Source organism: Trichomycterus rosablanca, chromosome 5, assembly GCF_030014385.1.
Source record: "Trichomycterus rosablanca isolate fTriRos1 chromosome 5, fTriRos1.hap1, whole genome shotgun sequence".
Classification (NCBI taxonomy): domain Eukaryota; kingdom Metazoa; phylum Chordata; class Actinopteri; order Siluriformes; family Trichomycteridae; genus Trichomycterus; species Trichomycterus rosablanca.
The window spans coordinates 35,268,502-35,412,680 of record NC_085992.1 but is presented as its reverse complement, the minus strand read 5'-3'; the positions used below and the strand labels follow the sequence as shown (position 1 = coordinate 35,412,680).

At 38.3% G+C, this 144,179-nt stretch overlaps 6 protein-coding genes across 12 annotated transcripts; 4 read left to right on the top strand and 2 right to left on the bottom strand.

The window, feature by feature from the left end:
* The first annotated feature begins 34 nt into the window (after positions 1-34).
* On the top strand, positions 35-6,189 carry ftr14l (finTRIM family, member 14-like). Its single transcript, XM_062995112.1, has 6 exons — positions 35-442; positions 1,509-1,604; positions 1,713-1,946; positions 4,612-4,771; positions 4,856-4,915; positions 5,600-6,189. Exons 1-6 carry the CDS (start codon positions 35-37, stop codon positions 6,121-6,123), a joined length of 1,482 nt encoding a protein of 493 aa, XP_062851182.1. The 3' UTR covers positions 6,124-6,189.
* A 7,131-nt stretch (positions 6,190-13,320) lies between these two features.
* zgc:154058 (Transmembrane protein 150A-like) lies at positions 13,321-60,065 on the top strand. Of its 2 annotated transcripts, XM_062995114.1 has the most exons (8): positions 13,321-13,487; positions 13,796-13,962; positions 20,864-20,911; positions 24,278-24,364; positions 37,323-37,390; positions 47,331-47,458; positions 58,822-58,999; positions 59,690-60,065. In XM_062995114.1, the coding sequence occupies exons 2-8, from the start codon at positions 13,892-13,894 to the stop codon at positions 59,935-59,937; spliced, it is 828 nt and encodes a 275-aa protein (XP_062851184.1). In that variant the 5' UTR covers positions 13,321-13,487; positions 13,796-13,891; the 3' UTR covers positions 59,938-60,065. The 2 variants fall into 2 exon arrangements, with proteins under 2 accessions (XP_062851184.1, XP_062851183.1); XM_062995113.1 differs by lacking the exon at positions 13,321-13,487 and having other exon boundaries at positions 13,509-13,962.
* Positions 60,066-64,484: 4,419 nt separating this feature from the next.
* Positions 64,485-74,095, bottom strand: mat1a (methionine adenosyltransferase 1A). 4 transcript variants are annotated; one of them, XM_062996072.1, is made up of 10 exons: positions 73,802-74,092; positions 72,705-73,475; positions 70,551-70,628; positions 70,051-70,173; positions 69,852-69,964; positions 69,629-69,772; positions 68,608-68,826; positions 67,660-67,842; positions 67,435-67,568; positions 64,485-65,853 (listed from the first exon to the last, which is right to left on the bottom strand). In XM_062996072.1, exons 2-10 carry the CDS (start codon positions 72,775-72,777, stop codon positions 65,751-65,753), a joined length of 1,170 nt encoding a protein of 389 aa, XP_062852142.1. In that variant the 5' UTR covers positions 72,778-73,475; positions 73,802-74,092; the 3' UTR covers positions 64,485-65,750. The 4 variants fall into 4 exon arrangements, with proteins under 4 accessions (XP_062852142.1, XP_062852143.1, XP_062852145.1 ...); XM_062996073.1 differs by having other exon boundaries at positions 73,806-74,092; XM_062996075.1 differs by lacking the exons at positions 72,705-73,475; positions 73,802-74,092 and having other exon boundaries at positions 70,551-71,591.
* A 5,879-nt stretch (positions 74,096-79,974) lies between these two features.
* selenou1a (selenoprotein U 1a) lies at positions 79,975-92,200 on the top strand. 2 transcript variants are annotated; one of them, XM_062995111.1, is made up of 6 exons: positions 79,975-80,052; positions 89,539-89,718; positions 89,835-89,926; positions 90,009-90,149; positions 90,478-90,642; positions 91,607-92,200. In XM_062995111.1, exons 2-6 carry the CDS (start codon positions 89,580-89,582, stop codon positions 91,700-91,702), a joined length of 633 nt encoding a protein of 210 aa, XP_062851181.1. In that variant the 5' UTR covers positions 79,975-80,052; positions 89,539-89,579; the 3' UTR covers positions 91,703-92,200. The 2 variants fall into 2 exon arrangements, with proteins under 2 accessions (XP_062851181.1, XP_062851180.1); XM_062995110.1 differs by lacking the exon at positions 79,975-80,052 and adding an exon at positions 88,903-89,257.
* A 3,286-nt stretch (positions 92,201-95,486) lies between these two features.
* Positions 95,487-106,111, bottom strand: sfxn3 (sideroflexin 3). 2 transcript variants are annotated; one of them, XM_062996070.1, is made up of 11 exons: positions 106,008-106,111; positions 102,573-102,747; positions 100,349-100,519; positions 99,607-99,705; positions 98,636-98,711; positions 97,550-97,635; positions 97,317-97,444; positions 96,926-96,975; positions 96,767-96,816; positions 96,634-96,681; positions 95,487-95,897 (listed from the first exon to the last, which is right to left on the bottom strand). In XM_062996070.1, exons 2-11 carry the CDS (start codon positions 102,734-102,736, stop codon positions 95,801-95,803), a joined length of 969 nt encoding a protein of 322 aa, XP_062852140.1. In that variant the 5' UTR covers positions 102,737-102,747; positions 106,008-106,111; the 3' UTR covers positions 95,487-95,800. The 2 variants fall into 2 exon arrangements, with proteins under 2 accessions (XP_062852140.1, XP_062852141.1); XM_062996071.1 differs by having other exon boundaries at positions 102,573-102,742.
* A 6,481-nt stretch (positions 106,112-112,592) lies between these two features.
* On the top strand, positions 112,593-143,087 carry pdzd7a (PDZ domain containing 7a). Its single transcript, XM_062995109.1, has 15 exons — positions 112,593-112,776; positions 112,985-113,122; positions 113,977-114,151; positions 115,666-115,842; positions 115,967-116,114; positions 121,340-121,400; positions 121,700-122,167; positions 123,183-123,389; positions 125,146-125,321; positions 126,036-126,127; positions 126,605-126,696; positions 127,205-127,276; positions 132,352-132,873; positions 134,431-134,531; positions 142,680-143,087. Exons 1-15 carry the CDS (start codon positions 112,593-112,595, stop codon positions 142,827-142,829), a joined length of 2,763 nt encoding a protein of 920 aa, XP_062851179.1. The 3' UTR covers positions 142,830-143,087.
* The last annotated feature ends 1,092 nt before the right edge of the window (positions 143,088-144,179 follow it).

Here is a 144,179-nt window from a genome sequence, read left to right as displayed (position 1 = left end):
AGATCTAGCAGTGTGTGCTTCCTGGAACTGGAAAATGTCTCGCCGCAGCAGTGTGGGCCGCTACAGTTCTGTGGAAAAGACCCACAGTTCTGATCCAAATAGACGATACAGCAACTCCAGAGTCAACACCACGGACAGTCAGCAAAATGTACTTTGTGATTTTTGCCTGACTACGAAGATGAAGGCTGTGAAGTCCTGTCTAACATGCCTGACCTCATTCTGTGAGACTCACTTGCAGACTCACTATGAGTATCCAGCACTGATGAAGCACAAGCTGGTGACAGCAACCGGGCAGCTGAGAGAAAAAATATGTGCTGAGCATGACAAACTGCTGGAGGTCTTCTGCCGTTCTGATCAGATATGTGTCTGTGTTATGTGCATCATGGAAGAACACAAAAAACATGACATTGTTTCTGCTGCAGCCGAAAGGACTGAAAAACAGGTGAGAGATTTGTAGAGATTTATGTTCTTGTAAAAAATCTTTTTCTGATTTATGTTTGTTATATATGTCAGACGTAAGGCTTGTATTTTTCCATAAGGGTTGCAAAACCCATACTACCTGGTGTCACACCATCCCACCCTTGCTTTAATAATGGTCATTATGACAGGTAGCACAGTGAAAAAATTCTGCTGCCACACAACTTCTGTTTCCTATCTCCACCCAAAACATGCCAGTGGATTGAACAAAGGTCACTAAAACTGTGCTGCTTTATCAAGCTAGATGTTTACATTATGTGGTGTTCTTAGTGGAAGGCTTTCCCCTGGTAATACCAATAGAAAATCTTTAAAAAAATCATTTATTAAAAATGTTGCATCACAAAACAGTGACATCTCTTATTGTAGATATGTTTTTGGCACCTTTTTTGGCACCAAAGGAAGCACACACATTTTTGTGTGTTTTCACCAACTTCCTCTTGCCTCTGAAGATATTTCACTGTGTAAAATAGTTGCTTATAAAACGGATAGTTCCGGTCCTAAAATCTGATTGGCTGAGCCGCGTTCGAAGCCGTTGTAAAATCCCCGATAAACGCACACCTAGGACCACCTCACATCATTCCATATTAATACGCCACTGAATAGAGAAAGTTAATGTTATTTTCGCCCTCACGTTGCCTAGCAACACTGTTAATCGGATTACCTTGCGTCGCGGAAGAATGCTTTATTGTAAGTTTATACACAATAAATACATTTATGATTAAACATTGTTGTATTTATTATATTTTATGTTGACCGCCGTTTTATAAAAGCAATAAGCCACTCGAGACCATACGTTACTGTTACGATTTTAGCACGGGGAAAGAAGTTTTAGGCACTCCGCTTCGCGTCGTGCCAAAAACGTCATCCCCGTGCTAAAATCACAGTAACGTACGGCCTCTCGTGGCTTATTGCTTTATTTTAATTGTCCTGTCTGTATGTGTAAAATAAAAGTAGTTACTTAAGTTAAATAAATGAACAAATTAATGGATTTACAATACATTAGAAACAGCTGCCTATTTTTGCTTCTGCAGAAACAGATTGGAACTAAACTGAAGGCTTCTCAGCAAAATATTGCGGAGAAAGTAAAAAAGTGGCAGGACTTGAGGCAAGCAGCAGTATCTCTAAAGGTGAGACTTTAGGGTTTAATGGTTTGCAGGTAAACACTTTTAATTTCCTTTTTTTCATGCTTTGCCAAATGTTTGATACCCCACCTAAACTCTACTGTTGTTAAACAGAACTCATCCCAGAGCCTGATGGAGGAGAATGAGAGAATATTTACAGAGTTAATGCAAGCGCTAGAAAGGAGGTACGTGGAAGTAAAGGAGATGATCCGAACCCAAGAGACAGCCCTGATGACTCAGGCCGAGAGACACCTAACCCAAATGGAGGAAGAGATCACACTTCTGCGAATGAAACACAATGACCTGGAGAAGCTTTCACACTCTGATGACCACATTCACTTCCTCCAGGTATGGTTTGTACTAGAGATGCATGAGTACCGATACTAGTATCGGGTATTAGCCCGATACCGCGCTCATTAACTCGTACTCGCACTCGCAAACGAGGCTCCGATACTAAACATCCGATACCATGTACCTAGTGCACGTTGCTGCGTTAACGCAGGGATTTTCAACCTGGGGGGCGAGTGACATTACGAGATTTTTTTACTTCTAAAACTAAAGCAATTCATTTTTCACCCACGGGAGACAGATTGAATTATTTTCACTGACCACGCTCACACGCACGTTTAATGTTATTTAGTTCCGTTTGAAAAAAACAAAAACCTTCAAAATAGAGCTAACAGCGAAGATAACCGGTTACAAAAGCAGCGACCGCTGTTATAGGACGTGTTTGTGTTCAATACTCTGTTCACAGTGTCGATACAAGTGATTCAGGAGTCGACTCATTTTAAGCTTCTTTTCTCAGTCATCTCTCCGTGTTTACTGTTATAATAAATGATGCGGTTGTAAATAAACACCAAATACTACAGAACATTTTGTGTGACTCGCTTACATTATAAAGCTCAGGCTTAATTATACTGGTTATTACCACAGAGCGGGAGCCGACTCAGAGTCGTTTACGATTTACCGAGGTGAACCACGAATGTATGTGCTGATAGAATCGGCTCAGATGGGATCGGACTGTATTATCCTTTTAAAGTAAATATTTCAATCAGCAGAATCGCATCGCATGTATGATGTGCACAACGTTAATTACGTGCGTTTATTAATGAACGTTAACGTTAGCTTGTCAGAAGCTTTCTCAATGATGTCTGTGCGGTGTTTTTTTTTTTTTATACAATTAGTGATGGCAACCCAAGCAACTGTTCCACTGCACTATTTTACACTAAAAACTACACTATTCCATAATGCTCCAGATTGCATCATTCTAAATAGGTATCGGTATCGGCGAGTACTAAAATACATGTACTTGTACTCGTACTCGGTTGGGAAAAAATGGTATTGATGCATCCCTAGTTTGTACACAACAATTAAAAACATGATTTGAACAAGACAATGCAGACTGCATTTGGTTTGAGATATAGACAACTCTGTGGCAGGAATCTATACTAAAAGAAGCATTAAACATGTGTTAAGCCTAATGTGCCAAGTTGTGCTAAGCTTAAATTTCAACAGTTTAATCTGTAGCTTGTGGTTGACAAGTCAATATACACTTAAATACAAACCCCATTTCCAGATAACCTGAGAATTTGTAAAATGCAATAAAAACAAGAGTGATAATTGATTTAATTGAATTGAATTGAATATCTGCAACACACTCAAAAAGTTGAGGCATATTCACCACTGTGTTACATTACATTTCCTATCAAATACTTTTTAATTCTTTAGAAATTTTGAAAACACTCATCATTGCAGTTGGAAGTGGAATTTATGGCTTGATAAAAGACTTCAGCTCCTCAACAGTCTGTGGTTTCCATTGTCTGATTCTCCTCTTCACGATGCAACTGCAGGCAGGCCAAACACATGCACTCTGTGTTCATGAAGCCATGCTGTTGTAGCACATGCAGAATGCCGCCCGGCATTGTCTTGCAGAAATTACCATGGATTTCCCAGGAAAAAAGGTCACCCTGATGGCAGCATATGTCTCTAAAATCACAATATATGCCTCTGTCCAATGCCGTCTGAGGGTTTGAAGGTCACTCACATTTAATAGTGGTTTCCGACTTTTTCCTACACAGACTGAGATTTCTCTGTATTTCCTGAATCCTTTCTCAATATTGTAAAAAGCTGATGATGAAAAACTCAGTTATTTGCAGTCTTGTGTTGAGAAATGGTTTTTTTTTCAACTGGATGACAATCTCTCATAAAGTTTGGCACAAATTAGGGTCCAAACACAAAATTTCCACTTGCAAAGACTGGGTAATTGGCGGATCCTCCTTTAATTCCAAATCATGATACAATCACCTGTTACCTGCTTATTGTCAAATGTTTTAAAATGGTTTAATTTGGATATTTTCTTCTTCCTCGGCCTTTGTCCTGTTCAGTTGCGGGGTCGGCTCTCTGCCGATCATGATCCGCATTGATTTGTCATAATTTTTACGCCGGGTGCCCTTCCTGACACAACCCTCCCTATTTTATCTGGGCTTGGGACCAGCACTACAATGCACTGGTTTGTGCATCTAGTGGCTAGGTATCTATTGGGCAATTCAGTGTTTCCAATTAGCCTGGTGGCAGGTTTTTGAACTGTGGTAGGAAACCGGAGCACCCGGAGGAAACCCACGCGGACACGGGGAGAACATGCAAACTCCACACAGAAAGGACCCGGACTGCCCCACCTGGGGATCGAACCCAGAACCTTCTTGCTGTGAGGCGACAGTGCTACCCACTGTTTTTATAAATATTTACAAAACACCAAGTTGGTAAAAAAAAAAGTCATTTGTTCGTACGATTGTCAGGATCAAGAGATCTAACAATTGTTTTACTGCATTTATACTATGTCCCATCTTTTCTAGAAATAGGGTTTGTAATATTTTAGTGGGATGTGGTTTCAGTAGCTTCTAGTGTTATTAACAGCAGTGCAAGATCCCAATATTATAAACTTTCCCTCTTGACTGGTTTAAATAATTTTCAACACTGTAAATTCTAACACAATTAACTTTGCATTTTTTCCCAGAGCTGGCAGTCTCTTTCTTCACCATCAGGTTACGAAGACTTGTCCAAACTGACACTGGCCCCACATCCCTCTTTTGATAAAGCAAAGAAAGCCATATCCGAACTCAAAGTGCAACTGGAGGATATAAGCAAGGTAGAGCTGACCCAGATCTCATCTGCAGGTTGGTAAAATGTGACATTTCTGTAAATGTTTCTTTCTTAGTTGACTGATTTTACAGGTTCTTATTTTTTTTTTTTCTTGACAGTAAGAGAAGTTAAAATTCTGCAGACTTTGGAACCAACAACAAGGGATGAGTTTTTACAGTGTAAGTTATTTTATTCAGTATCATTAAAATCAAACATAAGGATAAAATTACTTAAAAGGATCTCAGTGACTCAGTGTTACTTTCAATACAACTTGTACAAAAAAGTACTAAACTTAATATGACAAATCAATCCATGATGCATGCATGTCAGAAGCAAAAATTCCAAATGCCAAAAATATTGGTCAATATTATTTTAATTGGTCAAATATTAATATGAGTATAAAGGTTTAGTGTGGTGCCTCACAGCCTAGGTGCTTGGGTTTAATCCTTGCTTCCAGTTACTCTTATCCACATATTCTCTTCTCTATATCTATTGTTCTGTAATTAACCAGTTTGGCACTGTGGCACAGCTGGCCACACAAGGGTTCTAGGGACTTGGGTTTGTATTTTCACCAGTCACTGTGAGGAATTTATGTGGGTTACCTCTACGTACTTTTCAACCACCCTACAAAACATCTAGAAGTACATTAGGTAAATTGGCCTTTCTTAATTGCCCCTAAGTGTGAGGGAGTAAATGGGTGAGTTGTCCTGCACTGGAATGTTGTATTCCTGCATTGTGGCCAATTTTCTTTTACAAAACTTTCAAGGTAGAAGCAAAATGACCAGAAGAGACTAACAACACTTAATTATAATATTTCTAACATTGGTAAATTAAGCCATTAATCATTTCTATTTCTTACACAGATTACTGTCAACTTTCCATGGATCATCAGACTGCTCATCCAAATCTGTATCTGTCCAAAGGAAACACTGTGGTGCAGATGAGCAGTGATATCAAGTCATACCCTGAGCACCCGGACAGGTTTGACTACTGGCAGCAGGTACTGTGCAAGGAGGGCCTGGTTGGAGGTCGTTATTATTGGGAGGTGGAATGGAGTGGGACTGAAGTGGACATGGCCATTACTTACAAAACAATTAGCAGGAAAGGCAATGACAACATCTGCAGCTTTGGCTGGAATGACAAATCTTGGAGTCTGTACTGCTCTGAGTCCAAGTACTCCTTTATGCACAACAGTAAACGAACCACCATACCTGTGCCCAGGTCTTCAAGAATAGGAGTGTATCTAGACCACAAGGCAGGAACACTGGCGTTTTATAGTGTGTCAGACACAATGACCTTACTCCAAAAAGTTCAAACGTCATACAATGAGCCGCTTTATGCCGGGTTTGGAGTCTGGGGTTTTGGAAGTGCTGTAAAAATACTATAATAGTACACTGTGTTTTATTTTATGAATGTCTTTATTTAGTTCTTCAGTGTAATTTATGGATATTAATATGACAACTGAATTTATTGACATCCATTGGAACCAAGTCTCATCATGTGACTTTTTAGGGAAAGGACAGATTAGTGTCAAATACTCACACAATTTCTTACTTACTTACACCTGACAATTTACACCAGCTTATCTACGTTCTGCATGTTTTAAGGCAACAAAATAAAAAAGTAACAGGAGAAAATCCATGCAGACATTGGGAGAACATGCCAGTCCTCATACCCTGTATACTGACAAAACCACGACACTAACTACACCACTAGATGGTGTAATAATTTCTTTTTTTGGTTACGGGACTAAACTAGCCAGGTCAAATGTACATTTTATTTGATCTTTGAACTACTGTACAAGCATTTGGGAACCCTGTCCCAGTTAGTGTGGCCTAATGTGGGTAGGGATATTATTTAACTCTAGGAAACATTATTGTCTACAAAACTTGAAATACTCACAACCAGTACTTAGTGGTATATATTGTTTGTTTATTACTACATTCTAATACAGTGAAAAATCATTTATACAATGCAAGTGTAACACAATTTTATTATTACATGTTATTTAATAATAATAATAGTCATTTGACATTGTATTAAATTTGAGAAAACTGCTAAACACGTGTTTACTGGTGGACTCAAGACTTGCTGACTTGTCATCCAAACTGAATTTGTAGTTAAAATGCTAATGTAAATGATTTCTTTTTTTTTAATCAGCTGTTTACGTGAAAACCTGTACTAAAATAAACTGAAAACTGGGTAGATGACTTTGTGTCTGCATCAAGCAGGAAAAACACTCAACAGTAAATGTAATGTCATAAATGTGCATGTTATTTCTGTGCAAAAACATTTTGGTTAGGAAAGACAGAAATACACTGTAGCATTAATAACAAACACTACAGTGTCTCCAAATCCACAGCAATGTATATATAATAGAATTTTTTAAAACCTAAAAAACACAGGCAGTATCTGAGGTACATGCATTCTTCAGTGAATATTTCACAATTCTTTATGGGCAGCATCGTAATTGTGTTCATGCTTTATTAAGATGCCTGACAGCCTTTTGGGACCTGCAGAAAAAATCACAAAATCCCATCCTGATAAGGTATTATCTTACCATGACTTTTCATAACCACCTTTATTTGCATATATTTCTAAAGATATTCAGTAATCTATTCTGTTAAAACATAAAGCAAATTTGTTTTGATTACATTTGAATACATTCTAAAGTCTGTTTCTTAGATGTAGTGACCAGGAGTGGACTGTAGCACTATGTCAACAACCTTAGAACCCCACTGACGCCCATCACCCATTCCAAAGTTCTATTATTGCATACATTTCTGCAGCTGGTGATTTGCAAGATAAATGTAGTGAAAAGAAGTGGATCTGTTTTACTGCAGCATCAGGTGACCTTTTCAATAGATAAAGCAGATAGTAAAGTGGCATTAATAACTGTTACAATTATACAGTATATAATTATATAAACAATTATATTTAAGTAAACATATACATGAAGTTATTTGCCTTTGATGAATTCTTCTTGCAACAGGGACTAAAGTAATTTAATATAAGCAAAAAATGGTCCAGTCAATTAAATAAACCTATTGGACAAGCCATATATAGACTGGCGTTTGCAAAATGATTTGATTTGAAAATTTGGTTTGAGAGTTTTGCTGCAACTTTATTGTTTTTAGGAGTTGTTTAACAAGTTATTCTAACCTATTTCAAAAGTTAATTTTTAAGATATAAGGCTACGTAGCTATATAATAATTAGTGTTTTTGTTGTGTAATTCTGCAGCATATGCTGCTTAAAATGTCATGGTTGTGGTTTTCCAGAGCTGTAAATAAATAAACAGATGTGTTAAGTGTTAATGCTAAACTAAAAGCAATGTTGTTACACTGTATCTGTCATTACAAACTTTTTAAAGGTTCTTTTTGTTAATTATGGTTTTGAAAACAGTAAAAATATCTACTATAAATTTTCATCATTTAAACATAATTAGTGATAGTTTAGTTATACAAAAAAATGGCTGCCTATAAATCATTCATAATAAAAGTTATTTAAACTGAGTATTTATAGCATTTTTTTATATTTTATGTTTTGATATTTACAATGCTTTTATCATACATATTATTGTTTGTCTCTTAATATTCTCATACAGAGAGATATTTTACAATTCACATTTTTTTGATATATTATTTATATTAAAATACAACTTAGATTCGATAAGGAATATAATTTTAATAAAATTATAAATAGACTAATATTCACTTTATTTTCTAGGGTGAGCTTAGTTGGTCTTAACACATAAATCTCAGATTTATCTTGAATAAAGTAATAAGTAAATGTATATTTAGGTTTATCAATTAATTTAAACAAACCTAATAAAGTAAGATTTTATTTATGTATCTTAGGTAGCTGCTTAGTCCAGATCTGGGTTAAGATAAGCCTAGGGAACACAGTGTACAAAGCACCATCTAACAGCATCACACACTTACCTTTTTACCTACCTACTCACTCGCTTACTTACACCCAGTTTACCTCAATGCATGTTTATTCAAAGTAGGAAGGAAACCTAAGTACCTGAGCTAGCAAAGTCTACAATGCCAATAATTATTTGACTAATCCTGGCCCATTTAGGAACTAAACCTCCACCTGTTAGAAGGTGTTTTGCATCCTGATTTAAACTACACAAAAACCACCACAGTGATTTCCCCTCAGGCGAAGCATCTGCCTAAGTAGGTTATGCTTGCTAAACTTGAGTATGTGAGTCAATTAGTTACATGCCAGGTCTATGAAGTGCTTCACATTTAAATACAAGGACAATGGCATTAATGTTAAACTTGAATAAAATAGTACTGACACTATTTAAGTGCCATTCTGCTGTGCCATTCAACTGTGTAAAAAGTGTAATGAAATACAAAATAGTGACACAACATTACTAACTAGTAAACGACTCTTTTTTGTGACTTCATAATTTTAACTTTCTTACCTTATGTCTTACCTACGAATATAACAAAATCTGCTGTGTCAGAAATATACATACATAATGTAAATGTAAATATAATGTACAGTACTCTTAATGTAAATTATTTAAATGTATATGCTCATGGAAAATGTTATTTAAAATAACTATTTTCACATAAAATAAAGGGGAAATAAAAAGAAAAATAGTTTGCTGCCAGTGGAACTGTTCTGTTTTAGTAGGTGGACAAAGTAATAATCAATGAACCTAAAATTACTTTGGACAATGACCCAAAATATATGCCAAAACTGTTGCTGAAATGACGGAATCAGACTGTAATGAAGTTTTTGTAAGGGCCTTCTCAATGTCCTGACCTCTACCCTTTACAAACAATGTGGGCTGTTCTGAAACCAACATATACTGTAACTCAACCAGTCCAGATGAGTGGTCAAAGATCCAATAAGAGTTGTGCGAAATGTTAATGTTTATGGCTATCAAAACCAAAAGATCAGCATAAATAGACCCATGGAACTTACTAGACCACTAAATAAATGGTGCATCTATTGACAGAATTGTCATATTTCTAAAAAACACATAATGAACTTATGAAAGAACTCAAATTTGTTAAGGGTATTGTTTGTTTGTTTATTAGTATTTTAACATCATGTTTTACACTTTGGTTACATTCATGACAGGAACGGTAGTTACTCATTACACAAGGTTCATCAGTTCACACAAGGTTATATCAAACACAGTCTTGGACAATTTAGTGTCTCCAATTCACCTCACTTGCATGTCTTTGGACTGTGGGAGGAAACTAGAGCACCCGGAGGAAACCCACGTGGACATGGGGAAAACCTGCAAACTCCACACAGAAAGGACCAGGACCACCCCACCTGGGGATCGAACCCAGGACCTTCTTGCTTTGAGGCGACAGTGCTACCCACCGTGCCGGCTCAGGGTATTAAGGGTATACAAACAGCCTGTCAAATAAGTATATGTATCGTTCAGTCAAAGACAAATAACAATTGCAGAAATAACTAAAATCAAAGCCCGCTATTACACAGTGTATACAGAGTATACTAGTCAGGGGGCCAAATCTGATATTGTAACTTTTGAGTGCTATCTCTATGAGTACAAGCTGACAACCTATCCAGTATTAATATTTGACCTTGACATGTGTTCCAGCCAGGTTGTCAACTGAGAAAAATATTTTTTGGTCATTTTATCACTGTATTTCTAAAAGTGGTAAAATCGGATTTTTTCCCAAAGTGCTTCCTTAAACTTCTGAATCTCCCCCTGTAATTATAAGCAAATGTGCAACATAATCACACTTTTATGTAACCATCTTCTTAAAAAATAATAATCAATAAATATCCAAAGCTTATTACACCACAGGGGTCACTATTGTGTCAGCACAACTGTGATTTGGCATTAGGCAGCAGGTCCAGTGAAGATGGTCACTGCAGGTGTCAACATCTGAACAAAACTTGCATACTACTGTATTGAATTTCAAACAACAGATACAAGTTTGTCCTTGTATGGGTAATCTGTAGACTGCAAAACACACAAGATCCTATTGTTCCAGCTTGGAGTGGCTTCAACCACCTAATGACAAGATCAGATAATCCAAAGACAGTGGCTGGAATGATGTCTATCTTAAATTCTCCAGCACATGATTATGATACTATATGGACAGTCTTACAGAATTGCCACAAAATGACCACAAAACTGGGACAAAAAAGTTCACAGTCATAACATTTGATGAGTAGCTCTACTGCAAAGATGCTTCAGTGGCACCACCAGAAAGAGTGTGAGAATATGGTTATTCTCTTGGGTGGCGTTCATGTGCAGATGAACTTTTCCAAGGTCATTGGACAGCATCTTGCTGATTCTGGACTAAGGGACATTCTTGAGGAAAATGGAGTGTTTGGAAAGAACACAGATGAAAACATAATGAAAGGAAATGGACGGAACCGTGTAGCCTGTGCACACAAACTTGCTTTTGAAGCACTTTGGAGAATCTTGTGTTTGCCCACCGACGTCCAGAAATTTGGATGAAAGCAGGAACAGTCAAGAAACCACGCTTACATCAGAGTTCATGACATCAAAATGCCAACTGAGATTCTTCATGGTCTATTGCCATTTCATGCCATTACCGGATGTGACACTACTAGCCAGTTCACTGGAATAGGAAAAAGGACAGCGTGGAAAGTGTTCCAGCAGTGCCCTCATCTTCTCCACTATTTTGGTGAGGATGAGGTACCAAGTCCAGCTACTCTATCCTTGGCGGAACAGTTTGTATGCAAACTGTATGAATCAAAATCAAGCAGCAACTCAATCCATGAAGTTCGTTGTGCCCTATTTCGGAAGGTGAAAGCTAATGTGGATACGTTACCACCAACAAAGGATACCTTGACTCTGCACTTCATGAGGGCCCACTACCAAACAAAAATATGGAAGCAGTCATTAGTGACTCATCACAGTTGCCCTCACCAACCAGTTGTGGTTGGCACATGAAAGATGGTGTGCTGGTCCCTCAACTTTTAACCACAGAACCTGTACAGGCAAGATGCTTGGAGCTGACGATCTGTGGGTGCAAAGAAAGAGGTAGTCAGTGCAGTACCAGGCAGTGTCGATGTTGGAAAAGTGGAATCTACTGCTGTGGGGCATGTGGATGTGCCTGAACTCCTTGGTGCAAAATTACTCAGGTAGTAATGTCAAAATTGAGTGTTGCCACACTATGTGTGATTTTATATTTGTTAAGAATGTTCATGGTTATTTTGTTTTGTGAACATAAATGCTTCACCAAATCAAAAGAGCAAATTTCCCTCTTGTTCCTGACCAGGATTCAGACTGAGTACACATAGTCCCTTGGTGCCTTCTGATTGCAGCCAAGTTTTCCTGTTGCCTCTGGATCAGTGTGGCAGTTCGGATGGGGAAAAAGCAAATTCTTGTAACTGTTGAAAATGTTTGTGTTTAAAAAATAGGAAAAAAGCAATAAAAAAGTCACTTGAATATATTGTAACTGTGCAGTTATTACATATTAATGTCATTTCTTTCACAATACGGTACATGAATCAAAAGTCAAATAGCACTGAAGGCGTCCACTTTGAACACTAGAATTCCGCCTGAACATTAAAGTACTAAAACTTGTGCTGTGTTGCACTGTCTCACACTACAAGCATATAACTTGGAATAACTCTTGCCCCTACACTGGGGCACTAATTAGTAGAGTTTTTGGGCCACTATATTATGTTTTCAAGCTGATACACAATTTGAAAAGTGGTTTTCTTTAGGTGGAACCTCCATTTTCTGATAGCTCAGGGCAGTGATAGCTCAGTGGTTAAGGTACTGGACTAGTAATCAAAAGGCTGCCGGTTCAAACCCCACCACCGCCAAGTTGCCACTGTTGGGTCCCTGAGCAAGGCCCTTAACCCTCAATTGCTCAAAATTGTGTTCAGTCATAATTGTAAGTCGCTTTGGATAAAAGTGTCTGCTAAATGCCGAAAATGTAAATTTTCTCCTAAACTGTGAGATATTTCAGTTTCATTTGCTACCATTTTTATGTTCGTAGCCCATGTGGTTGTGGAGATATTCAACATTTTATGTACACATGTCATGTTAAACCAAAAACCTAAAAATTGACACAAGATTGCTTATAAAAATCACAAAAAGAATTTTCAAACTTGACAACCACCTTAAAACTTTTCAAAATTGGCCCCCAGACTATACATGCATGTGTCCTGCAAGTGTAATGTTTTGACTTCAGCTTAAATAAATTAACATACATTTATCTCAGGGTATGTTCCGATAAAAGGTCAATCCTGGTGAACTTGTAAAATAGATGACTAAGAGTAACCACTCAGTGTGTGACCCATAGCTGATTCTTAAAATAATAAAATGAATGAAAATAATATGTAGTTGCATAATAGAAAGTAAAACCTGTATGATACACCATCAACATGGTGAAGAAAGTGGGAGTAGTGAGATGTGGGAGTAAGAAGACATGGAGACATGACTGGAGCTACATGATGTCCAGATGGGAGGAGCAGCTCAGCACGGCTGCTGCATTTACTTCAGTGTAACCGAGCACACGCAGAACCGAGCGGGTAACTTGGGCACCTCCAGACAAGGAAAAAGGAGCGTAATTTCTCCCGAGAGCAGTAAAAACAGTGCAGAATTAGCGGTGCAGAATTAGCTTTACTTTAACCCGCCTCAGCTCGCTGTGTATGTCGGTAGAACAAGAGGCTGTAACCGCTCGCGGACACTCAGACTGCTGTTCTGAGGAGTATAAAGGTGGGAGAGACACGGCTACTGTACCTCACCGAGGGGGAAGAAGGTAGGATTAATGCCCCTACACTTACTTTTACTTCTCGTGTCTGTTCTGTTTCCCACAAGTTGCAACTGTTAAGTCAGCCATTTTCGCTGTGAAGAAAGTGTAATGAAAGTTTGAGTCTCTCCACGTTAGACTGAATGAAACGTTAAACCCGGGCTGTACCGTTTTCAGTTGAATGTAACGGTGGTTGTAGCTAACCACGCAAACATAAACATAAGGAAAAAAAAAAAAAAAAAAAAAAAAAAAGCAAAGCTGTAGGTACGAGCCTTATTTATTAATTGTTGTTGTGTTTGGTGAAACCCCTCTCACAGTTAATGGAGCTCCTGCCATGAATTTAAACGTGAATTTGTGAGGTGAAGGTGCCGGGCTGGGGCTGGAGCAGACAGGGTCAGGCTGAGAAGCACACGATGGTGATGTCGATGTGGGTGATCCTGCCCATCAGCCTGCCCGTCTTCACCATCACTGGCATCTGGGTTGTGTGAGTAAAACCAATATTTACACTTAATGTATTATGTATTTAATACTAGTTATGGCAACGCTTTAACCTACCAGCCTGGTTAGGATGGATAAACGAGGCGTGAACACAAGTGCGCATGCGCAAGTAGTTTTTTTTGTTGTTGTAATAAATCGAATTGAAAGCCGAGATTTAATTAAAACTGTAGGGATATTAGACCGGGACCCGAGTTTGGTATGTTTTCTTCGTGTATGTCTAGTTACGTGTAATTCTAGTGTATTTTTAACATTTACACATCCATGTGTCTAGACAACTCATTTAGAGTTTTAACAGGGAAGCTGTAGCCTAGTGGTTAAGGTACTGGATTAGTCATCAGAAGGTTGCCGGTTCAGGCCCCACCACTGCCAGGTTGCAACTGTTGGTCCCTTGAGCAAGGCCCTTGACCCTCATTTGCTTAGATTGTATACTGTCACAACTGTAAGTCGCTTTGGATAAAAAGCATCTGCTAAATGCCTAAAATGTAAATGTAAGAGAGTGCTGTCTTAAGCCTTTTCACACTTAAAATCCATATGATGTGACTTATAACAATCCCTCAAACAATGGATTTGCATCCTTTCTTAGTTTAATGGCACATTATAAAATTGATTCATCTGCAATTCACTAATTATTTACAAATTATTTCTAATTACAGACTCATTATTCACATTAATGGCAGTCCCCTTCAGTCTTCAGTAGTAGTTTTACATGACCAGGTAATCAGTTTGACACAGTCAGTATTTTATTGACCACAGGCTCTGTGTCTGAAAGGATTACTATTACATATGCATATACTGTACATAAGCAAGATCAGCTATCACTGTAAATGTAATTCTATATCTCTGCAAAGATCTATATTATGATATAGTACTTTTTGTAAGGAAGTAGTAGAAAAGGATGCTGGTGTTATATTGTTCTGCTTAGACTGTACCTTTTAATTACAAACTCAAATCAAGTCAAGTAAATCCAGTATAAATAAGGTCTCTCAGTATGGCAAAACGTCAAGCAGTAGGACATTTTTCAATTGTCAGATGGTATATACTGTCATATCGTCCAGGCCTACTATTACAGAATCTTTAATCAAACAAGATGATAGATAATTCCAGGTAATTAGTTGCCTAAACAAGCAGTTTGAAAGTGTTGAAGTTACATGGACATTTTTTCAAATATAGCAACACTATTTTTAGTCATAATGACAAGGAGAAGTCAGGCTCACACACAAAAACTTTTTTTGTGTGTGAAAAAATAATGTGGATATTTTACATCATGGCCCAGTATAAAAGTAAAACTCTGCTTATAATCTTACAAATCTAAACTAAGTTGCCAGGAAAAGCTTTAATATACTGACTGCATTTTTATTTATTATGATTAACATAGCATAGTTAGAACATGCTATGAACTGTTTGCTACTGACCTTTGTGTAGTATCAAACCATTCAGTGACCCTTCTTGCCCTGTGTATGGGGACATTGTAATCCTGGAAAAAACACTCCCAACATAACAAAAATGTTGTCTTATATTGGTCAGGTGATTATCCAGTAAACCCTCAAGTATTTACCCATTTTCATTCTCTCTTAGATGACAAGTGAGCAGGCATAACAAGTTATGTTAATTTGCCATATCTTTGTAAACTTGCTAAAAGACTAATACAGATTACAGGCTCCAGAATACAGGTAGTAATTAAGGGTTTGGGGATAGTTAAGAAAGCTATGATTATTGCTCTACAAAGCTGACTCAGGCAGCAAACACTACATGCAATTTTCTCTGTTTTATTTAAGTTGCTGGAATGGTATGAAATTGTATCACAGCTCTCTGTGGCTCCCTCCTGTAAAATGCTCCTAGGTGCCCTGCTTCTAAGTGTACTTAGAACTCCCCTTTCTTCTACACTGTCAGAGCAGGGATGATCACATAACACTTATAAGATGAAACGGAGTGACTCAAACATCATGTTAAAATACATCTACACTTTTTAGAAATATATCTTTGTTTAATTGGTTGTAGAAAGAGGTGGAGTTAGAGTTTATTTATTCCTTTGGTAGTGACTGACTGCCAGCTGTTTCCTAGAAACTTTTTGCATTATCCTAGCTTGCTAGAGTGAGTTTATTTTTGGTCTTTGGAAGAAAAAGAAACATACAGTATGCTTGTCCTTGGCGTAAAAGCGTTGGCATCTCCTGGACAGCAAAGCTGATGACCAGACTGATTTGTTTATGTTATAAACACCTGGCAACCCTCTATTACTTTATGTTTTATACATTATTTATCAACATTTGATAAATGGTGTATTTCATGTTTTAATAAATACAGTTCCAAATAAATATTTTATTATAGTAAAAAGTAGCTTAGCAATGTGTGCTTACATTTACATGGGCTTTGTCTTATTATAATACTACATAAAAAGTAGTAGACTCTGCTGGTGGTGTAGTAGTTTGACACAACATTTATTGTGATATTATGTGGTTAAGGATTTAAGGCAGGGGTGGGCAATAAAATTTTCCAGAGGGCCACATAAGAAACTGGGACTGTTGTGGAGGGCCGGACCAATAAGGGGAACTTAATTCTGCTCAATATTAATTTTATCTCTTTATTTACATTTACATTACATTTTCAGCATTTAGCGTTGACGTCTTTATCCAAAGCGACTTACATTACAGTTACAGTATACAGTCTGAGCAATTGAGGGTTAAGGGCCTTGCTCAAGGGCCCAACAGCAGCAACCTGGCAGTGGAGGGGCTTGAACCAGCGACCTTGTATTTACTAGTCCAGTACCTTAAGCACTAGGCTACAACTGCCCACTCTTTATGAGAAGCAGTAAATTGTGCAGTTCTAATAAGCTGTTAATGTTTAGATGTTACAATCAGAAAATTAGAAGTAGGCAGAGAAAAAACAACATTATTTTACTATTTAAACAAACAAATGCAAAAAACCCCAAAAACAAATGTGAACAAATGTGCATATTTTTAAACTATTTTGTTTTGAGTCTAATGACCACATTTGTTTTTCAGTGCTTTGTTATTGTTGGATATTCTTTTTAAAATCACAAAGCTGGTCCTGACTGCTTCAGATCTGGATGTGTTAAACTTTATAAAAAGTCCTTGTTGCTTTTGCAGTTTAGTTAGTGAAGCTTCAGGTGTGATGGTCCACATCGTTCATGTTGTTGTATTTCTCTGTTTAGTACAGCGATTTAGAGCCTAAATTGTGATCCTTAAACAGCTTTACACCTGACTTCAGTAAATAAATACTTCAGAAGTCCATGTCTTTTTAAAAACTCCACCGTCAGTCACACTCAGTTCTGTTCGCATCACGGTGAAGCTGGATACACTCGCACACACAAGACACAGCGCTCCCGTCAAAATCAATCCTGTTATATTGCATATGTGATGTACATTTATTTACATCTAATTTTTAATTGCCTCGAAACTCATGCGGGCCGGTTAGGGATGTCTCACGGGCCAGATGTGGCCCGCGGGCCGTACAATGCCCAGGTCTGATTTAAGGGAAGTACTGTAAGTCTGTTCTTGACCTAATCCAACACTTCTGAAGAACAAACGTTTACAAATAGTTATCCCCGTCCCAAGCATAATTTCTATGTTTTGTTCCAAAATAGTATATTGTGTATTTTACAAATATCTGATAGAAAACAAGGATACATAATGTTTAACAAAGGGAAAATAAAGTGAGTTTTACTGCTTCCAGATCCTGCTTACTGCTTTGCTTCTCATTTGCATAAAGTAAACTCTGTTCACCTTTCACCTCACTGGTTCTGGTCCGTCCACGTTGTGTTGCCTAAGATCTGCAATCCTATTAAAAATGCTTGACTTTTTTTTTGTTAGGGGCATGGAATGACGGCCATGTATACACATGGTTAAGGTCCCACTTAAATAGCTTATATCACAGTTTAGAACTGAGGATGATGTTTAGATTATTAAAGGATGTCTGGACACTTGATAACTAAATTAGCTATACTTTACCTATCCTGCCAGCTGCTAAAATAGTGGCTGTGTGCTAACATTAAGATAAGATAAGATAAGACTTTATTGATCCCCTTAGGGAAATTAACTTGTTACAGCAGTATGAAGACAGGAAAAACAGAAAGAAATACAACTAAGTAAAAAATATTGCACACATAGTGTGTAGTTATTTACTCTAAAAAAATATCTAAAAAATAATATATACATTAGAAATATGCAAAATATATTAGGTTATTGCACTTATTGTAAATAAATTACATATTGCACTTATTATTACACCATGAACATGAAAGATTAGGTATGAGTGATATTATTATATATTATTACTGTTGTAAGCTCTGATGGCTGTGGGAATAAAGGACCTGCGGTAGCGCAGGTATCATAAATTATTATGATTAATTTGGCATGTTTGACTACTATAAATTGCTAAGAAAATAATAATGTAGGGTGGTCCAGTGGTACAGCAGATGGTGTTGGTGCCTTACAGCTCTATGGTCTGAGGTTCACTTCTGAGCTCCAGTTACTGTTTGTGTGGACTTGGCATGTTCTCATGGGTTTCCATTTAGCAGCAGTTCAGACACTTTCCCCTAGGTGTGGATGAGTGTGAATGTGTGATGGACTGGTGCCCTTTTCAATATATATTCTCAGCTTGAGCCCAGAGTTCCTGTGTTAGGCTACTGAAAAATAAAAAATACATTTTACAAATCAAGAGAATCCATCTAATGTCTGCTAGTGACAAATGCAAGCTAGTTTGTTTCCAGATAGCTAGCTTGCATTCTAACTTAGCTATTCTTAACATAGAGGCCAAAATCAAGTTTGTCAGAGTACTAAATAATTGTATGCAGTATTCAATGTAATAATATGTGGTTTGGGGTGTAAACAGGATCATGGTTTGATTGACAACTCATGCGGGTGTCATATTTTTTGGATCTTAAACTTGCCCAGTCATTCTACTGACCCATGTCTTGAATTAAAAACTTTTTTGACGTCATTAAGCAAAAGGAATGCATAACATGTATGTTTAGGAGTTTCAGTCAAACCCCTCAGTCTGTTCTTACTTGTTGTATAGTGTTGTACGTACTCTAAAACATCTTGTGGTCAGTTCAGAAGCTTTTTTAAACTAGTGGACAGATCAGAATTGAAATAGTGAAATATAAACCATAGTGTTTTCGGTGAATGAATGGCCAGTGGGATTAAAAGTGTCAGTGGTGACCTGGTAACGGTTTGGGGATGGGAGATTGTTTGTTTACCTAATGCAATTTCATTCTGGAGGTGTATCCCACTGTGTACATACATACAAGAGCACTCTCTCTCTCTCACACACACACACCTGCTCTGAGACCATAGAAACACCCTAACTGGTGTTTAGCCTGTATCTGACCCTGCAGACTGCCAGAGGCAGTTAGACTGGACAAACACAAATTGTGTATATAGGTTTTAAATAATGCAGATTATTTGTTGGTTGTAAAACGTGTTTCTTTTGTCAAGCACATTTTTCTCACTGAAACTCATTGCTCTGCCAGTCTTATAAATGTGAGAGTATAGACACACTGAAGTCAAGCATTTTCTCTGACTACTATTAGATGCTCCTCTGTTCACTGACATCCCCCAAGTAGCAGGATGACTTTGGAAAGGACATTCACTGACCTTGCTGTATCAGCAGGAGTGAGGATTGAAATTCAAAATGCTGGCATAAGCTAAAATGTGTTTGCAACAGTAACATTCCCACAGCTGTCTGTTAATTCAGTTGGCAAATCATTTAAATACATAATGTCTGTAATAGGATCAGTTTCATGGAGCTACAGGTGCTTTTTTTTGGCTAGAGCTGGTATTTCAAGAACTGCTCAGGGTATTTATGGTTAATTTCATTTAGCAGTTGGCTATTTGAGACAAAAGTGGTTCCTCAGAGTTGTGCTCTTATAGCACTTTGTTTAACAGCATCACAAAACACGAAGCTTTGATAGATGGGTGGGCAGGTAGATTGTCTGGTTGTTTGGTTCAAATGGTAGATGATAGATTGACAGGTTGATTTATTGATTGGCTTTATCAATAATTATGAATTCTCAGTGGGAAATATGTGTAGACAGTACGCTGTAAACAATACACATATCTAATCACATACACACATTACACATCGCTGGTACTTACTCACAGGTAACAGCAATAATCAGTCATGACAACGTATGATCTGACATTTTTTTCACATTCCTAAACTTTCACTTAACACAAGCTACGTATGAAGCAATAATGTCTATATTTTACTATGATTTAACAAATCTGACAGCATTAACTATCATTAATTTTTAAGTCATTTCCATGTAGTACCACTGATTTATCCTGGTCAGGGTTGTGGCAGGTCCGGCTTTTTCTGAACCACTGCGTGCAATGCAATAATACATGCAGGATGCCAAGCCATCTTGCGGCATGGCAACCATTCAACCGACATAGCCAGCACCGATGGGGATTCAAACCCTGGATCCCAGCTGTAGCTAGCACAATTTACAGCTGCACCATCCCAGTGCACCTGTATTAACAATCATATAGCTAGAAACAACCTGGTATTTTAATATGAGATTTGAGTGCTTAGTCATGGCTTTATGGCTTTGTATGCATGCAGCTGTTTAAGTTTGTCGATTTAACCTATATGTAAAACTGACATTCTACTGTTTATTGTATCCAACATATCCAACACGTATTTTAGTGTTTGTGTAGATTTTTTTTATGCGTATAGCAGTAGCAGATTTCTACTGATAACATACAAAATGTTAGAACTCTTAGAACTATAAAATGCAAACGTACTGTACATATACCCATCATTATCTGTTAAAACGCACATAGCTAATACACAATTACACATATTATTTATTTTTCCTATTGGTAATACAAACAGTCTGTTTTATTAATTTACTGGATCTTTTACAGATATGCCATGGCTGTGTATAATCAACATGTGTGTCCTGTGGAGAACTGGTAAGCCTTTGACCTTACATTTAAATTCACTTTGTGCAATTGCTTGATGTTTAATGAAAGTTTGATGCAGTGAAACGTATTCGTTGTTCATTTAAACGTTTTATGTGGATCTCAAATAAGCCATTAACTTTAAAAGTGTCTAAATTTAACCATATAAAGTTCATCACAAACTACTGCACAGGAATTTGAATATGTTATCATAGTATTACAGTTATAGTCAAAGGTTTGCTATACTCCTACAGTTGACACTGTTACACTATGTGTACAGTATGTGTACACCTGACCACCTGACTGTAACAAGCTCCACAAGATTGTCCACAAGAAGTCTGTGCTGTGTATGGAAATTTGTGCCCATTCAGAAAAATGAGGATTTGTGAACTTAGGCAGAAGACCTGGCTCGAAATCAGTGTTCTAACTGATTTTAAAAGTGTTCAAAGTCAGACCTTTGTGCAAAGGGGATTCCCCCAAGCTGTTGCTTTTATGTGAATGAATAATGTTCATGTGATCAGCAAGAAGTTTTGGCTGTGCTTTTAAGGTGGTGATTTTGGTCATTTTTTTAAAAATCTATGATGCTTACTGACGTCTTTAAAGAGCTTTTTATGTGACTTTGTCTAATTAGTATGGTTAACTACCGCTATTTATATGCACAAAGAGAAATCACACAAACAAATGAATTGATTGTATTTATTTTGCCATATTATCCTAAAATTACAACAGAATTTCTAACAGAACATGACCTCATTAAAGAAGTATTTGTTACAATGATTTAAGAAGAAAGAACAGTAAGAGAGAAAGCCGAGGTATAGGAGTGTGTTACTGCCAATGGAAACTACTATTAAACTACCATCTGTGAAACTACAATTATTGCTAATGTATGTATTTTGGAGAAATGTATGTATGGATTTTGGAGAAACATGCTGCCACTTTCAATGAAGTCTTTTTAGGGTCGTCCCGTCTTGTTTCAGCAAAACAAACATCACCAACCACCTTCTGCAACTTGGCTTTGTAGAAAGTGAGTGCAGGTACTAGAGTTTCCTGCCTGCAGTCCAGTCTCTCATTACAAACATGTGGCTCAATATGAAGTGCCAGTACATTAACAGAGACCCTAAACAGTTGAAGTGTTTTATCAAGCAACAATGAGAATGTGATGTAACTTACGGATACTAGTATCGGGTATTAGCCCGATACCGCGCTTATTAACTCGTACTCGCACTCGCAAACGAGGCTCCGATACTAAACCTCCGATACCTTGTGCCTAGTGCACGTTGCTGCGTTAACGCAGGGATTTTCAACCTGTGGGGCGCGCGTGCCTGACCGGGGGACGTGACATTACGAGATTCTTTTACTTCTAAAACTAAAGCAATTTATTTTTCACCCACGGGAGACAGATTGAATTATTCTCACTGACCACGCTCACACGCACGTTTAATGTTATTTAGTTCCGTTTGAAAAAAAAAAATAAACCTTCAAAATAGAGCTAACAGCGAAGATAACCGGTTACAAAAGCAGCGACCGCTGTTATAGGACGTGTTTGTGTTCAATACTCTGTTCACAGTGTCGATACAAGTGATTCAGGAGTCGACTCATTTTAAGCTTCCTTTCTCAGTCATCTCTCCGTGTTTACTGTTATAATAAATGATGCGGTTGTAAATAAACACCAACTACTACAGAACATTTTGTGTGACTCGCTTACATTATAAAGCTCAGGCTTAATTATACTGGTTATTACCACAGAGCGGGAGCCGACTCAGAGTCGTTTACGATTTACCGAGGTGAACCACGAATGTATGTGCTGATAGAATCGGCTCAGATGGGATCGGACTGTATTATCCTTTTAAAGTAAATATTTCAATCAGCAGAATCGCATCGCATGTATGATGTGCACAACGTTAATTACGTGCGTTTATTAATGAACGTTAACGTTAGCTTGTCAGAAGCTTTCTCAATGATGTCTGTGCGGTGTTTTTATTTTTTTTATACAATTAGTGATGGCAACCCAAGCAACTGTTCCACTGCACTATTTTACACTAAAAACTACACTATTCCATAATGCTCCAGATTGCATCATTCTAAATAGGTATCGGTATCGGCGAGTACTAAAATACATGTACTTGTACTCGTACTCGGTTGGGAAAAAATGGTATTGATGCATCCCTAGATGTAACAAAATGGTAAACATGACATCGTCCAAACTTTTTTGGAATAGGTTGCAGCTATCAAATGTGTAGACAATATCAATTCCATTCATGTTTTAAAATGAATACAGGTCAACATTAAGGTTGTTTAATGCTAGATTTGTGTGGATAAGTATTTTCCAGCTGCTGATTGAATTGGGTTAAATTGTTGCATGTATAAACTTGGTTAGAAATTGATGCTGTGTAGCTTTTTTTGTTTGTAATGATTATTTAAAGTGAGTGGTTTAAAGATAGACAGGCAGGTTAGATAAATGTAACTGTCTCTTTGTAAACATGTTAGACATGACAGAAAAGCAATGGCTTAATCATTATAGACTAAAATGTATTTCTGTCAAACGATATATTAAGGTTGATATGTTAAATAAAAATGTAACAGAATCCTAATGACAATTCCAAAACAAACAAAAACAACATTAACAAGCACACTGGATGGCTTTTGAGCGTGAACTGCCTCCTTAAGCATGTTTTGAATGGTTGTCTTGTTGCTTAACTCACTTTTGCTTGGGATTTAGATTATGGGCTGATAACCAGATATCCTCCTCTAGAATTTTTCAGTAATGTGCAAAATTTATGCTTTCATATATTATGGCAAGTTGCCCAGGCTCTGAGGCGGCAAGGCATCTCTATGCTATCACACTTTCAGCACAATGTTTGACTGTTGGTATGATGTTCCAACTGTGGAATGCTGTGTTAGCTTTATGCAAGATGTAACAGGACAAATAATAATTCAAAATGTTTTACTGTTGATTCGATCAGTCCAAAAAATGATTCAGCTTTTATGTTCCCTCTTGGTTAGCCACAGTTTTTGCTCTGCAGCTGTCCTATCATTAGTTTTTTTTCTAATATTGGAAACATGAATGCTGGCTGACCTTATATGAGGTGTGCAAGTCTAGCAGTTTTTAAATGTGTCCTTTTTGTTTTTTAAGCCTTGCCAAAGCCCTGCCATGGATTGGCGCCATGTCCAGGGTATTCCTGCCTTGCACCCAGTGTTTATAGAGAAAACGGACCCATCACAGCTCTATCCTGAACAAAGTGGTGGTGAAAATTACATGTAAAAATGTACTTTAAGGGTTTTATTATTTTATAAATAGTTATGCCACCTAGTCACGCTCAGTCAATGGTAAAATCAGCACTGATTACACTTCTCTGACTTTTGATGTTTCTGTTTCAGGATGTATAATCAGTCCTGTGAAGAGGATTTGTCTGTGCAGAGGGGACCAGTATTATGCTGTACTCTGGACAGCGTGCCACTTATCAGGTCTGTCATGTTCTTTATAAATTTCCATTCTGCCTTTGAAGATGGGAAAGAGTTAGCTAATTAGAACAGGCTTCTGTTGAATGAGCTGAATGTCTGCCCACGCATATATTTGCCAGCTGTTTCTGTGAAGAAAGGTGCACCATTCAGGAATCTGCTGTTACTTTCTGGTTCTGCTGAATGAATGCAGTGGGATTTTTTTCAGGAAATGATCGCATGTTTCTTGGGTTGTTATTAAATGAGAACACAAGCAGCATGAATTTCAGTTGTCACACCCACATTTGTCTTAATTCTTTTGCATCAGCATTCTTTGAATGACTCTGTTGTGAAATATGCTGAACACTACTGCTGGTTGTTCAAGTCTTACAAAATAAACTAAATGCAGTTAAAAATAAAATAGTCCTCTTGGTTAAATGATTAACATTTTGGTGGTTAAATTAGTCTTCACACCAGTAATGTCACAGTGATTGATTCAGATTGTTACAGGATGAGGGTGAACATGAAAACTTGCAAATTAATGTTACAGAAAATTGTTTTATTATTATCATTTATTTAACATGTTTACCTACTATAAAAGATATCACTAGTAAATGCCACAGTAATTTTTACTTATGGTTAATGCAAATTAGGTTAACAGTAGTTAGCCTGCTAATTTGGGTGTTTTGGGGCTGCATCCTAAATTGCATAGTGCGTACTTCTGCTTATTTTATAAACATACTAAAGACCAGAGGTGCTAACACTTTCCTTGCAAAAAATACTGTTTAAAATGACAGTTCAAGTAAAGGAGAGATTATTGAATGAAGGTGTCGAAGTGGCACAGTGGTCTATTACGCTAGCCCACCATTTCAGGGATCTGTGTTTGACTCTCAGCAGGTGCTGTCAGCTTGCTGGGCACCAAGACATACATGATTGGCTATTCCTTGGTGGTGGGACACATAAAACAAAATTTTGTTTCATTATATGTCAGTTCATACCAGATTGTGTATCTAAATCTGCATGTGCCCTTTAATTAAAAATACTTAAACTGCATATTTAATAATAGTTTATATCAGTAGCTAGTGATAATGGCAGCACAGCAAACTAGCTCAAATGATTATAAATTAAGAACATTATATAATTTGTACAATCAAAACCAGGGGTGGGCAATTACATTTTCCAAGGGGCCACATAAGAAACCAGGACTGTTGTGGAGGGCTGGACCAATTGGGCGAATTTAATTCTAATTTTATCTCTTTATAAAAAGCAGTACATTGTACCGTTCTGATAATCTGTTACTGTTTAGATGTTACAAACAGGAAATGAGAAGTAGGCAGAGTAAAAACATCAACATTATTTTACTATTTAATCAACTAATTTCTCAAAAACAAATGTGAACAAAATGTGAAGCTTTTTAAACTTACACAAAGTTTTTTGCTATTTTGTTTGTTTGGCTAATTACCTCATTTGCTGTTTTTCTGTGCTTTGTTATTGTTGGATATTCTTTTTAAAATCACAAAGCTGGTCCTGACTACTTCACTGTGTTTAACTGTGTTAAACTTTATAAATAAAGTCCTTGTTGCTTTTGCAGTTTAGTTAGCGAAGCTTCAGATGTGACGCTCTGCATCCTTCATGTTCTTATATTTCTCTGTTTAGTACCATAACAGAAATTTAAAAACTAAATTGTGATCCTTAAACAGCTTTACATCTGACTTCAGTAAATAAATACTTCAGAAGTTCATGTCTTGTTAAAAACTCGACCGTCTCTATCAATTACATTCAGTTCTGTTTGCCGACACATTACGGTGAAGCTGGATACACTCGCACACATGTAAATCAAGACTTGCAGAAATGTAAAGAAATGGCACTCCCGTCAAAAAAAGAGAAACAATCCTGTTATATGGCATGTACAGTGTATCACAAAAGTGAGTACACCACTCACATTTCTGCAGATATTTAAGTATATCTTTTCATGGGACAACACTGACAAAATGACACTTTGACACAATGAAAAGTAGTCTGTGTGCAGCTTATATAACAGTGTAAATGTATTCTTCCCTCAAAATAACTCAATATACAGCCATTAATGTCTAAACCACCGGCAACAAAAGTGAGTACACCCCTAAGAGACTACACCCCTAAATGTCCAAATTGAGCACTGCTTGTCATTTTCCCTCCAAAATGTCATGTGACTCGTTAGTGTTACTAGGTCTCAGGTGTGCATAGGGAGCAGGTGTGTTCAATTTAGTAGTACAGCTCTCACACTCTCTCATACTGGTCACGGAAAGTTCCAACATGGCACCTCATGGCAAAGAACTCTCTGAGGATCTTAAAAGACGAATTGTTGCGCTACATGAAGATGGCCAAGGCTACAAGAAGATTGCCAACACCCTGAAACTGAGCTGCAGCACAGTGGCCAAGATCATCCAGCGTTTTAAAAGAGCAGGGTCCACTCAGAACAGACCTCGCGTTGGTCGTCCAAAGAAGCTGAGTGCACGTGCTCAGCGTCACATCCAACTGCTGTCTTTGAAAGATAGGCGCAGGAGTGCTGTCAGCATTGCTGCAGAGATTGAAAAGGTGGGGGGTCAGCCTGTCAGGGCTCAGACCATATGCCGCACACTACATCAAATTGGTCTGCATGGCTGTCACCCCAGAAGGAAGCCTCTTCTGAAGTCTCTACACAAGAAAGCCCGCAAACAGTTTGCTGAAGACATGTCAACAAAGGACATGGATTACTGGAACCATGTCCTATGGTCTGATGAGACCAAGATTAATTTGTTTGGTTCAGATGGTCTCAAGCATGTGTGGCGGCAATCATTTGAGGAGTACAAAGATAAGTGTGTCATGCCTACAGTCAAGCATGGTGGTGGGAATGCCATGGTCTGGGGCTGCATGAGTGCAGCAGGTGTTGGGGAGTTACATTTCATTGAGGGACACATGAACTCCAATATGTACTGTGAAATACTGAAGCAGAGCATGATCCCCTCCCTCCGGAAACTGGGTCGCAGGGCAGTGTTCCAGCATGATAATGACCCCAAACACACCTCTAGGACGACCACTGCTTTATTGAAGAGGCTGAGGGTAAAGGTGATGGACTGGCCAAGCATGTCTCCAGACCTAAACCCAATAGAACATCTTTGGGGCATCCTCAAGCGGAAGGTGGAGGAGCGCAAAGTCTCGAATATCCGCCAGCTCCGTGATGTCGTCATGGAGGAGTGGAAAAGCATTCCAGTGGCAACCTGTGAAGCTCTGGTAAACTCCATGCCCAGGAGAGTTAAGGCAGTTCTGGGAAATAATGGTGGCCACACAAAATATTGACACTTCAGGAACTTTCACTAAGGGGTGTACTCACTTTTGTTGCCGGTGGTTTAGACATTAATGGCTGTATATTGAGTTATTTTGAGGGAAGAATAAATTTACACTGTTATATAAGCTGCACACAGACTACTTTTCATTGTGTCAAAGTGTCATTTTGTCAGTGTTGTCCCATGAAAAGATATACTTAAATATCTGCAGAAATGTGAGGGGTGTACTCACTTTTGTGATACACTGTATGTTGTTCATTTATTTACGTCTGATTTTTAGGTCTGATCAAAACTATCTAAGAATTACAAAAAACTTGTGCTTTAATATGCAAACCCCAATTCTAGAAACGTTAGTGTAGTTTCTAAACACAATAATTTCATTGTTATAAGTATGTAATGAGTTTTTCTGTTAAATGTTTCTTTTATTTTTTGTTTGTGAAAGCAGCAATCTTTTTTGCATCCTCTACTGAGGCACAATCTTAAATTAGGTAGTAGTTCACTACGAATTGTGCCACCATTTACTTTTTATATACAATTTAAATGCCCTACTAAAAACTTCATAGAACTTCCATAGAACACAGTTTGTTTCCTTACAAATATTCTGTTATAGAAATTTGAAAGTAATTAGAACAGCCTTGAACATGAGTTTAATAACCCGATTACTGAGCAGAAGTCCAATTATATTATTGGCATTACTCATAATTTGAGCCTGGCTTTAATCAGATTAGATAGTCAAAGTATGATGTTTATCTGAATAATTAAATATTCAGAACCTGAACTACGAGAATCTGTAAACTAATCTGATAATCAGTGTTCAAGTTCATGTACTCATCGCAACAAACCGATTAGAAAGAACATTGGCAGTGCATTAATTTCACATACCTTTTAGTAAAATTGCATGTGGTTTGGGATGCAGCCAAAGTAGACTTCTGTGCTGTGGAAAAACAGAGTTTGTCAAATAGTGTAAATATAAATACACAAAAAAAGTAAATCCTAAATCTTGTTTGTCACTAACATTATTTTTTTTAGCAGGTAGTTGTTCTAGGATGTTTTTCTAGGCAGTAGGACTTGGGGGCATTTTTTATTAGCATGTTCATGGGTTTTGCTTAGTGTAATGAGGGTAGGTGTGAGATCAGTTGAATTTTCCTGGGCCTTGAATGTACAGTATTGTGAATAAATGTATTATTTCCACATATACCATTTCTGTTACTTCACGTCCTTTCACACAGTAACGGCTCAATCCACTATTGTTCTTTTTAAATACATACTTCTGCTTTAATGCTTTTTCTTTTCTGCTTTTCCTCCTGTGTTGCTTCCTCTTTATTTTTTTCATTTTGACATACACTATATAGACAGAAGTATTAGGACACCCCTTCTAATTATTTAATTCCTCTGTTTCAGTCACAACAGTTACTAACAGTTGTAAAAATCAGTTATATGAAGGAAATTATATGATTTTTAACTTTGCACAAACAATTTAAGGAAGGCAATTTCCTGTTCCAGCATGACTTTGCCGCTGTCATGAAAAGACATGAAAAAAGCTTGGATTAAAGAAACTCCAGTGGCCTGCACAGAACCCTGACCTCAGCCTTAGTAAACAGCTCTGGAATGAACTGAACCATCAGTTAAGGTTTTCTTGACTAACGTCCTTGTCCAGCCATACAAATTCTTTTTTGACAGACAGGGCACAATTTCAGTCGCTGAAAAGATCACATAGGGGTCAGTCTATTTTAATACATTTTGTTTTTGAAAGGGGATGTCCATATACTTTTGGCCATATAGTGTAACATACCATTGTAATGGAGAGTGTGTGGGAAAGAGAGATCAGGATCAGAGAAGTATTCTTGGATAGTTCATTGTGCTGTGTTTTTTGCATCTTGGTGTCAGTGTGACATCTTAGAGATTTTTCTGGTCACTATAGCCTGAATTTTACAATGAAGTATGATAAGAGGAGTTATCATAAAACTGGATATTACAGTTAAACTTATGGGACGCTTGGGTGGTGCAGCAGTAAAATATGCTAGCCCACAAACGCTGAGATCTGAGGTTTAAATCACAGCAGTGCTATCGGCTGATTGGGTGTCTACACAGAACACAAACATGATTGGCAATATCGGGTGCTGGGGGGTGGTTGTGGGATAGGGTTAGTGTTGATGGGTGAGCAGCCTAGCCATAGTGAGGTGCACTTGTAATTGTTCTGTCAGTGGTGATATGTCAAGCCCTGATAAAAATAAGTAGGGTTGTGTCAGCAAGGGCATCTGGCAAAAAAAACCTGCCAAATCAGGTATGCAGACCAGAATTATCTACTGTGGTGACCACTAAATACAGAAGAAGCCAAAAAAGAAAACAAATAATAACAAATTAATTACAGATATAGAAGGCTTTTACTTTACTTAATGAGGGTTGGTTTTTAGAATGAGTGATATAGTGATACTATACTGAGCTGGGTGATATAATGACTAATGATAAAAGTGTGTGTATAGCTGTCGCCTTAACGTTTGTAGTGCATTATACGATACCATTAGCGATGTATACTGTCCTAAATAGTACTGCTAATCTTATATTTGAAGAATTATAGGCCTGTGTACTATTCGGAATGGGGGTTGATGAAGTGCTTTAAAATGGTTTAATTAGGAGTGTAAATTAGGCCAAGTAACTTGGTTTATCATTGTAGACAAGGCTGCTGTTATTGTGGGTGTGTGTGAACGAAAGAACGGGTGTCTGTTATTTTAGTTTCTCATCATATCTGCTGCTCGGCACAGATGTGTAGTGAAGTGTTTAAGTGTCTGGTGTCCAGACATTGTGTAAGGCCCAATCGAGCACACTAGAGACCAAAGAAGACTTTTATCTGACCCATATCTCATGTGTAGCCTATTTATAGTGTGTGCCTAGCATGACCTGTGGACACAAATAGAAATAACGAAGGGAAAACTGCACAGAATAAGCTTATTACAAAAGAAATACCCTTTTCTGTAGCTGAGCATTCATACAGGACATGACTGTTCTGAATAAGTAACATTCCATCCATACCAGGCTTTCTGTAACCACTACAACAGGAACAAGGAAACAGTTTACTTAGTTTTAAATAAAGAAAGTAAGTACTCTTACGAATAACAATGGAACTAGAATGTTGTAGAAAGTAAAGAAGGAAAGCCTAGCCTACTGAGTCATTTCCTAATGTGCTACAAAAGTTAAGAAACCAGAATTAAGACAATAGAGCCTAAGAAATACAACGAGCAAACTGCACAGAGAAAGAGAGAGAGAGAAAGAAAGAGAGTTACAACCTGAACAAAATTGTTAGGGTTACATTTAAATGTGTTTGTGTAGAACCATAGCTATTAACAATTCTGTTGTTGCACCCGTATCCACATGGCAGACGGAACTTTTCATAAAGTCAGCAATAACAAAACCCACCCATTTAGAGGAAAGATATTATTGGTCACATTTACTGTTATTTGAAATTAGTCTCTCATTGAATAACTCTTGCTTGGCCCTGTGTAAATTAATAGCAATCACCAACATTTTTTCCAGCAACAGCAGAAGTGGCAAAATTCTGATAGGGAGACAAAGGGGCTTCTTTAATTTAACCCTTCACATTCCAACACAGATTAAATAGGCAGTAATGAAGGATATATTTGCTAGATTTGCTAGATTTGTATTTGTCAACATGTTGATGGTCAAATTATAAGTAGATAGAATCAGAACTGCTCACTTTTAAAATATTATTTTTTAGAATATATTAGATTATCTTTGGTCATAGGCAGTTCCACTCTGCTTGAATGTACAGTGTATCACAAAAGTGAGTACACCCCTCACATTTCTGCAGATATTTAAGTATATCTTTTCATGGGACAACACTGACAAAATGACACTTTGACACAATGAAAAGTAGTCTGTGTGCAGCTTATATAACAGTGTAAATTTATTCTTCCCTCAAAATAACTCAATATACAGCCATTAATGTCTAAACAGCCGGCAACAAAAGTGAGTACACCCCTAAGAGACTACACCCCTAAATGTCCAAATTGAGCACTGCTTGTCATTTTCCCTCCAAAATGTCATGTGATTTGTTAGTGTTACTAGGTCTCAGGTGTGCATAGGGAGCAGGTGTGTTCAATTTAGTAGTACAGCTCTCAAACTCTCTCATACTGGTCACTGAAAGTTCCAACATGGCACCTCATGGCAAAAAACTCTCTGAGGATCTTAAAAGACGAATTGTTGTGCTACATGAAGATGGCCAAGGCTACAAGAAGATTGCCAACACCCTGAAACTGAGCTGCAGCACAGTGGCCAAGATCATCCAGCGTTTTAAAAGAGCAGGGTCCACTCAAAACAGACCTCGCGTTGGTTGTCCAAAGAAGCTGAGTGCACGTGCTCAGCGTCACATCCAACTGCTGTCTTTGAAAGATAGGCGCAGGAGTGCTGTCAGCATTGCTGCAGAGATTGAAAAGGTGGGGGGTCAGCCTGTCAGTGCACAGACCATACGCCGCACACTACATCAAATTGGTCTGCATGGCTGTCACCCCAGAAGGAAGCCTCTTCTGAAGTCTCTACACAAAAAAGCCCTCAAACAGTTTGCTGAAGACATGTCAACAAAGGACATGGATTACTGGAACCATTTCCTATGGTCTGATGAGACCAAGATTAATTTATTTGGTTCAGATGGTCTCAAGCATGTGTGGCGGCAATCAGGTGAGGAGTACAAAGATAAGTGTGTCATGCCTACAGTCAAGCATGGTGGTGGGAATGCCATGGTCTGGGGCTGCATGAGTGCAGCAGGTGTTGGGGAGTTACATTTCATTGAGGGACACATGAACTCCGATATGTACTGTGAAATACTGAAGCAGAGCATGATCCCCTCCCTCCGGAAACTGGGTCGCAGGGCAGTGTTCCAGCATGATAATGACCCCAAACACACCTCTAAGACGACCACTGCTTTATTGAAGAGGCTGAGGGTAAAGGTGATGGACTGGCCAAGCATGTCTCCAGACCTAAACCCAATAGAACATCTTTGGGGCATCCTCAAGCGGAAGGTGGAGGAGCGCAAAGTCTCGAATATCCGCCAGCTCCGTGATGTCGTCATGGAGGAGTGGAAAAGCATTCCAGTGGCAACCTGTGAAGCTCTGGTAAACTCCATGCCCAGGAGAGTTAAGGCTGTTCTGGGAAATAATGGTGGCCACACAAAATATTGACACTTCAGGAACTTTCACTAAGGGGTGTACTCACTTTTGTTGCCGGTGGTTTAGACATTAATGGCTGTATATTGAGTTATTTTGAGGGAAGAATAAATTTACACTGTTATATAAGCTGCACACAGACTACTTTTCATTGTGTCAAAGTGTCATTTTGTCAGTGTTGTCCCATGAAAAGATATACTTAAATATCTGCAGAAATGTGAGGGGTGTACTCACTTTTGTGATACACTGTATGTGTAGTTTCATTACTGTACATTGTATTGCAACCACAGACCAGGTGCATAATTTCATTGTTGTAACTTGTAATTTGAATGCATTTTTACAGTGCTGTTACTGTCCCAATTTCTCCTATTTTTTACCAGCTTGTCACATTTAATTATTTCAGATGTTCCAACTAAGTTTAATATAAGATGAAGACAACTAGAGTAAACACAAAATGCAGATATCTAAATAATAATTGAATTTACTGAAATGCCTCCTAAACCTAATAACTTGTTGTGCCACCCTTGTCAGTAACTGCAATCAGATGTTTGTGATAACTTTGATACGTTAGAGGGTTTTAGAGCCGGAACTTCCAGTTTTTTTTTTACATTTAAGTCAGGCCACTTAAAACTTCAATTTTGTTTCTTTTTGAGCATTTAAAGCTGGACTTGCTTGTGTCCTTCGGATCTTGCTGCATAACCCAACTGCCCAGTCACAAACTGACTAGCAGACATTTCCTTTCAGGTTTTTCTGGGAGAAGAATTCGTGGTTCCATCAATTATGACAAATTGTGCAGGTCCTGCTAAAGCAAAGCAGCCCCAGATTATCACACTATCGCCACCATGGTTAACTGTTGGTATGGGGTTCTTAAGGTGCAATATGGTGTTTATGTAAGATATGTTATAACACCCATGTCTTCCAAGAAGCTCCACCTTTGACTTATCAGGCCACAGAATATTATCTCAAAAGTCTTGTGGGTCGTCTAGTTGTTTTTTAATGCTTTTTAAATGTCTCACAACATGAAATCAAGCTTATACAGACCAACAACCAACCATGTAATTACAGCAAAGAAAGAAAAAAAGAGAAAAATAAACACAACACATTTTTAAAAAGGTGGGGCAGAGGAGGGGGTTAAGAGGGAAGTGGATCCTCCACAGGAAACTGTTGGAAGACTTGAAGAAAACAATAAATTTATAACAAAGAATTTATAAGAAATTTATAAGAAAGAATCCCTCAAACTAAACAGGATTGTCTTAAGGCGCAAGACAAAAATAACTCTTGGCCATAGGGAATAAGAAGGGGAGAGTGAAACTTCCAACTATTAAGAATTCTTCGTCTCGCATGCAGCAGTGCAAAGACTATGGCATCCAATTCTCGAGAGCCCTGTTGGATAGTGTCAGTAGGACACCAAATATAGCCAGTAAGGGACATTGACTCAGCTGTTTACTTAAGACTGCAGAACGAGTACAAAAATCCCACTCTGCACAAAATCCCTCCAGTTAATTTGGCATTGCACATGTGGGTTTTGTAAACCACTTAAATTGCATTTAATTCAATCTGGCCGAAGAGGGTGACAAATTGACTCTAGCCAGAGCTTCAGTTCACCAATCATTTTCCAGCTCCGTAATGAATTCTTCTTCCTATTTAGCATTTTTCTTATTAAAGGATAAAATCTTGTCATAGAAATCTGAGATGACCTCTCTGTTTGTTTGTAAAAACCTTTCCAAGTAAGAGCTCAGGGACATTTAGGAAACGAGCAAAAAGGGGATTCTGTGTATCGGCAAACTTAAACAAAAAAACACGATTTGTGACATAGCCTTCCTAGGAAGATTACGTTTTAAACTACAAAAAGCCTCCTCATCCCTGAGATCCCTGAAAGTCCCTCCGAAGGTCCAAGGCTGCAGACTTGAATAGATTATTCTTAATGTAAATGTTTTTTGGTAAATGCAAAACAAGTCTTCGTGTTCTTTTTGGTCATCAGTGATTTGTGCCTTGCAATGGATGCCATTCTTGCCCAGTGTCTTTCTTACTGTGAAACTGTGTATTGACGTCAACTGAGGCAAGTAAGGCCTGCAGTTCTTTAGATGTTTGTCTGGGTTCTTTTGTGATTTTCTCGATGATTGGTTAACATGTTTTTGGTGAAATAGTCCCAGAGCCTTAGAAATGGCTTTGTAAAGCTTTCCAGACTGGTAGATTTCAGTGACTGGGTTTCACGTCTGTATTTGAATCTTTTTAGAACGTGGTGTCATGTGCTTCCTTTTGAGACCTTCTAGTCTGCTTCACATTGCCAGACAGGTTCTATTTAAGTGATGTTTAGATTTAACAGGTCACGCAGTAATCATAAATGGGTGAGGATATTAAAACTGGACCCAATTTTCAATTTAATTTGGCTGGTTGATTTAGTATCTAAGGGATACAGATGCTTTTTCACAGGGAGATGTAGGGTTTAAATAAATCTTTATTTTCAGTAAACGGAATGATCATTTAAAAGTTGCATTTTGTGGGTACTTGTGTTGTCTTTATCTTAATATTAGTTGGAAGATCTGAAACTGTCTGCCAAATTATAAAAAAAGAACTTAAAGGGGAAATTAAGATGGCATAATGAAAAACGTTGAATGACAAATAGGGCAGAATTTCCTAACACTTGTGGTTGATGATTTTTGGTGTGAATTCACAAACTTTACAGACTATATACACTGATCAGCCATAACATTAAAACCACCTCCTTGTTTCTACACTCACTGTTCATTTGATCAGATCCACTTACCTTACATAGGAGCACTTTGTAGTTCTACAATTACTGACTGTAGTCCATCTGTTTCTCTGCATGCTTTGTTAACCCCTTTCATGCTGTTCTTCAATGGTCAGGACTCTCCCAGGACCACCACAGAGTTGGTATTATTTGGGTGGTGGATCATTCTCAGCACAGCAGTGACACTGACATGGTGGTGGTGTGTTAGTGTGTGTTGTGCTGGTATGATTGGATAAGACACAGCAATGCTGCTGGAGTTTTTAAACACCTCGCTGTCACTGCTGGACTGAGAATGGTCCACCAACCAAAAACATCCAGCCAACAGCGCCCCGTGGGCAGTGTCCTGTGACCACTGATGAAGGTCTAGAAGATGACCAACTCAAACAGCAGCAATAGATGAGTGATCGTCTCTGACTTTACATCTACAAGGTGGACCACCTAGGTAGGAGTGTCTAATGGAGTGGACAGTGAGTGGACACGGTATTTAAAAACTCCAGCAGCGCTGAGTGCTGAGAATGATCCACCACCTATATAATACCTGCTCTGTGATGGTCCTGTGGGGGTCCTGACCATTGAAGTAAAAGCAGGTTAAAAAAGTATGCACAGAAACAGATGGACTACAGTCGGTAATTGTAGAACTACAAAGTGCTTCTATATGGTAAGTGGAGCTGATAAAATGGACAGTGAGTGTAGAAACAAGGAGGTGGTTTTAATGTTATGGCTGATCAGTGTAGATTATTGTATATTCTGTTCATATATAACATTTATTTTCAGTGTACCATCCTGTATAAAATGGATAAGACTTGTGACTGTCTTGAATTAAATGTACTGCTGCGTGATGACTTTGGTTTAGGTCATTTCAACCTTCTCGCATACTGTCTCGAATGCTTCATCTTGTTGTGAATACAAGCTGACAACTGGATGATGAATTGCAAGCATCCCTATGTCCTTTTTTTCCCTCTCACTCCTTTTGCTGAGGATTCTGTGAGTCCATTTAGGGTCTGTTACAGTCAGCTGCCATCACAGGTTTAGTCCTAGAACATGTGTGTCTGTGGCGTGTTTATAGCCCTTCAAGTTGATTTCATGCAATTTTGTTAAAAGCAAGAGCAAGGACAGAGCTTGGTCATGTGCTGATATATCAATGTTGTGTTCATCTTACCCAACCTATTGTTTAAATATTACAAGTATTCTTACGATATTTCTTTAACACTAAACCAAATCTGATTTTGAATGTTCTTAACAATTGTGCCTGTTGGAACACGGCAAGGTTGATAGCACAGCTGAGATTCAAAATAGACAGCTTAAGCTTTCTGTGTTGAAGAGACCATCTAGTAATTGAATGATCTGACATATTAAATATACATTGTTTACCACTATTTTAGGATTCCTTCATATTTACTGGTTGTTTGTTTGATTATTTGGATTTTAACATCATGTATTACTGTTTGGTTAAAGTCATGACAGGACAGATAGTTACAGGTTACACATGATTTATCAGTTCAATGTCAAAAACTCTGTCTTTGGACTGTGGGGAAACCGGAGCCCCCAGCGGAAACCCAGATACGCATGAACAGACAGATACGCAGAACATGCAAACTCCACACAGAAAGGACTCGGAGGCTGTGCTACCCAGTGAGCCCTTTACTGATTGTGATTACTAATTTTGAATAGAGTTCTCATTTGGTGAGTCAACTGACATTTGTTTCATATCTTTATTGTCTAACCTCTGCTCTGGTGTTTTTTTTTTGCAGTAAGTGTGGCACACTGCCTCCAGAGAGCTGCTTCTTTAGCCTCATCTGCAGCACAGGATCCTTCATGGGTAAGTAGGTGGTTACTGTTGTACTTTACTTACAGGTTGTTTAATGGTTATTTACACAGAATAACATTTACAGCATTTAGAGGATGCTTGTATCCCAAGTGACTTACAGTTGTGACAGTATACAATCTAAGCAATTGAGGGTTAAGGGTCTTGCTCAAGGGCCCAACAGTGGCAACCTGGCAATGGTGGGGCTTGAACCGGCAATCTGTTTTAACTATTGCAAAATTTTATTCTGTTTTGTATGGGTGCACTTTCTGTGAATAATACATTTTGTTTTGTGTCTAATAAATGCCCTAAAAGAAATATAATTATTTAAGAAACATTACCAGACATTATTTTACCCTGCAACATAAAATAAGCTTTTTGTGAGCATAAAAAATTAGAAGTATTTTTGACAACATGGTTGACTACTTCTGTTTGTCAATTATTTAACCTTTATTTTTTTTCTCATTTTTTACTATTTTAGTCACATTAGGTTAGCTATTAATATACAATAAGTGGATTTTTTATTGTCCATTAAAGAAAGCATTAATTCATTCATTAATTGTCAGGGTCGCAGTAGGTATCAATACTGCAGAATGTGCTGGTGAGACAAGTAATTAATAGGAAAAGTGATGTAACACAGTGGTAAACATACCTCTGTCCCAACTTATTTTGTGTTGCAGAAAATAAATTCTAAATTAAACAAAATAAAATTGGTCAGTAAAAAAAACAATGTAAATATTTGCTTTATACCTTTGTGTTGCTTTCCCTTTAACATGACTTAGTTTATTGCTCTTATGTTTACAGTCTTTCTCTACACTTAACTTCTAGCAAAGATGATGGTGCAGCAGTAGATCGTTATCGCTAAGGTTGCCAATTTGTGGTCAAAGATTAGATTTTAGTAGAAAGATAGATAGCTAGAAGGTTGGCTATACAGGTACATAGGCATCCACAGTGCCTGCTTGGGAACTGGTAATAGTTCCAGCACTGCATGAGAAAATGCTCCTAACAATACCCAAAACTTGTCTGACAAGCAGTTGTTAACTTACTAGTGGTCTAAAGGGTCTTCTGTGTTGTGGTGCTGGTAAAACATAACCTTTGACACAGACAGTTTGCATTTGACTTGGCAATTATTTTTCACTTAGATGCTAAAAGCCTGTGTTGATACTAATATTATCCAATTAGGTAAGCTGGAGCTTTTTTGGGCCTGTGGTAGCCTAGTGGGTAGGGCTTTGGGCTATCAACCGGAAGATTGGCGGTTCAAATCCAGGCTCTGCTATGCAGCCACTGTTGGGTCCTTGAGCAAGACCCTTAACCCTGTCTGCTCCAGGGGCGCCGTAAGTTGGCTGACCCTGCGCTCTGACCCCAGCTTCCAACACCAGCTGGGATATGCGAAGAAAGAATTTCATTGTACTGTACATCTGTATATGTTTATATGACAAATAAAGGATATCTTTCTTTCTTTCTTTCTATCTTTAAGAGACTTTTTCCCTGGCTGGAAGGTTTGGTTCACATTTTAAGGACGAAAGGGCAAAAATGCCATATATATATATATATACAGTATATCTCAACATTTGCCTTGTAACAAACTGACTCCTCAGAATGAAAATAGTATATTTTAAATATTTTTTACTTTTATATTTTACTGTCATATTTCCAATACTGTTTTTTTTTAAACATTCCAGGTATTTCTCATTATAATTAATTTGCTAAAGTAATACTAAAAAAGGTTGGTAAAATATCCCTAATTATTGCCAGCACAATGGTGAGGATTTGAAAACGCTTTGTTTTATTTGCTTTAGAACTGCCGATCTTTTAGTTAATATATCACGGACCATTCAACTTTACAGTACAGGCTAGAGAAGTGAGTGTTTTTCACCCTATTGGGCCCATTTATAATTAAGTATGTAGACAAATGTATCTCCACATACACTCACCAATGGCTTTATTAGGGACACCTGTACAGAGTCTGCAGCACAGTGCATAAAACCATAGAAATATGAGTCAAAAGCTTTAGTATATGTTCAAATCAAACATCAAAATGGAGTGGCATGGTTGTTGTTGCCAAATGGGCTGGTTTGTGTGTTAAAAACTGCTGACAGGTCCGGAGATGCTAATAAGCAAAGCCATAAGAGAATTGTATAGTGAGCATACCTTGAGATGTGTGGGTCGCAGAAGACCACATTGGCTTCCAAAAACAGAAATATGATGTGACAGTGGGCATAGGCTTACAAAACTGAACTGGTGAAGATTGGAAATGGTTGCCTAGTTGTAATAAATTCCCGCTGTTACCAGTCTAGTATCATTTAAATGTCACAGTTATCTGAGTAATGTTGCTGACCTTGAGTATCAATATTAAGACCACAAATTACACATCTTTTACTGACTACTTCCAGCATGATAATGCACCATGTCACAAAACACAAGACATCATAAAATGATGGTATAGATATGGTACTGAGTTCATTTTAATGGCCTCCGCAGTTAGCAGATTTGAATCCAATAGTCTAATTAGGACGTAGTAGAATGAGATTTGCGACATTAGTGGGCAACTGACAATGAAGTCCGTCAATAATCTCAAAAGGTCTGTTTTCAGCACCTTCTACAGTTCATGCCACAGTGAATGGTGGCTGTTCTAAAAGCAAATTGTCCTACATGCTATCAGTATATGATTCATCAAAATACTGTCTAAATACTGACCAATATGCAAAAAAAAAAATGCTGAAGACTTTAAACTCATATTAACACAGTGCATTTGTACAGTTGTGTTCAAAATAATAGCAGTCCAACATCACTAACCAGATCAATCACTGTTTTTGGTAGAAATTATATTTATACATGGCAAAAAATTTACTATTAGGTGTAGTAGAGTAATAAAAAACCAACAGACCCAACAATCATGACATGCATGCTGCTGATTCTGTGTAATTGAATAATTAACTAAAAGGGGCGTGTTCAAAATAATAGCAGTGTGAAGTTCAATTAGTGAGGTCATTCATTCTGTGAAAACATGGGTGTCAAACAGGTGGCCCTTATTAAAGTATAAAAGCAGCAGATGTTGTACATGCTGGTTATGGTGCATTTCTCTCTAAAAAACAGAGTGAAATGGGTCGTTCCAGACATTGTTCAGAAGAACAGCTTACTTTGATTAAAAAGTTGATTGGAGAGGGAGAAACATATAAAGAAGTGCAGAAAATTATAGGCTGCTCAGCTAAAATGATTTCAAATGCTTTAAAATGGCAACCAAAACCAGAAAGATGTGGAAGAAAATGGAAAACTACCATTCGAATGGATCGAAGAATAGCCAAAATGGCAAAGACTCAGCCAATGATCAGCTCCAGGCTGATCAAAGAAGGTCTAAAGTTACCTGTGAGTACTGTGACAGTTAGAAGACGCCTATGTGAAGCCAAGCTATCAGCAAGAAGCCCCCGCAAAGTCCCACTGTTGCAAAAACGACATGTGCTGAAGAGGTTACAATTTGCCAAAGAACACATTGACTGGCCTAAAGAGAAATGTCGCAACATTTTGTGGACTGATGAAAGCAAGATTGTTCTTTTTGGGTCAGTTTGTCAGATGACCCCCGAACACTGAATTCAAGCCACAGTACACTGTGAAGACAGTGAAGCATGGTGGTGAAAGCATCATGATATGGGGATGTTTCTCATACTATGGTGTCGGGCCTATTTATCGCATACCAGGGATCATGGATCAGTTTGAATACATCAAAATACTTGAAGAGGTCATGTTGCCTCATGCCGAAGAGGAAATGCCCTTGAAATTGATGTGTCAACAAGACAATGACCCCAAACACACCAGTAAGCGTGCAACATCTTGGTTCCAGACCAACAAGATTAACGTTATGGAGTGGCCAGCCCAATCTCCGGACCTTAATCCAATACAGAACTTGTGGGGTGACATCAAAAATGCTGTTTCTGAGGCAAAACCAAGAAATGCAGAGGAATTGTGGGATGTGGTCCAATCGTCCTGGGCTGGAATACCTGTTCACAGGTGCCAGAAGTTGGTTGACTCCATAAAACACATATGTGAAGCAATTCTCAGAAACAATGGTTATACAACTAAATATTAGTTTAGTGATTTTCAGTTTACACAGTAAATGTTTGAGTTTGTAAAGAAAAATGCAGACACTGCTATTTTTTTGAACAGCCTAATATTCCCTTTTCTTCACTTTCTGTAAAGTAATAACAAATTTGATCAATTTTAATTCATGTTTTGATTTGGAAAAGAATGTGCAGTGTTCTCAATGCATTTGTGTGTATGAAAAATAAAAGCTATTATAAGAATTCTGAGCTTTATTTACTTTTTTTAAACACACTGCTATTATTTTGAACACAACTGTAGGTGCTTTTGAATATTGCATTATAGAGGGACTGGATTTATTAATCAGCTTTTTTATGTGCTTAGATCAAAGGGTTGTTTTTAATTGGAGGAGGGTCTTAACCTGTTCTATTACAATTGGATTCTGACATTAAAGGCTGTGCAATCAATAGTCTGGTGAACTTAGACTTGCCTACTCTTGTTGTGGTAAATCATTTGTTATATAATACTTCCTCCAAAGCTGGCTGTGATTTGCTGCATGACTCACGTCTTAGCTATGTACAACCATAGAGGAAGAGTAAAAGTGTTATCCTCCTGATTGACACAGAAACAATGACTTTGGCTATCCGTATTTTTTATCTTACAAAAAATTGTAGACTTTAACAGTAATTTTAGAGACACAGCAGTAGGCTACCATTCTGCAACAGGAATGTTTTACATTTCACATTTTTCTTTATTGAAAATGTATTTTTGTTGTATTTGTGGCTTACCATGGGTAAGCTTTGCCACCTAGCTTCTCTACAATTCAACATACCCATTGCAAAGAGGGCAGCTGAAAATGGTTATATAGAATTCGAGTAAATCCTGTCATCTCCAGTAGTATTTTCCTAGAATAGCTGCCTATGCTTCCCATAGCTGCAGGTTACATAATGATCATTGTTTTTCATCTTGCTAAGTTTGTCACAGGAGGAAACATCCATCAAAATTAGAACACAATAACAAAGCACTGCAGGAGCTGACCAAGGCCTCTGAAGACCCTGCAAACCTGTCATCAAGCTACAAAATACTGCTTCTTTTCCTTTTGCCTTTTCCTGAATGACCTCTGTCTTTAGATGGGCTGGCTGTAGAGCAGTTACTGTAGTTAAACTACAGCAAATCAACAACAAAACACATTTGTAGAAACTCCACCTTTAAACAACCTAAATATAAAAATGTATGTTTGCTTTCTTTATATAGTAAAAATTCATTAATTCATTGTTTGTTTTACCATCGCTTTTTTGGGCAGGGTCATGCTGGGTGGGATTTATTGGGCGAAAGGCAGTAAACACCCTGGAGTCAATCACAGGGCAGACACACACACACACACACACACACACACACACACACGCACACACATTCACTCACTCACACTTACTGGTCTAGTAGTAATGAGCCTGACTGTATGTCTTTGAACTTGTGTGAGAAAACCTGAGCACCTAAACCAAACTCCACACAGAAAGGACCCTGGCCACTCTGCTACTCCTGCTGTGACATTTCGTAGCGTAATTCTAGTCATACATTGTTTAAGAGCTAATATCTGCCCCGTAAGAGAGTCTAAAACAGCGCCACTAAACATTTACATTAAACAGCGCCAGGCATAAATGGGCCACTTCAGCTTTTACATAATAGTTTACATGCCGAAAGGATGACTACCACAGCAGTATTAACACTCATGTTGTGCAAATGGATCACACATGTTTTATTTATTTAGAAGACAATTTTGATTAACAAAATGACAGTAATTATAGTCATGAAGTTATAAGACAACAGAATAAAATGGAAGTCAAGTGAAACAATGTTCTAAAGCGATCGATATAATAAGACATAACAGGCCATTTAACAAGTGAGCAGCCAGCATCTTAAAGCACAGTGGGTGGGCAACGCTTTTGGTGTATGAAGTCCTAATGCCCAACTGCTAGAGGGATAAATTAGATGTCTCTTCTGCATGAGTTCCAGGCCCACCAACATACTTTAAAACACACTTGTAACCAATCAGTGTGCACACGCTTCAGTTTTACTTTGAAGGCTTAGTACAATGCAGATACCCAAGATACCCAAGTTGCATAAAAAACCTGTGTATTGCAGTGGTACTTTAATTTCATGACCTTGTTTTTGGGTATTAAGTATTTTCCCCCATTTTCCATAGCCATTATTTAGGATTTGTAAATTACAGTAGCTGATGGAAAAGCAGAAACTTGTTAAAAAATTTTTTTAGTTTTTAGTAAGTTTGAAAAATCACATTTATATTTAACATTTAATAGTACATCCTTGGTGCATTACCATCTAATTTGTACAGGTCACAATGTACACCGATCAGCCATAACATTAAAACCACCATCTTGTTTTTACATTCACTGTCTATTTTTATCAGCTCCACTTACCATATAGGAGCACTTTGTAGTTCTACAATTACTGACAGTAGTCCATCTGTTTCTCTGCATGCTTTGTTAGCCCCCTTTCATGATGTTCTTCAATAGTCAGGACCATCACAGGACCACCACAGAGTAGGTATTATTTAGGTGGTGGATCATTCTCAGCACTGCAGTGACACTGACATGGTGGTGGTGTGTTAGTGTGTGTTGTTCTCGTATGAGTTTTTAAATACCGTGTCCACTTACTGTCCACTCTATTAGACACTCCTACCTAGTCGGTCCACCTTGTAGATGTAAAGTCAGAGACGATCGCTCATCTATTGCTGCTGTTTGAGTTGGTCTTCTAGACCTTCATCAGTGGTCACAGGACGCTGCCCACAGGGCACTGTTGGCTGGATGTTTTTGGTTGGTGGACTATTCTCAGTCCAGCAGTGACAGTGAGGTGTTTAAAAACTCCATCAGCATTGCTGTGTCTTATCCACTCATACCAGCACAACACACACTAACACACCATTGAAGAACAGAATCAAAGGCGGCTAACAAAGCATGCAGAGAAACAGATGGACTACAGTCAGTAATTGTAGAACTACAAAGTGCTCCTATATGGTAAGTGGGGCTGATAAAATGGACAGTGAGTGTAGAAACAAGGAGGTGGTTTTAATGTTATGGCTGATCGGTGTATGTTGATGTACAGTATAATGTTTGTGAATACATTTTGTGACATTGGTTATTTGAATATTTGCTGACTCACCTATTGGTTCTGATGACGCAACATAATGGCCAGTCAGAGGGAAGCAGAAGAAAGTAGCCTTGCTGCATTTGCTTAGAGTCAAATACAGGTTTATCTGTCTCTGAGGTGTGGTTTGAGCAACAAAGGGAAACAGTGACGGTCAGCAGCAGCATGACGTCTATAGCTCCCCTGTATGACCTGGAGTTAAGCTCTAAGAAATGTACACTGTCAATCTTGGTTCTCCTGAGATGTGTGAAGCTGGCATTTCATGAACATTTTTGCTGTTAGTAAAGATGCAACAGTGCTGGAGTTGTCATGTGTCATCATTTCACAAAGATGAGTAGCTAGATGTGAATAGCTGTTCAAGCTGGTGTTTGTACTTGCTTCCTGTGACTGTATCCGCTGTGTGTGCTCATCAGAGGAGAAAGCCACAGCTTTAATTGTTAGTGGATATTCTTTAAACTGACTCCAGCAGACGCTCTAATCTAATGAAGTAAACAAGCATTTTTCTTCTGCAGCTGGGCTTTGTTAAAAAGAAAAAAAAAATAGCAAATTTCCTTTCCGGATCTGTAATTTGTTTTTCCATGCTTGTAACTTGCCTGAATTATTTATGTCCTGACAGAAAAGTGTGTGGTTCCCACACACATTCACATTCACAAATCTGACTATCTTACTTTGGAATGTCATTTATATGAAGCATCATTAAAGACAACGTCATTGAATCCTATTATATGTCTGTATTTGTACCTTCTGGTGCTCGGGTGGCACAGCAGTCTACCACTGCTGAGATTTGTGTTTTCAGTGGTGTTATCAGACCGCTGACATTACTGTCCATATCTGGGACATGGAGAAACCATGCAATGGATTGGCCTCCTGTCCAGGGAATTCCTGCCTTGCACCCAGTGTTTCCCAGTGGAATGGGACCTGTAGCAACCTTTTGTTTATTTTATTAAGTTTATTGTGGTTTTTCTAAGGCAGTCGTAGCTCAACTGTTAAGGTACTTGACTAGTAAACAGGAGATTGCTGGTTCAAGCCCCACCACCACCAGGTTGTCACTGTTGGGCCCCTGAGCAGAGCCCTTAACCCCCAGTTGCTTAAATTGTAAGTTGCTTTGGGTAAAAGCATGTACTAAATGCTGCAAATGTAAATATACGTGATACGCCATGTGCTATTTTGTCCCTGTGGTTGTCCCTGGCTGACCAGCTGAAGTAAGCTCTCATTAAGCATTAACCCAACAGAGTAAACAGAAGATCTGAACAGAGAACAGAGTGACCAAGACCATGTCACAGCATTATGCATTCATTATCCCACCATGCTCCCCCTTATTCTGCACTGCCTAATACTTGACCCTTCCAGTAAATAAAACGAGGAGTTACTGTTGAGCAACAGGCATTAGTTTTTATCATGCAGGAGCAGTCTCCAGGGAGGCCGGCCTTGTTGGAACTTGCATGAATGCAGACCTTAAAATCACAGAGCATATTTAAACATGTTAAACAGCCCAGACAGACAGTAATCAAGTGCTAGTCTGAAAGCTGAGCCTTTACATAATATTCTAGGAGAAGGTAAATGAAGTAAGAACATACCCAGATTAAGTATGAGTGTTACTGGGTACAGATTCTAGCTAAACTTTAGGCTGCATTTACAGCGTAGCCTCAGTTGCTAAATTTAATTTGCCTGCTCGAATCTGACTTTGTTACAATGTTTATCTCTTTAATAGGTTTTATATCAAATTATTTGAACTGGATAAACTACCGAACCTTTGCACGTGTGCAGTGAAAACAGTTTTACATTTAAGGCTAAGTCTGACTGGAGCCGTCAGTCAGTTTCAGAATGATTGTAACAAAAACCATTGTATGCCCTTTTTACCAAATAAACCTTGGTTTAGAAAAAGTGGTCACATAAATGTATGTAATACCTTACTTAGTGATTTCTTACCCACTATAAAATAGTATATGTGTTTTTATAGGCACTTTTTATTATGACTAAATGGTTATGGGTATTTAGTATCACTCTACATGTTTAGTATCCAATGCTGCTAAATACCAAAACCTTTAATAAATTGCAAACCAAAACTGCTCTAAACTCAAATTGCATTGCTGTTGGTCAGATATTTATTGGATTTCAGTTTCACATGTAAAAGATGATTCAGAATTATTTTTGTGATTTTTGCAGTTTGTACTATAATTGGGCAGCATAATGGTCTCCTCACAGCTAGAAGGTCATGGGTTTGATTCCCAGGTGGAGTGGTCCGAGTTCTTTCTGTGTCTGGATGGGTTTCCTTTGGGAGCTTAGGTTTCCTTCCATAGTCCAAAGACATGCCGGCAGGTTATTTGGAGATACTAAAATTGCCCCTAGATGTGTGTGTGTGTGTGTGTGTGTGTTAAGGCGTAAATGTCTTTGTGTGTACGTCTGCCTGTGATGGCAGGGTGTTTCTGTGTGCCTTGCACAGTCTATATATTTTTTTTTTTAAATATAGACTTATAATATAATTTGTATATTTTATTTTAGGCATAGACAGTCATGTGTGTAAGTAAACCCCAGACCGGCCAGTATCACTGCTAGAGATTCTATCCCTGGATCCCAGCTGTAGTGGGCTAGTGTAATTTACTGCTGCACCACCAGAGCCCCCATTGCAACTTTAATTTAATTTTAATGTCACTTTTTGAATTTTATTAAACTTAAATCCAGTGTTTAACTATAACTTGGTTAAAATGTACAGGCTGTGCATCACATTTAATCGTTTTTGCTTGTTTTTTTTCAGTGATGTTCATTGTGTTGCTGCATTACGCCTATGTGATCGAGAAGCACCAGAACTGCGTGTTAAACTTAGCAAGCCTCTCCACTGGCTGGATCTGCTCTGCAGGGCTCATTATGGTGGGAAATTTCCAGGTGAGATCAGTGGGACCTTGTGATGCATCTTGTATTCCCTTGTCTCTTTGGCTGTAAACCTTCCCTGCTACTGCTCTACTTGCATATTTTAGATTCTGCAGCATCTAAAATGCAATGCAAGCATAGGGACCCAACAGTGCCAGCTTGGTGGTTATGGGGTTTGAACCAATTACCTTCAGATTGCTTGTGCAGTATCTTAACCACTGCACTACCGCTAGCTTTGACTGCTAATAGGACAATGTTAGCACAATGTGCAGAATTTGTTTATAATTTTATCTATTATTGCATATTTGTCACAGTAAACGGTTTTAGGTCCTTAAAATATAAGACAAGAAGAGCATTAAAACAGATTACAAAACACAGTTTTTAAAGGATGATTTAATTTATATCACCCTACATTAATTAATACTAAGATCTAACAGGTCTAACCACACACAGAGGGAAATAAAATATCATTACATATCACTCAAGCCTTTTGATTTGGAATTACTCATGTTATTCACCTTTAATACATTTAGCAGACACTTTTATCTACCGTGACTTACAATAGTGACCATATCCAATCCAAGCAAGCCTCGCTCAGTGTCTCAACAGTGACTAATTGGTGGTGGTTTGGCTCAAATCAGCAACTTTTTGATTACTAGTCCAGTACTTTAACCAATTAACTACTACGGTTGTCATGAAAATGCATCTGTTTCTCTCTGATGCATCTCAAAACCAAAATACCTACAAAACACAACACAAACAGCATAACCTGTATGGTGTCGTCAATTCACCAAAGAACCAAAAAGAAGGTATAGCACAATAATCTAATAATCAAGTTTTAACAGCTGATTGGTGTGTTATATGTAATATGGAAAAAAAATTTAATCTGGCTGACCAAAGACACGTTAGTATGACACATACGCATGACAGACCAGGTGTAAATTGGTTCAAAGTTCAGTTAGGCTAGCTGAATAATTAAACTGTAACTGTACCTAATTTATAACTGTACCCACCACTTCAAATGACTGACTATAGTCAGCAACTAAAGAAATGTATTGACAGCAAGAAAACATTAACATGTGTTAACAGTGACTACTAAAGGTGGCAATTTTGCAAATGAGTTACATGTGTTGTTGAGACACAGTGGATTCAGAAAGTATTTAGCCCCTTTGACTTTTTGCACACTTTTTATATTGTGGATTGGATTTTAAATGGATATAATTGCTTTTTTACCCATAAATTTACATGTAATCATCCGTAATAACCAAGAGAATACATGTTTTATAGTTTTTAAACAAATATAAAAAAATAAAAAAATAAAAAAAAATAAAAAAAAGGGAATTTGTGGTCAGGTGCATCATGTTTGCTTTAATTATTTTTAAGATGTATCTAGAACTCACTTGCAGTCCAGCTGTTGCAATTTGATTAATTGGACATAGTTTGGAAAGGCAAATATTTGGGTCTATGATTTACCATACATTTTCAAGACAACATAAAGTCCAATGAACTATCTGTGGATCTCCACAATCAAATTGTGGCAAGTCATAGATCAGGACAGGCATATAAAACAATATCTAAAAGCTTTGGGTATTCCCATGACCACAGTGGCCTCACTATTTTGAAATGGAAGAAGGTTGGCACAACCTTGAAACGTTACAGAGTTGACCGTCCAACCAAAATGCTCATCTGAGCAAGATGTAAAGTATCGTGATGTAAAGTGAACCATGATGAAAAACTCTTGATGCACGCTAGGGCTGGGCGATATATCGAGATTTTATAAAATATCGATATATTTTCATACGCGATATAAGATAAGACAATATCGCGTATATCGATATAGATGTTACGTTCCAGTTAGATCCGACAGTTCGTCTTTCTCTTCTCCCAGTTTGTCTCTGCACATGTTCACCTGCCCCGCCTCTCTCCCTCACTGACCACAACTCGCCCCGCCCCTCTCCCTCACTGAACACAACTCGCCCCGCCCCTCTCCCTCACTGAACACAGCTCGCCCCTCCCCACCGCTTCACCAGTAATTCCTGCAGGCAGCGATAGCATGGAGACGGATAAAGACGTGACAGAAGCTATCGAAGAGGAGCTGCTTACTAAAAAGAAAAATAATTACTAATTTTGTAATTATTTGGAGATGGTTCGAATTCAAAGTGTCAGATGAGAAGCAGAATAATGTATTCTGTAGAGAACGCCGAAAACAAGTCCAGACAAAAGGTTCCAGCTCCGTGTACCTTTGGTCATTCGTTTTCACTTCAAATCCCAAAGTTCAAAAACAAGAAAACGAGTCGTTATTCGTTTCAAAAACCAATACAAGCTCATGCACGCGCTGACATGCACGTATTTACTTCACATTAAGTGTTGAGAAAGTAATAATAATGTAGCGGCGCGTCTCCTGTTGTTCTGACTCTTGTGTTTGTATATGTGATGTGCATATGCTGTACGTACTTGCGCTATCTGTAAAAAACAAACATTATGGGGATTTCTGTACTGGATGTTGTACGTGGTTGTGTTAGTTTATACTGGATGATCGCCCGACGTCCGACACGTCATTTATTTATTTATCTTCTATTATAGTATTTCTTGTTGTCGGCCAATAAACAACCAAACATTATTAAATTGCATGAACTAACTCCGCAGTAAACAAGGAGCAAACAGCAATTAAACAACAAATAAAGCTGTTAAATAATAATAAAGTGCATGAAGCAGAACGCTGATTAAAATGCATTAAATGTTGTAATAGTTACACAGTAACATGAACGATTAGTTCTGCCTGTATTACAGAACTGAGTTCTATATACAGTAAAAGAAAATTTTAATGTAAATGTTCATGTTGTGGCGACATATACATAAAATAATGTATAAAGTCCAAACATGGGGGGTGGGGGGTTAACGAGGGGTTTACTTTACCAGGGTTTTACTTTTAATGTCACACAAGCTCAGCCGGAAACCGTGTCATTCCAACATCTTCCCTACACACTCGCTCCCTGCGCCCTATAGTGCACTTAACATTCTTAAAGGGCCAGACAATATATTTGTAATTCACATTAGACGACAGGAGATGCCTTAGAAAACAACTTTTTTTCTTCTTAGAATAGCTCTTTTTTTTTTTTTTTTTTTTAAGGAAAAAAAATTCTTGTGTGAAGCTTCCCCAGCATGAATATTAATAAAAGTGCCTGTAAAAAAATTGGAACATGTAGCTTTGTCTCAGAAGTGTCTTTTTGTTATTACCTTATGGGATAAAAAAATATCGAGATATATATCGTATATCGCCATTCAGAAAAAAATATGGAGATATAATTTTTGATCCATATCGCCCAGCCCTAATGCACGCTCAATAAAAAGTTTGGTGTGAAGATATCTTTCGTCACTCATTCATGTTACATTTATGTTTCTTCTTCAGTCTTCAGTCTGACTGAAGAAGTCACTTGGACAAGTGACGAAACCTATCCAGATGAACTTGAGGACTTGTGGAAACAATGAAAATCCAGTTTTGTGTTGCTGCTGCATTTTGTGGGTGTATACATGTCTGTATATGTGTTTGCTGGAAGGTTCTGTGCTTAATATTATGTTCTCAATATTTGTGCCATTCTTCCAGTAGCTATAATTGTATTTGCTTTCTCTCTCTCTCTCTCTCTCTCTCTCTCTCTCTCTCTCTCTCTCTCTCTCTCTCTCTCTCTCTCTCTCTCATTTGTTTCTTTGTTCACACATTTGTTAGCTTGCCTAAAAAAAATCCTGTTTGATCCAGACAGAACATCTGAGCTGTGGTCACTGGTTTACTCTGAACTATTGATATTTTACTATTATTTATAAAGCTGTGCTTGCTGTTTAGGGGCAGGTTTAAGCAACTGTAATGTTTGAACACTTGGCTGAGTGCCCAGCTTGCAAGCAATGCAGGAAGCTTGGCCAATAGGGCATCAGACCAACATTTTTATGGGCTGGTTGCCATAGAGACACAGGGGTAGAGCAAGTTCTCCTTCTGGTATTATAAACGTCCACGCTTCAACTATGTAGTCTCTTCAAGCATACAGATGTCTGAGTATGTCGATTAAAACGCTGATTTTAAATGTTATTTTAATGTAAGCGTGAAAGAACAACACTGGGTGTTGTTTCCGTCTCATAGGAGAAGACTAGATTCATTAGCACTCATGTTACAATTTTATTTAGTTTATACCACTAGACAAATAAAAGGTTGTATTCTCCGTAAGTGTAAATTTGAAAACACCTTTTTATGTTTTGCCCATTCTAAATTTCTGAATTTTCACTGATATAAATTGTGTGATTTGTTGAAAACAATCAATGGAAACCAAAATCTTTTCTATGGCCCTGTCCACCTCTCCTCGCATAACGGCTCGTGTCATTCTTGAGGAGCTGGACTGCCTGTGCAACTTGAATGCCACCAGTAGTGACAAGGACACTAGCAAAATAAAAAAACTAGAGAAGAATCATTCAGGAAGGATTAGGAGAGTAATTGCCTGTGACAGCCACCTGCCAAACCATTCTTTTTTGGGTGGCTGTCATGCTGTTGCCTCTTCAGTGCACCTGCTGGCACTTTCATATGCACCAAAGCAAGAGAAATTGATTCACAATTACTTATGCTTCCTAACTGGACATACTGATAATTAGGGTCTGTTTGAATACTTGGTGAGCTGCCTTGCTGCCTACTGCCTATATAGAGAAGTCTAATAAGACATCAAACTTATAAGGCAGGTTATTTAGACACAATACTTAGACAGCGATTATGGTGATTAGGTCACCGCAGTTTTCGCATACTAAGGTAACACAGGGGAGCCATACCTACAATCCCTCTCAACAGAAATAGCCAATCATGTCTGAGTTGGCACACGGCTGGTCAATTCGAACTTAGAGCTCAGCGGTTGTGGGCTAGCACATTGGACCTCTTTTACACTTTTAAGCTTGTTCACGTGGGTATTGTTAGTTTACTGGTCGGTATTTTTATAAGTTCTAAACAGTGCAAAAATTCATTGAACTGAAATAAAGATCTCATTTATATTTTTTCTTCTTCTCTGTCTGTCTCTCTTACTTTATCTGACTGACATTTTCCAGAACTGTTAATTCAAAGTTGTTATGCAACATTTTGAGATTTATTTACTTCAAATACCGTATGTTTGAGAAACAGTTGTGGGCATTTTGGCAAATTAAGTGATCAGCAGAAGGAAACAATCAAATCTGTAAGTTTGTTCGTAGGTGCATAACAATCTACTTGTGTGTCACTACAGCTAGATCTGTGGCAGTTCAAAGTGATGTGTGTTTACACTGCACAAATGACTGTAAATAGTAATATGTATTGTTCATGTTAGAGAAGTAAAATGTACTCTTTACGTATACATTTCACATACAAAAACATTTGGGAGCATGCAAAGCCACATTTCCTCTTTATTCAGCACACTGCTGTTTTTTATATAAACCAATATTACCATCACATCATGACAGACAGACAGACAGACAGACAGACAGACAGACAGACAGACAGACAGACAGACAGACAGATAGATAGATAGATAGATAGATAGATAGATAGATAGATACTTTATTGATCCCGAAGGAAATTAAAGAATAAGGAAATTAAAGGCATTATCTGCATGTTATATTTACTTACTGTTGAAAGATTTCCTTTTGTCTTTAAACATAACTGGAAGGTGTCCTGTGGGTGGTATCTGGTATCAAGACATTAAATCCTTTAGGTTCTCTTAAGTGTGGCCTCCATTGATCAGACTTGCTTGTCCAGCACATCTCAGAGATGGATCTGATTGAGATTTGGGGAATTTGGAGGCCAGATCAACACCTTGAACTCTTCTTTGTCATGTTTTTCAAACAATTTATGAACATTATTTACAGTTTGACATGATTCATTAACCTGCTAAAAGAGGAGAGGGAGTTAGGGAGTACATTTGCCATAAAGGAGATGCTCTGACCCAGTCGTTTATCTTTCACATTTGGTCCTTGTCAGGTTTGCTTAGATCCTGCTTGTGCTTGCTAATTATTCCTGCTTATAACACAACTTCAAGAACTGACTGACTTGCTGCCTAATAATTCTCACCCTTTGACAGGTGCCACTTGAACAAGCCAATCAGTGTTTTAGAAATTAGTAATTCACTTTATTTGTCAGTGGTTTTAATGTTGTGTTTGCATGACTCACAGCCATAAAATTTACAAATGAGTGCTCTTTTATGATAAATGTATTTGAAGATGCATTTACATGAGTGATACTTAATGTGAGTGATACTTAATGTGAGTGATACTTAATGAGAAAACAAGTGTTGTTGATTTAAATGGTAAAAAGTGTAGTCATTTTGGGAGTAGTTACTGTAATCTCTGAGATTTTGAAATCACTTTGAAATCTTTTTAACCTCCCTTATAATGTGTAGTTAGCTGTGCTGACCCTCAAGCAGCCAAGTTCCATGTTTTGACTGAGCACATAAAGTCTGCAAACCATTAAGTCGAAATGAGCACATTCTTTCCTCTGCGTGCATGTGTGTGCCTTGGGAGCTCAACCACACACAGTCTGGTAGGAGGAACATGCGGGCAGAACTAGCATCGTCTCATGCTTCTGTTTATTTGGAGAAGTACCATGGTTACTGGCATATAGTACTTCATTTAAAACTCTAATAACACTAATTGAAATTTGAGTAGAGACTTCTCCTATCTAGTAAACCCCCAGGTGTGTAGGGGGATCTGAATCCAGTGGCAGCTTCTCTGGCAGACTGGGCTACTGTGTGGTCTGTAACAGTGTGTTTGTGAGTAATGTCATAAGTTCTATTCAGATTTTGTCATGATGTGTAAGTGAAGGCTGAAACAGCCCGGAAACAACTGCATAGAATCAAGTTAGAATTTAAACAGATTTTAAATAAGCAGTTAATCTTATGGGCAATGACTGTCATATTATCATTTGATCAACATTTCTAAGTAAGTAAGTGGTGCAGGGGCACAGCTGGTAGAGTGTGTGCTGCAAACCAACATAAGGGTCTGGGTTCGATTGTTGCCTCCCGTCACTGTCTTGAGAAGTATTTTAATGAGGGGGAGGTGGGTGAGTGAGTGGGTGGATGAGTGAGTGAGCGAGCAAGCAAGTGAATAAAAGAAATGTAAGTATGTTATTCCCTACGATGGACTGGTGCCCTGCAAAGGCTGGTTAAAAACACCTTGTGGCTTGTGGTGTATATTTAATTTTTTATTGTGGGGGGTGTGGTTGCCGAAGCCCTGTGATGGACTGGCGCTATGTCCAGGGTATTCCTGCCTTGCGTCCACTGTTTCCTGGTGAAACCAGACCTGCTGCGACCCTAATCAGGATAGTGATAATGAAAATTGAATTTTTTAGATACATAAGCTAGAATTAGCTAGTTTGTTAAGTAATTTATCTTAGACTTATATTTAAATGTCAAAAAATTAGCTTTAAAGTGCAAGTCATTAAGGGATAAATGTTCTTTCATTAATTAGTGTTGGTAAACTGTAACTGTTGGCAAAAATGCTGATATATGGTAAAAGGAAACAAGGTAATTTTTTCCTGTATATGTTGTGCAACGGAGATATTTACCGGATTTGTCAGTGTGAGTGATTCACAACATGCCTTGTGTTCTGAGAAACTAAAATAAGTAACTTTAAACAGACACGGGAGCCAGACCCGGCGAATGATTTTGGGACACCACATCTGTACCTCATCAGCCAGTACCACCTGTAATTTTAACACATTCTGCCAACACACTATTCAGAATGTCAGCATAACCAACTCTGTGCTTTCACACATTATTTCCATCAGCGAATAGGACAGGTTACATAACAGAGCCCTTTGGCTGTACTTTTGTGGTGATCAAAATCTTTTTTTCTGAACAGACATTTGTAAGTTGAGATTTTAAAGGCAATAAATCTGTTAGAGTGTGGGGATTAAAAAGGCATGAAGAAAGGAAGAAATGCTGGAACTAAGAAATGAGCAGGCTTTTCCAGTAGGAACAGAGGAGCTGTGTAGTAATAGTGTTTGCTAAGGCATGGGGGGAGGGACTAGGAGGACCCGTTTGTACATGCTAAGAAGACACTGCCTCGTTTGCAGCTCTCTTTTCTCTGGTTAGTGACCTTTACTGTCCAGCAAAGCAAACTGTCAGGACCTGTCAGCATTACAGCTGTTTTGTCTAGGAAAACATTTGTAGAGATGAGTATGTAACACATTCCTTATAGTAGAAATTCCGTAGAAATCAATGAAACGTCTTTGTCCTGCTATCTCTGTCTTTCATCATTCTGATGATTCAATCCTGCTTACTCTGAACTATGGCAATTCAGGCATGACGTTTCAAAGACTAGACACTGGAAATCTGCTATACAAACAGTGTTGTGTCCAGTCCAGATTGGATACGGTATTGCAGATCTGTATTCCTGACATGCTGAGTTGCACAGTGTGTCAAGACCACCTGATCGAGCTGGCTTACCATGGACCGGGTTTGTAGGTCAGATAGCCACACATCTTTCTCAGTAAGGCTTCCATGTACAACTGTCACTAAATGGTTACTCGTCCCTGTGTGGTGATACAGCCTATATTCAATCAATTTTTATTTTAATTTCCTCTTTTTGCTCCTGGTTTGAATATGTTCATTTCCCCATGCACTCTGGTGATCTTTTCCGGCCACATGACCCACTCGCTGGCCGAGGAAGGCCACAGGGTAGCCGGCACGCAGGGAAATGTTTTAAGTAGGGAAGGCTGCTTGCTGAATCTAAAAGTGTGATGCAACACAATTCAAATATCACACACACAGAGGACTGAAATAAAGAACCCCAACAAGCGACTGCATAGCAGCAATGTTAGTTTTATAGTTTCAGTTCTCAGTTTTCTTCAGTTCTAGCAACCCATTTTGCTGAACTTTTCCCACGCTTAAGTAGGGTATAACACACCTCCTCTCATACATGTAAAGCCCCTAACTAAATCTGTACACCGGCCACTGGCCTTTTTTTTTTACATAGAGTCTTAACATGTACAGACAACCATGCTTCTCTTTTCTATTCTTTACTCACTTGGGCTGGGCTTCATCCACACACTAGGAGTCACAGTTGCAGTGGCAAGAATATAAATCCCTGTCTGGCCTCCCCTCCCACAGGCACGATTAGTTGTGTCAGATGAGCACTTTGTGTTGTTGATTCTCAGCCTTGCAACACATGTTTTTTTCTTATCTGTTGATATAGACATTTGCACTTTGGATTTTATCCATGGTTTTATTAATGGTGAAAACGCTGTAGCACTTCACATACAAATATCCATCCTGTCTGGATTTTACCTGGCTTGTAAGTTGAAGGTAAGTTGTGTAAAAACCAGACCATTTATTTGGTGTACATTAAAAATGTACTGTTATTAAACCTCAAGTTGGTGTGCTTGCACTATTCTCTTGTATTTCTAAATAGCCAACCTCAATTTGGGGCCTTAGGACATTTAGCAATGCATAGCAACCTAGTTTCAGTTTAATTGTAAGGCTGTTTACCCATGACGCATTTCTTTTCATGTTAAAATGAGTCAAAGATACCACGGCATGCTGCCATGCTGTGGTAATGGCTTGTTGGCCACAGGCTCTTTATAAGGTTTGATCTGATCCGTAGAACCTGTGTTGGAGAAACTTGTACATAATCTAGTTCTGTATCTTGAATCACCGAAGTACAATGGGCAGCATTGTGCATTGCGGATGGAAGCCTCTGGCCAAAGCTATGCCCTGTTTCTATACATAAAGCCTGACCTTAGTCTGATGCCCACCTAAACCAATAGTTTTTAATAGTTTATTCATATACTGGTATCGAATCTGACTAGTGTCCTAACTTAAAATGAATAGAGGTGCTGAAGCGAGACTTGAAACGTAGTAGTGTGTCTGATTTAAAGCAGTAACTACATTAAATGTGATGAGTTGGAGCAAGCAGACCTACATGAGCGGTTGTGATTGCCTTTTCATATCACAATTACCCATGAGAAGCAAGGAAGTGCAAACTAGTCTCATTTTTTACTTTGTTAATAAGGTTCCTTTATTTATTGATTGTCTGTTTTACCACCGCTGATCCTATTCAGGGTTGCAGTGGGTACAATTCACTGGGAGAAATGTAGGAAACACTGCAGTCAGGTCTCCAGTCCATCACAGGGCAAACACACATTCACACACACTTTTATACCTAGAGCAACTTAGCCTGACTGCACATCATTGGACTGTGGGTTGGAAACCGGAGTGCCCGGGGAGAACATGCAAACTCCACATGTAAAGGACCTGGACCACTCCACCTGGGAATTGAACCCAGGACCTTATTGCTGTAGGGTGACAGTGCTACCCAAATGCAAAATATTACAGCTATTTCCAATCATTGTTGTCTTTGATGTTTTAGAAAGTCACATAACAGGCACTAGTCAAGTCAACTTTATTTATATAGCGCTCTTTTTACAATAGACATTGTCTCAAAGCAACTTTACAGAATCCAAGACCAACAGACCAAAACAGACGCTTGTTGAGCAAGCTGAGGGCGACAATGGCAAGGAAAACTCCATTAAAATAGGGTAGAAGTTCCTCTCTAGGCATGAGTAGTGATGTGGCACAAAGCTTAGAGGATTTTGATAGTGCTGCCACCCTCTGCTGGTAAGGTTATTGAGCAATGGGAGCCCAAAAGGTGTCTCACACAGTTTAGAGTTACAACATGTGTAGTTGGTACCATGCAGACCTGTAAACAATATACTGACTGGGTTTTTTTTTTTTTTTTAGTTTATATCACTAAGCACTGAAAATAACCAGCAGTTACAACACTAAAAGTCTGTTCACACTATCATTACATCCTGGTCAGCTCAGGGTAGTTTTGGGAATGTGGTTTGAGGTTTACTTGGTGAACTAGATGTGCTCTATTTATAACAGATGTTTTAACTGCCCAGTACTCACTACTGAAATTGTCAACAAACAACAAAGCATGTCATTTTTCATGGCATTTCAAAACATTAAACATCGATAATTCCTATAAGAAATTTTGAAGTGTGGACTTTTGTGGATGTTTGGCTCCTTTATCCCTCAAAGAACTGAAAGTTTTTTTAAAAACCATTCACGACTTATAAACCAGCATTCCAAGAAGCTTTAAAGCTTACAGAGTAGTTCTAGTGCTGATTAGGTCAGTGTTACAGATCTTTGTTATTTTGTTTAACTCAGCTTAGCTTTTAGAACAGAGATGATAAAGTACAAAAACAAACAATCATGTGTAAGCAAATAAATTACAGTTTAGTCTTTTTTATTATATAGCCCTGAACATTTTTGTTGATTAGTATTGTTTTATATGCGGGCTGTATTGTGCTATAGCCTTCTGACTCTCTTATGAAGCTTTTTTGTTCACAATGCATCATTAAATGTGTTTGTGTGTTACAGGTGGATTATGCGAGGGTGCTGCACTACGTTGGGGCTGGTGTGGCTTTTCCTACCAGCATGCTGTATGTATGTGTGCAGTCTGCACTGACTTATAAATTGGCTAAGACGTGGGGCGAGTACTTCATGGGCCATCTGCGTCTCCTTATGACCCTGCTGGCCTTCGTAGCCTTGGTGCTCAGTATCCTTTTCTGTGATATAAATGTCTGGATCTAAAACTAGATGCTAATAATCTGTTCTCCGACTGTCTGCAGTCGATTATTTTGTCTTGATATGTTGTTTAAAGCTGTTGTTCTCATCTCCTGAAGCAGTGGAGCCCATCTTTATACATATAGGTGTATAAAACAATTCATCCATTCATTCATTGTCTGATTTACCACTGCTTTATCCTGGTCAGGGTCACGGTGGGTCTAACTGATTAGGCAAAAGGCAGGATACACCCTGAACAGAACCCTGATAGACAGACACACACTTTGGGCAATTTAGTAGCTCTAATTGGTCTGACTGTATATTTTTGGTGACACCAAGGCACCCAGAAGAAACCCACACAGACACTGCGAGAACATGCAAACACAGAAAGGATTTAAACTCAGGTCCTTCTTGATGAGAGGCGACAGCACTACCCACTGCGTCAATGTGTGTGTATAAATCATTCATACAGGTTGACTTTAATGTCAAAAATGTACATTTCTGGCGCCATCTGGTGCTGGAGCTGCAGTATTGCATGCAATATTTTGTGGCAACACTTCATCGATTTAAAACCCAAAAAAGTTCGAGTGTACTGGACTCTCCAGTGGAAACATGGACCACCTTCTAATGGGTGTAATGCAGTTTTTATAAGACTGAACTCCTTAACTCATCTGTTTTCAAGGTGGAGTCTTTTTCGTCCAGGAGAGTTTTGTCCTGCAGCACGCCTCAGCCATTTTTGAGTGGGTCTTCTGCACCATCATTATGCTCTTTTATGGCACATTTGCATTTGAGTTTGCAGGAATCTCCAGAAACACCATGATGGTCCTGGCCAGAGGAGGAGGAGCCTTAAGTAGCACCAACCAAGATCACAAAATGGAATCGCTTAGTGGAGCCAGTTCACACCAGCCAGAAAATATGTCCATGCTTTAACCTCATGGAAGGAGAGAGACACGGGGGCAGTTGTCACTCTCTCTTTTTCTGTATCTGCCATAATGCTGCCGTACACCTGTACAAGAGGATTTTCAAACCCTATTTTCAGAAAAGTTGGAACATTTAGTAAAATGCAGTAAAAAAAAATCTGTGATTTGTTTATTCTCTTAAACATTTATTTAACTGACATTAGAATTTAATGCCTGCAACACATCTGCAAAATAAAAAAAGAAAAATGCAGGTTTCACCGTTCTGCTTTTGTTTAAAGGTAAAGGTTAAAATTGACTCAGAGGCGTATATTGGGAATTTTGATAGACACATGCTGCCATTAAGACACAAGAGTGCATGTGCTTGCCTGGCCTGTCTGCAGTCTAGATCTGTCTCCTATTGAAAATGTGTATAGCATCATGAAGAGGAGAGCCAAGACAACAGCGATCACAGATTGTTAAGCAGCTGATTTCTCATATCAAGCAAGAATGGAGTAACTTGCAAAACTGCAGTTATGAGTGTCATCAGTTCCCAAATCATTAAAAGTCTCATTAATAGGAAAGGTGATGGAACACAGTGCTAAACACACTTCTTTCCCAGTTTTTTGGATTGTATTGCAGGCATTAAATTCTAAAAGTTTATAGTTACGAAATTCAATGATGCTGATCAGTAAAAACACTGGAAATCTTTTCTTTCTACTTTTATTAATTAAATAAAGATTAAAGACAATTAACAAATCACAGATTTTTCTTTGTATTGCATTTTACATGTCTCAAGTTTTCTGGAAATAGGGTTTGTAGAAAGGACACTTTCTTACTGCTCTAAGCTTGCCAAAGGACTCTTCACACTTTTTGCACACAGTTGAGAAACCATTATTTTTCACCTTTACCTCCTTAGTTTGGAAAGCTGGAAAGTCTGTTTGTAGTCTGTTTTAAAGGCTTTGTCAAAGTTCGGGGCAAGAATTAAGAGTTAAGTAAGGATGCCGGTATTGTTGTATATCAGAGATAGCAATCTACCTTACACTGTTCTACAAGCCTGGTTGGACATTGAAAAACATTGTGCCAATTGTAGATGTTTTTAAACATGTAATACAGGACCAGAAATGTTTAACCAATGCAAATATACTGACTTTATTGACTTTATCAGCCAGTACTGTCTAAGCCATGTTGCCTGAAACTCTGTCTTTATATTTACCTCTGGCATTTTCAAACCAGCGTTTTTTGTTTTTTTTTTTCCCATTGCATATTCTCTTCAGGGTGACCATTATTACCATTGTGCCTTATGAAACAGGGCGAAAAATGCTGCCTAGTGGACAATAGAAATCTGTATTTTCATGTCATATATATATATATATATATATATATATACAGTATATATATATATATTTATATACAGATCATAGGTTACAGTCTAAGGTTTGTTAGAGGAATGCTAAAAGGGTATTTTATCAAAAGTTGTTCCATGCTGCTTTATATATGTAACAAAATGACCAAAAAAAAATTGCATTTGTAAGGACACAATGGAAACCCAACCTACATTTTCACCTCTTATGATCAGAAACTAAAGGCAGTTATTTTGCATTTCAGTTAGGAAATAAAGCTCCACTGCGCTAACACATCACTGCTGTGGTGAGCTTGAATCTCAGCAGTGCCATTGACATGGCCAGGTGTCCAACAGACACAATACGGGTGTTCGGACCAGGGTTTCCACGTTCGCCTTTGCTTACTACCATCCTCTGCGCTGGCTGAGGCTCTGGCTGAGCATGACTCTCCGTACACTATAAAGCTCTGTGTGAGCTCTCACTGCTGGCCCCCAAGTATAAGCTAATAATAACTCTGGTGCCGTAAGAATGGGACGTGCAACATTCTGTGGCTAAGAGTGGGGTGGTGCAGGTGGCAGAGGATTGTGATAGAAGGAATTGTTAAAAATTCTATTGAAAGATAAAGAGAGGGAAAGCCCCACCCCAAAGAAAGAAAGCAATAAATAAATACATAAATAAAAACATTGACACAGATGTAGCAGACTGTCTGGCTACCACATTTTAGCTGAAGGAAGTTTGTTGGATAATTTTGTTGTAACCTACACATTAGTGGCATGTTCAGATGTGGCTAATGCAGTAGGAGCTAAGGGAAGACAGATTTTAAATTTACTTGTGTTGGTAGACCAAAACACATGCACCTGTACCTGGTCTGACATTTCTCCAACAGTGAATAATATATTTTTTTTAACAGGCCATGTTTTCCCCTATTGATTTTTACATTTCCTATTTGCTCATGTTAGTTATCAACTCTGCTTAATCTGAAGCTATAGATAACATAAAAGCTCACCACGTTGACTGATAGTAAATGTACACTAATCTTATTTTCACAAAAGGTCATTTTGAGAATATGGCTTGCAGCAGGACTGTAAGTTTGCTATATATGAGAGCCACGTTTCATAAAAACAACCCTCATAAAAGTGTCATTTTTATGTTTGTACCTAATTTAAGTGACCTTAAACAGTAAATAAAGAATTCCGTTACACGTTTGTATATTCATAGTATTTGTCATTTTCTCCGTACTATTAGAAATGTACATCTTCATTAACCAATGCCATATTTCATTTTACTTCTCATGTTCATTTGTATAATTTCTAGTCTGATGCTCAGGAAATTTTGTTGCACCAGCTCAGCGTGAGTGCTTTTGATAAGTTAAGTTAGTATTTTAACTATACCAGAATATGAATCAATTAAATTGAAGTTTTAATTGGTTAAAATTTTGCAATGGGTTTTACATCAGATATGCTCTATGCTTAAAGTAAATTTGTTATAAACTGGTTTGAAGTATTACAGTTAAAATCAAGACTTGTGTGTTAAACATTGTTTCTTATGGCAATTTACCTGTTGTAGCTTAAAAATGGCATTTCAATATATTATAGCTCAGGATAAATCTTTTCAGCACATTGAGAATGATTTAGAGAATTGAATTTTATTTCAACCTACAAATGATCATTTTTATATGACATAGCTGCCTCTTGGTTAACTTGGTCCACTTTCAGAAGTATTGCTTAAACCCAGTGACAGTATATTCAGCATTTTTTAAACTGCATTTAAAACACTCAAACCAACAGTGATTCCAAGTCTGATACCTCAGTGTATTTATGCAAATAGTATAAATCAGAGGTAGTAAAGTCAGAATGGTTCATGTGCTTCTTAGCAAAAAGCTCCTTTTTGTGCCTTTGTTTCATCAAACCAAAGACCAAAGCATTATATTGGACAAATTAAATATGTTTTATTGTACTGTATGTTTGTCTGTTGTTTAAAATAAAGCAATTTAAATATGATTGCTCACTGAATCTTTTGTGTTATGTAGTAGATTTTATACAAGAGTTCTTCAAAAAGTTTTCACACATTTTTAACTCAGAAACAAATTACATCACTTTTCTACGTAGTCGCCTTCCGATGCATTTTTCCCAGTGTCGTACCATCAGCAAAAAATGTTTTTGGTTGAACACATAGCCACATGCACCGCTGCTTTCACATTATCATCACATGAAAATCTTCTTTCCCATAAAGCTTTTTGAGTGTTTCAAAAAGATGGAAATCAGATGGTGCTAAATCCGGACTATAAGCTCTCTCTCAGTCGCTCAGACACAACCAATTACTACTCCTCCCACCCTCACAGTTTGCAAACAAAAAATAAAAGTGTAGAAACTTTTTAAAGTTCCCTCGTACATTCATTTATTGTGTTTGAAATTATATATCATTATGTGCATTCTGATTAATTTGCAACTTACAAATTCTGAATGTTTAAGTAAATCTTTTGATTGTATTACTTGGCCAGTCACAGGGTTCTTGGGTGACACAGCAGTAAAATATGCTAGCCCACTGCTATTGAGATCTGGGGTTCCAATCTCAGCAGTGCTGTCGGCCGGTCAGTTTACACAGACATAATTGGCTATGTTTGAGAGAGGGGGAAGAAGAGATAGCCAAACAACTTAGCTATTGTGAGTGCACTCTCAGTGCTAGTCCCAGCTAGGGAAGTTTGCATCCGGAAGGGCGTCCACAGTAAAAATTATGCCAGATCAGGTATGTAAACTAAAATGATCCACTGTGGCAACCCCTAAAATATGAGAGATACCATTTTTAACTCTTTTTTTAAAAAACCTTTTGTACAACACTTGGTTTATTTATGAGTTTCAGATGCCATCACTAAGTTTTTGAACAGGACAGCTTGTGTCACAGTAAACATTTCTAACCAATTTTGCTTCTATTCTAAAGGCTGGCCTGGCCTAAGCAGTGTGGTTGTAATTTCTCCACTCCTTAATACTGGAGTAAGGTAACCTATTGTGTATGCTCTTTTATTTAGACTTTATTTAGAGTATGGACATTCTCTAAGTTAAAAAAATCTCAATTTTTTATCAGTAAATGAATGAAAGTAAATAGATTTTGGAGTCTTGATTTTATTCCAACTTGATTCCTCACAATGATGATTATCGATCAACTTATTTTACTATATTATCTTACTATAAATAAGACATTTAAAAAAGTTGTGTTTAGGTTTAAATGAGTTAAAAGCACATTTTTCTTGAACTGTTTATTAATAATTATTTAAAATTATTTACACATGAAATTACAAATCTTTAAGACAGAGGTCACATTTGCACAGAGCTTGTCTGATAAAGACAGAAAAGACTGAATGCTGAACACACAACACTAGCACCTTTTAGCATGACTGGGGTTTTAGCTGATACACACAAACGCACATACCCATAATTTTGTCCCACAGTGGATCTGTACATTTAAACAGGCAGGCATAATTTTACCACTAGGTGCAGTGTACAACACTGACACTGCTGTTAAGACTATTTTAATGCCACAGCCATGCCATGGTATAAAAAGCTCATTTTAAACTTCAAACTATTCAATTAAGGCAACATGATTTATTATTTTCTCTATATGCCAGCTGCAATGTAAAGCTCTCAGTGGTCCACTAGTTTATTCATGTACATAAATACATTTTAGCAAGACATAACTTACAACCTATAGGACAGAAGGACAATCAGAAGTATCATAAAATAGAATTACACTGTATGGACAAAGTAGTGTAATGCTTGTTAATGCTATCAAGCATAATAAATGATGTGCATAGCTCTTATTAATGAGAAGTAGATTGATTGTGTGGTGGTGATGACATCACAAGACAACAGAACTACAGCTGGCTATGTATAAATTAACTGTTATAAGATGCTGACAACCAAGAGAAAATATATTAACTCTGCTGGACTATTTGTAACAGATTATGATGAAAAGCTCTACATTGTATGCCTGTAACTCTAGCAGGTCTGACATGGTGAGTTAGTTCATGATACCTGAGTGAAGCCTCTGCTGTACATATTGCTAAGACTTAAGACAAATTAGGCAGCTGAGTTATCAAAGGCTCTAAATTAGAGCTGGTCATACAAACAAACACACCTTCCATATAGTAAATGCAAGCACAGGGGTAGCTATGCTTTGGTATATCTGGCTAACAACAATGAAAATAAAATAATTTTTAAACATTCATTCCAGCATTATTTCAGGATTAGACATTTGAACAAAAACAGTACATTTACAGCAGACCTTTAAAATATTCTGTGTATAGAGTACACTCTTAATAACAGACTTCTACAAAGCATTAGTTTCCATTCATTCTAAATAATATGTTTTACTTTCACTTTAGAGAAACACAAATGCACCCAGCTGTTAAAGATGACGAGGGAAAGGGGGAATTAATAAGCTTTATCTGACTTTCTATTTTTTTTTTTTTTTGTTGTCTTATGAAAGCACCTTTTCTGGTTTGCTCAGATTAATATCTCAGCACCTTCGGCACCTCCCAGGAGAAGTTAGGTCGGCCAAAGTGGCCATAGCAGGCAGTGCTCTGGTAGATCGGCCTCTTCAGATTCAGGTCTCTGTCAGTAGAAATAATTAATCAGTGCTTAATGTTATGTTATTTTTACTAGACAGTAAATAATAGCTTTTTAAGAATACCATGAAATTGTTAATAAAATGTCTTAACTTGATGAAATATATTATTTTTAATATAAATCTTTATCGAGGGCGTCACAGTGGCTAAGTGGGTAGCACTGTCACCTCACAGCAAGAAGGTCCTGGGTTCGATCCCCAGGTGGAGCGGTCCGGGTCCTTTCTGTGTGGAGTTTGCATGTTCTCCCCGTGTCCATGTGGGTTTCCTCCGGGTGCTCCGGTTTCCTCCCACAGTCCAAAGACATGTGAGGTGAATTGGAGACACTAAATTGTCCATCACTGTGTTCAATATAACCTTGTTAACTGATGAACCTTGTGTAATGAGTGACTACCGTTACTGTCATGAATGTAACCAAAGTGTAGAACATGACGTTAAAATCCTAATAAACAAACAAACAAACTTGATTGAACTTTTCAAGTTTAAAGCAACAATTGTGATGCAGGTTTCATGTGATGCTCGTCCCACAGGTTTTTTGGTCAGGGGACTTTATGTAAGGATGTCATTTATCCTGTATCCATATGTCAGATACAAGGTCCTTATGGAATTTGCAAAATGGTCCTTATGGAATTTTTGGTGCCAAAATTTATTAAATAGTTTGTTGGAATAAAGGTAATGTATCTAATTTTTTAGACTTGAGACTTGTTGAGCCCCGAATGCCCAACATTTCAAAGTGAATATCTTGCCTCTCTTATCATCTTACTATCTGTAAATCCGAAAACTTTTTTTAGTTATTGCCAGATTGACACTAGCCATTTATAGCTATTTTTAAGGTCAATGTTTATGAGGATTAAATACACTTTATATTTTTTGTGCATTTGACCTCTGTCACCTCATATTTGTCCCCCCATCAAACAGGGATCATGTATGTGTACTATCACGTTAAAAATTAAAATATAAATAGAATTTTTTTTTGCTTGGGTTTTTTAAATAAGGGCTTTATTTATATATTTCTTTAAAAAACATTTTATTTAAAAAATGTTTTATTTATATATTTATTTAAAAAAACATTTTTCATTTTTAGGTTAGATTTTTGTAATAAATATTTTTTGAGGTAATAATATAATTAACCACACATGTTTTGCTAATAAATTTGGAGCTTGCTGTGTGTGTACATCTGACATATAACCAACTCTTGAACATCTGCCTCAAGATTATACATGTTGTGCATTCTATGATTCTATTTGCTTACCACGGTTGTACAGATTTACCATAGCTATCCTGTCAGCTCAAACCAGTCTTCTCTAACCTTTCTAATCAACAAGGCATTTATGCCTACAGAACTGCTACTTACTAGATATTTTTGTGGATGTAGTGCAAATCTCAGTACTCCTATTGCCATTACATGTACCCATGTATGTTTTACATGTGTACATGTATGTGCTATTACAATTACGCAAACTGTAAATTTAATATGTTTTATAAATCTTTTATAGGTGTCTTCATTTAAAAAAATTAATCTGGATTATTTTGGACCAAGTACCACCACAAAGAAAACCTGTATGCTTACCTAACAATGACACCTGGCCTTAGGTCAAAGTTCTTGTTGACAATCTGAAGCAGTTCCTTCTCTGTCATGTCAGATGAGCTGTAGGTAAAGAGGGAGATAGATAGGGGGTGCGCCACTCCAATAGCATACGAAACCTAATACAAAAAAACATTTTCAATTGGTTATTTGTTTCTGTATTTTGTATATGTTTGGTTTATTACTGCTTTTATTTTCTTTGCTTTTTACCTGTACTAGCACTCTTTTGCAAAGTTTGGCCTTGACCAGAGACTTAGCTACCCAGCGGGCAGCATAAGCTGCAGAACGATCCACTTTGGTGTAGTCCTTTCCAGAGAAGGCTCCTCCACCATGAGCACCCCATCCTCCGTAGGTATCCACTATAATCTTCCTTCCAGTGACTCCAGCATCTCCCTGGGTAATAGAAAGTACTGTATGTTCTTGAGAAGTTCTGCTAGAATTAATCAATATAGCTACTATCCTGTTGCAGTGTAGATCTTATTCTTTGAGCACAACACAATGTTTAAATGATGCTAGTACATCTGTAAGTTTACATGGGACGTTGCATAACATGCTTGCTTTCACTGCAATATGCAAAATGGATGAAAAGTTTTCTTGCTGTCTGGCTACATTATGTTGCTGTTGACTAAAGTTAATGATTTAGATATAGCTATAGACGTAGCTGAAGTGAAACAAGACAAATCTGTCAAGTATATCAACATGTAACATTGACCAAGAACTTTAATGACCTTTTACAGCTTGAGTTACAATTTATGAACTTAAGCCAAAAAAATTTGACAGAATAAGTCAACTTCAGAAGTAAATATTACAACAGTGTACTGTTTACATGAAAACTGAACTCCAAGCAGATATATACACAGTATTTAAATAAGGCTATAAAACACCTTCATTTGTCATATATACATATACAGGTGTACAGTACAATAAAAGTCTTTTTGGGGTCAGAGCGCAGGGTCAGCCATTGTACAGCGCCCCTGGAGCAGAGAGGGTGAAGGGCCTTGCTCAAGGGCCCAACAGTGGCTGCATGGCAGAGCTGGGACTCTCAACCTTTCTGTTGACAGCCCAAAGCTCTACCCACTAGGCTACCACTGTCCCCAATATAAATACATGGACTATATGCAGTAAGAAAAACAAATAATGTGGCATGAAGAAGCTCACCTGAGGTCCTCCAATGACAAATCGGCCACTGGGCTGTAGATGGTATACTGTTTTATCGTCAATGTACTTGGCTGGCACCACAGCCTTGATGACCTTCTCTTTCAGAATGTTCTTTTGCTCTTCCAATGAGATAAGATCATCATGCTGAACTGAAATCACCACAGTGTGAACACGCAAAGGAATCACAGCTCCTTTCTCCTGCTTGTAGTGTACAGTCACCTGGAGACATGAGGAACCAATATGAGCGAGTGTGAAATTAGTAACACTTTACCTAAAGGTGCTGTCTAAAAGGCAGCATGACACCTACATAAGCTTGTACTATCACTGACACAAACTTACATAGCTTTTAACTGGGCTCCTCATAACATGTTTGACCTTTTTATAAACTCTGTTAATTTTTACACAAAATTGACAGGGCAGCCAAAAGGTAAGGCATTTATTGCTGGTTCTGCCCAGCTCCAGGGATTATAGGTTACTGCTGGTTTTCTCCTACAAACATGACAGTAAATGGTAGACTGGCCAATCTCTGTAGCTGTGTAGGTAGTGTGTAATGTCCTGTCTGTGACTATCCCTCTTTCCAGTGTGTCAGGTTTCTAGTTAACCACCAATGACTAACTATGTTACTTTATACCAATTATATTAGTCAGTGATTTAGTCCCAACCAAAACATGGACAAGGATTTTTAGTCTTGGAGACCTTAGCTGGAGGTTTACAATCAACTATTAAGGTAGGCTGCGCTGTGTATTGTAGCTTCCATTTATTCTATCATTTATTTAAGAGTGTAGTTCAATGACTGCCGTGAAATGTGGCACTTTTCTTAAAAAATCTGTAAGTTTGAGTACCGAATTAGCCACATGGTGGACATACACTACTTGAGTTGTCAGTATCATTATAACTATCATTTATTCCTTCATAAAAAGAGAACATCGCCTGAGAACTTAAAAAATATTGGCTTTTAATGGAAAAGGCTTAAACCACAACAACAATTGCATAAACCCCTATCACTTGATTTCAATCTAACCTGTGTTTTGGAATCTGGCCGTAACCAAGGAATGGTACCATCACGTCGCAGTTCAGCCATCTTGGCATTCAGTTTGTGGGCAAGGACAATGGTTAAAGGCATACACTCCTCTGTCTCATCGGTGGCATAACCAAACATAAGACCCTGCCAAAGAAGACGGATATCAGTGATTGTAGTTACGGTTAATTCACAAACTTTTGGTTTTTAAATCTTATGTTTTTACCTGGTCTCCAGCTCCAATGTCCTCTTCATGGCGATCAACGTGGACACCCTGTGCAATGTCAGGAGACTGTTGCTCCAAAGCCACCAGTACATTGCAAGTCTTATAGTCAAAACCTAAGATGAGGAAAAATCTAATAATTAGAAAACAAACCCTTAATTAAAAAATTTAATAATTGAAATATTTGGGGGGGTTTTTTAACCTTTATCAGAATTATCATAACCGATGTGTTTAATGGTGTCCCTCACAACTTTCTGGTAGTCTACATTGGCCTTGGATGTAATCTCACCACACAGAAGCACCATACCAGTCTTACAGACAGTTTCTGTTATTACAGATAATCAACAAAATCAGATAAATGTCCATGAAATATACAATAAAACATACAGAAAACAATCATTTAACTGCTTTACTGGCAGATGCTACTACTTTACTGTACTTTACTATTCTGGTGACATCTGCCATTAAAGCTGTATGTATTTTATTCAGCTTGTAGCAGATGTATTGAACTAACAACAAAGCTCAGTTTTAAGGAACAGCTACTTGTAAGTGGAACTACTGAAAGTAAAATACTTTTTTTACTAAATGATTTCCTGACCAGTCAATTTATTATTTTACTATATTACAACTATTATTATTGGCCATCATTATCTTATCCAAAATTATCTGTAATTAATCTGATTTTGTAACTTAAAAACTTACCACAAGCCACCTTAGCATCAGGGTCCTGCTTCAAATGTGCATCAAGGACAGCATCACTGATCTGGTCACAGATCTTGTCTACAGAAAGAAAGAACAAAATTGTTAGATTATTAATTTTAAAGCTAAATGAAACTACCAAAGGGTGTTTGGCTCGTCAGTAGCAATATAACAATCACTAATACAAATGAAATTTCAAATCACATAGCAGGTGTATGCAAAAAAATTAATGTTTGCAATCTGTAATAAAGACCCTGAAAAACAAACAGAGGAATGTGGTTACATTCTTATTCTACAGAAAAATATGTAATTTGTATCATACAAGTGAAATGATGTGTTAAATGCTGCTTCTATCACACAACGGTGCTCCGGTAAGAAGACACCAATGACTTGTCTTATGCAGTCACCTGCACTTTACCTGGAACAGCTTATGTGTGCTTGTCAGGAAGGGAAAAAAAACAAGCGCAAATAACCCTTATTCTTTCAGATGCCTTAAAATTAGAGACCAAGACAATCAGTCGTTTGTACATCTAATCATGTCCCAAAAACTGTACACGGAATAGTACAGAATATCAGTGAGTTACGTTTGCAACTTTGTCAGCTAGATTTAACTTTTTTTCAACAGTTTGGAGAAGGTCATTTCATGTTCCAGCATGACTGGGCCTCTGTGCACAAAGCAAGATCCATTAAAAACATGGTTTCACGAGCATGGTGTGGAAAAACTTCAGTGGCCTACACATGTATCGGGATGTATTGGAGTACATTGTATTGTATTGTATTTTAAGCCAGGCCTTCTGTTCTAGCATCAGTAAGTGATCTCAAATGTTCTTATGTTCAAATGTTTTGAATGGGCTAAAATTAATATTGGGCTCAAAAAAATTTAGAAAAAAGTGTTTCCAGAGGTGTGGAGGCTGTTATAATCACAAGTTAGAGAGCAACTGTATATTAATGCGTATGGTTTTAATGGGGTATTTTACAAGCTAATGGGCAGATTCTTTTTTTTTTTTTTCTAAAAATAATCTAACACATCCTACACAGGCGACAACCTTCTGCACATTTTAAAAGCCATTTATTTGCTGATTTTAATATAAAAATAAAACATTAAAAGTTGCATGAGTGAAGGTTTTTTATTTAATTTGTTAAATTCGAGAACTAAATACAAAGTTTGTTTTCTGTGAGCCTGTTAACTTGATATAAAATACAAATGATTATTTATTACATATTCGAATTGAAAAAATATAAGAAATGTGTTATATAATTATACAAAATAAAAATAATACATACATAAGATTGAGACTTCTAAAATTATGCAAATTGCTCATTAAAATAAATTGTTATATGTAGCATATTTTGTTTTTACCTTTTTATTCTAACAGATCCAGACTGCAGTGGTTTTGCAAGTGCTTTGAGTATACTGGCCTTGTACTGTGAGCCAAGAGCCCACCTTTCTTCTGATAAGAAATGTAAGGTCTGGACAATTCCCGTACAGCACTGCATACAAATGTTTCCTAAGCAAGCAATGTAAGTGCTAGGCACAGTCCTCAAATGCTTGAATAATGTGGCAGCATTTTAATTAGGGAACTGCAATCATTTTTGTTGTAATTGTATGTGTTAAAATATTTAGTAGCAGTACTAGTAGTAGCAGTAGTAGTAGTAGTAGTTACAGTTGCATTACAAAGTAACACCCCTGATGTAAGCAATTCAGTAGTAGTCACTGAATGAAATACCAGCACAGCACATGATAGGTTGGTTGAGATATCACTTTCAACCAGGAACCACCTGTGAAAATCAATCACATGCTTTCTCAGTCTGACACACGCCTGGTTCTAAACTGAACACTTTATAAATGGTTGTGGTTATCCATGTAGTAAAACATTATTACAATACCCTTGTAATATCTCTCTTGTATTACTAAACCTGCATTTCCATGTCATGTGATAGGGATTAAGCACTAGCCGACTCTCTCTTGTTGGCACTAGTACAGTGCTGTGTCAGCAACTAACAGTTGGTGGAATTACACTTGTTGGACTACACATGTTAGTTTTACTACAGAGAGCTTTCAATGAACATGGCACTGCTGCGAGTCTATGACTGTACAAAACAAAAAAACAATGACAGTAAGAATGGACTATTTGGATTAGTTTAAAAAAGAAGTACCTGGATGCCCTTCTCCCACTGACTCTGATGTAAACATGAAGGATCCATCATCCATGAAGTCATGCGATTCCATGTTTGCAGGCTTTCTCTTCAGAGCTCTGAAATAAACCTTATGGAAACTTCCAAATGCAGCAAGTGGGGCAAAAATACAGTTTTTATATGTCTCAGGATCTCTGAGCAAAATAGACCAAAGAGAGAGAGAGATTTAAAGTCAGATCACTGATCTCTAACTAAGCATGCTCCTTTATAAAGCCAGGAGAAATCACACACATGCACACATACATACGCATCATGTGCACCAGTGGGGTTGAATATTCCAGGGGGAGTTGTTGGAGGGAGGGGATTTAGAGTTTTAGTAACACTTTGTTAACCCCTTGCCGACCGGAGGTTCAGTGTAGTGTGAAAACTATTGCCAGAGAGTAACAAACTTAGCTTTATTGGCATGACAAAAAGATAATAAAATAATAAACAATAGAAAATGTACAATATATGAAAAAAGTTACAGACATACATATACAAATTTAAGTAACAACAATGTAACAATAAACAATAATGAAAACAATATTTACAGTGACAGTAATAACACTAAATGTAAGCAGTAAGAACAAAAATTTGTGTGTGTGTGTGTGTGTGCGTGTGTGTGTGAGAGAGAGAGAGAGAGAGAGAGAGAGAGACACGGTCAACCACTGTCCCACACCTGGTGGCAGGTGAACTCTTGCACTTCTGGCAACCCTGGTCATGGGGCATCTGAATCATTTCAATCAACACTGTCTGAATATAGATGTAATTAATATCTACAATGTTTTGCAAATAACCACAGTTGATTATAAAAATATAGTTGAATTAAACACTTTCTGTCCAACTTATACTATTCTTGCACAGAATTACTTTTATCAGGGTAAAATCAGTTCTAATAACATATCTACAATAGCATTTCCCTCACATAGATTTTAATATAACTATTTACACATTTATGTATTTGTACTTGGATCCACATTTACTTTTTACACCTCTATATTAAAGTTTTTGTTGGCATATTAGGTAATTACATTCAATATTTTCCAGCAGTGATGCCCTTTATTCCTTTGTTTTCTTACCTACATGTTTTTCACTTTCTTTAGCACATTGTGTTCTTGGTGAAGTCTGTCAGAATGCTCACTTTGTAATGTAGTAGCACTAGTAGAAGTCATAGTAGTGGTAGTTAGTAGTAGTAGAGCTTTGATACGCAACCTGTAATTTGAACAGCTTTGTTTGATGATAAATCAGACTGAAATGACCAAACTGGAAAGGTGTATATTTAGCATTAATTATGTTACACTGAGTCATATTGAGACCACAGTTCAAATGGCTCCTACTAGTTTCTAGTATCCTTATTTTGGTAAGAAAACAACCAGTCTTGCCATTCTGAGCACCATATAAGGCAGCATGATCTGGACGTCACTGGCACAATCTGACATTGAAATACATCTCTATTTATTTTGGCAAAGTTTTGTCACCAAAAAACACAAGCAAGGTACAAAGAACATTTTGATAGAAAACTAGACAAGAAACAAGAAGGTACTGACTGACAAAACATTTTCTAGAGCATACAGAATTGCTCTAGAAAGATAACCATATCAATACTACTGCTTTGCCAATATTTTACTTCGTTAAGTGTCAGCATGATACAAGATCAGTGAATGTAAAGAAATGCACTATATTCCCATCTCTAAAATGTTGTGTGTTACTGCTGGACAGTAGATGTAGTGAATTTTTGGTATATGAAAAGCTCCCATCATTTAAAATACATGTACTTTAAAAACACAATCAATATTAATAAGAAATAAGATCTTACCCGTCCTACACTTTAAACTATGACCGCAGCTAATGTCAACAAACATGATGTGGCTGGAGGATGATACAAAGTGCAACATTTCTTTGAACTATAGCCACCTAGATAAGGAATGAAGCCTAAGTAATTTGTATGATACTACTGAATAAATAGGTTTGTGAAACGGTTAAATGAAGAATTTGATTTAAATCAAACCAAAAGTAAAAAAAAACCATACTATATCAATACGTTTATTTGGAATTAAATTACAAGTACAAGCTACTAATGTGATTGGTGTCACTGTGGTGAAAGCACTAAATGTAACAAACTAAACAATACAGGATCAAATAATTAAAAAAATTGACAGGTTGGTAACACAAGCTGTCCTCTTTCTAAAGTTCAAGGCAGTGTTGCATTGTGTACATGATTACTGATTGAAAAACAGTTTAGACCTGCCAAATCTAATAGAACGGAACACTAGAAAAATTGACTTTTTAACTTTTAGCTGTTTGCCATAAACCAATGAAACATGAACAATTTAAATAGCTTAACACAAATACTAAAACAAGTGGTTTGTCCAAATTCATCATAAAATGCCACTTTCAGTGACTACTGCAATCTCAAAATTAAGCAATCCACTGAATAGAATCTCTCATCAAAGCACATATCGGCAAATAAGGTTTTAAATTGAGCACACCTGATGCAACTTATCAATGGCTTCATTAGTTGTGCTTTATGTGCTTGAAACACATCAAATACCTGGACTAGCTAGGGAATCATTGACTGTATTGTTTGTTGTATGTTAGAAAGTCAAGAGAGTTGTCCAAAAAGTTAAGGGAAAAGATAATTCCCTTGCTAAAACAAAAACATTTGTGGCATTTTGTGTTAAATTTGGAGAAACCACTTGTTATTAAAATTGCCATCAAAGTTATTTGTCTCTGTTTTTCATTTTGTATTCATGGAACAGTCCTATGCCAAACAAACAGGTTGTTTGGCAGCATTTCCCCTTGTGCATACCCAACAGATATGCTGCCAAGTTTAAAAAGGAGTGTGCAGCATCAGCCAATGGCCATCATAAATAGGTGGGGCTCATATCCTTTCTGCTGATAGGACCAGCCACCTTCTTAAAACAGCAGATTGTGATGTGAAACAAACAGCTGGAGCTGTAATGAACCATAATGTTGTTCTACAGAAAGACAGATTTACATTAAAACAAACAAAATATACTTACTCCTTCCCACTAAAAGGATACTCTGCCAAATGTGCACACCAGTTTCAATAAGTGAGTTCTGTTGTTTCATGTACATCCCTTGCCAAGTGTCAAACCATGCTGTTCCCATGGACAAACACTAGGTGTACAACAAGTCAAACTAAATGGCTCTGTGACCTTCACCTTGGTGCTATCTTTGCTTGCCAATTAACCATTAGGTCAGTTTGATAAATATTTGCCCTGCTAGAGTTGCCCTACTTCAACTGTAAGTTATGGTTTTGTAAAGTGAAAACATCTAGGTGCTGAAGCACATGTTGCATGAAAATCACTTTTTGGTTGCATACTCACTAATTTGTTCCAAACTGCTTCTGAAAACATCAGTGCAAAATCTGATCAACAGAAGCCCAAGGTCACCATGTCTAATGGTAAATGTTGGCTAAGAGGTTTTTTTTAAGTAGATACCCCAAGTTAGCATGGAAATCTAAGTACTCACAGGTTCAAATCGGGTCAGTAATGGGAAAGTGGGTAAAAGGAGAAGCTTTCTGTGTTGGCTCTGTAGGCTACTGGAATGCCGCAGCTGTTCCAGCATGGAGTGTGGTGTCACTATGGCCCAATCTCAGCACATTTCTCTTAATGGTAGTATGCGACAGTTTATGCTTTGCTCTTAAAACAACCTGAAACAATTAGATGCACACCAGAATAAACTCACTTTTATATTATAATAGTTTCTTCGTTCAGTTTAATATTTATTCACAAAGATACAGAAAGAAATTTTGGTGCATGGGTAAAAATTCTTTATTCTTGTTATTAGTATGATCAGGGTCATAGTGGGCTTAAAGCATACTCAAAAACACATTTTGTTCTGGACATTGTATCAAACACAGGGTATACAATTATTATTAATTAATAAGAAGTACAGGTAAAAGTGTTTATGTTGCTGGTTAAAGATTAAAACCTGGGGAATAATTCGTGCAGTTGATGTTTACTTCCAGTTTTGCTATACTCTACTCTGCTACTCTTGGCTACTTGCAGAAGCTTTACTAAAGATGTTGTATCTCCTTACACAGCCTTCTATAATTAGCGTAACTGGACATCATTCACAGTGTCTTAAAGATGACATAGGTACTTCTTTATTCAATAACAGTGAGGGTCATGGGGATTCTGGCATAGCCAATCCAACTACTGACATATTTTGGTAGGGTGAACAGTAATCAAAGAACCTGGATGAAATCTATGTAAATATGGGACAAACATGCCAAAGAACCAACCCCTGAGTAAAGTTTCAGGTTGGCATTTTAAGATTTACTATACTTGTATGTATTTCTACCTATGTCTACAAGCAATGTAATGAAGAAAATGGTATGACAAGCACTAAGTAAACTGAAATCTTAACAGACATAAAATTGTATCCAGACTGTTTGTAAGCATATTGATCAGTAGTTTTTTTTCTAGTTTTTCTAGTTTGTTCTGATCAGCTAGTTCAATGTGCAAGAGTGGAAAGGTCAAACATCTTTGTCATTTTACCTTATATAACCTGTGCTTCAATTGCTATATAAACAGATTGGTGAAAGGATAAGGTTATTAGCTAACAGGACTTTGGTTATGCTACAAAAAATTAAAACTTTGTATTTTATCTTAATATTTTAGGTAATGTGCTTCTGAGAGGCTCATCTGCAATTATGATCACACTGCTTGCCGAGCATGTGGTAAAGTTAGTAGCCTAGTTCTGCTGAGATTTGGGGATTCAGGGTTTAAATCTCAGCAGTGCTATTGGTCATAAAACAGCCTAGCCATTGGGTTATTGGGCATCAAGACAAGCGTCAATGCACTCTCAGTGCTGGTCCCAGGCCTGGATAGCATCAGAAATGGCATTCAGTCAAAATATGCTAATCTGATAAGACATTTTGTGTAAAATACTGTAGCTGTTTTAAAAAGTACTTGAAAACTAGTGTGCTGGCTTTTTTTTATAAGATGGGTAAATTGTGGGGAAGCACATTGTCAACAACAATGTTTAGAAATGCTGTGGCATTCATAAATGATTAATTGCTATTAAGCTGCCCCATGTGTACCAAGAAAAACAACATTACACCACATGACATTTACATTTGCATATTGCAGCTAAAATTGAGATTTGTCAGAGCAGTTTTGGTAAGCCTGTGCCCACTGACACGAATTAATTGATTCATGCCTTTAATTTATAACCTGATCTTGACCACAGTTTGATTATAAAGATCCAAAAACATATGCTTGAACTTTATGGCTTGATTTTCATCCTGACAGTGCGTTGTAAATTGTGGGTCTTGTAGACCCAGGTATGTGCCTGTCAAAACTATGTCTAATCAGTTCAAATCTGGATTCTGGTCATGTCCAATCAATTCAAACCACTGAGTTCTGGACAGAACTTAAGTATAATTAAAGCAAACATGATATCCCAAGGAGAGCCAGAGTGAAGTAAAAAATCTTCTGCTTTTTCTAAAAATGTAATCCATACAAAATTGTTTACTTCTTCTTATTGGGGTGGCCCGGTGGCTCAGGGGGTAGCACTGTCACCTCCCATCAAGAAGGTCTTGGGTTTGATCCCCAGGTGGGGTGGTCTGGGTCCTTTCTGTGTGGAGCTTGCATGTTCTCCCCGTGTCTGTGTGGGTTTCCTCCAGGAGCTTAGTTTTCCTCCCACAGTCCAAAGACATGCAAGTGAGGTGAATTAGAGATACATGACTGTGTTTGACATTAAACTTGTGAACTGATGAATCTTGTGTATACAACGAATAACTACCGTATATAACGAATAACTACCGTTTCTGTCATGAATGTAACCAAAGTGTGTAACCAAATTTTAACCAAATTGGGGCAGTTGTAGCCTAGTGGTTAAGGTGCTGGTCTAGTAATGAGAAGGTTGCCGGTTCAAGCCTCACCACTACCACTGTTGTCACAGTACTGTAATGAACTGAGATTTGGAAAGCCGAGCCTCACCGCATTAAGTTCCTCATTGAAGCGGTGTATGATGTGCTTCCAAGCCCATCTAACCTGCACACATGGGTATAGCAGAAACACCAGCGTGTCCTTTGTGTTCTAAGAGAGGTATCCTAGAGCACATCCTCAGCTGCTGTACGATGGCACTTGGAGAAGGACGATACCGATGGAGGCATGACCAAGTCCTTAAGCCCATCACGGAAGCCATCAGCACTGGACTTGTGTGGGCAAAGCAGTTTCGTCCCTCCAAGAAAACCATGGCCTTCGTTAGAGCTGGGGAGCAGGCAGCCCTGGTCAAAAGATCACCGGCAGGCATCTTGACTTCTGCAGGAGACTGGCAGCTGTTGGTGGACCTCGAACGACAGCTGAAGTTCCCCAGCCACATTGCTGTTACCACCCTTCGACCAGACATTGTCCTCATGTCTGAATAGACAAACCAAGCTGTGCTGCTGGAGCTGACAGTCCCATGGAAAGATTGCTTGGAAGAAGCATCTGAGAGGAAGCTTTCCAAGTATGCGGGACTGCTCAGCGACTGTCAGCAGGCTGGATGGAGAGCGAGGTGCCTCCCAGTGGAGGTTGGATGCAGAGGATTTGCGGCCCGTTCCTTGGTCAGAGCCTTAAGTAGTTTAGGCATCGAGGGAGTGCGGAAGAAGAGAGCCATCCGCAACACCACCGAAGCGGCAGAGAGGGCCTCAAGATGGCTGTGGCTCAAGAGAGGAGAACCATGGACTCGTGGTAGCTAGTAGGCCTTCTGGACGCAAGCTGGGGTCTGATCAACCCCGGCTGGGTCACCTGGAGGAGGGTGTATGATGTTGAAAAACCCGAAACACCCAGTGATTCCAGGAACATCACTGATGATGTGTCCATATGCATCTGCAGATGTATTTATACAGTAAGTCGCTTTGGATAAAAGCATCTGCTAAATGCTGAAAATGTAAATCATAACATTAAAATCCTAATAAATAAATACTTCTTATTAAAGAAAGCAAGGTGACAAATCGTCTTCACAGTGGCATTATTACAAGTAATATTCATTATAATTTTTTTTTTAACTGTGAAACAACAGCATTCATCGCTAGCAGTGCTAAAAAAATTCTTCATTCATTTGCCCTCCTGTTCCCCCCCTTGGGATCCACCGGTTTAGGTCATGATCATGATCATCACACAGCCACTGCTGGGCCAAATGCTGCCCCCTGCCAGTAACCAGTCTGGTCTGTGCGATTAGTTTAGCCTGGCATATGATCAGCCCTGTGTATGTTTCTTCATTCTACAAGCAATGCCTTCTGCACAATTACTTAACCTTAGATGAATAACTGCAGAGAATCGGTGGATTGATTCTTCACAAACGCGACATTTGAGTGAGTTTATTGTGCAGCATCACATGTTTGTAATGGAAATATAAATGCATTAATAAGTTGAGACCTTGTCCCGTTTAGGTTCGTTGTAACATTACCACTTTAAACTCGAACGCTTCACCTGTTTGAAGTTCTCGAGCTAGTTTAGCTAACGAACGTTTGAAAAACAAGTTTGGTAAGATTAGATTTAGAACACTGGAAATGTCTTTTTGTTCGACCGTACACGTTACACGTTACGCTTTTCTTAGGCTGTTTAGCAATCATTATTAGTTTAGGTAAGCTGGATTAAGTGCTGTAGAAGAGAAGTCAGGTGTATGGGTGTGGAATCGTGTGAGTTTATTAACAGTGTGTGTAGAGACAAGAGTGCAGGAACGAGGCTAGCATAACAATGTCATGATGACGTGCACTTCTTTCATTTAGCCATTTGGTTTCTGGATACTACGCGCGATACTTAAAAACAAGTTCTCTCTTTATACATACATACATACATATACAGGGGCTGGACAAAATAACTGAAACACCTGGTTTTAGACCACAATAATTTATTAGTATGGTGTAGGGCCTCCTTTTGCGGCCAATACAGCGTCAATTCGTCTTGGAAATGACATATACAAGTCCTGCACAGTGGTCAGAGGGATTTTAAGCCATTCTTCTTGCAGGATAGTGGCCAGGTCACTACGTGATGCTGGTGGAGGAAAACGTTTCCTGACTCGCTTCTCCAAAACACCCCAAAGTGGCTCAATAATATTTAGATCTGGTGACTGTGCAGGCCATGGGAGATGTTCAACTTCACTTTCATGTTCATCAAACCAATCTTTCACCAGTCTTGCTGTGTGTATTGGTGCATTGTCATCCTGATACACGGCACCGCCATTGGATGCACATGGTCCTCCAGAATGGTTCGGTAGTCCTTGGCAGTGACGCGCCCATCTAGCACAAGTATTGGGCCAAGGGAATGCCATGATATGGCAGCCCAAACCATCACTGATCCACCCCCATGCTTCACTCTGGGCATGCAACAGTCTGGGTGGTACGCTTCTTTGGGGCTTCTCCACACCGTAACTCTCCCGGATGTGGGGAAAACAGTAAAGGTGGACTCATCAGAGAACAATACATGTTTCACATTGTCCACAGCCCAAGATTTGCGCTCCTTGCACCATTGAAACCGACGTTTGGCATTGGCACGAGTGACCAAAGGTTTGGCTATAGCAGCCCGGCCGTGTATATTGACCCTGTGGAGCTCCCGACGGACAGTTCTGGTGGAAACAGGAGAGTCGAGGTGCACATTTAATTCTGCCGTGATTTGGGCAGCCGTGGTTTTATGTTTTTTGGATACAATCCGGGTTAGCACCCGAACATCCCTTTCAGACAGCTTCCTCTTGCGTCCACAGTTAATCCTGTTGGATGAGGTTTGTCCTTCTTGGTGGTATGCTGACATTACCCTGGATACCGTGGCTCTTGATACATCACAAAGACTTGCTGTCTTGGTCACAGATGCGCCAGCAAGACGTGCACCAACAATTTGTCCTCTTTTGAACTCTGGTATGTCACCCATAATGTTGTGTGCATTGCAATATTTTGAGCAAAACTGTGCTCTTACCCTGCTAATTGAACCTTCACACTCTGCTCTTACTGGTGCAATGTGCAATTAATGAAGATTGGCCACCAGACTGGTCCAATTTAGCCATGAAACCTCCCACACTAAAATGACAGGTGTTTCAGTTATTTTGTCCAACCCCTGTATATACATACATATACTTAAGCAATAGAACACGAGAGGGAGTGTGTTATCGCGAATAACATCACGGCTGTGATTTGGTCGCAGGCACGAACCGAAGGTTCGCGATAACACACGACCTCAAGTGTTCTATTGCTTTTATACAACAGTTTTTACAAAATAAAGAAAGAAAATAAATCAAAGAAGCCCTGAATTTCATATTAAATATGCTTTAATATTGACAATACCTTCCGCCAAAAAGTAGTTCCACAACGAATATAAAGTTTAACACTACAAAGCAGACATTCCAAGTTGCAAAAACTCGTTTCAGGGAGGTAAGAACAACAAGACGAAGAAAGCAAGAACCTCCGAAGGGAAAAAAAGAAATAAAAAAAACCTCTCGCACACACCAAAGGCTATGGATGAAAACAGAACTACTAGGGCTTAACTAACTGTTCGCGTTACAAACACATTAATGTTCCCTACATAGTGCACTAGATTGTGTATCAGATCATGGATATATGTTCCCTACATAGTGCACTACATAGTGAATTAGACAATTGGTTATGTTCCCTACACAGTGCGCTAGATTGTATATCAGATAACGGATTTAAAACGCGATCGGGGAAAAAAAGGCTGTGTTGCCTGCGTGCGCGTTTGTGTGCATGAAGCTTGTCGTTAATGGCAACGCGTCAGCGGAGTAATACCATTGTGGTGTGAAAAGACCGTGCTGTTATCACGAATATCAGCACGGTTAGAACGCTTCTCAACCAATCAGATTGTAAGGTCGGAACTAACTGTTGTATAAATACATATATATACCCCTGATCAAAATCTTAAGACCAGTTAAAAAATTGCAAGAATTTGCATTTTGCACTATTAGATCTTAAGAAGGTTCTAAGTAGAGCTTCACAATGCTAAAAGAAGAAATGGGAGCAAGAGACAAAAGATTTTGAGCAGGCAATTTATTGAAAACAACAATTTAACTGAAATAGGCTGTTCATCAGCTGATCAAAAGTTTAAGACCATAGCTCAAAAAAACCCGAAAACCCCCTCAAAACAGAAATCAAAGTGTCAAAAAAAGGACTCAGTAATGAGTAGCTCCAAAATTCTTGTTGATCACTTCAAACAATCGTTATAAAATGGATAGTTCCAGTCCTAAAATCTGATTGGCTGAGCCGCGTTCAAAGCCGTTGTAAAATCCCCGATAAACACACACCTATGACCACCTCACATCATTCCATATTAATACGCCACTGAAAAGAAAAAGTTAATGTTATGTTCACCCTCATGTTGCCTAGCAACACTGTTAATCGAACTACCTTGCGTCGCGGAAGAATGCTTTATTGTAAGTTTAAACACATACATTTATTTATTATACATTTATTACATTTATTATATTTTATGTTGACCGCCGTTTTATAAAAGCAATAAGCCACTCGAGACCGTGCATTACTGCTATGATTTTAGCACGTCATTCCCTGTGCTAAAATCACAGTAACGTGGCTTATTGCTTTATTTAGGCATGCTTGAAGTGTTTCCAGGAGGCTAGTGGGAACGTTGCTCCAAGTGTTGAAGATGGCTTCACGAAGGGCATCCACTGTCTGGAACTGATGTCAATTTTTGTAAACTTCCCTTGCCATCCATCCCCAAATGTTCTCAATCGGATTTAAATCAGGGGAACACGCAGGATGGTCGAAAAGAGTGACGTTATTCTCCTGGAAGAAGTCCTTTGTACTGCAGCATTGTCCTGTTGAAAAACCCAGTCATCACCACACAGACGAGGGCCCTCAGTCATGAGGGATGCCCGCTGCAACATCTCCACATAGCCAGCTGCTGTTTGACGCCCCTGCACAACCTGAAGCTCCATTGTTCCATTGAAGGAAAAAGCACCCCAAATCATGATGGTGCCCCCCCCACTGTGCTGCGTAGAAAACATCTCATGTGGGATCTCCTTGTCATGCCAGTAACGTTGGAAGCCATCAGGACCGTCAAGGTAAAAATTTTTCTCGTCAGAGAATAAAACTGTCTTCCACCTTTTAATGTCCCATGTTTGGTGCTCCCTTGCAAAGTCCAAACGGGCAATTTTGTGGCGTTGAAGGAGACATGGCCTTTGAAGATGTTTTTTGTTTCTGAAGCCCTTCCCTCGCAGATGCCGTCTGATGGTTATTGAGCTGCAGTCAGCACCAGTAATGGCCTTAATTTGGGTCAAGGATCGTACCGTGTCTTGACGGACAGCCAATCGGATCCTGCGGCTCAGCGCCGGTGAAATGTTTTTGGGTCTACCACTTGACTTTTTTGTTCCATAACCCTCAGGATCTTTTAATAAATGCAAAATGACTGTCTTACTGCGTCCAACCTCAGCAGCGATGGCACGTTGTTAGAGGCCTTGCTTATGCAGCTCAACAATCCTACCACGTTCAAAGTCAGTGGGCTTTTTTGCATTTGCCATCAGGAGGTCTTAACAGTGTGAATACTTGACAGAAAATGACATGGAATCCAAATGTTTGCGCAGATTTTGGCTTTTAAAGGCTGTGGTCTTAAACTTTTGATCAGCTGAAAAAAGCATGTTTGAGTGCAAATGCAGTTGTCAATAAATTGGCTGCTCAAAAGTTTTTGTCTCTTGCGCCCATTTCTTCTTTTAGCATTGTGAAGCTCTACTTAGAACCTTCTTAAGATCTAATAGTGCAAAATGCGAATTCTTGCAATTTTTTAAATGGTCTTAAGATTTTGATCAGGATCATATATATATATATATATATATATATATATATATATATATATATATATATACAGTGGGGTCAAAAAGTATTTAGTCAGCCACTGATTGTGCAAGTTCTCCTACTTAGAAAGATGAGAGAGGTCTGTAATTTTTATCATAGGTACACTTGAACTATGAGAGACAAAATGAGAAAAAAAAATCCAGGAAATCACATTGTAGGATTTTTAAAGAATTTATTTGTAAATGATGGTGGAAAATAAGTATTTGGTCAATAACAAACAAGCAAGATTTCTGGCTCTCACAGACCTGTAACTTATTCTTTAAGAAGCTCTTCTGTCCTCCACTTGTTACCTGTATTAATGGCACCTGTTTGACCTCGTTATTTGTATAAAAGACACCTGTCCACAGCCTCAAACAGTCAGACTCCAAACTCAACCATGGCCAAGACCAAAGAGCTGTCGAAAGACACCAGGAAGAAAACTGTAGACCTGCACCAGGCTGGGAAGAGTGAATCTACAATAGGCAAGCAGGTTGGTGTGAATAAATCAACTGTGGGAACAATTGTAAGAAAATGGAAGACATACAAGACCATTGATAATCTCCCTTGGGGTCAAGATCTCATCCCGTGGGGTCAAAATGATCATGAGAACGGTGAGCAAAAATGATGAATGACCTGCAGAGAGCTGGGACCAAAGTAACAAAGGCTACCATCAGTATACACACTACGCCGAGAGGGATTCAAATCCTGCAGTGCCAGGCGTGTCCCCCTGCTTAAGCCAGTACATGTCCAGGCCTGTCTGAAGTTTGCCAGAGAGCTTATGGATGATCCAGAAGAGGATTGGGAGAATATCATGTGGTCAGATGAAACCAAAATGGAACTTTTTGGTAAAAACTCAACTTGTCGTGTTTGGAGGAAGAAGAAGAACCCAAGAACACCATACCTACTGTGAAGCATGGGGGTGGAAACATCATGCTTTGGGGCTGTTTTTCTGCAAAGGGGACAGGACGACTGATCCGTGTTAAGGGAAGAATGAACGGGGCCATGTATCGTGAGATTTTAAGCCAAAACCTCCTTCCATCAGTGAGAGCATTGAAGATGGAACGTGGCTGGGTCTTCCAGCATGACAATGATCCCAAACACACCGCTCGGGCAACGAAGGAGTGGCTCCGTAAAAAGCATTTGAAGGTCCTGGAGTGGCCTAGCCAGTCTCCAGACCTCAACCCCATAGAAAATTTGTGGAGTCCGTGTTGCCCAGCGACAGCCCCAAAACATCACTGCTCTAGAGGAGATCTGCATGGAGGAATGGGCCAAAATACCAGCTACAGTGTGTGCAAACCTGGTGAAGACTTACAGGAAACGTTTCACCTCTGTCATTGCCAACAAAGGTTATGTTACAAAGTATTGAGTTGAACTTTTGTTATTGACCAAATACTTATTTTCCACCATAATTTACAAATAAATTCTTTAAAAATCCTACAATGTGATTTCCTGGATTTTTTTTCCCTCATTTTGTCTCTCATAGTTGAAGTGTACCTGATGATGAAAATTACAGACCTCTCTCATCTTTTTAAGTAGGAGAACCTGCACAATCAGTGGCTGACTAAATACTTTTTGGCCCCACTGTACATGCAGTGGTGCATATATATATGCATATGTTACACACATACATACATACATACATATGTACGTAAACACACAAATACACACGTTGTCTAGGGTCAATCTCTTTGTGCCCAGTGAACCTCCACTACCCCATTTTTGGCCAACATTATGACTGTAAAGTAAACTGATTCAAATCTACAAATGTATGATCGGTTCAGTATTAGTCAGAATTACTGATGCATAAGCATGTCACTAATCATAAAAAGGCAAAAATGTCTGGACAAGTTCGACACTTGGTATGTATCCTGATGTCCTGATGTCCGTTTGTGGCATGGATTACTTATATTCCAAAACTTCAAAAACATTTTTGGTTGTTGTTTTGCATCATTTCATGTACACTTTATGCCAAGTTCACACTACACTACTTTCCAAGTCGTCAGGTCGCTGTACAGTTCACACTACACAACTAGATCTCTTGTAATCGGGAGTCTTTCAGGTTGGTGTGGCTTTCACACTACATGACTGAACGGTGATAGGGGGTTTCACACTACATGATCTATCACCAACTGGAATCGCAGGCGAGTCTGTCTGGTCTCCCAAACTACATTTTGTCACGAAAACAAACGCAAGAAGTGACGAAAGGTTTAATGATACCACGTCCAAAAATGCAGCGAGCGATCAAAGTTTGTGTGCTGATGTGCAGCGTAAAAACAAGTAGGACAATATAAACAGCATAGCTTGTTCTATAGCGAGTTGGAGGTTAATAAATATTTTTTGCAATACAACGTTGGTGTTATGTTTTGTAGAGAACGATAAGGTCAGACCTACTGTAAAATGTGTGTGTGCCGATGTATTCTGATATAAACTATATTATGCCCCTGTCCCACCTTTTTACAACTCCTCCCCTGCGTTTCCCCTCACCCCGTATCTTGCGTTCTCATTGGCTGTTTAGTTTACATAACACTCATTGCCAGTTGGGCAACACAGATCCAGATATTTGACAAGCTAGATATCTTTCTTTGGTCGAGCCGCTCGGATCGAGTTGTTTAGTAGTTCACACATAGTGATTGAGAGCCGAGTTTTGATCGCCGAGGGAACGCAGAGTTGCAACCGAGCCGGCAAATCTAGCGCCGACCAATCGCTGAGCGAAAATCAGAGCAAAAATCGTGTAGTGTGAACTAGGCATTAGAGACCATGTGCATAAAGATCCCAGAGCATTAGCATTTTTTGACATTTTCAGCTCAGCCAGTCAGTCACCAACAACTATGTCATGTTCAGACAGATCACATTTTCCCCATTCTAACATTTAAAGTGCACATTAAATGATGCTCTTGACCCGTACCCGTCATGTTTTTTTGGATTGCATTGCTGCCATATACAGGGGTTGGACAATGAAACTGAAACACCTGGTTTTAGACCACAATAATTTATTAGTATGGTGTAGGGCCTCCTTTTGCGGCCAATACAGCGTCAATTTGTCTTGGAAATGACATATACAAGTCCTGCACAGTGGTCAGAGGGATTTTAAGCCATTCTTCTTGCAGGATAGTGGCCAGGTCACTACGTGATGCTGGTGGAGGAAAACGTTTCCTGACTCGCTTCTCCAAAACACCCCAAAGTGGCTCAATAATATTTAGATCTGGTGACTGTGCAGGCCATGGGAGATGTTCAACTTCACTTTCATGTTCATCAAACCAATCTTTCACCAGTCTTGCTGTGTGTATTGGTGCATTGTCATCTTGATACACGGCACCGCCTTCAGGATACAATGTTTGAACCATTGGATGCACATGGTCCTCCAGAATGGTTCGGTAGTCCTTGGCAGTGACGCGCCCATCTAGCACAAGTATTGGGCCAAGGGAATGCCATGATATGGCAGCCCAAACCATCACTGATCCACCCCCATGCTTCACTCTGGGCATGCAACAGTCTGGGTGGTACGCTTCTTTGGGGCTTCTCCACACCGTAACTCTCCCGGATGTGGGGAAAAAAGTAAAGGTGGACTCATCAGAGAACAATACATGTTTCACATTGTCCACAGCCCAAGATTTGCGCTCCTTGCACCATTGAAACCAAAGGAGTGACCAAAGGTTTGGCTATAGCAGCCCGGCCGTGTATATTGACCCTGTGGAGCTCCCGACGGACAGTTCTGGTGGAAACAGGAGAGTTGAGGTGCACATTTAATTCTGCCGTGATTTGGGCAGCCGTGGTTTTATGTTTTTTGGATACAATCCGGGTTAGCACCCGAACATCCCTTTCAGACAGCTTCCTCTTGCGTCCACAGTTAATCCTGTTGGATGTGGTTTGTCCTTCTTGGTGGTATGCTGACATTACCCTGGATACCGTGGCTCTGGATACCGTGGCTCTTGATACATCACAAAGACTTGCTGTCTTGGTCACAGATGCGCCAGCAAGACGTGCACCAACAATTTGTCCTCTTTTGAACTCTGGTATGTCACCCATAATGTTGTGTGCATTGCAATATTTTGAGCAAAACTGTGCTCTTACCCTGCTAATTGAACCTTCACACTCTGCTCTTACTGGTGCAATGTGCAATTAATGAAGATTGGCCACCAGACTGGTCCAATTTAGCCATGAAACCTCCCACACTAAAATGACAGGTGTTTCAGTTTCATTGCCCAACCCCTGTATCTAGCTGATATCGAAGGTGATTATATAAGCAGGTGGACAGGTGCTACCAATAAAGTGGTTGGTAATTGTGTGCTGCTTGCGTTAAATGTTATTAGTTTTAAAATAACTGATCTTAAGAGGGATTTTTCTTTCCTTTCCAGAGATGGTTATTAACTGGCAAGTAATAGTTTGATAAACAGTTTGGATGCTGCAATGGCTTTTTTACAAGTACAACCCAAATATTTATCACTGTTGGTTGGAAGAAACTCTACCTACCATGTAAATAATGCAGTTAGGAAACAAGTCTGCAGTACGGCAACCTTAATTCACCACTGGCGACTAGGCATAGCCTCTTATCAAAAACCTCAAGTTTTAATGAAGAAACTCCACCCGAAGAATGAGGCATTTGATTTGATAAAATACAGGTCATGCTTGAACTCACAGTTCATTAGTCACAGCCGTCAGACATTTTCAACAAATCAGCAGCTATCTGGGAAGCACCAGAGCAGCCAGCCCACCATCTGTAAATCAGAAGGTACTATCACCCTGCTCTACAGCCTTCTTCTGCATGCTATAGTAGTGTAGTCTAAATTAGCTTGTGGTGTAAGAGTTCAGAAGTGATGCTTAAATCAGGCTGATTAAATGTAAGAATTGCTTTAGAGTTTATAAAAATTGCTAAGGTTGACTGCATCTCTTTATTTAGGAAAAATTAACTACTTTTGAATTATTTAACTTTTTTAAAAATGTATTAATAATCTATTAATACATTTATTAATACATTATGTAAACAAGTCATAATCTGGCATCTTTCTGCAGGAGAGTTACCCACCTTGGAGGGGAAAACTCTTGCTTTCAGCATGTGGACACTCGGCTTTGGAGCCATGGGTGCTGCAATTGCTGGCATAATTCTTGCCAACACAGACTTTTTTATAACCATGCCTGAGGTTGCCAGTCTGGAGTATCTGGGGAATGCTGATCTAAAAACCATTGCAGGAGGTAAAATTAATTATTCTCTATCCACATATTACTGTTATTTAATAATCTTACACGTTATTTTACTTGATCACTTTCACTGTTCTGATGTGTTTTTATTTTCATTTGTATGCATTTAGATGAGAAGTCATTTAAAGCTGCAGCTCTGTGGCAGAAGTCTGGTGCAGTGATCATGGCTGTACGAAGGCCTGGATGATTTTTGTGCAGAGAGGTAATTGTAAATCATTTTGCTTTATTTTAGCCCTTTTAAAGATTTGCTTGCTTATTGCTAATTTGTCCTTGTGTCCATGCAGGAGGCCAATAGGCTGTCCTCTCTGAAGCCCCAGCTGGACAAGCTCGGGGTTCCTTTGTACGCTGTGGTCAAAGAGAACATGGGTACAGAGGTTCAGGATTTTAGAGCATACTTTGCTGGAGATGTCTTCCTGGATGAGAGGGTTAGGAAACCTGTTTTTGTGTTCCTCTACTTATATCACTGTCTACAGTTCATGCTCAATTTTCCAAGATTTCGGAATGTTTGCTCATTCAGTCTAAAGATCATATGTGGGGTCATGGACTAATGTTGGAAGTGAAGACCAACATTTTGTTAATCTCAAAGGTGTTTAGTAAGGGTCAGGGCTATGTGCAATGTGAACCTGACACTCAAAACACTCACTTTTGAGGTTGGGTGTGGGGGGTTTGCAGCCACACATTTTAGACACTGTTTACTATTGTCTTGTAGGTGCTGAAGAGTGGCTGTATTTATATTTATGTATCTAATTACAGCAAGTGTTCTATGGTCCAGTCCAGAGGAAAATGGGTGGTCTTGGATTCATTCGTCTTGGAGTTTGGCAGAACTTCATAAGAGGCTGGAAGTCTGGTTACACAGGCAACATGAATGGAGAAGGCTTTGTCCTGGGTGGAGTGTTTGTCATTGGATCTGGCAAGCAGGTGAATGCTTTGAAATATTTCCACCTCACCACAATATTCTATAAGTATTATAAAGTTGCTCTGAATGAAAACATACATTTTAAATGGGAAACTTTTCTTGGTAGATGGTTCAGATTCTATTATTTAAAGTTTTTTATATATTATACAGATACTGAAATTCAGCTTGTTTCTGTGTGATTTTTGCTACCACAGAGTTAATAAGCTGTTTGCGTTTGCTTGCCTGTCTGCCATAATGGCAAAGTAGGAGAATACAGACTTTCATTTTCACATACTGGTATGGTATAAGTGAGAGATGTAAAGATTTGACCTATATTGGGACTGTTGTAAATCTATATAAAAAAGGACATTATGTTGAAGAAACAACAGTTCACCCTGATTTCTGTGAACCCCTGAAATTAGTTCTGGTGCAACAGTTTTTCGGCAGATATCACGGGTAATTAGTTGGATAGTGTGTACCTGTGTGGAAATCGCATTTTATCATCTATCTAAACTGGTCATTAATGGCCAAATAGAGTTTGTTACAGAGGAGTTTGTTTCAGAACATACGCAAAATAATGATGACTAGAAGCTGCAGTCTTAAACAAGTCTGGGACAAAGTCCTGGACAAGTATCAGTCAGGGTTTGGTTGCAAAACTGTCAGTTGTGGGGTTAAATCCCGTATCTGCCATACTGCCACTGTTGAACCCTTGAGCAAGACCCTTAATTTTCTTAGCTTCAGAGGTGCCGTGCAATGACTGACCCTGTGTTCTGACCCAAACAAGCTGGAATATGCAGAAAAATAATTGTACTGTATGTGTGTATATGAATGTATGAGAAGTATAGGCATTCTCTGTCTAACTGTCCACACAAACCTAATGACCATAAACATTTCAAGAGAAAAGCTTTAAGAAATTAGAGTGGATACATTGTTTTACTGTAGTATGTACATTCAGCTCTAACTGCTTAATTTCCTGCCTTTTTTTAGGGGATCCTACTTGAACATCGGGAGAAGGAGTTTGGAGACATTGCCAGCACTGAGTCTGTTTTGGAAGCAGCTAAGAAAATTGTCATAGAGAAATAAATATATTTTTATGTGATTATTGAGAGATGAAATGTAAGATGAGCAAGATGGAACAAAATACTAATAGATGGTTACAATTATCATACAACCAGTATTTAATAGAAGTACTAGAACAAGCATTTCTACGTCACACCTCATTTCTATGCTGTGAAGGTAAAGTGACATTAGAATTACTGTTTGGCACAACATGTTTACAGTTCTCATTTTCAGGTCCTTTATAGTTCATTGTTGTTGCTGTTCTTCACTCGATGTGGTTTCACTGACTGGCTGCTGGTGACTTGGTTTTTGTGTTTTTATGATGGTCTGACTTTAAACTCTCTAGTGAGTGAGCAGACTGGAAACCTAACACATTTACCTGCCCACTAGTTTCCAGTTAGTGGACAACTAATGACTCTAAAGCAAGTGATGCAGTAAACTAACAGCTGAACAAATTGTGTTGTTGTTTCTTTGTTCTTTGTATGATTGATTGATACTTTAGATTAAAACTCTTACACACTTTGTTTTGTAGTTACATTTTTCCTACTGAGAAGAATCCTGTCTCATTGAGCAGGAAGTGCACAGTGGGTAATAAGTTCTTAAATATAAAGTATCTTAAAGCTTCGAATGGTTTGCAGATACAGATTAATACTAAAGTATTTAGTGCTCATCTTCTTTTACCATCCACATTTTTAAGTGACTGGTATACACTGGTTGTCCAGATCTTGTCTTATTGAGCTGTTTCATTATTCATTGTTTATTTTTCAGTCAGTACTTATCGATTGCAAAACTACTTGAACCTGCCTTACCATTAGACCCTATGTAGTTTAGTTACTATACTAGTTAGTTTTAGTGAATCAGAAAAATGTTGCCATGTCCTGTAGTCATGGCTTAAAGGAATAGCCTAATATAATTCATGCAAAGACTGCATGCACAGTTTAAGTCTTAACTTGTGATTTGTGAGATTACATTAATTGCTTAAAATATTTAATACTTTAATATATTAAATGAGTCTAGATACAGTATATGCATTACTACAGATTGAACAAACAGTATCACAACACTAAGTTAATTTATTGGAAAAAAGTATGGTCTAAATGACATTTATTTAAACCTTAATCATTTAAAGGTCATTAATGCTCAAAGGTGACTTTGATATTAAATGCCAATATGGTTAAAATGATCTGAACAGCTTATGTGAATAATCTGTTAAAGTTCCAAAGACGTGCAGATTTTAACAGTAAATAAGAAACATTGCCATAGTGTTAAGTGGCCAGTTTGTAATATGCTTTGTATAATTCTGGACATGACCCGCCAAATTATGTGTACGAAAATGTTCAAACTTTATTTTTTCATACTACACTTATAGATTTACATGCAGACATACTATTAACATTTTGACTAGGACCAGTTCAAAACTAGTTAAATTTTTAGGCTACTAGTTATATTGATAACATATACTTTACAGAATGGCGTGGCTTATAATTTAAACATAACACATTTTTAAATAAAACCCCCAAACAACTGCAATATCAAGTATGAAAATTTAAGTTAAAATACACAGATAAAATACATCTTACTATTTATTTTATAATAACAAAAACACACGATTTATTGCAAACTTGTGCTAAAACTTTATTTGTAACATACTTCGTTCCATATCATGATTTGCTTACAGTACATTCACATAGTGACTGAAGGTTATGTTTCAGAAATTACCCACTTTGTAACATTCTAGTCAGTACTAAACATTGCATAAATGTATGGTGTGATGGTTAAGCGACATGTTGCTGGTAAAGCAGTGCCTGAGTTCCAGGTGTTCAATTTTAGGGTTGGGTTCACAAATACAGAAAACATATGGCATTATGTGAGTCTAGCTATATGGGGAGGGGGGGCACACATCAGTGCACTTTTAGTGCTGGTCCCAAGCCAGGACAAATAGGGTCGTGTCAGAAAGGATATCTGATGTAAAAACTGTGCCAAATGAAATATGTGGTTGAATGATCTGATTGATCTTGTGCATTTTGCTAAACTGCTTTAATATACCACAACTTCAAATAGCACTTCTTACGATACACAGGTCCTTATGGCTATTGTGCTTGTAACGTTAGTTTTGTAACTAATCAGATGAAGGTGGTTGTCCGTTCTGATTTAAAGGAAAAAGCTCACGTTTGCATAATAGGTAGAACATCAGTTCCATAAAAAGAAAAACAATGTGCTCATTTTAAGCCGGATTAGTGTGCATGTATAAAAGTACTTCTACTGCCTCACTGTGGACATGAACAGCAGGGTTCTAACAACCATTTACATAACAATGTGGTCTAAGTGGTAGGACCAAAAGAAACATTGCAAAATACAAACGGTTCACAAAACACATTATCAATTCATTACAATACTTTTTGGAAATACAGATTTGATCATATTTTGCTCAAACTACTGACAGGAATTCCAGACACAGTGGCCTTTATATGCAGTTCACAGATCTACACAGACCATGGTATTTTTGGTACATGATTATACTCCGTATATATATATAAATATAAAAGGTACATTATCATTTTAGCATAATGAATGACTAAAACTACTTAATAAGCACAAGGAGCAACTATCCAGGTGGATACTTATATCTGTCTACATAAAAATGTAAAAGTGATAACTCGGTATGTATTTGTTTAGGTACACTATTTAAAAGTACAAAGAGCATCATTTGCTAAGAACTATTAATGAACAGTATTTAGTGGACTGGATGTTGTAATGAACAGTATTTAGTGGACTGGATGTTGTAATGAACAGTATTTAGTGGACTGGATGTTGTAATAAACAGTATTTAGTGGACTGGATGTTGTAATGAACAGTATTTAGTGGACTGGATGTTGTAATGAACAGTATTTAGTGGACTGGATGTTGTAATGAACAGTATTTAGTGGACTGGATGTTGTAATGAACAGTATTTAGTGGACTGGATGTTGTAATGAACAGTATTTAGTGGACTGGATGTTGTAATGAACAGTATTTAGTGGACTGGATGTTGTAATAAACAGTATTTGGTGGACTGGATGTTGTAATGAACAGTATTTGGTGGACTGGATGTTGTAATGAACAGTATTTAGTGGACTGGATGTTGTAATGAACAGTATTTGGTGGACTGGATGTGTTGTGATAGAACAATAATTCAACTAACAATAAAAAAATAAATACAACCGAAACAGTTGTAAAAATGCAAACTGTACTTTGTACCCTAGTGTTACAACTAGAACGCTGGTATTTTAAAAGTTTTCTTCCCAACAGATGTCCTCCCAAGCTAACTAGACAATTTTAAGCACCACACAAACATAGTATTAAGCAGTATTCATAATATACTCACAAGCATTGTAATGTTTAAATGCACAAGTGCACCAATTAACTCGACTGAAACTCACAGTGGGCTTAAATACAGGCACTGACTTGGTTTGGCCTCCAAACATAACCAGCAAATAATCTACCTTAGGTTTCAGAAGTGCTTAATGGCTGTATGTCTATACTGATGTTTACTTTTCCATTAATTGGAGTGTAAGGTCAGTAATAAGGGCTGCAGGATTAAGTGCACTTTGATTGCACATCCAGGAGCAAAAAGGGTGAAATTATTTAAACCTTAAAGCTGTAATAAATCCAACAATACCAGGTTAGAGATGTTTAGGATTGAAAGTTAGATTGAATTCAGTTTTGAATACACTAACCAACACACATCCTAAATATTTTTGCAAATAAATACTTGCAATAAATATTGATAAATACAATTTCATTGAAACAATATATTGTGGGACTCTACACACTGATATAAGCTAAATAGACAAAGGGGATATTTTTAGGGTTATATTCTACAAACATACCCTCAACATCAAAGTACTCATCTCACTTTAAACCAGGCAAATCAGGTTTTACACTATCGATATAAGATATAAGAAAGATATATTCTGGTAGGATTGCATATTACCTTAAGCAAAGGTGTGGGTTTTACATCACACACATCAAAGCATAAACAGATTTCTTTTTAAACAAATGGAACAAAAAATATACTTTCCACTGAAATTGTGACCACTACACTTCATTAAAGCAGAGTACAATAAGTGCAAATAAAGCTTCCTACAGTCCCTTGTTGAAATAAACTGTGGTTGTGTGAGGGCTGCTCTCACGTATCCTCTCCTGCAGCTCAGGCTCCAGGCTGCTCAGCTTCAAAGAACTACACACACACACACACACACACACACACACACACACACAAACACACACACACAAACACACAAACACACAAACACACAAACACACACTTAAAGCGTTGAGTGCAAGCAACTACCTGACTGACCCAAACAGTTTAATGTCACAGACCAAGCGGACAGATTCTAGTGGATCGTTTTGGTTCACATACCTGATTTGGTGCAGTTTTATCCTCCTTATTTTATCATGGCCAGCCAATGTCTGGGCTAATTTTAAAAAATATTTTTCTTACATCATCTGCCTAATTTTGGTCTGGGATATGGAGGGACCAAACATGCTAAGCTCCTTACAGACTCTAACCAGAGGCATTCAATGTAATAGGCTCATAAAAATGAAACAATGCTTATTGTCTTCCTTTTCCATTTAGTTTTAAGCCAAAATCTCTTCATGAAATCATACAGCCTAAACATCAAACAGACTACAGGATCTTTTTACACCCCAGATAGTGCATTACGTTTGAGCAACTGTAAAAAGCAGCAGTAAAAACATGACTAAGTAAATCCAAACTTAAATAAGAAAAAATAAACATTAATAAAGTATGACATTAAAGCTATCATTCAGACTTTCACTGATCTTTTGTGATGTTCACTCTGGTAAGAATTGCTATAAATGTAAAGCAACAAATGCTTCGCTACAGTGCAGAAGTACTGACCCACGAATTTCTTCAACATCTCAAGAACAGAGCTGAAACAAATTCTTACCTCTTCTGTGGAAACAAGGCACAGCACAAAGGAGTTGCAAACACCAGGCTATAAGAGAAGCACAGAAGTATTTATTAGGTGATTGAAGCATATGTTTGTGTACAGTGAAAAAATCATTGCCAGTGAAACTTACCACAGTCCTACAAGGCCAACCTGTACCGGGGCATTAAGCACAGGGAAACGCTGGGAAAAGAGAGGTGAGTGAGCAGATATACTTTGCTATGCAGGTGTATTTGGTAAGGATTAATGATTATAGAAATTCCAGCAAGACACATAAGGGTTATGACTTTACCTTCATGAAGGCTTTTTTCTCTAAGGCATTCATGATAACTGGAGGAATAGCTGTAAAGAGAATAAAAACAACGGTTGCACTCCAAACAAACAAATAAAAACAATGAGAGTTTTCTCTTGTTTGCTGTTTCTTATAACTGGGCTTACAATGAGTTATTAGGGTGGCTTACAGTACATTAATTATCATCATCAATTTCAGTGTCCCAAAAAGCATACTTCTATATTCCAACCCCTAGCAAATGTTACTCAACCACCACACTTGGAGGATATTCATCCAGTTTTGGATGTTCATCCAGTGGAGCCTAATGCAGTCCCTTGCAATTGCCAAAAAAGGGTGATAACTAAATGATAGCATAAAGCCGTTCAAATACTAAAAATATTTCATGCCTTACCCATGGCTGGCACTGCCATGCCAATTCGGGACACCACCACCTGAACAATAGCCTTCTGAGCAGCATTGGTGGACTCTCCCAGGCGATTGCCCTCCTCATCAGTGATTGGAATACCATACTTCAGTTCTCTGAGAGGAATCAAAATGAAGAATGAGCGATCTTCTCATTTGCTGCAAATGTAAATAATGACTGTTTATGGATAAAATAATTTTGCTTTCTGTTTGCATACCCACCGTTGTCTCATGAAGGGAATGTTGATGCAGTTTGCCGCTGCCACTGCAGCAAATGGAACGAACCGGCCAATTATAGCTGGCAGACGCTGGAGACACATCAGATTTTTATTAATACATGAAGTACAGGACATTATTTTAGAAGCTACAATATCATACTTTCATTCTGAAATATGCAAGCTGAAACAATGAAACATTAGAATATATCATGTAATGCAACTAGTAATAGTACCAAACTACTGTTTAGCTTAGTGTTCATGCAAATAACTATTTAGTAAAAACAGCACAAAACATGATCACATTTACATTTTAAACAGCTTCCCCTTTTCCCATTGAGCTGTTCACTGTCTATAGTTTAATGGCTTTTTTGGAGCCATACTAGTGCACTATATTTTTAAAATATTTTGACCCCCACTTACATGATTATGTTTTAAAACACATGTTTTAAAACACATCTTTTTGTCTATTTTGCCAATACATGGCATTAACCACCAAAGATGAATGCTCTTTTTGCATTTTAGTGTGGGCATATAGGGAGAACATAACTTGTCAGATTTGCTACCAAATCCATAATAAATTCCATATTAAGACTTAACAAGATGGCAAATACACATATAAACCACATCTGTATGCAAAAAACATAAGATTCTGTAAGAATGTTCCACTGACTCATGTGCTAACCTGCAGCCCTTTTCGGGCAGCGTGGGTGACGTGCCTGTAACAGAGGTCACGAGTACAATCTGTAATTTGTCACGTGTAAACTAAGGAGGAAAAAAAAGCCAAAACCTCCAAAAACCAGAAGCTCCACTAGTGTGAATCTTGAATAACTTAACATGGCTACACAGTGCATAGAGGTGACTATAGTGTTCCCTCTGTAATACAGGGAGGTAGGCACTTCCCAGGATGTGTTTACATACTGATATGTCATAACCCTGACACTTGCAGATGTAAGCATTGTCTTGCTGAAACCAGTAGAGATGCACTAATCATACTTTTTTTATATCATTAATAGCAGGTACTCAAAGCTGGTATCCTCACTGTATCCAACCTTTCTTTAAAACTATTTTTGTAATGTAAAAAACTATTTACCTTTGTGAGAGACTTGAGGCCAAGAGCAGTGACTACGGCTCCCGTAGTGGCACTGACGTAGGCTGCTCCAAGCTGACTGCAAAATGCAAATATACATCAGACACACACACATACACACAGAGCGAAAGAGAGAGAAATAGCTTATCATCCAGAACTTACACTGCCACACAAAGTCATAGCAAAGTCAAATACTCATTAAACAGTAACATAACTTTCCAACAAGACAACAATTTTAAACACAAGTTCAAGTCAACTAAAGCTTGGTTAAGTAATCAGTCCGGGAATATTGTGGAGCGGTCTTCTTAGTAATCACATTTAAATTCCACAGAAATTCTACAAGAGAGGTTGGGGTTTGAATAATAGTGCACATGAACATTTGTCAAGAGGACTAGATGTTCTTTGTTGAAGCTTTAAACTGTATTACTTATTGTAATTGCTTGTAACCTCAATAAATGTTCTCTCTGTTTGCTTACTAGATCACTGATACTTCTTGTTCTATATTCTATTCCATTCTTTACACATCACCATTATACCTGTGTACATGTAATTTGACACACCACACTATAGAACAACAGTTCTTTACTTTAACAGAAAAACAATACGTGATTAAGTGACAACAGAACACTTAGATTTTCTTTATGGCCATTATAGACTAAATAGTCAAGAATTCTTCATAATGGACAACCGGCAAAGTTTGTGTGGTCAGTCATTTTGATATTAATACAACAATAAGACTAAATATTGCCAACACATATGGTGATGACATTAAAGTAATTATCAAACCCATAACACGCTTGTATTAAACACAAAGCTGACATGACAAGCTATAACAAGAACTGGTGGAAAGCTGTTAATACAATCAGGCCAAACACCACACCTAACAACTATGAAACTGTAACAAGCTTAACTATTTCGCTTCCACAATGAAACATCCTGCTAAAATGTCTTTAAAAAGAGAACAGTTTCCATACTTTACAGTCATTGGTGCATCTCCACTGCGGTTTGTGTAGTTGACAATGGCGTTGAAGGACTGGTTGACCCACTGCCAGAACACAACTGCTGGTGTTGTCCTGAAAACATGGGAAAAGGTAAAAAAAAAAAAAAAGAATAAAGAAAGAAATAACAAGGAAAATAAATCCATGTGCAAAAATAAGAAAAATAAATTGTATTACTTATTTGTATTTCAGGAAATAAATCTTTGCAGAGCCCTTTACCACTTTCAGTAAAAATGGCTACATGTAAATAAACTGGCTTTCTTTTATACTCCTCCTCTTCAGTTATACAAACATTCAGTGATTTTCTAATAAAAAAAAATTAAATATTAATGATCTAAAAAATGCTGCTAAATGTCTGATCTTGTGTAAGCTTTAAAACCCACGTAATATTTTAAACATTATAATGGGTTTATGATACCAAAAAACATTCTTCCAGATTCCAGCGTAAAAAAAACTCAGCAACCAGAGGAAATGATGACAAAACTGAACATTTTGAGAAGTATGACTTACGATTACCCGCTTGTGGAGGATTTACAGGAAAAAAAAAGAGTTATGTTTTGACCAGATGAAGATTAACTTCCTCTTGCTGTCCTAAATTGTGCATATTCAGGCTTAACTCACCATATGGCATGAGGAACAGGAGGCAAGGTTAACTGATGGATACACATTTACTAAGTGATTTTACTTACAGAACATGATCTGAAAGCAGTGGCCTTACCTATAGAATGTTAGCATGCATCCTGTGATGGTCATGTTCATTGGCACTTGTGCAGACATTCGACCAACCAGCAGCATCTTCTCACCAGTGTCCGGATGGAAGGCAGAGTCATAGATGTATTTGGCCCTCCATAATTGATCTTCTGTTAGCCCTGGTTTCACAATACCCTTTCTGTGTGGAAGGACACATCAGACAGCTATTTTAACCCCTGACCAGTAGCATGTGACACATGTGACACTTTCAGTATCAAATTACACTCACAGCATTGACTAAAAAGCAAAGCACACATACAGTGGGGAAATAAGTATTTGATCCCCTGCTGATTTTGTAAGTTTACCCCCTTACAAAGACTTGAACAGTCTATAATTTTTATGGAAGGTTTATTTTAACAGAGAGAGACAGAATATCAACAAAAAATCCAGAAAAAAACATTAAATAAAGGTTATAAATTAATTTGTATTTAATTAAGGGAAATAAGTATTTGATCCCCTACCAACCAGCAAGAATTCTGACCCCCACAGACCGGTTATGTGCCCATGAGGCACACAAATTAGTCCTGTCCCCGTATAAAAGACTCCTGTAACAGAATCAGTTTCTTCCGTTCAAATCTCTCGACCACCATGGGCAAGACCAAAGAGCTATCAAAGGACGTCAGGGACAAGATTGTAGACCTGCACAAGGCTGGAATGGGCTACAAGACCATCAGCAAGAAGCTTGGTGAGAAAGAGACCACTGCTGGTGCGATAATTCGAAAATGGAAGAAATACAAGATCACAGTCAATCACCCTCGCTCTGGAGCTCCATGCAAGATCTCACCTGGTGGGGTAAGAATGATTCTGAGAAAGGTGAGGTCAGCCCAGAATTACACGGGAGGAGCTTGTCAATGATCTCAAGGGAGCTGGGAGCACAGTCACCAAGAAAGCCATTAGTAACACACTTCGCCGTAATGGATTGAGATCCTGCAGTGAGATCCAAGTCCCTTTGCTCAAGAAGGCTCATGTACAGGCCCGTCTGAAGTTTGCCAATGAACACCTGAGTGATTCAGAGAAAGCTTGGGAGAATGTGATATGGTCAGATGAGACCAAAATTGAGCTCTTTGGCATCAACTCCACTCGCCGTGTTTGGAGGCAAAGAAATGCCCGGTGGGGATGGTGTTCTTGGGGTCATATCCAGCATTTCTCTGCTCCCAGCTCCCATGAGATCATTGACAAGCTCCTCCCGTGTAATTCTGGACTGACCTCACCTTTCTCAGAATCATTCTTACCCCACCAGGTGAGATCTTGCATGGAGCTCCAGAGTGAGGGTGATTGACTGTGATCTTGTATTTCTTCCATTTTCGAATTATCGCACCAACAGTGGTCTCTTTCTCACCAAGCTTCTTGCTGATGGTCTTGTAGCCCATTCCAGCCTTGTGCAGGTCTACAATCTTGTCCCTGACGTCCTTTGATAGCTCTTTGGTCTTGCCCATGGTGGTCGAGAGATTTGAATGGAAGAAACTGATTCTGTGACAGGAGTCTTTTATACAGGGACAGGACTAATTTGTGTGCCTCATGGGCACATAACCGGTCTGTGGGGGTCAGAATTCTTGCTGGTTGGTAGGGGATCAAATACTTATTTCCCTTAATTAAATACAAATTAATTTATAACTTTTATTTAATGTTTTTTTCTGGATTTTTTGTTGATATTCTGTCTCTCTCTGTTAAAATAAACCTTCCATAAAAATTATAGACTGTTCAAGTCTTTGTAAGGGGGTAAACTTACAAAATCAGCAGGGGATCAAATACTTATTTCCCCCACTGTAGTGTCAGATATACCCACATTTGTACTCTATTGCTGTCATTTAGCACTACTTCGAAAATGGGCACAACAATTCAAATCAATATCTAAACACTATTAATTAGCTTAATTTGGAATTTAAATATGCATTTTTTTTATTTGCAAATAATGACTTTTGCAAACAGTTTTACTTTCAACTAGCATGGCATGCAAAAAAATTCTGTCAACACAAGTATTGCTGTACTGTACTGACTATATATTCATTTAACATTTTTTTAACATAATTTTCAGCTAACAAAAATAGTTTAAATGTCTATCAATAGCAGGTAAATAAACACACGAAAAAAATATAACCTAAGTGAGATTCTACTTATAACGAAGTACCAAGTAGATTATAATCAGTAGGTCTTTACGTAAATTAATCCAGCCATAAACACCCCCTGCTGACCTGTAATCTTCCACAATGGCTTTGGCATCCTCCAGAACCTCATTTGAAAGCAGCACATTTCTTGGGTCCGTAACCGTGAAGAAATGCTGCGCTCTGCCCATAAATGTACTCTGGTCCCATCGTGCCTCCTTGATATTGATATTCAGTGGCAAATCCCCAGACATCCTTTTCTGCCCTAATGACAAAGAACAATAAGATCAACGTTTCTCCCCTTTTATATAAAACATTTACCAGCCACTTTAACACCTATATATCTGCGTATCTATGATCTAATCAGCCAGTCACATGGAAACAACCCACTGCATAAAATCGTACAAAGGTAAAAAGCTTTGGGTCATGTTCACATTAGACATTACAGTAAAAATAGGATCTGAGTGATGTGGTTGTTGATGCCAGACAGGCTGATTTGAGTATGTTAGAAATACATATCTTTTACAATCTCCAACTATGAAAGTTTACACTGAAGGGTGTAAAAATAAAAAAGCTAAGAAACCTTTAGTAAGGAACGCATTGTTCAAGAAATGTTTACAACACCTTGTGAAATCCATTTATTTATTTTATTTGTGAACATTTAGTATGGTAAACTTAGTTTCTGTTTCCAAACATGCTTATCTAGCTGTTAAAATATACAGATATAACAATGCCGCATTTTATAAAATTCCAGATTTTCGCAAATGTAATTAACACAGAAATAAAACTGTTTAACATTCTGGAGTCATATCACCTGAGTAAACTGTAGTAAACAACCTAACCTCAAAAAGCATTTATTGTTTAGATAACTTATTTATATTTGTTTGTGGATGAGCTATTGGCTTTGTCACTACACATAAGAGTCACTTGTTGTTTTCATGATGCTATGGAGATTACCAGTGAAATCAAGCCAGCCACGATATGGACACCATATCATTCACAGCATAACTATAATTATAATAGTGCACTTACTTTAATAAACAAAAAGAAAAACTACTACTACTATGGTGCATTGAAAACAATGTTACTAAATAAAATTCCCCCAAACTAAATTGCTAATGTTTTTCTATACAGCTGTTATTGTATAATATAATGAAGTTTAGGTATTCATAGTATTTATGATATTATAGTTTTTTCTTTTACTTTCATTATTGCCTTAATCACTAGTGAATTCGCGAGCACGCTAAGAAGCTTTCACAATTTCTCTCACTATGTGGAACAGCGGTCTCTTGCCAAGGTCGGTAAGATGTTTTCTTCCCCCCAACTTTGGCGAAACCACTGTTCCATGTACTTTCTAACGGGCACAGTACTGGATCCTAAAAACAACAAATCCAGCCCCGAACTTGCCACCTGAAACTGCGCCCATCTAAACTCTGATTACACAGGAAAACAAAGATTTTGCTACTTGGAATAAAACATGCTATTTACATGAAATCGAGTGCGCTGATTCCGAAGTCAAAATTCGCGCAGGACGTCGAGATTTTAAGTTACAAGTATTATTTCGGGTGTAAAGTTGGAGATCAAGACCAAAGCTGGGCACCTCACATCTGCTGCACTGTGTGCTACGCTGGTCTCACACAGTGGCTCAATGGCAAGAGAAAGGCAATGCCGTTTGCTGTGCCTATGATTTGACGGGAACCGAAAGATCATCACTCGGACTGCTATTTCTGCATGACTAGTGTTGCTGGATTTTCAAAGAAGAACAAGTCAAAAATGGTTTATCCTGATTGTGAGTCTGCTCTGAAGCCAGTGCCACATGACGCTGAGAATACAGTACCAATACCAAGTGCATCTTGTGCTTCTGAAAATGACAGTTCTGATGGAGATCATGAGGATGATGTTGCTCCTGACGCATGTTATGATCCAGAATCTGAACATGGTAAGCCTCACTTGCTGAGCCAATCTGATTTAGATGATCTAGTGAGAGACCTGTCTTTATCAAAAGAGAAATCTGAATTGTTAGCTTCCAGATTACAGGAATGGAATTTACTACAAAAAGGTACCACAACTTCACACTTTCGTGATCGTCATGCAAAATGACATTTGTTTCTGTACTGATGTGAATGGCCTAATGCTGGAGCTAGATTGCGACTATGTACCTGAGCAGTGGAGATTATTTATAGATTCTGGCAAAGCTAGCCTGAAAGCTGTATCCTGCACAATGGCAACGAAAAGCCTTCTGTTCCTATTGCTTATGCTGCGGGAATGAAAGAGACATACGACTCAATGGAACACATCTTGAAGCTGATCAACTATTCAAATCATAGCTGGAACATTTGCGGTGATCTGAAGGTCGTGGCACTCCTGTTGGGTCTACAGTTGGGGTACACAAAACACATGTGCTTTCTGTGCCTATGGAACAGTCGTGATGACAGCAATCATTACAAAGTGAAACAGTGGCCATCCAGAGTTGATCACACTGTTGGCCGATACAATGTGCAACATGCATCACTGGTTGATCCACTGAAAGTGTACCTTCCACCACTTCACATTAAGCTCGGCCTAATGAAAAACTTTGTCGTGGCTATGGATCGTAATGGAAATGGTTTTCAGTATCTGAAGGATAAGTTTGGAAAAACCAAAACGGATGCCAAACTAAAAGCAGGAATTTTTGTTGGTCCTGAAATCCGCGAAATAATGCGCGATGACACATTCAGATCCAAACTGAACACGCTTGAACTCGCCGCTTGGGATGCATTTGTGCTAGTTGTGCAAAACTTTCTTGGCAACCATCGGGCTGACAACCATGCTGAACTTGTGAGCAACATGTTAGCAGCGTATCAGCAACTCGGCTGCCGAATGTCACTCAAAATTCATTTCTTACATTCTCATATGGATTTTTTCCCTTCAAATTTGGGTGATGTGAGTGATGAACACGGGGAACGATTCCACCAGGATATTGCCACCATGGAAAAAAGATATCAAGGTCACTTCAACCCCAACATGATGGGCGACTACTGCTGGTTTCTGCAGCGGTCAACAACAGACACTCACAAGCGCAAAAGCAAGTGCCTGAAGCACTTTTGAACACTGTATGAGCTTCAGAACTTCAGAACCCGACGTCATAGGCAAAATTCGTCTACAGATTTGAACTCTGCACACTCGATTTAGTATAGGACACATGAAACACTCCAAGTAGCAAACAAAAATGTTTTTCTGTGATTGGGCAGTATCTTGGTAGCTAATGTTAGCTAGGCTAGCGGATAGCTTTAACATCTAGCTAACAGCAGGACATCCCATGTTGATATCGAGCTGTCGATATTACAGGATTAAATATAATACATAAATAATAAAGAGACAAATATATAATAAAAACATTACTCCGGTCAGTAAGCTAAACAAGCAGAGCTAAAAAATCCAACAACTAGAAAACAGATCAGCAGTTCCTAATGTCACTTTCAAAAATTCCTCACTTTATTTCAAATAACAAAGACGTTAGTTTAATGATCTAATAAACAGCCATACCTTAATAAAACCGTAAAACAGCAAATACTCGTTTAAATGCCGGAAACGTGAAAGACTGCTCGTATTTCTCTCTCAATCACACCCTATTTCTCTTAGTAGCAGTACCTCTGTGCCTCACAGAAAGAAATAGTGATATTGAGAGGAGGGCGCTCATTGGCTAAGAGAAGTGTGGAAACTCATGTTGATTGGTTGGACTGGCAGGGCGTGGACTGTTGTCACACCATGATTGGTGCTTTTTTGACAGACAGGGCACGCTACAACAACAGAAATGGCGCGTTCAGGTGTGATTTAGATGCTCGAGTGACCTTGCCGTTCTGGTCTGTATGTTCACTATGAGGAATAAAAATAGTGTGGTAACTTGTAACTTAACGTCCCCTAAACTCAAAATCTTTGAAACTTATCGCCTTTTATCGAGAAATTAGTACCCTTAAACCCAACGTTTACCTTAAACTCAATGTGTTCATTTAAAAAAAAAAAAAAAAAAGTATTTATTTAAATTCAACAATGAACAGCCTCTTTGTTCAGTGCTTGGCTTGAGCGGTATAGTAAGACGTCATCAAAGTCTGCATATGAGACGAATCTGCATTTGTGTGGAATAATCGTCAAATTCACTCTGAAAGCTCCACATGTACAGTGTATCACAAAAGTGAGTACACCCCTCACATTTCTGCAAATATTTCATAATATCTTTTCATGGGACAACACTATAGACATGAAACTTGGATATAACTTAGAGTAGTCAGTGTACAGCTTGTATAGCAGTGTAGATTTACTGTCTTCTGAAAATAACTCAACACACAGCCATTAATGTCTAAATGGCTGGCAACATAAGTGAGTACACCCCACAGTGAACATGTCCAAATTGTGCCCAAAGTGTCAATATTTTGTGTGACCACCATTATTATCCAGCACTGCCTTAACCCTCCTGGGCATGGAATTCACCAGAGCTGCACAGGTTGCTACTGGAATCCTCTTCCACTCCTCCATGATGACATCACGGAGCTGGTGGATGTTAGACACCTTGAACTCCTCCACCTTCCACTTGAGGATGCGCTACAGGTGCTCAATTGGGTTTAGTCCATCACCTTTACCTTCAGCTTCCTCAGCAAGGCAGCTGTCATCTTGGAGGTTGTGTTTGGGGTCGTTATCCTGTTGGAAAACTGCCATGAGGCCCAGTTTTCGAAGGGAGGGGATCATGCTCTGTTTCAGAATGTCACAGTACATGTTGGAATTCATGTTTCCCTCAATGAACTGCAGCTCCCCAGTGCCAGCAACACTCATGCAGCCCAAGACCATGATGCTACCACCACCATGCTTGACTGTAGGCAAGATACAGTTGTCTTGGTACTTCTCACCACGGCGCCGCCACACATGCTGGACACCATCTGAGCCAAACAAGTTTATCTTGGTCTCGTCAGACCACAGGGCATTCCAGTAATCCATGTTCTTGGACTGCTTGTCTTCAGCAAACTGTTTGCGGGCTTTCTTGTGCGTCAGCTTCCTTCTGGGATGACGACCATGCAGACCGAGTTGATGCAGTGTGCGGCGTATGGTCTGAGCACTGACAGGCTGACCTCCCACGTCTTCAACCTCTGCAGCAGTGCTGGCAGCACTCATGTGTCTATTTTTTAAAGCCAACCTCTGGATATGACGCCGAACACGTGGACTCAACTTCTTTGGTCGACCCTGGCGAAGCCTGTTCCGAGTGGAACCTGTCCTGGAAAACCGCTGTATGACCTTGGCCACCATGCTGTAGCTCAGTTTCAGGGTGTTAGCAATCTTCTTATAGCCCAGGCCATCTTTGTGGAGAGCAACAATTCTATTTCTCACATCCTCAGAGAGTTCTTTGCCATGAGGTGCCATGTTGAATATTCAGTGGCCAGTATGAGAGAATAGTACCCAAAACACCAAATTTAACAGCCCTGCTCCCCATTTACTCCTGGGACCTTGACACATGACACCAGGGAGGGACAACGACATATTTGGGCACAATTTGGACATGTTCACTGTGGGGTGTACTCACTTATGTTGCCAGCTATTTAGACATTAATGGCTGTGTGTTGAGTTATTTTCAGAAGACAGTAAATCTACACTGCTATACAAGCTGTACACTGACTACTCTAAATTATATCCAAGTTTCATGTCTATAGTGTTGTCCCATGAAAAGATATAATGAAATATTTGCAGAAATGTGAGGGGTGTACTCACTTTTGTGATACACTGTATCTGTGTTTAGCTATATTTTCCTCCTGTTTCACTTTTAAACTTGTGTTATAGCTCAGGGTTCAGAGAAATGGTGAGAATCAGCTTTTTTTTCTTTTATAAAAACTCTTATAATTGAAATAAAAAACTTAATGTGACAATGTATTAAAAGAACGACATAGAAAAACTAAACCTCTTGATTATTACTGCTAATAAGTTTTTACTACTAAAGAAATTCCTCGCTTGTTGTTTTAGTACAATAAGTAACGTTAAGTTTTGTACACCACCACACTCTATAGGAAATAATGGCACAGCCAGCACAAAAGCAATTGTGCCGCTTCTCATGTGAATGCGCCTTTACTGAACAGATATGGTATTCCAAGATCAAGCATCTCCTCAATTAAGAAGCATAAGGAAACAATAAAGAAGTAAAGCTAAAGTGCAGGTTTTATTGTATTTCTTATTTATTTTTAACTGTTTTCAATTGTATTTCAGTGTTTTTTTTATTATATTTGTGTTGTTTCAGTGTATAAGTGTCAAAAACAACCCCATTGTTTTACATTAGCCTAAAATATATGCAGTTCCACAGGTCCATGGAACGCATTAACAGGTTTCCTATACATCCTTATGGGCAAAAAATAACTTAAAACTCAACGTCCTTTAAACTCAACGCCACTCCCAGAACCAATTGACGTTGGGTTTTAAGGTACCACTGTATTTGGATTTTGTAAAGTTGCTTGGATTTTGTAAAGTTGCTTTGAGACAATGTCTATTGTAAAAAGCGCTATATAAATCAATTTGACTTGACTTGACTATTTCTTTCTACTGCACACTTTACTGCATGAAAATGTGTCAAGCTCTGTAACTAATAGTTACCATAAAAGGGTAGATTACCCACATGGATTGAATGTACAAATATTTACATATTTCCCCATGAGGCCTAATTACAGTGTAATGTGTGTGGCCCCAATAACCCAATGACCCAATGATACAATATATAGACAGTTATGGAAAGTTACATCATACTAATTTGTTCTTTGGAAAATTATGCTTCTGTTTCACATACACTGTTTACACGAAATATTGTGATGTTGTTGTAATAGTTGATTTTAAACATAGTTGTTGTAATTACTGAATTAATTATAAAACACTGAGGGAGATGTGTTTTCTCTATAAAGCGAGATTACCACAGTCTCTACTTTAATTGGTTACATTTATAATACTGTATGTGGATTATACATAGGTATTTGAAGCTTTTGTTGCTTGGACGAACCAAAGACAAGCTGCAGTGGAGGCACTTATTCTTCTCAATTCCCAGTTAAATGGAATATAGCATCAATAAACAAAAATTACACCTATGTCACTCTTACATTATTAAGACTGCAATAGCAAAAAATGAGCAGCGGATGGCGGTATAGCATCGCATAAAAAAGCCTTTCAAACAGCAGCGGTATTTACTGGGAAACAAACATTGTAAATGGCCCTGAAAAGGAATCTCATTCACTCACTTTCTTAACCGCTTATCCAGTCAGGGTCGCGGGGGGTGCTGGAGCCTATCCCAGCTTTTTAATGGGCGTCCATTAATGGCCAGTCCATCGCAGAGCAGACACAATTAACCTGACTGCATGTTTTTGGACTGTGGGAGGAAACCGGAGCTCCCAATGGAAACCCACGCAGACACGGGGAGAACATGCAAACTCCACCCAGAAAGGACCTTCTTGCTGTGAGGCGACAGTGCTACCCACCGTGCCGCCCGAAAAGTAATCTGCTTAGTGTAAATATTTGTCAAAAACGTTATGTGAGTTTCTTGTGTCCAAATGATATCAAATTAGGAGGCACAATTAAATGCTGTTTTTCTTTAAATTCTACTTTATAAATACAGAGTAGTTATTTTATTTTACAATCACTTAAATAATGAAATACATTTATATTAATGTACAATCTAATAACATTATGAATGAGGCTGCTAGAAAAAGATTATCTAGGCCTACAGGGTCTAGTATCACTAAATGAAAGAAAATACTTACTACTCCAACGGCTTTGGAGTACTCTTAATTTGCACCCAACAAAGCACGCACACACACACACACACACACACACACACACACACACACACACACACACTAGAAGGCAACAGTTTCAATGCTGCAATTATTATTATGAAATTAATAAGCAATATTTACATTCCTTTATAGGTTATGCAGTAAATATATCTGTTCCCCTGTACCATTAATTAGTAAACTGCAGTACACTGAACAAGTTTTACAAACTGCAATAAACTGCACTAGATGAAAGGACACAGTTGCTAGTAGTGTAGCTCTTACACAGTGCTTCGAACTGTATTGCCAAATGCATTTGCCTTCTGAACTTCTGCAGATAAATGTTCTTTGATTCCACTTTCTACTTCACTGGCCCATGATCTAAGCATATATGCATATATGCCTCATGCAATAATCCAATAATTTAAACAAAGCATCTACAGTAGCTGTTTTACCCTATTTTTGTGTTTGTAATTTTTAATTAAATAAAAGTACATTTTAATTTTAAGGAATAGCCTGTGTCGACAGCAGAAAGTGTGGGTGCCTGGTTGCATCTGATTAAACACTCTGAATATGTATGTATATAGTGCGGCACGGTGGCTTAGTGGGTAGCACTGTCACCTCACAGCAAAAAGGTCCTGGATTCGATCCCCAGGTGGGGCGGTCCGGGTCCTTTCTGTGTGGAGTTTGCATGTTCTCCCAGTGTCCGCGTGGGTTTCCTTCGGGTGCTCCGGTTTCCTCCCACAGTCCAAAAACCTGCCACCAGGCTAATTGGAAACACTGAATTGTCCTATAGATACCTAGCCACTAGATGCACAAACCAGTGCATTGTAGTGCTGGTCCCAAGCCCGGATAAAATAGGGAGGGTTGTGTCAGGAAGGGCATCCGGCGTAAAAATGGTGCCAAATCAATGCGGATCATGGTCTGCCGAGAGCCGACCCCGCAACCGAATGGGACAAAGGCCGAGGATGAAGAATGAGAATATGTATGTATATACTTTTTAATTATAATACTTCTTGTTTTTAAACAATTAAATAGGATTGAATGTGCACAAAGGGTAAGATGCTTGCACACCCTCATCTGGCTGTACAAAGTGCATTTAAAATGTAAATTCTAAATGCGTAATTCTGTAATCATATTTTAAATCTCTACTTTCAGTATTTAACACAAGCCTTATTATTATAATTTTTTAGGAATAAAATAGACACAAACAGATCGCTATTCTGTAGATTTGGTAGTGTAAGCTTCTACAGTAATCCAATAAGTCTGACTGAGAGGCGGGCTGATCCACTGTTACCCTCTGTCCACCTCAAGTGAGGTCATTCGGAGCAAAGTGATCTCAGGTAATACAATAGTATGTTGTTTTGCTCAAATTATGTTATGAATAGCAAAACAGTGATTACTCAAACAACACTGATATATTTATACACGTCATTTGTAGGCAAATTTGGCTTTCTGTTCTTGTGTGTGTGTGTGTGTGTATGTGTATTTAATTAACTAAATATTCTAACGGATGTTTCGTTCTTGGATGCAAAGCGATAAATTATGTATATACACAAAATCTGATAACAGGAGGGCATTATTAATTCTACCAACCACATTAATTGAATATGGGTTATTTAACCAGCTTATCTAAAAACAGACAAGTTTAGTTTTTTGTGTTTGTCTGTTTTGTTCAACTATGAATGTTGGAATTGTCTTGGTTTCTTAATAACTCTGTTCATAGTGGTTAGTGCCTCATTGTAGTGCTCTATCGATGCTAAGGATTTAAGAAAGTAAAAAATGAGACTACTCCTAATACAGAGTATAAGTCCTTCATTATAATACGATATCTTTGAATAGTTTACAGTCACAGTAAAGGCAGTGTAACGGTTTTCCCTTCTAGAATGTATTAGGTACCCAGATCACCTTACCTCCCCTGGGAAATCATCAACATTGCCGAAGCCGCTCCTCGCAGACATCCCTTCCTTTGTCAACTTGGTTCATGAGCAGTTAAAGGTAACACATCATGGCCTGGAAGAGGTGGATTAGTGACTCTTGTCATGCTGACACTTGTGATCCAGACCTTTTTTAGTCAATGGAGACACATTCTCTGGACAGAACCAGCAGGAGCAGAACAAGTGCTTCCAGAATGCCTTTTGGATCATATGTTTTTTATTACTTTACTCTGTGGACACATGCTGGATAACATTTGTTTTTTGAGGAGACATTGCACATCGAAAGAACAATTTGGGATCCATTGTGGTCATGTTTTCTTTAGCCAAGTTTACCTTGTGGAGTTGCTTAGAATCCTTGTTGAATCCCAGCCCTGAATGAGGGGTCGACAGGGGTTCCCCATTTCACCATGGCTCATTCTTCTGCCAAGCCTCCAAGAGAGATGACAAATGGGGCCCATACTAGCACCCAACCAGGGGGCTCAGGAACCTCCACCCTGCCACGATACCTGCACAAGAAGCAGCAGCGCCAAAAAGGTCTTAGATCTTCCTCCCCAATGGGTCGAGTGATCCTCATCAATGCACCTGTGGATGGTGAGCTTGATGTATATAGTTTTCATGTACTTTTAATTTCATTTCATTTTGTGACCATTTAAAAAGATACAGTAGAGGATTATAAGTTGATTAAGTTGAAAGTGAACTTTAAGAAGATTTTCTTGCATTACTTGATCACATATATATTTACTTAAACTAAGAAAATGTTAAGAATGTGCTATGGTTGTGTGGTGCTGTGTGAATTCAGGTGGGGATGACAGTGAAGACATCCACACAATTACTGTGGACAAAAGTGAAGATGGCAGGTTGGGCTTTAGTGTACGTGGTGGCTCAGAACATGGCCTGGGCATCTTCGTCAGCAAAGTGGAGGATGACAGCTCAGCAGGTATGCAGAACTAAACTGTATTATAAAATGTTTTCACTTCTACTCTGTGGCACTACATATGACATTAGGAACTGTAATGACAGGTGACAAACAATTAAAATTGCAAATAAATTAGGAGAGAATTTAACTACAAATACCTTTAAACAGGTACACTACAAATACAACCCCAATTCCAAAAACTATTAGAGAAATAGAATAAATGTAAATAAAAACAGAAAGCAATGATTTGCAAATACTTTGATCTGTATTAAATCAATATTGTTTTTGTATAAACATGCATACTAAATTTAATGATTGAACACATTGGGACAGGTGCATGTTTATCATTGTGTTAAATTAACGTGTCTGGTCCTCTGTTGGGGGCATTTTGGTGGCATGGTATGGATCCACATTTCTCCCTAAAAGTACACCACAATAATCTCTTGATCACTATGATGAAACTTTTCTATTATGAGTGGAGGTATTTTATAAAGTAACAGTGCCTCTAATCACAAATGATTTAATTTGAAAATTTCAACTAATAATTGAACACACACATATGGAAGTTTAAGCAGACATGTTGAACAGCACTCTCCACCACCATCAACAACTCCCCAATGAAGAGAAAGTGATTTAAAAGACTAGTTTTCAATTGTACTTTGTTTCTATAACCAAAGATTTGTTCTTTATTATTCACATTAATGATTTGTTAATTATTATCAGTTATAGTTTTGTTAGAAGCCCAACCCCCTGAAGCTCTTTGATTACTCAGTTCCATGATTAATGTGTGCTACAGTGTGATTTTATGATTTTGTAATTTAGTCTTGTTTTAAGGCTTCATGTCAAGTCTAACATGTTTTTTATGTGTGCCACAGAATTTGCTGGGTTGTGTGTTGGGGACAAGCTGGTTGAGGTAAATGGTATCAGCCTGGAGAGCATTACCATGAGCAGTGCTGTAAAGGTTTTGACAGGGAACAGTCGGTTGCGCATGGTAGTTAGACGTGTAGGAAAAGTGCCTGGAATCCGCTACTCCAAAGAGAAGACTACATGGTAAGAGAATTTTTTATACAAATAAGGTAATTCATTCTGGAATAGTTATGCTGATTTTTTTTTATTAAGGTTGGCAAGAAATAACTATTTTTAATCCATTATGTGTTATTAGCACAAAACAGCACTACATAAATTATTAAAGTTACGATGTGTGTTTTTTTTTGTGAGGACCATTTTAAAATTCTTCAAATGTTTTAGTTTTTAAAATAGCATTTTGCAGGCATTCAGGTGACGCAGCGGAATATTATGTTAGCACACCAGCGCGAGATTCTGAACTCCTCGGTTTGAAACTCGGCATTGCCACTGGTCGGTTGGGCACCATCTAGCAGGCATAATTGGCAGTGCCTGCAGAAGACACTAATTGGCCTCCGTGTCTGCTGGGGGGGATGACCGGACTATGTGGGTGGGGTCTTCAAATGCTGTGGAAGGACCCTGATTAGCTGATAGAGGCGACTGTGCAGAATGCATGGGCGAAAATAAGGGGTTAGGACTTTATGGACTGCGCACGTGTCGGAGGAGGCGTGAGCAGCAATATACCCTTCTCGAACGCAATCAGGGATCCTCCAGCAGCGAAAGACAAATTGACTATGCTCAATCGGGAGAAAAATAATAAATAAATATAATAAATATAATAAGAAATAAATAAAATGCTATGTCTTGGTTTCACAGCTCACTTTTGAGTGGTCATTTAACAGTCAGTACAGATAATTACCAGGTAGAATCCATGTGGACACACATTAATAGACAATATCCATACAATAATGCAGAGTTATTGGTGAGAAGTTATTTAAAATAACACAATAAAAATTTACATTTGAATGAAAAGGGGCTGTTTGGTTCTGTTATTATACTCTTGCTTTCTGAGCAGGTGGAAACTCACTGACTCTTGGCCCTTGCTTGTTATCTTTCCCTCCAGCTACTATTTCACCATACAGTGATGGTAGAGTTACTTCATTGGTCATGCATTTAATTAAGTGATAATACAGTCGGTGGATTCATTAGCATTAGTTCAATGCTTCAATGGTTCAATGGTTTCGCAAGTATACCCTTAGTCACCAGTTTATAGATGCATCTACCTTGTTCTTGCTCTCATTGACCTTTTTGTCAGGTGCACAGGTTGTACATGACTGTACTAATTGTAGCCATTGTTTATATTCACTATTTGTCAGATACTCTTAGTTCAGCAGTGGAAAAGGCCCATCATAACCTGCCACCATTGATATTAGGATATTTAAAAATCTCAATATCATGACTGTTGTGAGTAATACTCATACCACTGTGGCTCTGTTATTAACTGGGTAGGTGATTGAAACAACTGTGCTTAACAAAGGATGGACTACAGCATTTAAATAGCTACAAAAATAGACAGGAATACCTGAAAATTTTTTGAAAATAAATGTCTGTATATAATTTTAAAGGTCATTTTAAAAACAGTGCATATCTATGCTTTTTAATTAGTAGTTATGTATTTCTGCCTATTTGTGCATGTTTAATAAACATATAATTTTATGTAGGGTGGATCTTGTCCATCGAAGGATGGTGGTGGAAGAATGTGGCCGCACCCCCTCAGAGGTCAGCTCGGATGGAGCTCTGCGCAGGATAGTACACCTCTACACCACCTCAGATGATTATTGTCTAGGCTTCAACATCCGTGGGGGCAAAGAGTTTGGCCTGGGAATTTATGTCTCCAAGTATGAATAGAGAAAAACCCTTAGCTCTGGGGTTTATATTTATTATAATTCTATCACATTCCTATTTTATATACCTGGTTTTAATCAGTGTGTTATTTGTTACCGTTCTTGCTTTGTTTATGAGGCTGGACCCTGGTGGCTTGGCAGAGCAAAATGGCATTAAAATGGGGGACCAGATTCTGGCAGCTAATGGGGTGAGCTTTGAGGATATTACACATAGCAATGCTGTAGAAGTCCTGAAGAGTCACACCCATGTAATGCTCACTATTAAGGTAAGAGTGCTACTTTTTCACAAACATTCAACAGAATCAATGGATTTCTTTCTGACCCTTCATTAGATTTTTACTTTATTTGAAACACTGACATAAATTATAGCATATGTCAAAGATTGTTATGTTTAAAATCACTTCTCGGTTGCAAACTTACTCTTGCATCTTAATGCTTAAAAACACAGATTACAGATGCTGAAGGGTATGTGTGATAAATAGGGAGCAATCAGCGTTCTTCTACCAAATGTATAAAATAGCTAGTTTTCTGTCTGTCCTCCTTGATATGGTTATCAAAAACACCTCATTTGTTTGTCTTGGAACATTACCTTTACAAATCATTATTTTAAACTGAATTAATTCATGAAGTTTTGGTCAGAAACACTGGGGGTAAGCAAATTACACCATGTATAGGGCACCAATCTGCTCAAAAATTCAAAAATCTAAAAATTGTTTTATTTTATTTTCACCAGGAACACTGGGTGCATGACAGGAATACCCTAGAAAGAGAACCAATCCATTGTAAGGCTTTGGCCAAATCCCCCTCAAAACCATAACCAGTCGTGTCTGTGTAGACCCCCAGTCAGCTAACAGCATAATAACGTAATTAAAAATCTAAGTTGCTGAAAGTTGCACAAAATAATGGTGTGTGTAAACTTTAATTTCAGCTGTACCATATGCAGGTGACTGCACATGGTTTTTGAATGAAAAAAAAGTACATTGTGGGTGTGTTCAGTAGCAAGACAATGGTTTTTAACTCAAAATAAGTTCAATATATCTTTAAAAAGGATCAAATGAAAGACATTTTACCAGCTCCATATTAGTGTTCAGACCTGATTTGAGAAAGGGATTGCATGGTATGAAGCAGAATTATTAAATATGTTAAGATGAAACAATGAACCCTGGCCAATAAATCTAGCAACCAAATATGTAAGGGGTGGGAGGATCCTTGGTCCCTTAGAGGATATGCAAAAAGGTTAGACAAAATAAATGTAAAAAGCAGTAAAAAGAAGCCACCAGAGGACCACCTCTGAGCGAATATTATTTGGGTGGTAGTCCATTCTCCGTAAAGCAGTGACATCAAAATGCTGCTATTTGGTGCTGTCACAAGTGTCAAGCACAACAGTATTGCTCACTATGATGTCTGATTTAAAAATAGTTAAGCAGCTATAAAATATCCACCCATCAGTATCCTATCATTAAAAACGGATACTTGTACATGCACAGGGTGTACAAATAAGGTAAAAAAAATTATAATAAAAATGACCACTATTGCTTAAATGCATTGGTACAATTACAAACACCAACTATCCATTACCTGTCACATAGTCCACTATGTGTTCACCATGCCTTTTTAACCAAATACCACAAGAACATATCTTATAAACCGGTGCTGTACTAATGTGTTAAACACAGGTTCTTATTGAGCACATCACTGAGACAACAACGTTGAGGAGACAGCTGGCATTTAGTCGTCACATTTCTGCTTGATCACTTTACTCAGCTGGGTTTCAGATTCCACGTGTAAAAAACTGCCAGTGTGCATTATTAACCAGACTGCAGGGATCAGGTTATAATCAGCAGAAAATTCCTTTTTAATGGCCATCATTCCTTAGCCTACATTAAAATGGCTTGTTGCTAAATCAAGCCCAAGATGGTGTAAGCATGCTAGGCTTGCTAAATACTGGGTGTTTCTATTGCTAACATCAGCAGCTTATGTGACTCTTCCCTGACCCCACTTACTCATGTGATTCACTAAAAGAAAACAGTGCCAGCTGCTCTCTCAGTGGGAAAAATCTGAGTGAGAAAAAGTTAATGTGCTTGTTTTTTAATCCCTAAACAATGGGAAACAGAAAAGACTGATTAACATAAACCAATCAAGATAAATTTTAAGAATATTTACATAATATTTATTGTTAACCATTAAAGTTTACAGTTATTGTTAACTATCAGCTCAAGTTATTTTCTACATTGTTGAAATTATATATGATCAGCCATAACATTAAAACCACCTCCTTGTTTCTACACTCACTGTCCATTTTATCAGCTCCACTTACCATATAGAAGCACATTGTAGTTCTACAATTACTATTCTATTCTACAATTACCATCTATTTCGCTGCATAATTTTTTAGCCCGCTTTCATGCTGTTCTTTAATGGTCCACAGGACCACCACAGAGCAGGTATTATTTAGGTGGTGGATCATTCTCAGCACTGCAGTGACACAGACATGGTGGTGGTGTGTTAGTGTGTGTTGTGCTGGTATGAGTGGATCAGACACAGCAGCGCTGAATTTTCAAATACCTTGTCTACTCACTGTCCACTCTATTAGACACTCCTACCTAGTTGGTCCACCACGTAGATGTAAAGTCAGAGTCACTCATCTATTGCTGCTGTTTGAGTTGGTCATCTTCTAGACCTTCATCAGTGGTCACAGGACGCTGCCTATGGGGCACTGTTGGCTGGATATATTTTTGGCTGGTGGACTATTCTCAGTCAAGCAGTGACAGTGAGGTGTTTAAAAACTCCATCAGTGCTGCTGTGTCTTATCCACTCATACCAGCACAACACACACTAACACACCACCACCATGTCAGCGTCACTGCAGTGCTGAGAATGATCCACCACTCAAATAATACCTGCTCTGTAGTGGTCCTGGGAGAGTCCTGACCATTGAAGAACATCATAAAAGGGGGCTAACAAAGCATGCAGAGAAACAGATGGACTACAGTCAGTAATTGTAGAACTACAAAGTGCTTCTATATGGTAAGTGGAGCTTAGTTACTAAAATAAAAGGTGTACTTTGACAAATGACTTCTTGTACACTCCTTCACTCATTTTCTTGTATGCGGGTTAACAAACTGAATGAGAAAGAAATTATAACTCGATCGCATTAGCTATTTAAAAAACAGTTTCTCAGACTAAAGGTCTTAGTGTTTTTGAGTGTTTTGGATATTTAAAGGTAAAATATCACATTGAAAACCCATGTGGTGTTGTAAAGAATTATACTCTGGTCAAACAATGACCAAACCTAAGATACAGCCCAGAATACTTTGTATTGTGCTAGATGTTTCAGCATCTGCTGTTGGTCTTCTAAACAAAACCCTAAACCCTCAATTAATTTTATATTATTCCTGTACAGCTACTTTATTTGGTTCTAAATGCTAAATATAAGATGAATAAATGTAAATGTGGAAGTACAAAATGTGGATGTACAAGTGCCACTCCTTGATGATTTTGCACCAGAAGGTCGCTTTCCATGATGACACATTGTGTAATTTCATGATGCTGTTTGACACTGAACTTGAACTGATGAATCACGTGTAACCTTTAACCACCGGTTCTGTCATGAATATAACCAAAGTGTAAAACATGACATTAAAATCCTAATAAATAAATAAATAATGATAGTATATACTGTAGGTAAGGCTGCTGTTTAGGGCTAATGGTAAAGTCATTGTTTAGTTGTGTACAATATTTTAGTGCCCTCATGTTTTCGGCTATAACACTGAGCTCAGAGCTGAAGTATATATTTATATGTACAGTGTATCACAGAAGTGAGTACATCCCTCACATTTCTGCAAATATTTCATTATATCTTTTCATGGGACAACACTATAGACATGAAACTTGGATATAACTTAGAGTAGTCAGTGTACAGCTTGTATAGCAGTGTAGATTTACTGTCTTCTGAAAATAACTCAACACACAGCCATTAATGTCTAAATAGCTGGCAACATAAGTGAGTACACCCCACAGTGAACATGTCCAAATTGTGCCCAAATGTGTCGTTGTCCCTCCCTGGTGTCATGTGTCAAGGTCCCAGGTGTAAATGGGGAGCAGGGCTGTTAAATTTGGTGTTTTGGGTACAATTCTCTCATACTGGCCACTGGATATTCAACATGGCACCTCATGGCAAAGAACTCTCTGAGGATGTGAGAAATAGAATTGTTGCTCTCCACAAAGATGGCCTGGGCTATAAGAAGATTGCTAACACCCTGAAACTGAGCTACAGCATGGTGGCCAAGGTCATACAGCGGTTTTCCAGGACAGGTTCCACTCGGAACAGGCTTCGCCAGGGTCGACCAAAGAAGTTGAGTCCACGTGTTCGGCGTCATATCCAGAGGTTGGCTTTAAAAAATAGACACATGAGTGCTGCCAGCATTGCTGCAGAGGTTGAAGACATGGGAGGTCAGCCTGTCAGTGCTCAGACCATACACCGCACACTGCATCAACTCGGTCTGCATGGTCGTCATCCCAGAAGGAAGCTGACGCACAAGAAAGCCAGCAAACAGTTTGCTGAAAACAAGCAGTCCAAGAACATGGATTACTGGAATGCCCTGTGGTCTGACGAGACCAAGATAAACTTGTTTGGCTCAGATGGTGTCCAGCATGTGTGGCGGCGCCCTGGTGAGAAGTACCAAGACAACTGTCTCTTGCCTACAGTCAAGCATGGTGGTGGTAGCATCATGGTCTTGGGCTGCATGAGTGTTGCTGGCACTGGGGAGCTGCAGTTCATTGAGGGAAACATGAATTCCAACATGTACTGTGACATTCTGAAACAGAGCATGATCCCCTCCCTTCGAAAACTGGGCCTCATGGCAGTTTTCCAACAGGATAACGACCCCAAACACAACCTCCAAGATGACAACTGCCTTGCTGAGGAAGCTGAAGGTAAAGGTGATGGACTAAACCCAATTGAGCACCTGTGGCGCATCCTCAAGTGGAAGGTGGAGGAGTTCAAGGTGTCTAACATCCACCAGCTCCGTGATGTCATCATGGAGGAGTGGAAGAGGATTCCAGTAGCAACCTGTGCAGCTCTGGTGAATTCCATGCCCAAGAGGGTTAAGGCAGTGCTGGATAATAATGGTGGTCACACAAAATATAGACACTGGGCAAAATTTGGACATGTTCACTGTGGGGTGTACTCACTTATGTTGCCAGCTATTTAGACATTAATGGCTGTGTGTTGAGTTATTTTCAGAAGACAGTAAATCTACACTGCTATACAAGCTGTACACTGACTACTCTAAGTTATATCCAAGTTTCATGTCTATAGTGTTGTCCCATGAAAAGATATAATGAAATATTTGCAGAAATGTGAGGGGTGTACTCACTTTTGTGATACACTGTATATATGTACTATATATTCTCTAATATTTTAATGAATCCTACCCTGTTTAATGTTGTGATTTAAATATTATTTTTTCTTGCATTTTTCCTATTAAAGGAGGCTGGGAGGTATCCTGCATATAAGGAGATGGTGGCAGAATACAGCTGGCTCAATAAATGCATGTGAACTCATTTGTCATTCAAACACTACATACTGTAAATATGCATATTACAAGGTTTTACAAAGAAGCTACAAAAGCAACCTACCATACTACTTTTTAAAATATATTTTTATATAAATATAAATTAAACTTTCTAACTTGCCATTTAAAGTCTAAATTTAGTTTAGATTTATAGTAAATGTGGTTTTGTGCTTGTTTCTTATATAAGGATCATTGCTGTAAGACTTATCGATTTGAAAAAGTGCTTTTACTACATTCAGGATATAAATTTATCTCTTATAATTCTGTTGTCTTAGTGGCTAATGGGGGCCAACCATCCTCCTCTCAGGGTTCAGACTCCTATTCGTCTACATCCTCTCTGTCCTCTGGTACACCAGTCAGCTCCCTAAGTGGCCTTTCTCAGGTCATGTTTCCCCCTGTATTTGGCTCAGAGATGGTGGATGTATGCATATCCACTGAAGATGGCTTATCACGGAGACTCAGCTCTGATCGCACTGAAATGGCCATCCAGACCGAACCTCTGGAGCCTGATACGTCACCCCAGCTGTCCAGGGTCCTCTCCATGGACACCAGTCGGACAGTGGGTGAAACCATTCTCTTGAAGGATACAGCGATTGGGAGTGAAAGTTTTGGTAAAGCACGAACAAGGACATTTTCTGCAGGAGACAAGGAGGTTCTAGACTCAGCAAAAACTGCAGTGCTGGTGGCTCTCAGCAAACCTCGCAAACCCATTCGGCGTTCCCAGAGCCACATCACTGTCTCAGGTACAAGACGTTTATTGTGCGTAGTGCCATCTTGCTTTCTCTTGTACACTATCTTTCAGGTCTCTTTGTGTTTAAGCTTTCAAATCCAATTTTGTTTATTTGCATAATTTATTTTACTACAGGATTTCTATCTCCTTATTTTCTATTTGGTCATGGCTAATTCTCATCTGCAAGCTGCAATCTCCACTATTATTACATATATTTAACTGTGAGGGTAATGGCTGGATAGGCACCATCTCATTTAAATATTCTGGTCATGTTACATTGCAGTTAAATTCTCCTTGAGGGGACACCTGTATTCATGTGCTTAAATTTTATTCAGGTAAAAAATTTTATATTTCACAACCAAAAGTATGCTTTCTTTGGTATTGTTGGTGGCACACAGCTCCAGCGACTCAAGAAACTGCATTAAAAAAAAACTAATATAATATGGGTTGTATAGTAGTGCAGCAGGTAGTGTGGGTGCCGTAAAGCATCACCTTCCTGGACCCATTTCAATTGAACATGTGCCACACTCCACTACAGGTAGTTAAGCAGAAAAATTAAAGATGCCTATTTACGTTTTTTGAGGAAAATAATGGAAAAGGACCATTAGGAAATAAAGAAATGTTATAAATGTAAAATGTGGCAAATTAAAAAAAAGGTCACTATGGTTTCTGAATTATTGTGAGCCTTAAGGAAGAGAAAGCAGGGTTTATCTGGCTTGTCATAGTTCTGGTAGGTTTCATTCATGATATGCGTCAAAAACGCTTTGCTCTGGCTATATCATTGTTTTCCAATAGAGTGAGATGGTGCTGCATATCTTGTCGCTACTTGAAGTATAGTACACCACCCAAATCCGTTCCTTTGCCACTCTGTTTTTATAGCTCACTGCTGCACAATAAATTAATATCTGATTTGATTTGCTTCAACATCATAACCCCAATTAGAATAAAGCAGTCAAATTAAACCTTTTGTTGTTGTATATTTATCTTCAATTGTGACTGTATTGCTGTGTGTGTTTTGATATGAGCAGAGGAAAAGCAAAAAAAGAAGAAACAGCAGCAGGCGAAAAAGGCAGAAGCCTCAGTAAGCACCCTGCAACGCTCAAAGACTTTTGTTAGTCTACTGTTTAAGAGTGGTCGAAAGAGAGACAGATCTGCCTCTAAAGACAGGAAAGATACAGGAGGAGAGAAACATCAAACACGCTCCAAATCACCCACACACCTGGATAATGAGCCAGGTAAGAATTTACATAGTGTTCAGATCTGTGTTGCTTTGTTGATATGTTGATGGGCCATATTCTGACCTGAGATAAACATGTGTCATGAGATGTTAATAGAAAAAAAAAATGTCCAGATTGGTATTCAGGTACAAGATTTACTTCTGGACTGATGGCTGTTTGGAATATATTATGCTATTGATAACAATCTTAATTATATATTGTGAGTCTTGTGAATGGCATGAGTGTCATGTCCAATGTTAGCCACTGGTCAGAGTACCCTTGGTTTTAGAAATACTTCATGAGTATAACATTATTATGTGTTATTTTGTCCTCTTTTCTTCCCTCATATACAATAAGCTACTGCATATTTCTTTTGTAATAACCAGCCCTATTGTACGGTGGCCGAGAAGTGCAAAACAAATTTACATTTCAGAAAACAAAATTACAAAAAAACAAAAACAACATTTACAATTAAAGCAAAAACAAATTTACAAGTGCTTGGGTACCCAGTGTTTGTAAATATGTTTTGGCATATGTAAAAGTGTTTCAGTACTTGTAAATTTGTTTTCGGCATATGTAATTTTGTTTTCTAAAATGTAAATTTGTTTTGCACTTCGCGGCCGCACATTTCTGACGGAAAAGGTAGGTACAATAAACCGGAAGTGCGTTTTGCTTACCTGCTGTCAATCAAACTGTTTGTCAGCGGTAAAGTGAACGGAGTTTGTGATGGTGACGATAAACAAGGTTTTGTCTAGTTTGTGGAAATCATTTTATCCAGTTGACCCGCTATTGTTTTTCTTGTGGAAAGTTATTAGATAGTTTGTGCAGATGTTTAGACGTGGCGTGTGCATCTCTATTTACCGTCCGCTCTTCTAAACATCAAAGGAATTCCCACAAGAACAACAAAAGCGAAATAATGAAAATCATTAACACAAAATGGACAAAACATTGTTTATTAGAGACGGAACATCTGATACCGAGGCTTTAAAGCTTGTTTCACTTTTGTAACACTGGACTCAGTGTATCGGAGCTTATATTAAAGCAGCAGCATGTGCGGGACTGATGAAGCTTTGGTGCTGTGTTTTATCTCACTCACTATATAAGAGACAATTAAACCAGGGTTACCCACCGTCCTGTAACATACACAATCCTTCTTTATCTGGAGACTAAACGCCGCGTTCAGTATTGAACTGATACAGGACGCTTTGTTCCGTATTTTTATCAATGGGAGACTGTGGGAATTATATTAAGTAGTATTCACTTTTATTCTTAGTAACGGTGTGTGTGCGCTGGTTATAGCAGCATAACCTGTTTAATACACCGCTGTATGAGTAGCGCAGTGGGCGGAGTGCGTTGTTTTGCCTAAAATATGGTTCTGACTTATTATTATAAAGAATAAAAATAATAAATGTTAAACACCATAAATAAAACCTTTGTTCTCATGACTGTGTAAGGTGCCCCCCCCCCAGGTATTTTCAGCACAATCAGTAAAAGAGCTTCAAAAGCTTAAATGAGGCTTCATCTGCACTCCGCCCACTGCGCTGCTCATACAGCGGTGTATTAAACAGGTTATGCTGCTATAACCAGTGCACACACACCGTTACTAAGAATAAAAGTGAACACTACTTAATATAATTCCCACAGTCTCCCATTGATAAAAATCTCTATTGAGATTACTGAATGTGATACAATGCCCCCTAAAACTGTTGTTATCAGTGCTATCTAAAATATTTTACTGTACATTTTCTTTAAGGTTTTGTGGCGTTATCCTTAGGTAAGGGACGTAGCCATCCCATAATTAACCTCCTGAGTTCGCCACGGGAGACGCGTGCTGGAGTGAAACAACATGAGGCCATTCCCAACCCTGAGACAATGGCAATGGTGGAGGCTATGGCATGTAAACTGCTAAATGAGGATGAGGTGGCTGCAGTCATGAGACATTGCAATAGGGTGAGTGTGAGCATATGGTTGTCTTAGCTTAATCATTTAATGTTGTTAGTCATGTCAAGTCAAATTTATTTGTATTGTGCTCTTTACAACATTCACATCACATTTTTACATGTACCAGCTGAGCTACAACTGCCCTACAGACAACAAACCTTGTGTCAAAGCAACTTTCAGGACCAAAAACCCCTAAAAAGCAAGCCACATGCAACAGCAGCAAGGAAAAACTCCCTAAATATTACATAAACTAGGAACTTTAAATGGAACTAGACTGACTTAGTAACAGTGAACCAATCATGTTGCATTTTATACATTTATGAAACTAAGTGCTTATTGCTTATTCGATCAGTTCACACTTGAAATAAATAGACACACATACAGGATGTATGACTGCTAAAGCCGAAGTAAAATGTAAAGTTGCTGACAGAGCAGTCTGGTAGTGTATTCTTGCCTTGTGCCCAGTGTTTCCTGGTGGTTTCCTGAGACCCTGATTAGGATAAAGTGGTTGACAAAAATAAAATGAAATAAATATTTAAAGTTATTAAGTTATTTTTGTCAGAGGTAAAATCCTGTAAAAACAAATATCTAGTGGTTACACAAAGCACTCAAGCCTACATTCTTTAATTTTAGATGTACGGTTTAAGCTCACTGCATTAAAAATTGAAATGGTTTATTAAGTGCCTGAAGTAACAAACCTGCTTCTTCCTCTGTGTGCTGTAGTTTTTGGCAGAGCGGGTGGTGGAGGATTTGGTACGCCCACTTCTGGCTATCCTTGACCGGCCTGAAAAGCTGCTGCTGCTGAGGGAGATCAGGTCAGAAGGAGATGAAAAGCTGGTTTAGGTGCCACTAGCTTAAGGCAACCACTTTCCTTCAATTAGTTTACATTTATACATACATGTTTCATATGTATGCTAACTATACTATACTTTACTAAACTATACTAAAACTAACTATACATTTTTAATTATTTACTTTATTTATATTAGTGTATTTGTAAAGAGCTTCACCCTATTTTACAAATACAACAATAACAATTATAAAGAGAAAAAGTGCAGAGAGCCTTTTCTTGGGGATTGGCAGTTTTATTGCCAAAGATAATCACGTGGCCTATAAGACTTTCCTTTTTTTTTGTGAACAATTGTTTCATTGTTTTTAAACTTATATGTTGACATACATGTTATCATGAACACATACGAACATAGAGCAGCCTATAAGACTTTCCTGATATCAACTTAAAACTTTATTTTTGTATAAGCTAATGCCTGTTTTAAAAACTCTGCTGTGTCTAGAATGATCATCCCTCCAACAGACGTGGGGCGGTTTGACAGCATGGTTATGCCTTTTGAACTGGAGGCCTATGATATTTTGAAGAGCCGATCTGGTAAGAATTTTTTCCTTTGGTACCAATATAGTACTTTTAACTACTGTAGCAATTACCATGACCAATAATTTGACACATTGTCCTGCGCTGAAAAATAAAATATGTAAAAGTGTGCTATCGGTTGGTCTACACATATAAATTGCTATGTCTGAGAGGTGGGGGAAGGCTGCCCAGCCTAGCCACTGGGTGGTGCACTTGTCAGTGTGCTCTCAGTGCTGGTTCTAAACCCGGATACAAATAAATAGGGTGGCATCAGACAGCATCAGGCATTCAGCAATAAAACTGTACCAAATTAGGTATGCAGATCGAAATAATCTGCTGTGGTGACCCCTAAATAAACAAGAGCACCTAAATAAAAAACAAGAAAAAAAGGAATTAACTTATATAACTGATATATATCAAACCCAGCACATATTTGTAACACCAAAAAAATAATAAATGAAACAAAATTTTACTAAATAAATATCTAATTGAATGTCTTATCTGCCAGTCTTTTGTGATTCCTCAGTGCGCTCTCCTGCTCTACGCTCCCCTAGACATGGTGGAGCTCCACGCCGCCATCTCATAACACCCATCCCAGGTAATGCTCACCACTGCTGGGTCTCCTTTTTTTTCCTATTTCAACTTCATATTTATCACTGTGTAGTGCACTGCTTGTAATCTTCTCTCATTTTAACAATTGTGTCTACATATCTCTCTAATATTAAAAACTAACACTGCAAATAACCTGTTACTGAGGGATAATCCTCCCCACCCTGCTCTCTCTATAGCTTACTTAAGTCTTTGCTACCACAGTACACCGCTCAGACTGTGCTTGTGGAGGTAGTACTGTTGTACAAAAATACCATTCATAGGATGCCAAAATGCACCACTATGTAATCAGAGTCACCAGGCTCTGGGTGTGAAAACATACAGCGATATTTTGCCATGCTGGGTTTTGAAGACTTTTTTGACACTGTGCCTGGCAGTAGGTAGTAAGTTCCTTACCACTCTGCCTCCTAATCTTGAAGGGGGAATTATTTGTAAAATACAAAAAATGCTCCCTGCATTGTTTAGCCTTTGAAGACTGTTCACACAGGTCCAGACCTTATTGTTAGTCCTTTTCTCTATTGTACTGGTCACAGAGGAGTAATTCAAACCCCTTGTTGCTGTATGCCTTTGAAATTTAAAGAGGTGCTGTATGTGCAGATTTTAGTGTGTGCATTACAGCTCACTCTCTGTATGTTCATTCTATATGAATGCAAGCAAGTATGCCAGTCTTGCAACTTGTACAATATGTAAACTTGCATATGTGTAAGTTACTGAACATGCTTTGGACGATGTCACTGTCTCATTTTGAGTCTTTGTGAACTATTTATTATTTGATTCAGGCAGTTACTAAGGGTGCACCAATCCTATTTTCTCTTTTTAAATATGATACTAACATCAGAGTATCAGCCAATTTAATATTAATTTTTTTTCTTTTTAGTCATTGCAATTTTTTGGACAGAGGTTGCTGTCGGAATTTTATACAGTTTATCACAAAAGTGAGTACACCCCTCACATTTCTGCAGATATTTAAGTATATCTTTTCATGGGACAACACTGACAAAATGACACTTTGACACAATGAAAAGTAGTCTGTGTGCAGCTTATATAACAGTGTAAATTTATTCTTCCCTCAAAATAACTCAATATACAGCCATTAATGTCTAAACCACCGGCAACAAAAGTGAGTACACCCCTAAGAGACTACACCCCTAAATGTCCAAATTGAGCACTGCTTGTCATTTTCCCTCCAAAATGTCATGTGATTTGTTAGTGTTACTAGGTCTCAGGTGTGCATAGGGAGCAGGTGTGTTCAATTTAGTAGTACAGCTCTCACACTCTCTCATACTGGTCACTGAAAGTTCCAACATGGCACCTCATGGCAAAGAACTCTCTGAGGATCTTAAAAGACGAATTGTTGTGCTACATGAAGATGGCCAAGGCTACAAGAAGATTGCCAACACCCTGAAACTGAGCTGCAGCACAGTGGCCAAGATCATCCAGCGTTTTAAAAGAGCAGGGTCCACTCAGAACAGACCTCACGTTGGTCGTCCAAAGAAGCTGAGTGCACGTGCTCAGCGTCACATCCAACTGCTGTCTTTGAAAGATAGGCGCAGGAGTGCTGTCAGCATTGCTGCAGAGATTGAAAAGGTGGGGGGTCAGCCTTTCAGTGCTTAGACCATACGCCGCACACTACATCAAATTGGTCTGCATGGCTGTCACCCCAGAAGGAAGCCTCTTCTGAAGTCTCTACACAAGAAAGCCCGCAAACAGTTTGCTGAAGACATGTCAACAAAGGACATGGATTACTGGAACCATGTCCTATGGTCTGATGAGACCAAGATTAATTTGTTTGGTTCAGATGGTCTTAAGCATGTGTGGCGGCAATCAGGTGAGGAGTACAAAGATAAGTGTGTCATGCCTACAGTCAAGCATGGTGGTGGGAATGCCATGGTCTGGGGCTGCATGAGTGCAGCAGGTGTTGGGGAGTTACATTTCATTGAGGGACACATGAACTCCAATATGTACTGTGAAATACTGAAGCAGAGCATGATCCCCTCCCTCCGGAAACTGGGTCGCAGGGCAGTGTTCCAGCATGATAATGACCCCAAACACACCTCTAAGACGACCACTGCTTTATTGAAGAGGCTGAGGGTAAAGGTGATGGACTGGCCAAGCATGTCTCCAGACCTAAACCCAATAGAACATCTTTGGGGCATCCTCAAGCGGAAGGTGGAGGAGCGCAAAGTCTCGAATATCCGCCAGCTCCGTGATGTCGTCATGGAGGAGTGGAAAAGCATTCCAGTGGCAACCTGTGAAGCTCTGGTAAACTCCATGCCCAGGAGAGTTAAGGCAGTTCTGGGAAATAATGGTGGCCACACAAAATATTGACACTTCAGGAACTTTCACTAAGGGGTGTACTCACTTTTGTTGCCGGTGGTTTAGACATTAATGGCTGTATATTGAGTTATTTTGAGGGAAGAATAAATTTACACTGTTATATAAGCTGCACACAGACTACTTTTCATTGTGTCAAAGTGTCATTTTGTCAGTGTTGTCCCATGAAAAGATATACTTAAATATCTGCAGAAATGTGAGGGGTGTACTCACTTTTGTGATACACTGTATTTGTTTCTTTTTTTTTTGTAGTTTATGATGTACTTAAGGTGGACACGTAATCATAAGTAAGCTACAATGCACAAAACCCAGAAATGGCATATATTAACACATGCCAGTGAGAATAGTTTCGCTTTATCTAAACTACAAAATACATTATACTGTATTATCTGTTATTATAATATAATATTATAATATTAACAATGAGCTGGGGCCCAAGTGGCGCAGCGGAATATTCTGCTAGCACACCAGCGCTGAGATTCTGAACTCCTCAATTCAAAACTCGGCGTTGCCACTGGTCGGCTGGGCACCATCTAACTGTGTAAGCAAATAGAAAGGCGCCTGTGCAGAATGCATGGGTGAAAAAGGGTTCCGGTATGGGCTACGCGTGGGTCGGAGGAGGCGTGAGCAGCAATATACCCACCTCGACTGCAATCAGGGATCCCCCAGCAGCGGATGACAAATTGACAAAAAGCTAAATTGTGAGAAAATGATGGAAAATGCATAAATAAAATAGCTGGGCTGCTGTAAGTCACTATGAGAAGTCTGTTATTTTTCACAGAGCTGTTTGGGATATGTATGATGTATTTCTTTTTACATTCATTTCTACACACCAACGTTGTGCACAAAAATGCTGTAGCTACGTGCTAGTGAAAGTGATAACAAGATCATTCATCAAGCTGTTTTAGCTATTTGACTATGATAAATCTCCAACTGGCTAATGGTACATTTGTAAACAGAATGGTAAAGAATATTTTTGGTTCTATATACACTAAGGTTTAATAGCTACAACACTTTCCAAACAGTTGGGACTGGGATATGATTACTGCTGTTAGATAATCTTTCTTCTCAACAAATCTCTGTACATTTGAGTACTGAGGACATCAATTGTTGTGGATGTAGAAGTAAAATTTCACCCAATTTTCACTTTTTTTATAACACTGCTCAGCAGTCCAGGATCTTCATTGTTGTATAATGCACTTTGTAATGCTTCTCACATTTTTAAGTCTAGCACCTGCACTCTTTTACTATGAAACCTCACCATTGTAACACATGCAGAGGTGCATTGGCATTGTCGTTCTGAGACAAAAAGTCTTTGAAGGATAAAGGATAATCTAGATAGCAGCATATAGTTTACAGTTGCAATTGGAAATATTCAACCACTCCTACCCTTAAATGGTATTATAGTGATGTGTATAAAATTAAATGAAAATATACACCAAAAAGTGTCAGTAAACAGAAAAAGAATAGTTATTAATACAAGCAATGAGTTTACATGAAAAAACAAATCTGGTTCTCTTGACAAATGTCCATGTGTATTATTATTATTCAACCCCCAGCCTCAGTCCTTTGTGGAAAATTATTTTGCCTTGATAATCTCCAATAAGCAATTTTGTGCTAACAAGCTTCTGAATCATCTCTTGTGGAATGTTTGACTATTCTTCTCATGCAAACGCTTCCAGCTCATTGAGGTTCAATGGCTTTTGTGCTGCAACTGCTTTATTTAAATCCCACCTAAGAATTTCTATAGGATTTAAATCTGGAGACTGAGAAGGCCACTCCAGGACATTCCAGGATTTATTTCTTAACCAAGCTTTGGTTGACTTAGAAGTGTGCTTAGAATTATTGTCTTGCTAAAAAGTCCAATTATCACTAAGGTTCAATTTCACCACATAAGACATAACAATTATCCTCAAAATACCTTGGTATTTCTGTGAATGACAATTTCTGCAGCAGAAGAACACAACATCATCACCAAACCACGTCCATGATTTACACTGGTGATCTGGTCATAAGCCTTGCCTTTATTGTGCAAGACAAATCGCTGATCCATATGGCCAAGCGGTTCCAGTTTTTATTCATCACTTCATACACGTGTTCTGTAGGCATATCCAAATTCCTTTTGGCACATTCTGGTCTAACCCTAACACTAGGTCTTAGAAATCTTCAAAGACCCTTTTGGTTTGATTAAAGTGTTACCTCTCTCAGCTTTTGTGACAGCTCCCTAGTTTTCACCATGGTTGCAAAATACCTGAACACATCTCTGGGTAATGTTATTAAGTTCTGTATGGTTTAATCATGTTGTAACCCAACTTTAGCTTATACAGAATAGCAGTAGGTTTTAAGATCAGCAGTATTATGTAGGAATTAAATAACTGTGAATATCCAGCTGATATTAATATTAGTTATGAAAAAAGTTGTAACTGTGGTGAACCTTTTCTTAGAAGGCCATTTTTTTCTTTTTCTCAAGAGTGCATCAATGACTCATATTCATATTACGGGTGAAGTTGAAAGGCATTTTGGTACAATGTTCTGAGCTAATGCATAATTTCACAAAAAGAACATTATACCAACATGAATCATGAGTCAAACATAAATGTAGTGTAATGGTGAAGGGATGCTTTGCTGCTTCAGGGCTTTGGTTGTTTCTTTTCCTTAGTTATTGTATGTGTGTGGGGGACTTGTATATCTATAGTCATTAATAAAGATCTGTTGTGTGTCTTACCTCAGACTACAGAGGAGGCTTCCACCTGCAGCCTGTGCAGGATTTGGAACAAAGTCGTCAGTTAACGAAGGAGCTAGAGCAGCTGCGTCTGGCCAGTCTCCCTACTGGCAAATTGACCCCATCACGAGCCTTCACGCCTTTGTTGGACATACCTGTGGACAGTTACATCTCTGGCACTCTTTGTCAGCGGTCCGTAAGTCCCATTTATCCTGACTCTCTGCTTAGTGAATCTTCTCATGAAGAGACAGCACCAGAGCGGGGAAGGTCACCTAACAGGAATGGCCATGGTAAAGCTATAAGGGACAAATCTGCAAATGGAAAAGAGGTTCGATACACAGTGAGGAGTGCACACAGGCGGAACAGAACAATGATAACACAGGTTTTTGAGCCAGGTGTGCCACAGGAATTGTTAGGACGTGAGCAAAGAAATGGACATGGTGGTTTATCTGAAAATGGCCAAGACAACCCACCAGCACAAGAGTATGAGCTGACTACTGTCTATCTCTCCAAAAGCAAACAGTCTCTGGGTGAGTCTTCACAAGCACACTTAGTCTCAGTTGCCCCCGCAGTGGAGTAAAAGTGAAAGTTGGTGAAAATTTTTATACTCCAGTAAAGTACAGATACTCCAAAAAACTACTTAAGTACTGTAACGAAGTATTTTTACTTCGTTACTATACACCACTGTTAAAATATGATAAGAATGACTACCATGTTTTTAATTAAAATTAATAGCCTGTTTTAATAAAATAAATTAGTGTAAATGTGGATTACAGGTATTTTTTGTCTGCAAAAGTAACCCTTTTTATTTGTATTAAAATTTTTGTCTGAGTTCAGTCACCATTTAGTGCAGCGTAGTCCAACCTTTTTTGCATCATTGACCAGTTTCATATAAGATATAATTTCATGGACCAGTGGGGGTGGGAGGATTTAATAATATTGCTCACAAACGATGTAAAATGAGCTTTTTTTGCTGCAACAAGATGCTGCTCCCACCTAGGGGTGACAATAAGACAATAAAACCAGAAATAGAAGCAGTGAAAACTGCTTTTCTAGCTATCTCTAATTATTCATTCTTTCTTTGCAGCCCGGTAATAAATAGCCGACGGACCTTATTATTATTTTTTGCAGTAGTTTTAGAGACAAAACTATCAAACAACTTTTAATTGGAAAAGGTGCAGAGCCGTACCTTAATCATTTCAGTCAGTGAAACTGCCTCAAAAACCATTAGTTGAAAAGTAAAATCACAGAATGTCCCTGTGCATCACACAAGGTTTATACAACAGGCTGTCAGACTAACAATTAAAAAGGTAAGAGAGAGCCCTAAAAGGTTTTGGAATGTGAAAACAGCAGGAATAACAGTTACACAGAGAACAGTAAACAATTATCCACACCACAATCATCTTTGTTTCTACACTCCTACACAAAAGTCTTGCTTAAATGGAAGCACAGAGGTGCACATTTATAGTTTGTACTCTAGCATTTAAACAATACAGTAAATTGTTCAGAAGTTCATTTTATATTGTGTATTTTATTCCAAAACACCGTTACCATTCTCAAACGATCATGTCATTAAAGAAAACATAAATAAAGAAATGTGTCTGGATATATCAGAGAAGCATTTAATCTTATTGACCAAGATACTAAATCTGGACAATTTAACAAAGCAACAATCCAAAACATACAGAACAATATTAGTATCTAACATAAATTAGGATAAAACTTAAATAAAGTATAATCTTTTCAAATAAGTTGGTCTCATTCTTGACAAAGGTATAGAGCTGAACACTTACAGAAACTGCCAGATTTGCCCTTTTTGTCTTAGCAATGGACAGTTCAGGTTTTACCTCGAAAATTAAAGAATAAACAATGCAAATACAGTGCTGATTTAGAAGAACATAGAATTTGGTCCCAGGCAACATATGAAAAAGTGCTACACAGTATTAGGATGCATTAGGATTTACTGTGGTCAGTAGCATGAAAGTAGATAAAAACAAATTAGAGGTAAATGTACTGCAGTTTAATAGACTCATATTTGTCTCTTAAACTGCAACTGTTATATTTGACTTCTTATCTGTTTCTGCCAGGTATAAGCATCTCAGGGGGTATAGAGTCCAAGGTTCAGCCAATGGTGAAAATTGAGAAAATATTTCCAGGAGGAGCTGCGTCCACCAGTGAGGTGCTGAAGGTAAAGGTCCACTTGATTTATTACCCCCTCTCAATTGCTTGTAATAATTAGACCACATACAACACACACTACAGGCACTAATGATACTTTTACACTGTATCAAATTACACTATATGGCACCTGTTTAATGTATGGTATCAACTTCTCTGCTGTGCTCAGACTTTCACTAAAACCTATTTTGTTTGTATTATTCTTTTCTTAAACAACATTTTATTATAAAGAAAATCTAGCTAAATATACCACAAAAATAGGTCTTGTTGGCAGGTCATAAGATCAGCAGGACCACTTTAGCCAGACTTATGAGTGGTGCTAATAAACCTTCTCCACACTGCTAGTATGCACTAAATTAACAAAGGCCGTTGTTTCATTGGTTTATACACCATTAGTGATGTTAATCTAAGGTGACATAGTGGTACAGCTGTTACAAACAATGCCACACAGCAACATTGGTTTTGGCAAAGTTTGTTCAGTTCTCAGCTTTGATATCTGTCTGGTAGTTTTGCATGTTCTTTCTGTGTCTGCATGGCTTTCCTTTAGTCACTCTATATTACTACACTTTTACATATCCAGTGATCACAATGTTTAAATTATGCTGCATACAAAAAGAATTTTACCTCATTTCAAAATTTATGACTAAAGTAAAGAGAACTTTATGGTGTACTGTATGAGGGATCTTCAAAAAGTTTCCGCACTTTTATATTTTTGTTGAAAACGATGAGGGTGAGAGGAGTAGTAATTGGTCGTGTCTAAGAGACTGAGAGAGAGCTTATAGTCTGGATTTAGTATCTGATTTCCAGCTTTTTGGACCGCTCAAAGAAGCTTTAAGGAGAAGAAGATTTTCATGTGATGATGATGTGAAAGCAGCGGTGGGAAAAGTTGGTACAATGCTGAGAAAAATGTATTGGAAGGTGACTATATAGAAAGGTGATGTAATTTGTTTTTGAAATTCTTAATAAATAGAGTTGAAAAAGTGTGGAAACTTTTTGAAGAACCCTTGTATCTAACCAACCACCCGAAGCCTTTACAAGAGGAAAATATTTCAATTGCCACAACCAAACCTTAACACAGAAATGTCAATTTGGTTTTAGTATCTAAAAATATTCCATTGCATGAGAACCACTGAAGGATACATGATGTTACCATGCAATGTATACAAATACACATAAGAAACAAGATTGCAATGCAAAACAAATACAGAGCTGTTCTGTAAACTTCAAATAAAAATGAAAAAAAAAAAATGTTTTAATCCCTGAATATCTATAATTTACACCTATTTCTAAGAACACCACATGTTAAACATATTTGTATTCCTTAGAAAACCTCTTAATGCGGGTGGGTTTGATCTTCATTATAAATACACTTTTGGAAAAGTTTTTTATAATAAAAAGTAACAGGTATGTGGTATGATTAAAGGCAACAAAGACTGACATTGGTGCAAATCAACCCGTTTCTCCTTAACTCCTTAACACCGGCATGTGCCAGTGTCATATTAAAAGACTATGATTTTTAGTCTTGCCCATGATAATTTGCCCATTTTACAAAAACAACTAAACTTATAAATTATACCTGTCAAATACATTTTAACCACTAAATCAAATATTTATATGAATGCTCTGATCCATTGTCTTTAGTTCTAAATTATAGGGATGGTAAGTGGGGTTGGTTGAAGATCTTTTGAATGTTGTTGTTAAGATGAGGTTTTATTTTCGACATTGAAGCCTTTAAGTAATTTGAGCTGACCATAGACATGTTGTGCAAGGCATAACTGGTACAGCTCATGTATGGTAGATAAGCTTACACTGACTAGGCTAGCAAATGTACTGCTTTGTGGCAGGTCCTTTAAGCAACAAGCTTTGTTCCATGCTAGCTTTGTCCATATACATATGCTTGTCCCTTTCTCTTGCACTTACTTACACATGTCATTGTTAAGCACCAAGCAAGCCATTCCTAATTTATCAGTGGCTATATTGTATATGGGAAGAACATCTATAAATAATATATAAGTGTGCAGACGAATGTCAGAGAAGTAGGATGTGCAATCATTACACAGTAATCTCTAACAGTTACACCTGAATACAGTGGCCTGATGTTGGCATATAGAGGCCAGGGTGCCAGGTCAGCAGAGGTTACAGGAAGGTACCCGATACCTGTTGTTCTGCCACAGAAACCTTCAGTGCTAGGTTTACTCCCTGGAATCCCAAGCGTATGTGTGTGTGTTTGCATGCTTTCGTCTTTATGGCAGCCTATCAGGTGACAGCACTTCCCTGTTCTACTCAGAGACTCAAGTTGCAACTGTTCTAGAGATCCAGTGTCAAACATTAAGTCTTTCTTTTTCTACAAATTCCTCTTACCTCCTGTATGTAACAACGCATGAATAAGATCTATCTCTGTATACGTGTGTTTAGAACACTGTCACATTGCTCAGCCTAACACTTTGAGTCCATGGTGCGGTATGCCCACTCCACAGCTGCTATCTTGACTGCATAATGCATTTGCCAATGCTATTCATTAGAGAGAATGTTTAAGTTATGGTTAAGCACTATTTACACTTCCAAATCTGCTTGTCTTGATGATAAATGTTCAAAGTCTAGGTGAGCATCTGCTACCTTTTTGGAGACTGTGAATCAAAACGTTGTATCATGTCTATTATGAATGCAAAAGTCTGAGAGAAGCCTAATAACTAAAATGGTTGAATCAAGACTACTTAATTAAATACCACAAATCAATTGTACAGCCATGCAATTTCCATAAACTTTTGACTTTAACAGTATTTGTAGATGATGAATAAAAATGGATGGAAGACATCTATAGCTAGGAGTAAACTAGATTATGCTGCATTTGTTTAATGGTCTGCTTAAGTGCTTTGCTTGAGCTGCTTTTAGGTAAGTGAAAATGCCCTAATGGAAGATTGCCTCATGACTAAGCACAAATTATAATTGACTGAAAATAAATATTGGAATTGTAAAAATTAAATTAATGAAAATGAACCATTTAAATTCTAATGTAGGCCAAATAAGAACAAGTTATGCAGTTGCACATTTTGCTGAAGACAGAATTTTTCCGACATGTGGAGAAAAAGCTAAATGGAAAAGATCTTTGCTTAATAAGGAGGGGTGCAGGGAACTTTCCAAACAGATGTATCCTGGTAGCAGCAATGACAAAGGAAGAGACTTTCATTGCTCAAGGTCTTGGTTCGTGTTTTATGTAGTGGTGCAAAGCACAAATTACTGTACTTATACACACCGCTTACAAATGTGTGTTGGTGACCTTGAGTTCAACATCTTATTGGACTATATGGTAGTAGAAGAGGCAAAGAGTAGGGTGAGATTTATAGATTTGCTATATGTACAGTGGCAGCAGGTCAAGTAGAACTGGATAGCATGAAAATTGTCTGACAACACATGGAGAATAGAACAGGTGTAAAGAGAATGATGCTTTTTACACAAATTATAAAAAAAATGTTTTAATGTTACTTTTATATAAGTTGGACCAGTTATATAATAATAATAATAATAATACATTTTATTTATATAGCGCTTTTCAAGATACTCAAAGACGCTTTACATAAGACAAATAATCAAAACAAATACGTACATACACCATACAAATCATAGTACAAAATCAAAATAGTACATCAACATCAAGAATAATTAAGATAAAAACAAAGAGAGCAGCATAAGACAGTTCATTAAAAATTAGCTAAATTATGAGAGAGAACAACAAATATAGAACAATTTCTTAAAATTAGACAGAAACAGGACAGATTTACATGCAATCAGGAAACTGAAAACTTTACAAGTTTTAGGATCTAGGACTTCACATTTCTGTCGTGATCTAAGTATAAAAACTATTAAAAAGAATAGCAAAAATAAAAGCATTTATTTTGTGTTGTTACAAGTTAAATGCCACTCTGAATAGATGAGTTTTGAGAAGTGACTTGAATTTGGACAGGTCAGGACAATCTCGTAGGTGTTTGGGGAGAGCATTCCATAAAGATGGAGCAGCTATGGAAAAGGCCCTGTCACCCCAGGTCCGGTGCTTGGTCCTAGAGGGTATGGACAGTAGGTTAGCCTCAGAAGAGCGAAGGCTACGGGAGGGAATGTGCTGATGGAGCAGGTCGGTGAGGTAGGATGGGGCCTGATTATGGAGAGCTTTGTGAGTGAATAGAAGAATTTTGAATTGAATGCGTTGAGCAACGGGAAGCCAATGAAGTTTTTGTAGAACAGGTGTAATATGATCACGGGAGCGAGTATGAGTAAGGAGGCGAGCAGCTGAATTCTGGATATACTGAAGTTTTTTTAGGATTTTGTTAGATGTACCATAAAGGATGCTATTGCAATAATCAATTCTGGATGTAATAAAAGCATGAATCAAGGTTTCGGCGGCAGAAAAGGAGAGTGATGGACGTAGACGTGCTATGTTTTTTAGATGAAAGAAAGCAGTTTTGGTGATGTGATTTACATGGCGGTCAAAAGAGAGGTTGCTATCAAAAATTACACCAAGATTTCGGATGTTAGAAGACGGAGACAAAGTGTCATTATCAATGGTAATTTGAAAATTTTTTGTGGTTTTTGCCAGGGTTGTAGGACCTACGATGATCATATCTGATTTTTCACAGTTTAATTTGAGGAAATTAGCTTTCATCCACAATTTCATTTCAGTGATGCAATTTGTCAGAGTGGAGTGAAGTTCAGTATTAATGGATTTGGAGGAGATGTAAAGCTGAATATCATCAGCATAGCAGTGGAAATGTAAACCATGCCGACGTATGATGTCACCAAGGGGGAGCATATAAAGAATAAACAAAAGGGGACCTAACACTGAGCCTTGGGGAACGCCTTGGGACAGTGGAGCAATGGCAGAACTACAATTGTTGATATTAACAAACTGTTGTCTGTTTATGAGATATGACCTTAACCACAAAAGGGCAGTACCAGTGATGTTGACAGAGGATTCAAGGCGGGACAGAAGAATGGAGTGATTAATGGTGTCAAAAGCTGCAGTAAGATCAAGGAGGACGAGAATATTAATTTGTCCAGAGTCTGAGGAAAGAAGAAGGTCATTTGTGACTTTGAGGAGGGCTGACTCAGTGCTGTGCTGGGGGCGGAAACCAGACTGAAATGATTCAAATAGATTATTGGAATTTAGGTGATCTTTGAGCTGTGAGGCAACAACACGTTCCAGTATTTTCGACAGAAATGGAAGATTGGAAATGGGCCGAAAGTTACTCATAATGTTAGAGTCAAGTCCAGGTTTTTTAAGTATGGGAGTAACAGCAGCCAATTTGAGTGATTGAGGGACTGAGCCAGAACTAAGAGAGGAATTGATTATCTCTGTGATAAGTGATGAGATAACTGGAAAACAACCCTTAACAAGTTTTGATGGAGCAGGATCCAAAACACAAGTGGAGCTTCGCATCCCTGTTAAGATCTCAGATAGGTCCAAAAGAGACACAGGTGAGAACTGAGACAGAGGCTGAGTAATAAATTGAGATGAGATAGGCGGAGAAACAGAGATGACAGGGGAAACTGTCAGAAAATTGTGGATATTCTCAACTTTTGTTTGAAAAAATGAGAGGTAAGAGTTACACTTGTCAACTGTAAAGGAATTGGTAGTATTGTCAACTGGTTTGAGAAGTTTATTTATTGTGGAAAAGAGAGTCTTAGGATTTGTTGATCCAGCATGTATGAGTTCGGAATAGTAAGTGGATCGGGCTGCCGTAAGAGCGTCTTTGTAATGTTGAAGATAATCAGAATAAATCTGATAATGTACTGTTAGACCGGTTTTCTTATAAAGTCTTTCAAGCTGGCGTTTACGGGATTTCATTTGGTGAAGCTCAATTGTGTACCATGGTGCGGAATGACTAAATGAAACAAATTTGGTTCTCAAAGGAGCCAGCTCATCAAGACATGAGGCGAGTATGTCATTATAGTAATCGACAAGGTCAGATGAATTACTAGACAGTACAGGACAGACAGACATCTTTTTAACAAGAGAATCTGAGAAAGCAGAGGGAGAGATATATTGAAGATTCCTGAAGGATATTTTACGTTTAGCTCTAGTGATGGGCCTAGTGACCTCAATGTCCATGATGATTGTCAAATGATCAGAGACAGTAAGGTCATGGCTGGACGGCTGATGAACTAGGACACCAGTAGAGCAGACAAGGTCAAGAGTATGACCTTTTTTATGAGTTGGAAAATGTATATGTTGTGTGAAATTAAAACACTGTAACAATTCCAAAAATTCCCTGGCAAATTTACAGTTGTTGTCATCAATATGGATGTTAAAATCACCCATAAGCAGTACAGAGGATGAGAGGGCACTAAGCTGGGTTAAAAAATCTGAAAAATCAGAGAGAAAGGAAGCGTTTGGCTTTGGCGGACGATAAACTACAGCAGTGACCAGAGGAGTAGGCCCTGACAACTTGAAAGCCAGGTGTTCAAAAGAAAGAGCAGCAGGAAAAGACAAAGTGGTTATTTTAATATCATCCCTATAGACTGCAGCAACACCACCACCTCGCCCTTCCATACGAGGTTCATCAATATACGAGTATCCCATTGGCGTGGTCTGATTTAACGTAAAATAATCCAAGGGTTTATGCCAAGTTTCAGTGAGACAGAAAAAGTCTAGTTCACTGTCAGATATAAATTCACTAAGTACAGTACTTTTTGTGTTGAGTGAACGAACATTAAGCAATGCCATTTTCAAGTGGTATTGTTGTGTAGTTGGCTGTGAGGAACGAGGAAGAGAACGGAGATTTGCTAAGTCCACTCCGCGTTTCCCATCCCACTCCGTGGACAGCGTTGTCATGGAGACTACACCGCTACTGGTGTGCAAGGCAGCAGCGCTCTGATGACGTGTTTGCGGAGCGACAGTGCGCACGGCTGACCAGAAGGATGGAATAGCGTTACCGTTTCGAAGATAAACAAGCTTTCTCCGGGAGCCCCTGTGAATATAACGAGGCCGGCGAAGGAGTCCAAGCTGTTTGATGACTGAAATACACGATGGAGTAGTGCAGTTGTTGAACTTCCTCAGCTGGTCAACGGAATAGTTCAACATCGTGCCGATCCCAGGAAAACTCATCCACCGTTCACCACCGGCCGCAGACGCGATGTACAGTAGAAAGAACAAAAAGTATCAAAAGCACAAATAAAAGTATCAAAAGTAACATAAAAGAAATAGATCCACAAGGTGTGTAAAAAGATGAAAACGAAAAACGATAAAAATACAATAAAATACGGTAAAATACGGTAACGGTAGCGGCAGCCAAATGCGCCAGCGTCCACCATCACCATGGCAAACGTTTTTTCATACATATATACAGTGACACTGACATGGCGGTGGTGTGATAGTGTGTGTTGTGCTGGTATGAGTGGATAAGACACAACAATGCTGATGGAGTTTTTAAACACCTCACTGTCACTGCTGGACTGAGAATAGTCCACCAACCAAAAAAATCCAGCCAACAGCACCCCATAGGCAGCATCCTGTGACCACTGATGAAGGTCTAGAAGATGACCAACTCAAACAGCAGCAATAGATGAGCGATCGTCTCTGACTTTACATCTACAAGGTGAACCAACTAGGTAGGAGTGTCTAATAGAGTGAACAGTGAGTGGACACAATATTTAAAAACTCCAGCAGTGCTGCTGTGTCTGATCCACTCATACCAGCACAACACACACTAACACACTATAAATTATGATTTACTTTATTTGCTTACTGCTTAGACAGCTTTAAGGTTTGTCCTAGGTTTTACCCGATTTCAAAAAAGTTCTAGAATGGAAACTGTTAAACTGAGGCTAAGCCTTTAAAAGGGTTTAACAGACTCTCTGTGTTTTGTCTCCTGTTGGTTGCTGTGGTAGCAGGTAAAACAGCCAGCAGGAACGTAATGAACACTTGGTGATATCATTTGCTTACATAATAACACAATCTGTGAGGCAGGTTGAATGAGCTCATTGACAGATACTGTAGGAAGAGGTGAAGGGAAGTGAACAGCAGTTTGTTGTGGTTAATTTAAGTGAAACTGTGACTGTGATGACAGAGGTATGGAGAGACTAACGTGCACTTATGTCAGGAGAAAAGAGCAGCAGTGGAATAAGTGAGTTAACGCTTACATACTCCTCTGTTCTTGTTTTTGTGCAGGCTGGATTTGAACTTGTGTCGATTGATGGTGAGTCACTGCAGGGAGTCACACACCAGCACGCAGTGGATGCCATTCGCAGAGCTTTTAGCAACAAGGCCAAAGAACCCATGGAGTTTGTCATCAAAGTTCTGAAGAATCTGAAAGTCTAAAGAAATATTGGTGATACTTGGTTGTACCACACAGACATTCCGAGCTATACTGTATCTAAACAACATGCATTAAGAACTTGACAGAACATACTTTTTAAAAAAGAGAAGCTTATATGTCTAGAAACATGTCATTCTGCAGCGCTATAGTCCTATCTGAACAAATATGCTGATGACCATATCTTTGTATGTATTTTTGCACAGAATATTAATGATTGTTACGCTTTTTGAAGTGGTCATATGTGAAGAAATCCAATTAAATAACCCAATAAATAGTAATCAAAAACTTGTACATACAGCTTTATGTTGTATGAAATTATACAATCAAGTCGCTAGAATATTTTATGCTGTGATGGTATGTGCTACAAGAATCCACTCAGTAAATGTAATTTAATGTTACCATTTGGTATAAATTGTAACAATGTTGATAACATTGTTACTATGAGAATGTCAGCATCATATCGGCCAACACCTAGAACTTTAAAATCACTATAATATTAAAAATGTAAAAAGGACTTTGTTATTGCTGGGTCTGAAATTGTTTACAGGTAATGCAAAGTTACTAATAACTGCATAATGTACTAATATACTAAAAAAAAGTAGAATCATGAACACATTTTACACTCTACTAGCAGAACAAAGGGAGATACAAGCCACTGTGATTTAAGTTTTCATAAACAGCTTATACATCAAATGATCTCAGTGTTACACAAAATGCAAAGTACTTTGAAAGTGACATTTCTGGGTACTGAGTTGTAATTCAATTTTTCAGTTTATTGCAAAATGGCAGTGTTTGATCTGAAGTGGTAATACCCTCACTAGAATTACTCTCAAAAATTGTTTTTTAAATACTCAAATATTCAATTACTTGGTGTAAATAAAACTAATAAAACAGTATCTATAAGGTAGTCTGCACTAATTCTGCAGTGCTATGTTGCCTTCTATTTTTAAAGCTACACTTTAAAAGCAAGAAACCTAGTAGCAGGCTATATGCAGGTCAACCCCTAAATAGCCAAAATACATAAATAAATACATAAGACCACAATAAACCCCAATGAAGTTCTGTGACAGGACCTTAAATGGGAAATTCTGCATAGTAAAGCACGTCAATACCTCTCTACAGCAACAGTTGAGATCAAAAGATCTTGCCTTTCTAGCTGAGGCATCTGCAGAAGAGGTAGATGGTCAATGGAGGTCACAGCATGACTCTCCAGATGTGATATGGTTCTGTAATATAGTCACATGTAAGAATCTATCTTTGGCAGGTAAAAACAAGAGTCCAACGAATGCACAAATGTCTAAGGAGGCACATGCTAGTCAATGGTTTTCAACAATTAGACCAACAATTAGACT

Excerpts from the sequence above, each read along its gene's own strand:
- ftr14l (XM_062995112.1), top strand. The coding sequence starts at position 35 with ATGTCTCGCCGCAGCAGTGTGGGCCGCTACAGTTCTGTGGAAAAGACC. Across the intron at positions 1,605-1,712 it reads AAGCAGCAGTATCTCTAAAG|AACTCATCCCAGAGCCTGAT; the intron begins GTGAGACTTTAG and ends GTTGTTAAACAG. Across the intron at positions 4,772-4,855 it reads GACCCAGATCTCATCTGCAG|TAAGAGAAGTTAAAATTCTG; the intron begins GTTGGTAAAATG and ends TTTTCTTGACAG.
- zgc:154058 (XM_062995114.1), top strand. The coding sequence starts at position 13,892 with ATGGTGATGTCGATGTGGGTGATCCTGCCCATCAGCCTGCCCGTCTTC. Across the intron at positions 20,912-24,277 it reads GTGTGTCCTGTGGAGAACTG|GATGTATAATCAGTCCTGTG; the intron begins GTAAGCCTTTGA and ends TTTCTGTTTCAG. Across the intron at positions 59,000-59,689 it reads CTTCGTAGCCTTGGTGCTCA|GTGGAGTCTTTTTCGTCCAG; the intron begins GTATCCTTTTCT and ends TCTGTTTTCAAG.
- mat1a (XM_062996072.1), bottom strand. The coding sequence starts at position 72,777 with ATGGAATCGCATGACTTCATGGATGATGGATCCTTCATGTTTACATCA. Across the intron at positions 70,629-72,704 it reads AGTGGGAGAAGGGCATCCAG|ACAAGATCTGTGACCAGATC; the intron begins GTACTTCTTTTT and ends TTCTTTCTGTAG. Across the intron at positions 70,174-70,550 it reads TGATGCTAAGGTGGCTTGTG|AAACTGTCTGTAAGACTGGT; the intron begins GTAAGTTTTTAA and ends CTGTAATAACAG.
- sfxn3 (XM_062996070.1), bottom strand. The coding sequence starts at position 102,736 with ATGTCTGGGGATTTGCCACTGAATATCAATATCAAGGAGGCACGATGG. Across the intron at positions 98,712-99,606 it reads GATGCACCAATGACTGTAAA|TCAGCTTGGAGCAGCCTACG; the intron begins GTATGGAAACTG and ends TGCATTTTGCAG. Across the intron at positions 96,817-96,925 it reads AGAAAAAAGCCTTCATGAAG|CGTTTCCCTGTGCTTAATGC; the intron begins GTAAAGTCATAA and ends CTCTTTTCCCAG.
- pdzd7a (XM_062995109.1), top strand. The coding sequence starts at position 112,593 with ATGGCTCATTCTTCTGCCAAGCCTCCAAGAGAGATGACAAATGGGGCC. Across the intron at positions 115,843-115,966 it reads CTGGGAATTTATGTCTCCAA|GCTGGACCCTGGTGGCTTGG; the intron begins GTATGAATAGAG and ends TTTGTTTATGAG. Across the intron at positions 125,322-126,035 it reads TCATGAGACATTGCAATAGG|TTTTTGGCAGAGCGGGTGGT; the intron begins GTGAGTGTGAGC and ends TGTGTGCTGTAG.